General features: G+C 30.7%; 13 protein-coding genes across 16 annotated transcripts; 7 read left to right on the top strand and 6 right to left on the bottom strand.

Annotated features, from left to right (window-relative positions):
* The first annotated feature begins 27,296 nt into the window (after positions 1-27,296).
* On the top strand, positions 27,297-66,091 carry LOC130442829 (photoreceptor-specific nuclear receptor-like). The gene is made up of 7 exons (XM_056777189.1): positions 27,297-27,471; positions 41,903-42,167; positions 55,565-55,668; positions 62,628-62,748; positions 62,804-63,155; positions 65,266-65,497; positions 65,551-66,091. The coding sequence occupies exons 1-7, from the start codon at positions 27,420-27,422 to the stop codon at positions 65,787-65,789; spliced, it is 1,365 nt and encodes a 454-aa protein (XP_056633167.1). The 5' UTR covers positions 27,297-27,419; the 3' UTR covers positions 65,790-66,091.
* Positions 66,092-66,940: 849 nt separating this feature from the next.
* Positions 66,941-80,117, top strand: LOC130443206 (alpha-mannosidase 2). The gene is made up of 15 exons (XM_056777724.1): positions 66,941-67,316; positions 67,371-67,718; positions 68,770-68,975; positions 69,032-69,333; positions 70,392-70,578; positions 70,643-70,820; positions 70,875-71,059; positions 72,289-72,474; positions 72,535-72,793; positions 74,019-74,185; positions 74,259-74,647; positions 75,778-75,911; positions 77,466-77,741; positions 77,798-78,094; positions 78,157-80,117. Exons 1-15 carry the CDS (start codon positions 67,188-67,190, stop codon positions 78,298-78,300), a joined length of 3,387 nt encoding a protein of 1,128 aa, XP_056633702.1. The 5' UTR covers positions 66,941-67,187; the 3' UTR covers positions 78,301-80,117.
* A 237-nt stretch (positions 80,118-80,354) lies between these two features.
* LOC130442590 (HSPB1-associated protein 1) lies at positions 80,355-82,800 on the bottom strand. 2 transcript variants are annotated; one of them, XM_056776849.1, is made up of 6 exons: positions 82,445-82,800; positions 82,254-82,390; positions 82,088-82,206; positions 80,944-81,065; positions 80,766-80,882; positions 80,355-80,700 (listed from the first exon to the last, which is right to left on the bottom strand). In XM_056776849.1, exons 1-6 carry the CDS (start codon positions 82,760-82,762, stop codon positions 80,368-80,370), a joined length of 1,146 nt encoding a protein of 381 aa, XP_056632827.1. In that variant the 5' UTR covers positions 82,763-82,800; the 3' UTR covers positions 80,355-80,367. The 2 variants fall into 2 exon arrangements, with proteins under 2 accessions (XP_056632827.1, XP_056632828.1); XM_056776850.1 differs by having other exon boundaries at positions 82,454-82,800.
* A 34-nt stretch (positions 82,801-82,834) lies between these two features.
* On the top strand, positions 82,835-84,968 carry LOC130442592 (uncharacterized). Its single transcript, XM_056776851.1, has 6 exons — positions 82,835-83,233; positions 83,292-83,647; positions 83,703-83,845; positions 84,301-84,411; positions 84,482-84,649; positions 84,707-84,968. Exons 1-6 carry the CDS (start codon positions 83,112-83,114, stop codon positions 84,860-84,862), a joined length of 1,056 nt encoding a protein of 351 aa, XP_056632829.1. The 5' UTR covers positions 82,835-83,111; the 3' UTR covers positions 84,863-84,968.
* A 557-nt stretch (positions 84,969-85,525) lies between these two features.
* Positions 85,526-87,237, bottom strand: LOC130442589 (myosin-2 essential light chain). 2 transcript variants are annotated; one of them, XM_056776848.1, is made up of 5 exons: positions 86,997-87,237; positions 86,878-86,905; positions 86,243-86,424; positions 86,039-86,185; positions 85,526-85,878 (listed from the first exon to the last, which is right to left on the bottom strand). In XM_056776848.1, the coding sequence occupies exons 1-5, from the start codon at positions 86,997-86,999 to the stop codon at positions 85,795-85,797; spliced, it is 444 nt and encodes a 147-aa protein (XP_056632826.1). In that variant the 5' UTR covers positions 87,000-87,237; the 3' UTR covers positions 85,526-85,794. The 2 variants fall into 2 exon arrangements, with proteins under 2 accessions (XP_056632826.1, XP_056632825.1); XM_056776847.1 differs by lacking the exons at positions 86,878-86,905; positions 86,997-87,237 and adding an exon at positions 86,478-86,841.
* Positions 87,238-88,374: 1,137 nt separating this feature from the next.
* LOC130443383 (ionotropic receptor 75a-like) lies at positions 88,375-101,712 on the bottom strand. Its single transcript, XM_056777956.1, has 10 exons — positions 101,682-101,712; positions 99,988-100,142; positions 99,576-99,931; positions 98,857-99,032; positions 98,566-98,801; positions 90,637-90,921; positions 90,429-90,585; positions 90,106-90,223; positions 88,535-88,732; positions 88,375-88,467 (listed from the first exon to the last, which is right to left on the bottom strand). The coding sequence occupies exons 1-10, from the start codon at positions 101,710-101,712 to the stop codon at positions 88,416-88,418; spliced, it is 1,764 nt and encodes a 587-aa protein (XP_056633934.1). The 3' UTR covers positions 88,375-88,415.
* A 3,266-nt stretch (positions 101,713-104,978) lies between these two features.
* LOC130442819 (DNA translocase FtsK-like) lies at positions 104,979-105,909 on the top strand. Its single transcript, XM_056777178.1, has 3 exons — positions 104,979-105,002; positions 105,180-105,573; positions 105,705-105,909. Exons 1-3 carry the CDS (start codon positions 104,988-104,990, stop codon positions 105,869-105,871), a joined length of 576 nt encoding a protein of 191 aa, XP_056633156.1. The 5' UTR covers positions 104,979-104,987; the 3' UTR covers positions 105,872-105,909.
* Positions 105,910-113,815: 7,906 nt separating this feature from the next.
* Positions 113,816-115,409, top strand: LOC130442818 (bifunctional endo-1,4-beta-xylanase XylA-like). The gene is made up of 4 exons (XM_056777177.1): positions 113,816-113,866; positions 114,224-114,508; positions 114,930-115,062; positions 115,125-115,409. Exons 1-4 carry the CDS (start codon positions 113,852-113,854, stop codon positions 115,283-115,285), a joined length of 594 nt encoding a protein of 197 aa, XP_056633155.1. The 5' UTR covers positions 113,816-113,851; the 3' UTR covers positions 115,286-115,409.
* Positions 115,410-117,456: 2,047 nt separating this feature from the next.
* Positions 117,457-118,394, bottom strand: LOC130442737 (deoxyuridine 5'-triphosphate nucleotidohydrolase-like). Its single transcript, XM_056777087.1, has 3 exons — positions 117,907-118,394; positions 117,683-117,828; positions 117,457-117,608 (listed from the first exon to the last, which is right to left on the bottom strand). The coding sequence occupies exons 1-3, from the start codon at positions 118,151-118,153 to the stop codon at positions 117,552-117,554; spliced, it is 450 nt and encodes a 149-aa protein (XP_056633065.1). The 5' UTR covers positions 118,154-118,394; the 3' UTR covers positions 117,457-117,551.
* A 199-nt stretch (positions 118,395-118,593) lies between these two features.
* LOC130443191 (mothers against decapentaplegic homolog 3-like) lies at positions 118,594-127,932 on the top strand. Of its 2 annotated transcripts, none has more exons than XM_056777705.1 (8): positions 118,594-119,083; positions 119,509-119,702; positions 119,762-119,894; positions 119,967-120,133; positions 121,026-121,298; positions 121,374-121,484; positions 121,668-121,812; positions 124,069-127,932. In XM_056777705.1, exons 1-8 carry the CDS (start codon positions 118,881-118,883, stop codon positions 124,190-124,192), a joined length of 1,350 nt encoding a protein of 449 aa, XP_056633683.1. In that variant the 5' UTR covers positions 118,594-118,880; the 3' UTR covers positions 124,193-127,932. The 2 variants fall into 2 exon arrangements, with proteins under 2 accessions (XP_056633683.1, XP_056633682.1); XM_056777704.1 differs by having other exon boundaries at positions 119,955-120,133.
* Positions 127,933-129,139: 1,207 nt separating this feature from the next.
* On the bottom strand, positions 129,140-129,659 carry LOC130442739 (adenosine 5'-monophosphoramidase HINT1-like). The gene is made up of 2 exons (XM_056777089.1): positions 129,514-129,659; positions 129,140-129,455 (listed from the first exon to the last, which is right to left on the bottom strand). The coding sequence occupies exons 1-2, from the start codon at positions 129,622-129,624 to the stop codon at positions 129,186-129,188; spliced, it is 381 nt and encodes a 126-aa protein (XP_056633067.1). The 5' UTR covers positions 129,625-129,659; the 3' UTR covers positions 129,140-129,185.
* A 451-nt stretch (positions 129,660-130,110) lies between these two features.
* On the top strand, positions 130,111-131,377 carry LOC130442848 (transcription initiation factor TFIID subunit 8-like). Its single transcript, XM_056777217.1, has 5 exons — positions 130,111-130,375; positions 130,430-130,528; positions 130,584-130,771; positions 130,831-130,981; positions 131,040-131,377. The coding sequence occupies exons 1-5, from the start codon at positions 130,249-130,251 to the stop codon at positions 131,339-131,341; spliced, it is 867 nt and encodes a 288-aa protein (XP_056633195.1). The 5' UTR covers positions 130,111-130,248; the 3' UTR covers positions 131,342-131,377.
* A 1,575-nt stretch (positions 131,378-132,952) lies between these two features.
* On the bottom strand, positions 132,953-138,469 carry LOC130442758 (angiotensin-converting enzyme-like). The gene is made up of 9 exons (XM_056777108.1): positions 138,233-138,469; positions 137,463-137,759; positions 137,132-137,387; positions 136,500-136,806; positions 134,893-135,045; positions 134,708-134,832; positions 134,471-134,646; positions 134,088-134,371; positions 132,953-133,295 (listed from the first exon to the last, which is right to left on the bottom strand). The coding sequence occupies exons 1-9, from the start codon at positions 138,314-138,316 to the stop codon at positions 133,007-133,009; spliced, it is 1,971 nt and encodes a 656-aa protein (XP_056633086.1). The 5' UTR covers positions 138,317-138,469; the 3' UTR covers positions 132,953-133,006.
* Positions 138,470-144,179: the final 5,710 nt, after the last annotated feature.

Raw genomic sequence — 144,179 nt, 5'->3', positions numbered from 1 at the left:
GGGTCTTATGACAACGAACACCACCCTGTATAAATTTTTATCGATTATTTTAGTTCCTTTTTAACAACGAGGATTTTTCAACATCTCGACAATACCCTGTATAATAATTAGAGAAATTATCATTATATCCTTAGCTGTACGAAGTTTTTGACAACGAATACCACCCTGTATAATAATGATTATCATAATGTAGTTTATCCATATGCCATTTTCACTTCGCTTTAAGTACGTGTCTGGAAAATAGGGGAGAGTGGCGCGTGCGGTTAAAAACAATTTTAATAACCAACTTTCTCATTTCCACTCGTAAAAGTTGAAATTTTTTTATACAAAAAGACAGAATTTTGGGTTTTTTTCAAAATTTGACCCGAAAAACGTTCGAATTGAGACAATTTCTAATAGATGTCGTTAGTTATACGATTTCCATACACTCTCCAAGTCATTACACTGAAGGATGAATTAGGAAAATGGGGGAGAGTGGTGCTTATAATGTGAACAATTTTAATAACCAACTTTCTCATTTCCACTCGTAAAAGTTGAAATTTTTTTATACAAAAAGACAGTATTTTGAGTTTTTTTCGAAATTTGAGCCGAAAAACGTTCGATTTGAGACATTTTCTAATAGATGTCGTTAGTTATACGATTTCCATACACTCTCCAAGTCATTACACTGAAGGATGAATTAGGAAAATGGGGGAGAGTGGTGCTTATAATGTGAACAATTTTAATAACCAACTTTCTCATTTCCACTCGTAAAAGTTGAAATTTTTTTATACAAAAAGACAGTATTTTGAGTTTTTTTCAAAATTTGAGCCGAAAAACGTTCGATTTGAGACAATTTCTAATAGATGTCGTTAGTTATACGATTTCCATACACTCTCCAAGTCATTACACTGAAGGATGAATTAGGAAAATGGGGGAGAGTGGTGCTTATAATGTGAACAATTTTAATAACCAACTTTCTCATTTCCACTCGTAAAAGTTGAAATTTTTTTATACAAAAAGACAGTATTTTGAGTTTTTTTCGAAATTTGAGCCGAAAAACGTTCGATTTGAGACATTTTCTAATAGATGTCGTTAGTTATACGATTTCCATACACTCTCCAAGTCATTACACTGAAGGATGAATTAGGAAAATGGGGGAGAGTGGGGCTTATAATGTAAACAATTCTAATAACCAACTTTCTCATTTCCACTCGTAAAAGTTGAAATTTTTTTATACAAAAAGACAGTATTTTGAGTTTTTTTCGAAATTTGAGCCGAAAAACGTTCGATTTGAGACATTTTCTAATAGATGTCGTTAGTTATACGATTTCCATACACTCTCCAAGTCATTACACTGAAGGATGAATTAGGAAAATGGGGGAGAGTGGTGCTTATAATGTGAACAATTTTAATAACCAACTTTCTCATTTCCACTCGTAAAAGTTGAAATTTTTTTATACAAAAAGACAGTATTTTGAGTTTTTTTCAAAATTTGACCCGAAAAACGTTCGAATTGAGACAATTTCTAATAGATGTCGTTAGTTATACGATTTCCATACACTCTCCAAGTCATTACACTGAAGGATGAATTAGGAAAATGGGGGAGAGTGGTGCTTATAATGTGAACAATTTTAATAACCAACTTTCTCATTTCCACTCGTAAAAGTTGAAATTTTTTTATACAAAAAGACAGTATTTTGAGTTTTTTTCAAAATTTGACCCGAAAAACGTTCGAATTGAGACAATTTCTAATAGATGTCGTTAGTTATACGATTTCCATACACTCTCCAAGTCATTACACTGAAGGATGAATTAGGAAAATGGGGGAGAGTGGTGCTTATAATGTGAACAATTTTAATAACCAACTTTCTCATTTCCACTCGTAAAAGTTGAAATTTTTTTATACAAAAAGACAGTATTTTGAGTTTTTTTCGAAATTTGAGCCGAAAAACGTTCGATTTGAGACATTTTCTAATAGATGTCGTTAGTTATACGATTTCCATACACTCTCCAAGTCATTACACTGAAGGATGAATTAGGAAAATGGGGGAGAGTGGGGCTTATAATGTAAACAATTCTAATAACCAACTTTCTCATTTCCACTCGTAAAAGTTGAAATTTTTTTATACAAAAAGACAGTATTTTGAGTTTTTTTCGAAATTTGAGCCGAAAAACGTTCGATTTGAGACATTTTCTAATAGATGTCGTTAGTTATACGATTTCCATACACTCTCCAAGTCATTACACTGAAGGATGAATTAGGAAAATGGGGGAGAGTGGTGCTTATAATGTGAACAATTTTAATAACCAACTTTCTCATTTCCACTCGTAAAAGTTGAAATTTTTTTATACAAAAAGACAGTATTTTGAGTTTTTTTCGAAATTTGAGCCGAAAAACGTTCGATTTGAGACATTTTCTAATAGATGTCGTTAGTTATACGATTTCCATACACTCTCCAAATCATTACACTGAAGGATGAATTAGGAAAATGGGGGAGAGTGGTGCTTATAATGTGAACAATTTTAATAACCAACTTTCTCATTTCCACTCGTAAAAGTTGAAATTTTTTTATACAAAAAGACAGTATTTTGAGTTTTTTTCGAAATTTGACCCGAAAAACGTTCGATTTGAGACATTTTCTAATAGATGTCGTTAGTTATACGATTTCCATACACTCTCCAAGTCATTACACTGAAGGATGAATTAGGAAAATGGGGGAGAGTGGGGCTTATAATGTAAACAATTCTAATAACCAACTTTCTCATTTCCACTCGTAAAAGTTGAAATTTTTTTATACAAAAAGACAGTATTTTGAGTTTTTTTCGAAATTTGAGCCGAAAAACGTTCGATTTGAGACATTTTCTAATAGATGTCGTTAGTTATACGATTTCCATACACTCTCCAAGTCATTACACTGAAGGATGAATTAGGAAAATGGGGGAGAGTGGTGCTTATAATGTGAACAATTTTAATAACCAACTTTCTCAATTCCACTCGTAAAAGTTGAAATTTTTTTATACAAAAAGACAGTATTTTGAGTTTTTTTCAAAATTTGACCCGAAAAACGTTCGAATTGAGACAATTTCTAATAGATGTCGTTAGTTATACGATTTCCATACACTCTCCAAGTCATTACACTGAAGGATGAATTAGGAAAATGGGGGAGAGTGGTGCTTATAATGTGAACAATTTTAATAACCAACTTTCTCATTTCCACTCGTAAAAGTTGAAATTTTTTTATACAAAAAGACAGTATTTTGAGTTTTTTTCGAAATTTGAGCCGAAAAACGTTCGATTTGAGACATTTTCTAATAGATGTCGTTAGTTATACGATTTCCATACACTCTCCAAGTCATTACACTGAAGGATGAATTAGGAAAATGGGGGAGAGTGGTGCTTATAATGTGAACAATTTTAATAACCAACTTTCTCATTTCCACTCGTAAAAGTTGAAATTTTTTTATACAAAAAGACAGTATTTTGAGTTTTTTTCGAAATTTGAGCCGAAAAACGTTCGATTTGAGACATTTTCTAATAGATGTCGTTAGTTATACGATTTCCATACACTCTCCAAGTCATTACACTGAAGGATGAATTAGGAAAATGGGGGAGAGTGGTGCTTATAATGTGAACAATTTTAATAACCAACTTTCTCATTTCCACTCGTAAAAGTTGAAATTTTTTTATACAAAAAGACAGTATTTTGAGTTTTTTTCAAAATTTGAGCCGAAAAACGTTCGATTTGAGACAATTTCTAATAGATGTCGTTAGTTATACGATTTCCATACACTCTCCAAGTCATTACACTGAAGGATGAATTAGGAAAATGGGGGAGAGTGGTGCTTATAATGTGAACAATTTTAATAACCAACTTTCTCATTTCCACTCGTAAAAGTTGAAATTTTTTTATACAAAAAGACAGAATTTTGGGTTTTTTTCAAAATTTGACCCGAAAAACGTTCGAATTGAGACAATTTCTAATAGATGTCGTTAGTTATACGATTTCTAAACACTCTCCAAGTCATTACACTGAAGGATGAATTAGGAAAATGGGGGAGAGTGGTGCTTATAATGTGAACAATTTTAATAACCAACTTTCTCATTTCCACTCGTAAAAGTTGAAATTTTTTTATACAAAAAGACAGTATTTTGAGTTTTTTTCGAAATTTGAGCCGAAAAACGTTCGATTTGAGACATTTTCTAATAGATGTCGTTAGTTATACGATTTCCATACACTCTCCAAGTCATTACACTGAAGGATGAATTAGGAAAATGGGGGAGAGTGGTGCTTATAATGTGAACAATTTTAATAACCAACTTTCTCATTTCCACTCGTAAAAGTTGAAATTTTTTTATACAAAAAGACAGTATTTTGAGTTTTTTTCGAAATTTGAGCCGAAAAACGTTCGATTTGAGACATTTTCTAATAGATGTCGTTAGTTATACGATTTCCATACACTCTCCAAGTCATTACACTGAAGGATGAATTAGGAAAATGGGGGAGAGTGGGGCTTATAATGTAAACAATTCTAATAACCAACTTTCTCATTTCCACTCGTAAAAGTTGAAATTTTTTTATACAAAAAGACAGTATTTTGAGTTTTTTTCGAAATTTGAGCCGAAAAACGTTCGATTTGAGACATTTTCTAATAGATGTCGTTAGTTATACGATTTCCATACACTCTCCAAGTCATTACACTGAAGGATGAATTAGGAAAATGGGGGAGAGTGGGGCTTATAATGTGAACAATTTTAATAACCAACTTTCTCATTTCCACTCGTAAAAGTTGAAATTTTTTTATACAAAAAGACAGTATTTTGAGTTTTTTTCGAAATTTGACCCGAAAAACGTTCGATTTGAGACATTTTCTAATAGATGTCGTTAGTTATACGATTTCCATACACTCTCCAAGTCATTACACTGAAGGATGAATTAGGAAAATGGGGGAGAGTGGGGCTTATAATGTAAACAATTCTAATAACCAACTTTCTCATTTCCACTCGTAAAAGTTGAAATTTTTTTATACAAAAAGACAGTATTTTGAGTTTTTTTCGAAATTTGAGCCGAAAAACGTTCGATTTGAGACAATTTCTAATAGATGTCGTTAGTTATACGATTTCCATACACTCTCCAAGTCATTACACTGAAGGATGAATTAGGAAAATGGGGGAGAGTGGTGCTTATAATGTGAACAATTTTAATAACCAACTTTCTCATTTCCACTCGTAAAAGTTGAAATTTTTTTATACAAAAAGACAGTATTTTGAGTTTTTTTCGAAATTTGACCCGAAAAACGTTCGAATTGAGACAATTTCTAATAGATGTCGTTAGTTATACCATTTCAATACACTCTCCAAGTCATTACACTGAAGGATGAACTAGGAAAATGGGGGAGAGTGGGGCTTATAATGTAAAAAATTCTAATAACCATCTTTCCTATTTCCACTCGTAAAAATTGAATTTTTTTCATATAAAAAGATAAAATGAACATTTAAAATCAAATTATGGCAACGTTGCCTTTCAAGTACGAACCTCATATGAAAATATGATTTACGAAATTGCTCTCCTGAAAATCTGTGTATTAACGGCTTATGCGACGAACGTTCGATGTCCAAGAAGGGGTCATTCAACACGCTATCGCACTATCTTTGATTACATCACTTTCACTTCATTTGTATGTGCATTCATATATATATTTGTCATTTCAATGGGATAAGCCCCTCGGCCCCCTTATTTATAAGATATATGCTTCTAAAATGTTTATGTGGTAATGAAAACCGTTTTTCGAAATTTGAATTGGAAACGACGAACCGTCCTCAGTGAATTTGTTTTTCAAAATACAAGTAATAAATCCACGATGGAAAAACAGACGTTAAATATTCCCATGTGTATAACGATGGTTTTGGGAATATTGAAAATGGCGTCAAAACGTACCTGAATCACCTGATAAGGATAAAGAGGCGAAATTATTAGATTAGAATATTGTCCTTTATACATTTTGATTATTTTTGATCATTATTACAATCAAATTCGATTAAAAACACCTTTCAACATCCCATCCTGATGATTCTGACGAAGATAATGCTGTGTATTTATTAAATCACTACATTTTTTGCTGTACTTGACAATTATATTGAGTTTTGGATGTTTCTGATAGTTAAAACAATCAAATTCGATTAAAAACACCTTTCAACATCCCATCCTGATGATACTGACGAAGATAATGCTGTGTATTTATTGAATCACTACATTTTTTGCTGTACTTGACAATTATATTGAGTTTTGGATGTTTCTGATAGTTAAAACAATCAAATTCGATTAAAAACACCTTTCAACATCCCATCCTGATGATACTGACGAAGATAATGCTGTGTATTTATTGAATCACTACATTTTTTGCTGTACTTGACAATTATATTGAGTTTTGGATGTTTCTGATAGTTAAAACAATCAAATTCGATTAAAAACACCTTTCAACATCCCATCCTGATGATTCTGACGAAGATAATGCTGTGTATTTATTGAATCACTACATTTTTTGCTGTACTTGACAATTATATTGAGTTTTGGATGTTTCTGATAGTTAAAACAATCAAATTCGATTAAAAACACCTTTCAACATCCCATCCTGATGATACTGACGAAGATAATGCTGTGTATTTATTGAATCACTACATTTTTTGCTGTACTTGACAATTATATTGAGTTTTGGATGTTTCTGATAGTTAAAACAATCAAATTCGATTAAAAACACCTTTCAACATCCCATCCTGATGATTCTGACGAAGATAATGCTGTGTATTTATTAAATCACTACATTTTTTGCTGTACTTGACAATTATATTGAGTTTTGGATGTTTCTGATAGTTAAAACAATCAAATTCGATTAAAAACACCTTTCAACATCCCATCCTGATGATTCTGACGAAGATAATGCTGTGTATTTATTAAATCACTACATTTTTTGCTGTACTTGACAATTATATTGAGTTTTGGATGTTTCTGATAGTTAAAACAATCAAATTCGATTAAAAACACCTTTCAACATCCCATCCTGATGATACTGACGAAGATAATGCTGTGTATTTATTAAATCACTACATTTTTTGCTGTACTTGACAATTATATTGAGTTTTGGATGTTTCTGATAGTTAAAACAATCAAATTCGATTAAAAACACCTTTCAACATCCCATCCTGATGATTCTGACGAAGATAATGCTGTGTATTTATTAAATCACTACATTTTTTGCTGTACTTGACAATTATATTGAGTTTTGGATGTTTCTTATAGTTAAAACAATCAAATTCGACTGAAAACACCTTTCAACATCCCATCCTGATGATTCTGACGAAGATAATGCTGTGTATTTATTAAATCACTACATTTTTTGCTGTACTTGACAATTATATTGAGTTTTGGATGTTTCTGATAGTTAAAACAATCAAATTCGATTAAAAACACCTTTCAACATCCCATCCTGATGATACTGACGAAGATAATGCTGTGTATTTATTGAATCACTACATTTTTTGCTGTACTTGACAATTATATTGAGTTTTGGATGTTTCTGATAGTTAAAACAATCAAATTCGATTAAAAACACCTTTCAACATCCCATCCTGATGATACTGACGAAGATAATGCTGTGTATTTATTAAATCACTACATTTTTTGCTGTACTTGACAATTATATTGAGTTTTGGATGTTTCTGACGGTTAAACTAGCTAAAGAAACACTATCACGATGTGTAGAGCTGGAAAACATACCTGAGTCTTGGATAAGGGTTGAAGCAACCCTCATACCAAAAACAGGAGAGAAGGACACCACACAACTCTAATCCTTCAGATCGATCGGCTTCGTATCGATGGAAAAAATTGTCGAAACAGATATTCTCCAATTTATTGGTAATTAAATAAAAAAATAACACAAATCTAAAATAATAATGTATATCCTAACCGAAAATCTCGTAACAATCATAGATATCTTCAATTTTTTCAAAAAAACAACGCAAAAAGCGCATCATTCTCTATTTTACTTCACGCAGCACAGTTCATAGAAAGGGGTCGCGTTTCTAAAGCTCGTTGCTGCTTTGATTCGATGCAAAGTGCCCCTAATTGATATTCTGTAGCCGTCTCCCGAAACCAGTCAATAGTCGAACGGGAAAGCTCCGGGTGTACGGCGAGGAACAAAGGGAAAAGTTTTATTTTATAGACAGAATCCTAAATATATTGTGACTATTAACAAGTCTCTCCCTTCCATTAGAAATTAAAATAGAAAGCGTGAAAGTGATTTGAATAAATTGGTAGATTTTCGCGTTAATTAACTCGATGAATACGGAATATTACGACACCTTAAAGGTGAAATGAGAGGACCCGACAGACACCCAACGTGAACGCCATAACTGGTGTAAAAAGAACCATGACATTGCCGCGAGGACGAGATGATGATTCCAATTGAAACCCAAAGAAATAGAAAGTTGCACTAGCGCCAAAGCACCCAGTATTGCTTACAAGGTTTTCAACTATCGCTGGAACAAGAATCTGGTGAATTGGGTGGTTGTGGATTACCCATTTCTACTCATCAAGTACTTTACGATCTATCAGAAAGGAATAAAACCTCGTGGACCACCACGTGGTTGTCAAAGAACCATATGAGCTTCGTTTCTTGTTGGTTTGTAGTACCACCACGGAAGTTGGAGAAAAACTACTCTATATCCGAATTTGAGGTACCTCCATAAGACTATGCACCTTCTACTAGGATTTTCTTCGATGGATTCTTTAGAGGACGTTGCAGAAACACTTGTGAGTCCTAGATTTTGTTAAAAAGACAATTCTGAAGCTGTTAATTCAATATCATAGCAGCTATTTCCTATTCTTCGATGGTATTCTTAGAGGACGTTGTAGAAACAACTGTGAGTCCTAGATTTTGTTAAAAAGACAATTCTGAAGCTGTCAATTCAATATCATAGCAGCTATTTCCTATTCTTCGATGGTATTCTTAGAGGACGTTGTAGAACCAACTGTGAGTCCTAGATTTTGTTAAAAAGACAATTCTGAAGCTGTCAATTCAATATCATGGCAGCTATTTCCTATTCTTCGATGGTATTCTTAGAGGACGTTGTTGAAACAACTGTGAGTCCTAGATTTTGTTAAAAAGACAACTCTGAAGCTGTCAATTCAATATCATAGCAGCTATTTCCTATTCTTCGATGGTATTCTTAGAGGACGTTGTAGAAACAACTGTGAGTCCTAGATTTTGTTAAAAAGACAATTCTGAAGCTGTCAATTCAATATCATAGCAGCTATTTCCTATTCTTCGATGGTATTCTTAGAGGACGTTGTAGAAACAACTGTGAGTCCTAGATTTTGTTAAAAAGACAACTCTGAAGCTGTCAATTCAATATCATAGCAGCTATTTCCTATTCTTCGATGGTATTCTTAGAGGACGTTGTTGAAACAACTGTGAGTCCTAGATTTTGTTAAAAAGACAATTCTGAAGCTGTCAATTCAATATCATAGCAGCTATTTCCTATTCTTCGATGGTATTCTTAGAGGACGTTGTAGAAACAACTGTGAGTCCTAGATTTTGTTAAAAAGACAATTCTGAAGCTGTCAATTCAATATCATAGCAGCTATTTCCTATTCTTCGATGGTATTCTTAGAGGACGTTGTTGAAACAACTGTGAGTCCTAGATTTTGTTAAAAAGACAATTCTGAAGCTGTCAATTCAATATCATAGCAGCTATTTCCTATTCTTCGATGGTATTCTTAGAGGACGTTGTAGAAACAACTGTGAGTCCTAGATTTTGTTAAAAAGAGAATTCTGAAGCTGTCAATTCAATATCATAGCAGCTATTTCCTATTCTTCGATGGTATTCTTAGAGGACGTTGTAGAAACAACTGTGAGTCCTAGATTTTGTTAAAAAGACAACTCTGAAGCTGTCAATTCAATATCATAGCAGCTATTTCCTATTCTTCGATGGTATTCTTAGAGGACGTTGTAGAAACAACTGTGAGTCCTAGATTTTGTTAAAAAGACAACTCTGAAGCTGTCAATTCAATATCATAGCAGCTATTTCCTATTCTTCGATGGTATTCTTAGAGGACGTTGTAGAAACAACTGTGAGTCCTAGATTTTGTTAAAAAGACAACTCTGAAGCTGTTAATTCAATATCATAGCAGCTATTTCCTATTCTTCGATGGTATTCTTAGAGGACGTTGTAGAAACAACTGTGAGTCCTAGATTTTGTTAAAAAGACAACTCTGAAGCTGTTAATTCAATATCATAGCAGCTATTTCCTATTCTTCGATGGTATTCTTAGAGGACGTTGTAGAAACAACTGTGAGTCCTAGATTTTGTTAAAAAGACAACTCTGAAGCTGTTAATTCAATATCATAGCAGCTATTTCCTATTCTTCGATGGTATTCTTAGAGGACGTTGTAGAAACAACTGTGAGTCCTAGATTTTGTTAAAAAGACAACTCTGAAGCTGTCAATTCAATATCATAGCAGCTATTTCCTATTCTTCGATGGTATTCTTAGAGGACGTTGTAGAAACAACTGTGAGTCCTAGATTTTGTTAAAAAGACAACTCTGAAGCTGTTAATTCAATATCATAGCAGCTATTTCCTATTCTTCGATGGTATTCTTAGAGGACGTTGTAGAAACAACTGTGAGTCCTAGATTTTGTTAAAAATACAACTCTGAAGCTGTTAATTCAATATCATAGCAACTATTTCCTATTCTTCGATGGTATTCTTAGAGGACGTTGTAGAAACAACTGTGAGTCCTAGATTTTGTTAAAAAGACAACTCTGAAGCTGTTAATTCAATATCATAGCAGCTATTTCCTATTCTTCGATGGTATTCTTAGAGGACGTTGTAGAAACAACTGTGAGTCCTAGATTTTGTTAAAAAGACAATTCTGAAGCTGTCAATTCAATATCATAGCAGCTATTTCCTATTCTTCGATGGTATTCTTAGAGGACGTTGTAGAAACAACTGTGAGTCCTAGATTTTGTTAAAAATACAACTCTGAAGCTGTTAATTCAATATCATAGCAACTATTTCCTATTCTTCGATGGTATTCTTAGAGGACGTTGTAGAAACAACTGTGAGTCCTAGATTTTGTTAAAAAGACAACTCTGAAGCTGTTAATTCAATATCATAGCAGCTATTTCCTATTCTTCGATGGTATTCTTAGAGGACGTTGTAGAAACAACTGTGAGTCCTAGATTTTGTTAAAAAGACAACTCTGAAGCTGTTAATTCAATATCATAGCAACTATTTCCTATTCTTCGATGGTATTCTTAGAGGACGTTGTAGAAACAACTGTGAGTCCTAGATTTTGTTAAAAAGACAACTCTGAAGCTGTTAATTCAATATCATAGCAGCTATTTCCTATTCTTCGATGGTATTCTTAGAGGACGTTGTTGAAACAACTGTGAGTCCTAGATTTTGTTAACAAGACAATTCTGAATCTGTTAATTCAATATCATAGCAGCTATTTCCTATTCTTCGATGGTATTCTTAGAGGACGTTGTAGAAACAACTGTGAGTCCTAGATTTTGTTAAAAAGACAACTCTGAAGCTGTTAATTCAATATCATAGCAGCTATTTCCTATTCTTCGATGGTATTCTTAGAGGACGTTGTAGAAACAACTGTGAGTCCTAGATTTTGTTAAAAAGACAACTCTGAAGCTGTCAATTCAATATCATAGCAGCTATTTCCTATTCTTCGATGGTATTCTTAGAGGACGTTGTAGAAACACCTGTGAGTCCTAGATTTTGTTAAAAAGACAACTCTGAAGCTGTCAATTCAATATCATAGCAGCTATTTCCTATTCTTCGATGGTATTCTTAGAGGACGTTGTAGAAACAACTGTGAGTCCTAGATTTTGTTAAAAAGACAATTCTGAAGCTGTCAATTCAATATCATAGCAGCTATTTCCTATTCTTCGATGGTATTCTTAGAGGACGTTGTAGAAACAACTGTGAGTCCTAGATTTTGTTAAAAAGACAACTCTGAAGCTGTCAATTCAATATCATAGCAGCTATTTCCTATTCTTCGATGGTATTCTTAGAGGACGTTGTAGAAACAACTGTGAGTCCTAGATTTTGTTAAAAAGACAATTCTGAAGCTGTCAATTCAATATCATAGCAGCTATTTCCTATTCTTCGATGGTATTCTTAGAGGACGTTGTAGAAACAACTGTGAGTCCTAGATTTTGTTAAAAAGACAACTCTGAAGCTGTTAATTCAATATCATAGCAGCTATTTCCTATTCTTCGATGGTATTCTTAGAGGACGTTGTAGAAACAACTGTGAGTCCTAGATTTTGTTAAAAAGACAACTCTGAAGCTGTCAATTCAATATCATAGCAGCTATTTCCTATTCTTCGATGGTATTCTTGGAGGACGTTGTAGAAACACCTGTGAGTCCTAGATTTTGTTAAAAAGACAACTCTGAAGCTGTCAATTCAATATCATAGCAGCTATTTCCTATTCTTCGATGGTATTCTTAGAGGACGTTGTAGAAACAACTGTGAGTCCTAGATTTTGTTAAAAAGACAACTCTGAAGCTGTCAATTCAATATCATAGCAGCTATTTCCTATTCTTCGATGGTATTCTTAGAGGACGTTGTAGAAACAACTGTGAGTCCTAGATTTTGTTAAAAAGACAATTCTGAAGCTGTCAATTCAATATCATAGCAGCTATTTCCTATTCTTCGATGGTATTCTTGGAGGACGTTGTAGAAACACCTGTGAGTCCTAGATTTTGTTAAAAAGACAACTCTGAAGCTGTCAATTCAATATCATAGCAGCTATTTCCTATTCTTCGATGGTATTCTTAGAGGACGTTGTAGAAACAACTGTGAGTCCTAGATTTTGTTAAAAAGACAACTCTGAAGCTGTCAATTCAATATCATAGCAGCTATTTCCTATTCTTCGATGGTATTCTTAGAGGACGTTGTAGAAACACCTGTGAGTCCTAGATTTTGTTAAAAAGACAACTCTGAATCTGTTAATTCAATATCATAGCAGCTATTTCCTATTCTTCGATGGTATTCTTGGAGGACGTTGTAGAAACACCTGTGAGTCCTAGATTTTGTTAAAAAGACAACTCTGAAGCTGTTAATTCAATATCATAGCAGCTATTTCCTATTCTTCGATGGTATTCTTAGAGGACGTTGTAGAAACAACTGTGAGTCCTAGATTTTGTTAAAAAGACAACTCTGAAACTCAGATTCCATTAGGGTTGTGCTCATTCCTAGTAATCCAGCTTTGAACATATTTTCTGATAGTTTCATAGGGGTTGAATTATAAAAAATGTAACCAAATCAATATGGAATGTTTATAAAACTAACAACGAATATTGCTGATCAATTTTTTCTATTTATATATTTCTCTGCAGGTGGTTAAGTTTGCTATTGACACATTTTGTATCGAGGGTTAATGTTCGAAACGCCTAAATCCCCCTTTTGATTTTATTGAGACACGTGTCATTGAGAAGGTGCGCTCTATTAGATTAGACGTGAATAGAAGATATGTCAGACTTTATTCAAACTTATTAGTATTAAGAAGTGAGTATTTGTAAATAAAATAAAAAACTATACAGGATGTACTGGAAATATATTACAGTCAGTACACTTTGGTGTTTAATTTAGCCACAATCCCACAGCGAAAACTTTCATTTTCTCAAAATATCAATATCAAAATCGATCGTACTGGTTTGATTGGTTCTGTATCGCTAAAAATATAGGGTGAGCAAAAAATTTTGTACGATAGCTTATTTTAAGATATCTCGGAACGAGTTAAAGATATCGAGATACGGTTTTCGCTATTCTAATGTTCATTTAGTTTACTTGAATTCGAAAAAGCAGAACCGGACTTACAGGCATTATTTCGTGAGAAATATAGGGGAGAGTGGGAAAATTTCGAAAATAGTTTGTACGTGTTGTTCAGGGCCGTTTTAGTCGCAATTTTTTTAAATTTTTCTTGTTGCTAATAGATGCTTGACATAAATTCCGTGCACAATCGACGTCTTGACACCAAAACCGACGTGGAACAAATGAAAACGGAAAATCGGAGTAGATGCTGGCTTCGGAAAAGTGCCTGGTGACTAGTTTATCGAATTACCAAATCGAATAAAGTCGGGGCGGGGTGCGAATTGGATCTGACGCGAAGAGATTCCCATTTATTCATTTATTCGAATTATGTTTCGGCGTACGACTCGGTATAGATAAAATTTTCGACAATCGATTTCGTTATACAACTACGTAATAAGTTAAAATGGCGTTTGAAATGTTTACTCGACGACTGCAACAGATATTGTGTGGGTAACCGACGACGTCAGCAGCGGCGCAACGTCCCTAGCAATCAGAATAATGTCGAATCCATGTCGCATCGGATGCCGAACTGTTTTAATATCCCGCCGAGAGCCATAGAACCGCACAAAAAACAGGTAAGAAATATACCCTCCGATTGAAATTTACGTCAGGTGCAGATGCGTTGAAACGATAATGAATTTATGAAAACAAATGGCGCGGTCGAGAGGATTCATTGATTTCTGTTACCCGGAAATTAATTTCGATGATTATAATGGAAATAGAAGAAAATTTTTAACGCTGCAAATCAATTTTAAATTATACCGAATGTCCTGATAACTTTTTTTTGTTATAAAAGTCAAAAAGTCAAAAATATGAAGTGTGTATTTGAAATTTATACGACTTTCAGTTGGCTCCAACTTTTAAACGCCTTCGTGTATAAATTTGACACTATTAGTGTGTAAGTTTTTCGAGTGAAACAACTTTAATTACTGTGAGAGAAATGGATGAGAAAAAATTTCGTGAATTGTATACATAAAAATGGTACTTAGAATCGTGATTGGGAGAATTTTGAAATTAAAATTTACGAAACTTGCAAAATGAATTATAGAAATCGAAATTGAGTTTTGATAATGTTTCTGGGACGTTCTGTATATAAAAAACATTTGAAATTAATAATTTACGGAATTTTGAATTTGAAAATTCTTAATTTTTGAATACTCTGACAGTTTTTCTTTGAAATCTGCCGTAATCTGTAGATTTTTTAGAAATCTGTCAGTTTTAGTCACTTTTTCGAAGTAATCTGTCAGTTTTTTTAAGTTTTCTGTCAGTTTTTCGTACGATTTTACCAATGTTTATCATTTGTTCTACTATTATGTATGTCGTTATCACTTTTTCGTAGTAGTTTGTCAGTTTTAGTGATAATTTTTTAGAAATCTGTCAGTTTTAGTCACTTTTTCGAAGTAATCTGTCAGTTTTTTTAAGTATTCTGTCAGTTTTTCGTACGATTTTACCAATGTTTATCATTTGTTCTACTATTATGTATGTCGTTATCACTTTTTCGTAGTAGTTTGTCAGTTTTAGTGATAATTTTTTAGAAATCTGTCAGTTTTAGTCACTTTTTCGAAGTAATCTGTCAGTTTTTTTAAGTTTTCTGTCAGTTTTTCGTACGATTTTATCAATTTTTATCATTTGTTCTGCTATTATGTATGTCGTTATCACTTTTTCGTAGTAGTTTGTCAGTTTTAGTGATAATTTTTTAGAAATCTGTCAGTTTTAGTCACTTTTTCGAAGTAATCTGTCAGTTTTTTTAAGTTTTCTGTCAGTTTTTCGTACGATTTTATCAATGTTTATCATTTGTTCTGCTATTATGTATGTCGTTATCACTTTTTCGTAGTAGTTTGTCAGTTTTAGTGATAATTTTTTAGAAATCTGTCAGTTTTAGTCACTTTTTCGAAGTAATCTGTCAGTTTTTTTAAGTTTTCTGTCAGTTTTTCGTACGATTTTACCAATGTTTATCATTTGTTCTGCTATTATGTATGTCGTTATCACTTTTTCGTAGTAGTTTGTCAGTTTTAGTGATAATTTTTTAGAAATCTGTCAGTTTTAGTCACTTTTTCGAAGTAATCTGTCAGTTTTTTTAAGTTTTCTGTCAGTTTTTCGTACGATTTTATCAATTTTTATCATTTGTTCTGCTATTATGTATGTCGTTATCACTTTTTCGTAGTAGTTTGTCAGTTTTAGTGATAATTTTTTAGAAATCTGTCAGTTTTAGTCACTTTTTCGAAGTAATCTGTCAGTTTTTTTAAGTTTTCTGTCAGTTTTTCGTACGATTTTATCAATGTTTATCATTTGTTCTGCTATTATGTATGTCGTTATCACTTTTTCGTAGTAGTTTGTCAGTTTTAGTGATAATTTTTTAGAAATCTGTCAGTTTTAGTCACTTTTTCGAAGTAATCTGTCAGTTTTTTTAAGTTTTCTGTCAGTTTTTCGTACGATTTTATCAATGTTTATCATTTGTTCTACTATTATGTATGTCGTTATCACTTTTTCGTAGTAGTTTGTCAGTTTTAGTGATAATTTTTTAGAAATCTGTCAGTTTTAGTCACTTTTTCGAAGTAATCTGTCAGTTTTTTTAAGTTTTCTGTCAGTTTTTCGTACGATTTTATCAATTTTTATCATTTGTTCTGCTATTATGTATGTCGTTATCACTTTTTCGTAGTAGTTTGTCAGTTTTAGTGATAATTTTTTAGAAATCTGTCAGTTTTAGTCACTTTTTCGAAGTAATCTGTCAGTTTTTTTAAGTTTTCTGTCAGTTTTTCGTACGATTTTATCAATGTTTATCATTTGTTCTGCTATTATGTATGTCGTTATCACTTTTTCGTAGTAGTTTGTCAGTTTTAGTGATAATTTTTTAGAAATCTGTCAGTTTTAGTCACTTTTTCGAAGTAATCTGTCAGTTTTTTTAAGTTTTCTGTCAGTTTTTCGTACGATTTTACCAATGTTTATCATTTGTTCTGCTATTATGTATGTCGTTATCACTTTTTCGTAGTAGTTTGTCAGTTTTAGTGATAATTTTTTAGAAATCTGTCAGTTTTAGTCACTTTTTCGAAGTAATCTGTCAGTTTTTTTAAGTTTTCTGTCAGTTTTTCGTACGATTTTATCAATTTTTATCATTTGTTCTGCTATTATGTATGTCGTTATCACTTTTTCGTAGTAGTTTGTCAGTTTTAGTGATAATTTTTTAGAAATCTGTCAGTTTTAGTCACTTTTTCGAAGTAATCTGTCAGTTTTTTTAAGTTTTCTGTCAGTTTTTCGTACGATTTTATCAATGTTTATCATTTGTTCTGCTATTATGTATGTCGTTATCACTTTTTCGTAGTAGTTTGTCAGTTTTAGTGATAATTTTTTAGAAATCTGTCAGTTTTAGTCACTTTTTCGAAGTAATCTGTCAGTTTTTTTAAGTATTCTGTCAGTTTTTCGTACGATTTTACCAATGTTTATCATTTGTTCTACTATTATGTATGTCGTTATCACTTTTTCGTAGTAGTTTGTCAGTTTTAGTGATAATTTTTTAGAAATCTGTCAGTTTTAGTCACTTTTTCGAAGTAATCTGTCAGTTTTTTTAAGTATTCTGTCAGTTTTTCGTACGATTTTACCAATGTTTATCATTTGTTCTACTATTATGTATGTCGTTATCACTTTTTCGTAGTAGTTTGTCAGTTTTAGTGATAATTTTTTAGAAATCTGTCAGTTTTAGTCACTTTTTCGAAGTAATCTGTCAGTTTTTTTAAGTATTCTGTCAGTTTTTCGTACGATTTTACCAATGTTTATCATTTGTTCTACTATTATGTATGTCGTTATCACTTTTTCGTAGTAGTTTGTCAGTTTTAGTGATAATTTTTTAGAAATCTGTCAGTTTTAGTCACTTTTTCGAAGTAATCTGTCAGTTTTTTTAAGTATTCTGTCAGTTTTTCGTACGATTTTACCAATGTTTATCATTTGTTCTACTATTATGTATGTCGTTATCACTTTTTCGTAGTAGTTTGTCAGTTTTAGTGATAATTTTTTAGAAATCTGTCAGTTTTAGTCACTTTTTCGAAGTAATCTGTCAGTTTTTTTAAGTTTTCTGTCAGTTTTTCGTACGATTTTATCAATTTTTATCATTTGTTCTGCTATTATGTATGTCGTTATCACTTTTTCGTAGTAGTTTGTCAGTTTTAGTGATAATTTTTTAGAAATCTGTCAGTTTTAGTCACTTTTTCGAAGTAATCTGTCAGTTTTTTTAAGTTTTCTGTCAGTTTTTCGTACGATTTTATCAATGTTTATCATTTGTTCTGCTATTATGTATGTCGTTATCACTTTTTCGTAGTAGTTTGTCAGTTTTAGTGATAATTTTTTAGAAATCTGTCAGTTTTAGTCACTTTTTCGAAGTAATCTGTCAGTTTTTTTAAGTTTTCTGTCAGTTTTTCGTACGATTTTATCAATTTTTATCATTTGTTCTGCTATTATGTATGTCGTTATCACTTTTTCGTAGTAGTTTGTCAGTTTTAGTGATAATTTTTTAGAAATCTGTCAGTTTTAGTCACTTTTTCGAAGTAATCTGTCAGTTTTTTTAAGTTTTCTGTCAGTTTTTCGTACGATTTTATCAATGTTTATCATTTGTTCTGCTATTATGTATGTCGTTATCACTTTTTCGTAGTAGTTTGTCAGTTTTAGTGATAATTTTTTAGAAATCTGTCAGTTTTAGTCACTTTTTCGAAGTAATCTGTCAGTTTTTTTAAGTATTCTGTCAGTTTTTCGTACGATTTTACCAATGTTTATCATTTGTTCTACTATTATGTATGTCGTTATCACTTTTTCGTAGTAGTTTGTCAGTTTTAGTGATAATTTTTTAGAAATCTGTCAGTTTTAGTCACTTTTTCGAAGTAATCTGTCAGTTTTTTTAAGTATTCTGTCAGTTTTTCGTACGATTTTACCAATGTTTATCATTTGTTCTACTATTATGTATGTCGTTATCACTTTTTCGTAGTAGTTTGTCAGTTTTAGTGATAATTTTTTAGAAATCTGTCAGTTTTAGTCACTTTTTCGAAGTAATCTGTCAGTTTTTTTAAGTATTCTGTCAGTTTTTCGTACGATTTTACCAATGTTTATCATTTGTTCTACTATTATGTATGTCGTTATCACTTTTTCGTAGTAGTTTGTCAGTTTTAGTGATAATTTTTTAGAAATCTGTCAGTTTTAGTCACTTTTTCGAAGTAATCTGTCAGTTTTTTTAAGTATTCTGTCAGTTTTTCGTACGATTTTACCAATGTTTATCATTTGTTCTACTATTATGTATGTCGTTATCACTTTTTCGTAGTAGTTTGTCAGTTTTAGTGATAATTTTTTAGAAATCTGTCAGTTTTAGTCACTTTTTCGAAGTAATCTGTCAGTTTTTTTAAGTTTTCTGTCAGTTTTTCGTACGATTTTATCAATTTTTATCATTTGTTCTGCTATTATGTATGTCGTTATCACTTTTTCGTAGTAGTTTGTCAGTTTTAGTGATAATTTTTTAGAAATCTGTCAGTTTTAGTCACTTTTTCGAAGTAATCTGTCAGTTTTTTTAAGTTTTCTGTCAGTTTTTCGTACGATTTTATCAATGTTTATCATTTGTTCTGCTATTATGTATGTCGTTATCACTTTTTCGTAGTAGTTTGTCAGTTTTAGTGATAATTTTTTAGAAATCTGTCAGTTTTAGTCACTTTTTCGAAGTAATCTGTCAGTTTTTTTAAGTTTTCTGTCAGTTTTTCGTACGATTTTACCAATGTTTATCATTTGTTCTGCTATTATGTATGTCGTTATCACTTTTTCGTAGTAGTTTGTCAGTTTTAGTGATAATTTTTTAGAAATCTGTCAGTTTTAGTCACTTTTTCGAAGTAATCTGTCAGTTTTTTTAAGTTTTCTGTCAGTTTTTCGTACGATTTTATCAATTTTTATCATTTGTTCTGCTATTATGTATGTCGTTATCACTTTTTCGTAGTAGTTTGTCAGTTTTAGTGATAATTTTTTAGAAATCTGTCAGTTTTAGTCACTTTTTCGAAGTAATCTGTCAGTTTTTTTAAGTTTTCTGTCAGTTTTTCGTACGATTTTATCAATGTTTATCATTTGTTCTGCTATTATGTATGTCGTTATCACTTTTTCGTAGTAGTTTGTCAGTTTTAGTGATAATTTTTTAGAAATCTGTCAGTTTTAGTCACTTTTTCGAAGTAATCTGTCAGTTTTTTTAAGTTTTCTGTCAGTTTTTCGTACGATTTTATCAATGTTTATCATTTGTTCTGCTATTATGTATGTCGTTATCACTTTTTCGTAGTAGTTTGTCAGTTTTAGTGATAATTTTTTAGAAATCTGTCAGTTTTAGTCACTTTTTCGAAGTAATCTGTCAGTTTTTTTAAGTATTCTGTCAGTTTTTCGTACGATTTTACCAATGTTTATCATTTGTTCTACTATTATGTATGTCGTTATCACTTTTTCGTAGTAGTTTGTCAGTTTTAGTGATAATTTTTTAGAAATCTGTCAGTTTTAGTCACTTTTTCGAAGTAATCTGTCAGTTTTTTTAAGTATTCTGTCAGTTTTTCGTACGATTTTACCAATGTTTATCATTTGTTCTACTATTATGTATGTCGTTATCACTTTTTCGTAGTAGTTTGTCAGTTTTAGTGATAATTTTTTAGAAATCTGTCAGTTTTAGTCACTTTTTCGAAGTAATCTGTCAGTTTTTTTAAGTATTCTGTCAGTTTTTCGTACGATTTTACCAATGTTTATCATTTGTTCTACTATTATGTATGTCGTTATCACTTTTTCGTAGTAGTTTGTCAGTTTTAGTGATAATTTTTTAGAAATCTGTCAGTTTTAGTCACTTTTTCGAAGTAATCTGTCAGTTTTAGTTCCTTTTTTGTACTATTCTATTAGTTGATCGTAATATTTTGCTAATTTTCATTAATTCTTGTATTATGTGAATTGTCACCTCTTTTTCATAGCAATCTGTTAACTTTGGTCACGTTTTTATAATATTCTGTCAGTTTTTTGTAGTATTCTGTCAATTTGCTGTTTTGAAATAACTTCAACGAAAACGTTGCTTGTTATCTTATTTTGTTATATTCCATAGACATACTATAGAAGAAATATTGTTCATACAACATCTATAAATCAAGATTAAACCTGTTTCTACAAGTGACAATGCTCGAGATGAACGAAAAACGAAACAATAATTAACAAGATACTAGATAGTCACTTTTTCGTAGCAATCTGTCAGTTTTAGTCACTTATTTGTATTATTCTGTCAGTTGTTTGTAATCTTCTGTCATTTTTCAACGTTTTTTGTGGCACTTTTCCAGTTTTAGACAATTTTTCGTAGAAAACTGTCAGTATTATCCCTTTTTCCTAGTAATTTGTCAGTTCTAGTCATTTATTTGCAGTATTCTGACAGTTTTTCGTAGTATTCTGTCAGCCCGAGTGACTTTTTCGCAGTAATTTGTCATCTTTACTCATTTTTTTGTGAAATTCTTTCAGTTTGAAACACTTTTTGAATAAATCTGTCACTTTTTCGTAGTAATTTGTGAGTTTTAGGCACTTATTTGCAGTATTCTGTCAGTTTTAGTCACTTTTTCGTAATAATTTATTATTTTTAGTCACTTATTTGTAGTATTCTGTCAGTTGTTTGTAATTTTCTGTCATTTTTTAATGTTTTTTGTGGCACTTTTCCAGTTTTAGACAATTTTTCGTAGGAAACTGTCAGTTTTAGCCCTTTTTCCTAGTAATTTGTCAGCTTTAGTCACTTATTTGCAATATTCTGACAGTTTTTCGTAGTATTCTGTCAGCTTGAGTGACTTTTTCGTAGTAATTTGTCATCTTTACTCACTTTTTTGTAGTATTCTGTTAGTTTTTTGCAATTTTCTGTCAATTTTTAACGTTATTCGTGAAATTCTTTCAGTTTGAAACACTTTTTGTATAAATCTGTCACTTTTTCGTAGTAATTTGTGAGTTTTAGTCACTTATATGCGGTATTCTGTCAGTTTTAGTCAATTTTTCGTAATAATTTATCATTTTCAGTCACTTATTTGTAGTTTTCTGTCAGTTTTTTTGTAATATTCTGTCAGTTTGTAACGTTTTTCGTAGTATTTTTTCAGTTTTAGTCATTTTTTCGTAATTTTTTGTCATCTTTTTTTAGTTTCTTGTGCTATTCTTTCAATTTTGGACACTTTTTTGTACAAATCTGTGACTTTTCCAAGTAATTTGTCAGCTTTAGTCACTTATTTGCAGTATTCTGTCAAATATTTTTCACACATTGATTCTAATGCTCATCCAGATCATAAATATACGAAAATTTAATACAGGACGTTCTCATTTTTTCCCAAAACCGTAAAACCACAAAGCATAACTCAGGTCGAAAACTTTTTCGACATACCTCGTATATACACTTACTTCCTAACGAACTAATGCTGTAATTTCACTAGAAGTTAACAAAGGTTATGTAAAAATGAAAAGAATGTTTTTCTTACAAACAATTGTTTCGCAAATGGAAATAATTGTTCCGTTAGGGCTGGAAATGGACAAACTGTATACACTCCATTACATACGATCAAAGAAAATCGTTTAATTAATTCTCAAAGCACTTTAACTCGCTGTGGTAGCATTCACATTGAATTATCAGTAAATTCATACACGGACAAACGTATTTTAAACATTTCCAAAGAAAGAATCGTTTCTGTCCCAAACAATGTTCACCAAACAGAAGAAAATATCAAATGTTTTCGTTTCCTGGCCTATTTGGCATTCCCTTTATTTCTTTGTCGTTAAAACCCTACGAAAACTTAATCGAATATCCCTAATTCGACTATCAGCTATCCTCATGGACCTGACAAGGATAATACAACGTATTTGTGAAATTATCATATTTGGAGGACAAGAAAATGATTATCTCGCCATTTTTTAATTCTATAAGGAATATATTGCATTCTAGTAACAAAATTCGATAAAAAATCACTAATTTGGCAACATGGCAGGAAATTTTCGGCAATTTTCGTGAATAAGACAATCCATAATCGAAATTGTGTTAAAATTAATAGGTTTTTTAGGGTTAAATAAGAAAAATTGGGTTTGTACGAACAGATAGTCAAATTAATCGCTAACCTGATGGACCTGAGAGGGATAATGCAGTGTATTTATGAAATTATCGTATTTGGAGGACAAGAAAATGATTGTCTCGCCATTTTTTAATTCTATAAGGAATATATTGCATTCTAGTAGCAAAATTCGATAAAAAATCACTAATTTGGCAACATGGCAGGAAATTTTCGGCAATTTTCGTGAATAAGACAATCCATAATCGAAATTGTGTTAAAATTAATAGGTTTTTAGGGTTAAATAAGGAAAATTGGGTTTGTACGAACAGATACTCAAATTAATCGCTAACCTGATGGACCTGAGAGGGATAATGCAGTGTATTTATGAAATTATCGTATTTGGAGGACAAGAAAATGATTGTCTCGCCATTTTTTAATTCTATAAGGAATATATTGCATTCTAGTAGCAAAATTCGATAAAAAATCACTAATTTGGCAACATGGCAGGAATTTTTCGTCAATTTTCGTGAATAAGACAATCCATAATCGAAATTGTGTTAAAATTAATAGGTTTTTAGGGTTAAATAAGGAAAATTGGGTTTGTACGAACAGATAGTCAAATTAATCGCTAGTCTGGTGGACCTGACAAGGATAATACAACGTATTTGTGAAATTATCATATTTGGAGGACAAGAAAATGATTATCTCGCCATTTTTTAATTCTATAAGGAATATATTGCATTCTAGTAGCAAAATTCGATAAAAAATCACTAATTTGGCAACATGGCAGGAAATTTTCGTCAATTTTCGTGAATAAGACAATCCATAATCAAAATTGTGTTAAAATTAATAGGTTTTTAGGGTTAAATAAGGAAAATTGGGTTTGTACGAACAGATAGTCAAATTAATCGCTAGTCTGGTGGACCTGACAAGGATAATACAACGTATTTGTGAAATTATCATATTTGGAGGACAAGAAAATGATTATCTCGCCATTTTTTAATTCTATAAGGAATATATTGCATTCTAGTAACAAAATTCGATAAAAAATCACTAATTTGGCAACACGGCTGGAATTTTTCGTCAATTTTCGTGAATAAGACAATCCATAATCAAAATTGTGTTAAAATTAATAGGTTTTTAGGGTTAAATAAGGAAAATTGGGTTTGTACGAACAGATAGTCAAATTAATCGCTAGTCTGGTGGACCTGACAAGGATAATACAACGTATTTGTGAAATTATCATATTTGGAGGACAAGAAAATTATTATTCGCCATTTTTTAATTCTATAAGGAATATATTGCATTCTAGTAACAAAATTCGATAAAAAATCACTAATTTGGCAACACGGCTGGAATTTTTCGTCAATTTTCGTGAATAAGACAATCCATAATCAAAATTGTGTTAAAATTAATAGGTTTTTAGGGTTAAATAAGGAAAATTGGGTTTGTACGAACAGATAGTCAAATTAATCGCTAGTCTGGTGGACCTGACAAGGATAATACAACGTATTTGTGAAATTATCATATTTGGAGGACAAGAAAATGATTATCTCGCCATTTTTTGATTCTATAAGGAATATATTGCATTCTAGTAGCAAAATTCGATAAAAAATCACTAATTTGGCAACATGGCAGGAAATTTTCGTCAATTTTCGTGAATAAGACAATCCATAATCGAAATTGTGTTAAAATTAATAGGTTTTTAGGGTTAAATAAGAAAAATTGGGTTTGTACGAACAGATAGTCAAATTAATCGCTAGTCTGGTGGACCTGACAAGGATAATACAACGTATTTGTGAAATTATCATATTTGGAGGACAAGAAAATGATTATCTCGACATTTTTTGATTCTATAAGGAAGAAATAAAGAAAATGCTACCCTAAACGTGACATTTTAAATATATAAATCTGGTTTAAATACATCGACGGTTAATTTCAAAGAGCATCATCCTAACCCCTCCGCCGACGACGCCGCCCCACTCTCCGGCGTCGAAACAGACAAATCGATACGCGTCGTCATCAAACGTTCCGATGGAGCTCTCATACCCGAGAGCTGTGACATGGACTGGCGGTGACAAATAACCTCGAGAGCAGAGGTCATCCAGGGCATCGCGAAGAGTGGGGCGCCAATACCATGAAAGACCAACTTAGACCAATGGGATTAGCGCGATTGCACCAATGAACGTATTCAACCGCCAGGCGCCACCGTTCATGAATCAAAACGGAAGATAGACTGTGACTGATTTTTGTTGGGGTTGTTTGTCGTCCACCAGGTGAACAAAAATAAAAATAAAAAGAAACTTAAGGGAAGATTATGTCTTAAGGGATGAATTATATGAAAATTTGTTTTGAAATTGTTGTTTTCGATTAGTGTATGAAAGGAAATGCGTGTTTTCAACAGCTGCCACGAAACATTTTTCGGGAAAATTCATTGTTTTTGGGAAATTCCAGCAGGGGAAAATCACTATTTGAAGTTCAAATGGCAATTTTACTAATTTTCATGAACACTTCCGACCAATCTATCTGAGTTGGTAATATTGGTGAAAATTCCATTTCGAAAAGTTTAATTTGAGAAAATTAGTTTTTCCAAGCTCAAATGGGGGTTTCCCAATGTTATATTTGAAAAAAAAAACGGAAAAAATCGATTCTACATAATGAAAATGGAAAAACAATCGATTCTACATGATGAAAATGGAAAAACAATCGATTCTACATGATGAAAATGGAAAAACAATCGATTCTACATGATGAAAATGGAAAACAATCGATTCTACTTGATGCAAATAGAAAAAAATCGATGCTGCATGATGAAAATGCAAAAAAATCAATTCTACTTGATAAAAATAGAAAAAAATCGATGATGCCTGATGAAAATGAGAAAAAAAGGTTTCCGTGTGATGAAATTGGGAAAATAAACGTTTCCTCATGATGAAAATGGAGGAAAAACGATTCCACATAACGAAAATGGAAAATGGAATCCATTCTATATGATGAAAATGGAAAAACAATCGATTCTATATGATGAAAAAGGAAAAATTATCGATTTTACATGATGAAAATGGAAAACAATCGATTCTACATGATGCAAATAGAAAAAAATCGATGCTGCATGATGAAAATGCAAAAAAATCAATTCTACTTGATAAAAATAGAAAAAAATCGATGATGCCTGATGAAAATGAGAAAAAAAGGTTTCCGTGTGATGAAATTGGGGAAATAAACGTTTCCTCATGATGAAAATGGAGGAAAAACGATTCCACATAACGAAAATGGAAAATGCAATCCATTCTATATGATGAAAATGAAAAAACAATCGATTATACATGATGAATATGGAAAAACGATCGATTTTACATGATGAAAATGGAAAAACAATCGATTTTACATGATGAAAATGGAAAAACAATCGATTTTACATGATGAAAATGGAAAAACAATCGATTATACATGATGAAAATGGAAAAACAATCGATTTTACATGATGAAAATGGAAAAAAATATCGATTTTACATAATGAAAATGAAAAAACAATCGATTATACATGATGAATATGGAAAAACGATCGATTTTACATGATGAAAATGGAAAAACAATCGATTATACATGATGAAAATGGAAAAACAATCGATTTTACATGATGAAAATGGAAAAAAATCGATTCTACATGATGCAAACGAAAAAACAATCGATTCTACATGATGAAAATGGAAAAACAATCGATTCTACATGATGCAAACGAAAAAACAATCGATTCTACATGATGCAAACGAAAAAACAATCGATTCTACATGATGCAAACGAAAAAACAATCGATTCTACATGATGAAAATGGAAAAACAATCGATTCTACATGATGCAAACGAAAAAACAATCGATTCTACATGATGCAAACGAAAAAACAATCGATTCTACATGATGCAAACGAAAAAACAATCGATTCCACATGATAAACACGGAAAAAAATCGATTATACTTGATAAAAACGGAAAAAAATCGATTCTATATGATGAAAATGGTAAAAAAAAATCGATGGAAAGGGAAAAAAACGCGATAAGTTGTATATATAATTGTTAGCGGACATCGTAGAAACTTCCGTGATTTTTTATTAAATATTTTCGTTCAATTTCATCCCCCGTATACGCGTAGGAATAAAAAAATCTTCTAATCCAAGGGAAGGAGAAAACACATAAAAAGAATGAAAACATCACAGTCTAGTAGATCGAAATCATCATACCAAAAAAGGGGTTGAAGCCGAACGGCCGGGACGGCATGATGTCAAAATAGAGCGCAGTCGCGTAAACCAGAAGTTAAACACGGGGTGGCGAGATCCGCCCTACATAACACGATACGCGCCACCCTGTTAAACGTATAAATCGGTCATTTCTTAATACCGCCGCTTTTCATCAACAACTGTCATTAATTGCATTGAATTTTCTTTTTTGTTTTTTTTTCTTTGATAAAGTGTTGCGGGAAAATGTTTTTTTGAAGTGGGTGCGTGACAATGGATCAAACTATTTCCATATTGAGTGAACAACGCTCCTGCCACCCCAATGGTAAGTGCCGATTCACCTTATCGGTTAAAAATTTTTTTGGCTTTTTTTTCAAACCGAATTTTCTAGAAAACCGTTGTAAATACGAAATAAAGTGTCGATATGATTTTTCTAGAGAATTTTTCAAGCTACAAATTTGGTAGATGCGATTTTTTTGATAAAACCCACCCTTAACTAGATATTAACCGAAAAACGATTAAACTGACAGGACTATATAATTGTCGTAGAAAAAATTTTGTAAATAACGTTTTCACGAAATTATCAACATCCGCGTGAATTAAATGATAAATTTGATTCATATCCTATATAACATCGCAGAAAATAATCACAAGGAATCGAATCGGGTGATCGCGTGGGCTGTTTTACGTGACATTGGACTTAAGTTGTGGTACCTTGTCAAAAAAACAGAAAATATTCAGAAAAAAATGATCACAATAAATAGTTAGAAGCAATTTAGGACTAAAATGATCCCAAGGGAGCCAAAAAAGACATAGAATTACGCCTAATCGCCTTGATCCCAAAGAATTCGGTAAAAACACCTTGTTGAAAGTGGAAATATCTAAAAATCGAACAAAAACATAATGAGAAATATATACGATGAGATTTAGGATAAAATTGATCCCAAGCAAGAAGAAAATATCCTAAAATCCCGTTTAGACATATTGGTCCCAGGGAAATCGATGAAAAACTCTATTTAAAAGAAAAATAAATGAACATCTCAGTAGATACAACCTCAAGAAACAGTCGAGAAGAATTTGGGATCAAAATGATCCTAAGAAAGAAGACAGATACCTAAAATAACGCATAATCGGCTTTATCTCAAAGTAATCGGTAAAAAATTTTGTATATTGTGTAAAAATGAACGAAAACGATGAAACTGAGGTATTATGATGGGATTTAGGACAAAAATGATCCTAAGAAAGAATAAAAAGACCTGAAATCATCCTAAACTCGACCAAGAGACAAAATAAGTGAGCACCTCACAAGAGACGACACCAAAGAAATACTCAAAAAAGAATTTGAGACAAAAATGACCCCAAAATTCCTAAAATCGTACTCATATTAATCGACCCCAAGAAATTGGGCAAAAAACTTGACCAAGGGACAAAATAAGTGAGCATCTCACAAAAGAAGACTCCAAAGAAATAGTCAAGAAAGAATTTGGGACAAAAATGACCCCAAAATTCCTAAAGTCATACTAATATTCATCGACCCCAAGTAATTGGGCAAAAAACTCGACCAAGAGACAAAATAAGTGAGTACCTCACAAGAGACGACACCAAAGAAATACTCAATAATGAATTTGAGACAAAAATGACCCCAAAATTTATTAAAGTCATACTAATATTCATCGACCCGAAGAAATTGGGCAAAAAACTCGACCAAGAGACAAAAATAAGTGAGCACCTCACAAGAGACGACACCAAAGAAATACTCAAGAAAGAATTTGGGACAAAAATGACCCCAAAATTCCTAAAGTCATACTAATATTCATCGACCCCAAGAAATTGGGCAAAAAACTCGACCAAGAGACAAAATCAGTGAGCACCTTATAAGAGACGACACCAAAGAAATACTCAAGAAAGAATTTGGGACAAAAATGACCCCAAAATTCCTAAAATCGTACTCATATTAATCGACCCCAAGTAATTGGGCAAAAAACTTGACCAAGAGACAAAATAAGTGAGCACCTCACAAGAGACGACATCAAAGAAATACTCAATAATGAATTTGAGACAAAAATGACCCCAAAATTCTTAAAGTCATACTAATATTCATCGACCCGAAGAAATTGGGCAAAAAACTCGACCAAGAGACAAAAATAAGTGAGCACCTCACAAGAGACGACACCAAAGAAATACTCAAGAAAGAATTTGGGACAAAAATGACCCCAAAATTCCTAAAGTCATACTAATATTCATCGACCCCAAGAAATTGGGCAAAAAACTCGACCAAGAGACAAAATCAGTGAGCACCTTATAAGAGACGACACCAAAGAAATACTCAAGAAAGAATTTGGGACAAAAATGACCCCAAAATTCCTAAAATCGTACTCATATTAATCGACCCCAAGAAATTGGGCAAAAAACTTGACCAAGAGACAAAATAAGTGAGCACCTCACAAGAGACGACATCAAAGAAATACTCAATAATGAATTTGAGACAAAAATGACCCCAAAATTCCTAAAGTCATACTAATATTCATCGACCCCAAGAAATTGGGCAAAAAACTCGACCAAGAGACAAAATCAGTGAGCACCTTATAAGAGACGACACCAAAGAAATACTCAAGAAAGAATTTGGGACAAAAATGACCCCAAAATTCCTAAAATCGTACTCATATTAATCGACCCCAAGAAATTGGGCAAAAAACTTGACCAAGAGACAAAATAAGTGAGCACCTCACAAGAGACGACATCAAAGAAATAGTCAAGAAAGAATTTGGGACAAAAATGACCCCAAAATTCCTAAAGTCATACTAATATTCATCGACCCGAAGAAATTGGGAAAAAAACTCAACTAAGACACAAAATAAGTCAGCAAAAAATTTGGGACAATTTTCACTTAATTTAATAAAGAGAATTATTGTAAAGATAATAATTTATGTCATTTATGGCTCAAATCACTTTTGACATCGCCCCTAGGCAAAATTAAATTGCGACATATGTAAAGTGCAGCGAGGCCACATGCATCTAAGCCAGATATCAATAGGAAATTTTTTACAACCAACCCACTACTTTTAACAGAATTGGACTCAAAGTTTGCTCTAATGAAAAATCTTGAATTAAACATGTGATTTTGACTCAAAATAGGAAATTTTTGAACTTCATACAGTATATAACGAAATAAAGGATTATTATCATTCATTTGGGAGACGAATTAAGCAGAAATCGACCCTAAAAACATCTTATAAAAAGTTTAGGACAAAAATGACCCCAAAAAAAGACACGAAAGATTCGGAATCGTTTTCGCTATTTGTGATCCTAAAATTTGGTACGGTCAAACAAGAAAATGATTGAAGACTTTATCAATGACGACCCCAAATATATATGATCCAAAAATACAAAAATACTTAAATGTACGCTCATTTTCCTTGATCCCAAAAAACTCAATGAACCGTGACAAAAAAATAAAGAATTTTCCTTAAAACGACCTGAAAAAGGAATTTGGGACAAAAATGATCCCAAAAAGACAGAAAAAATTGAAAATTATTTTTAAACTTTATGATCCTAAAATAAGCGTCAAATAAGAAAATAATTGAGGGCTTTGCCAACAACAGATCTCAAAGACGAATTAAGGAATTTGGGACAAAACTGATCCCAAAAAGACAAAACTCCTGAATTCGTGCTCAAAATGACGTCAATATATTTTGATCCCAATAAATTCAGTGAAAACTTTACTAACAAAGGAAAAAAATGAAGTTTCTGTTAAAAACAACACCGAAAGAAAATTAATAAGGAAATTGGGACAAAAATGACCCCAAAAAGACAGAAAACAACCGAAAATAATATTTAAAGTTTCAGGTACTAGAATTTAATATTATAAAATAAGAAAATGATCAAGTATTTTATCAACAATCGACTTCATAAAATAATCAATAAGAAATTTGGGACAAAACTGATCCCAAAAAGACATAAAACGTCCGAAATCAAGTTCGAAATTACGGCCATATTTGCTGATCCAATAAATCCTCAAAGAAAATTCTATAAAACTGAAAATAATTAACGTTTTTGTTAGGAACGTCCCAAAAGATAATCAATAAGGAATTTGGGACAAAAATGACCCAAAAAGATATAAAACGTCCGAAACTGTGCTTAAAATTTCGTCCATATTTTCTAATTAAGTAAGAAAATTTTGTTGAAATAGAAAATAATTGAGGTTTTTATTAGAATCGACTTCAAATTTGGGACAAAAATGATCCCAAAAAGACATAAAATGTTCGAAATTACGCTAATATTTGTTGATCCAAAGAAATTCAGAAAGAAAATTCTATAAAATTGAAAATAACTACCGTTTTTGTTAGGAACGATCCCATAAGATAACCAATAAGAAATTTGGGACAAAAATGACCCCAAAAAGACGGAAAACGACCTAAAATCATGCTTAAACTTTCTGATTCTAGAAGTGGATAATGTTAAATAAGAAAATATTTGGGAGCTTAGTTAAAAACTGACCTCAAAGAACAATATATGAGGAATTTGGGACAAAAATGATCCCAAAAAGACATAAAACGTTCGAAATTACGCTAATATTTGTTGATCCAAAGAAATTCAGAAAGAAAATTTTATAAAATTGAAAATAATTAACGTTTTTGTTAGGAACGATCCCATAAGATAACCAATAAGAAATTTGGGACAAAAATGATCCCAAAAAAACATTAAACGTCCGAAATTGTGCTTAAACTTTCTGATTCTAGAAGTGGATAATGTTAAATAAGAAAATATTTGGGAGCTTAGTTAAAAACTGACCTCAAAGAACAATATATGAGGAATTTGGGACAAAAATGATCCCGAAAAGACATAAAACGTTCGAAATTACGCTAATATTTGTTGAACCAAAGAAATTCAGAAAGAAAATTCTATAAAATTGAAAATAATTAACGTTTTTGTTGGGAACGACCCCATAAGATAACCAATAAGAAATTTGGGACAAAAATGATCCCAAAAAAACATTAAACGTCCGAAATTGTGCTTAAACTTTCTGATTCTAGAAGTGGATAATGTTAAATAAGAAAATATTTGGGAGCTTAGTTAAAAACTGACCTCAAAGAACAATCTATGAGGAATTTGGGACAAAATGATCCCAAAAAACATAAAACGTTCGAAATTACGCTAATATTTGTTGAACCAAGGAAATTCAGAAAGAAAATTCTATAAAATTGAAAATAATTAACGTTTTTGTTGGGAATGACCCCATAAGATAAACAATAAGAAATTTGGGACAAAAATGATCCCAAAAAAACATTAAACGTCCGAAATTGTGCTTAAACTTTCTGATTCTAGAAGTGGATAATGTTAAATAAGAAAATATTTGGGAGCTTAGTTAAAAACTGACCTCAAAGAACAATCTATGAGGAATTTGGGACAAAATGATCCCAAAAAACATAAAATGTTCGAAATTACGCTAATATTTGTTGAACCAAGGAAATTCAGAAAGAAAATTCTATAAAATTGAAAATAATTAACGTTTTTGTTGGGAATGACCCCATAAGATAAACAATAAGAAATTTGGGACAAAAATGATCCTAAAAAAACATTAAACGTCCGAAATTGTGCTTAAACTTTCTGATTCTAGAAGTGGATAATGTTAAATAAGAAAATATTTGGGAGCTTAGTTAAAAACTGACCTCAAAGAACAATCTATGAGGAATTTGGGACAAAATGATCCCAAAAAACATAAAACGTTCGAAATTACGCTAATATTTGTTGAACCAAGGAAATTCAGAAAGAAAATTCTATAAAATTGAAAATAATTAACGTTTTTGTTGGGAATGACCCCATAAGATAAACAATAAGAAATTTGGGACAAAAATGATCCTAAAAAAACATTAAACGTCCGAAATTGTGCTTAAACTTTCTGATTCTAGAAGTGGATAATGTTAAATAAGAAAATATTTGGGAGCTTAGTTAAAAACTGACCTCAAAGAACAATCTATGAGGAATTTGGGACAAAATGATCCCAAAAAACATAAAACGTTCGAAATTACGCTAATATTTGTTGAACCAAGGAAATTCAGAAAGAAAATTCTATAAAATTGAAAATAATTAACGTTTTTGTTGGGAATGACCCCATAAGATAAACAATAAGAAATTTGGGACAAAAATGATCCTAAAAAAACATTAAACGTCCGAAATTGTGCTTAAACTTTCTGATTCTAGAAGTGGATAATGTTAAATAAGAAAATATTTGGGAGCTTAGTTAAAAACTGACCTCAAAGAACAATCTATGAGGAATTTGGGACAAAATGATCCCAAAAAACATAAAACGTTCGAAATTACGCTAATATTTGTTGAACCAAGGAAATTCAGAAAGAAAATTCTATAAAATTGAAAATAATTAACGTTTTTGTTGGGAATGACCCCATAAGATAAACAATAAGAAATTTGGGACAAAAATGATCCTAAAAAAACATTAAACGTCCGAAATTGTGCTTAGAATCTCTCTCATATTTTCTTATCGCAAGAAATCTAGTAAGAAAATTTTGTCGAAATGGAAAAAATGAGGTTTATATTAAAAACGACCCCAAATTTGGGACAAAAATGACCCCAAAAAGACGGAAAACGGCCGAAAATCATGCTTAAACTTTCTGATTCTAGAAGTGGATAATGTTAAATAAGAAAATATTTGGGAGCTTAGTTAAAAACTGACCTCAAAGAACAATATATGAGGAATTTGGGACAAAAATGATCCCGAAAAGACATAAAACGTTCGAAATTACGCTAATATTTGTTGAACCAAAGAAATTCAGAAATAAAATTCTATAAAATTGAAAATAATTAACGTTTTTGTTGGGAACGACCCCATAAGATAACCAATAAGAAATTTGGGACAAAAATGATCCCAAAAAAACATTAAACGTCCGAAATTGTGCTTAAACTTTCTGATTCTAGAAGTGGATAATGTTAAATAAGAAAATATTTGGGAGCTTAGTTAAAAACTGACCTCAAAGAACAATCTATGAGGAATTTGGGACAAAATGATCCCAAAAAACATAAAACGTTCGAAATTACGCTAATATTTGTTGAACCAAGGAAATTCAGAAAGAAAATTCTATAAAATTGAAAATAATACGACCCCATAAGATAATCAATAAGAAATTTGGGACAAAAATGATCCTAAAAAAACATTGAACGTCCGAAATTGAATAGAATCTCTCTCATATTTTCTTATCGCAAGAAATCAAGTAAGAAAATTTTGTCGAAATAGAAAATATGAGGTTTCTATTAAAAACGACCCCAAATTTGGGACAAAAATGATCCCAAAACGTCTAAAACATCCAAAATCACGATAATATCAGTTTTTTCTATGAAAATATTGAATAATCGTCCATACAGACCTAGACAGTACGGGAAATAACGAAAAAAACGTCTAACAATCACAATACGCATCACGCTGAACTAAATACAGCGCAACTGATTCAGATTATAAATTGTGTCATGGAAAGAGCGCGCAGAATAACATCACAACAGTTTTTTTCAACGAAACATTGCGTAATATCGAAAAAAATTCCGAAACCTAGCCACCCCCCGAATCCCACCCTGTATTTCATCCCGATACCAAGTGCAAACTCACAAAAACCGATCAGAATCGGTCTAGGATTAAGTGGTATTCCTATTTTAATGCCGGTGTATTAATTTGTATTATGCGGGGATGAATAGACGGTATTAAGAGAGAAAGTTAGGTTAGGGACGCTACCAGACGATACATTATAGAAAGATGAGTGTCCCTTTGTGACTAGCAAAGCTCGGAAGGGCGTCTACCGATATTATATATATATATATATATATATATATATATATATAGAAAGAGAGAGAGATATATATACACCATTTGGTCAAAGAAATTAAAAATCTATTAGGAAATTTCACGCGCACTCGATCTCGTAATAGGGCTCGCGAAACGAGGGTAGTTCATGTAAATTTTACATCGTTGGGTTTAAGGGGGATAGAAACTAACAACAATTCCATTAGTGCAATTATTAGTTTCGATATTATGAATATAATAAAGTAAAAATGAAATTAGCCAGGTAATAATTGGAAGGGCGAGTTTTGAGACAGATTTTTGAAAGTTTTTTACTTGATGTTCGTTATAGTTATGAATTTTTTGAGTTTGCCGGATCGGGTAAATTCTAGTCCTTCCACCCCGTTCGTTCGTTACAAAAAACTGTACGAAAATACCGGGTCAAACGCTGTGTACCTCGGGCATTTGGAAAAATGCTTATGATGATCTATAATGGAACAAAGAAGGTGAAACGGCGAGGTTTTCTGTTGTTAATGCAACTACCGATTGAAAACATTGAAAAAATTGACTTTCTAGACACTTTCAATTCAAATTCCACCTTTCTAGCATTTTTTACCCAACTCCTAGCTTTTTAGATGATATTTTCAAATGCCGAAACCTTTCCAGTCACTTTTTAAATAACATATGACTTTCTAGACACTTTTTATTCAAATTTCGACTTTCTAGATATATTTTATCAACTGTCATCACCTTTCTAGACACTTTTTACTCAACCCCTGACTTTCTAGATGATATTTTCAATTTGGGAACCTTTCCAGTCGCTTTTTTTTAAAAAAATGACTTTCTAGACACTTTTTATTCAAATTTCGACTTTCTAGATATATTTTATCAACTGTCACTACCTTTCTAGACACTTTTTACTCAACCCCTGACTTTCTAGATGATATTTTCAATTTGGGAACCTTTCCAGTCGCTTTTTTTTAAAAAAATGACTTTCTAGACACTTTTTATTCAAATTTCGACTTTCTAGATATATTTTATCAACTGTCACTACCTTTCTAGACACTTTTTACTCAACCCCTGACTTTCTAGATGATATTTTCAATTTGGGAACCTTTCCAGTCGCTTTTTTTTAAAAAAATGACTTTCTAGACACTTTTTATTCAAATTTCGACTTTCTAGATATATTTTATCAACTGTCACTACCTTTCTAGACACTTTTTACTCAACCCCTGACTTTCTAGATGATATTTTCAATTTGGGAACCTTTCCAGTCGCTTTTTTTTTAAAAAAATGACTTTCTAGACACTTTTTATTCAAATTTCGACTTTCTAGATATATTTTATCAACTGTCACTACCTTTCTAGACACTTTTTACTCAACCCCTGACTTTCTAGATGATATTTTCAATTTGGGAACCTTTCCAGTCGCTTTTTTTTAAAAAAATGACTTTCTAGACACTTTTTATTCAAATTTCGACTTTCTAGATATATTTTATCAACTGTCACTACCTTTCTAGACACTTTTTATACAAATTTCGACTTTCTAGATATATTTTATCAACTGTCATCACCTTTCTAGACACTTTTTACTCAACCCCTGGCTTTCTAGATAATATTTTCAATTTCTAAATCTTTCCAGTCGCTTTTTTGATAAAAAATGACTCTAGACACTTTTTATTCAAATTTCGACTTTCTAGATATATTTTATCACCAGTCACTACCTTTCTAGACACTTTTTACTCAACCCCTGACTTTCTAGATGATATTTTCAATTTGGGAACCTTTCCAGTCGCTTTTTTTTTAAAAAATGACTTTCTAGACACTTTTTATTCAAATTTCGACTTTCTAGATATATTTTATCAACTGTCACTACCTTTCTAGACACTTTTTACTCAACCCCTGACTTTCTAGATGATATTTTCAATTTGGGAACCTTTCCAGTCGCTTTTTTTTAAAAAAATGACTTTCTAGACACTTTTTATTCAAATTTCGACTTTCTAGATATATTTTATCAACTGTCACTACCTTTCTAGACACTTTTTACTCAACCCCTGACTTTCTAGATGATATTTTCAATTTGGGAACCTTTCCAGTCGCTTTTTTTTAAAAAAATGACTTTCTAGACACTTTTTATTCAAATTTCGACTTTCTAGATATATTTTATCAACTGTCACTACCTTTCTAGACACTTTTTACTCAACCCCTGACTTTCTAGATGATATTTTCAATTTGGGAACCTTTCCAGTCGCTTTTTTTTTAAAAAAATGACTTTCTAGACACTTTTTATTCAAATTTCGACTTTCTAGATATATTTTATCAACTGTCACTACCTTTCTAGACACTTTTTACTCAACCCCTGACTTTCTAGATGATATTTTCAATTTGGGAACCTTTCCAGTCGCTTTTTTTTAAAAAAATGACTTTCTAGACACTTTTTATTCAAATTTCGACTTTCTAGATATATTTTATCAACTGTCACTACCTTTCTAGACACTTTTTACTCAACCCCTGACTTTCTAGATGATATTTTCAATTTGGGAACCTTTCCAGTCGCTTTTTTTTAAAAAAATGACTTTCTAGACACTTTTTATTCAAATTTCGACTTTCTAGATATATTTTATCAACTGTCACTACCTTTCTAGACACTTTTTACTCAACCCCTGACTTTCTAGATGATATTTTCAATTTGGGAACCTTTCCAGTCGCTTTTTTTTTAAAAAAATGACTTTCTAGACACTTTTTATTCAAATTTCGACTTTCTAGATATATTTTATCAACTGTCACTACCTTTCTAGACACTTTTTACTCAACCCCTGACTTTCTAGATGATATTTTCAATTTGGGAACCTTTCCAGTCGCTTTTTTTTAAAAAAATGACTTTCTAGACACTTTTTATTCAAATTTCGACTTTCTAGATATATTTTATCAACTGTCACTACCTTTCTAGACACTTTTTATACAAATTTCGACTTTCTAGATATATTTTATCAACTGTCATCACCTTTCTAGACACTTTTTACTCAACCCCTGGCTTTCTAGATAATATTTTCAATTTCTAAATCTTTCCAGTCGCTTTTTTGATAAAAAATGACTCTAGACACTTTTTATTCAAATTTCGACTTTCTAGATATATTTTATCACCAGTCACTACCTTTCTAGACACTTTTTACTCAACCCCTGACTTTCTAGATGATATTTTCAATTTGGGAACCTTTCCAGTCGCTTTTTTTTTAAAAAATGACTTTCTAGACACTTTTTATTCAAATTTCGACTTTCTAGATATATTTTATCAACTGTCACTACCTTTCTAGACACTTTTTACTCAACCCCTGACTTTCTAGATGATATTTTCAATTTGGGAACCTTTCCAGTCGCTTTTTTTTAAAAAAATGACTTTCTAGACACTTTTTATTCAAATTTCGACTTTCTAGATATATTTTATCAACTGTCACTACCTTTCTAGACACTTTTTACTCAACCCCTGACTTTCTAGATGATATTTTCAATTTGGGAACCTTTCCAGTCGCTTTTTTTTAAAAAAATGACTTTCTAGACACTTTTTATTCAAATTTCGACTTTCTAGATATATTTTATCAACTGTCACTACCTTTCTAGACACTTTTTACTCAACCCCTGACTTTCTAGATGATATTTTCAATTTGGGAACCTTTCCAGTCGCTTTTTTTTAAAAAAATGACTTTCTAGACACTTTTTATTCAAATTTCGACTTTCTAGATATATTTTATCAACTGTCACTACCTTTCTAGACACTTTTTATACAAATTTCGACTTTCTAGATATATTTTATCAACTGTCATCACCTTTCTAGACACTTTTTACTCAACCCCTGGCTTTCTAGATAATATTTTCAATTTCTAAATCTTTCCAGTCGCTTTTTTGATAAAAAATGACTCTAGACACTTTTTATTCAAATTTCGACTTTCTAGATATATTTTATCACCAGTCACTACCTTTCTAGACACTTTTTACTCAACCCCTGACTTTCTAGATGATATTTTCAATTTGGGAACCTTTCCAGTCGCTTTTTTTTTAAAAAATGACTTTCTAGACACTTTTTATTCAAATTTCGACTTTCTAGATATATTTTATCAACTGTCACTACCTTTCTAGACACTTTTTACTCAACCCCTGGCTTTCTAGATAATATTTTCAATTTCTAAATCTTTCCAGTCCCTTTTTTGATAATAAATGACTTTCTAGACACTATTTATTCAAATTTCGACTTTCTAGATATATTTTATCAACTGTCATCACCTTTCTAGACACTTTTTACTCAACCCCTGACTTTCTAGATGATATTTTCAATTTGGGAACCTTTCCAGTCGCTTTTTTTAAAAAAATGACTTTCTAGACACTTTTTATTCAAATTTCGACTTTCTAGATATATTTTATCAACTGTCATCACCTTTCTAGACACTTTTTACTCAACCCCTGACTTTCTAGATGATATTTCCAATTTGAGAACCTTTCCAGTCGCTTTTTTAAGAAAAAATGACACTCTAGACACTTTTTATACAAATTTCGACTTTCTAGATATATTTTATCAACTGTCATCACCTTTCTAGACACTTTTTACTCAACCCCTGGCTTTCTAGATAATATTTTCAATTTTGAAACCTTTTCAGTCGCTTTTTTAATAAAAAATGACTTTCTACACACTTTTTATACAAATTTCGACTTTCTAGATATATTTTATCAACTGTCATCACCTTTCTAGACACTTTTTACTCAACCCCTGGCTTTCTAGATAATATTTTCAATTTTGAAACCTTTCCAGTCGCTTTTTTAATAAAAAATGACTTTCTACACACTTTTTATACAAATTTCGACTTTCTAGATATATTTTATCAACTGTCATCACCTTTCTAGACACTTTTTACTCAACCCCTGGCTTTCTAGATAATATTTTCAATTTCTAAATCTTTCCAGTCGCTTTTTTGATAAAAAATGACTTTCTAGACACTATTTATTCAAATTTCGACTTTCTAGATATATTTTATCAACTGTCATCACCTTTCTAGACACTTTTTACTCAACCCCTGACTTTCTAGATGATATTTTCAATTTGGGAACCTTTCCAGTCGCTTTTTTTTAAAAAATGACTTTCTAGACACTTTTTATTCAAATTTCGACTTTCTAGATATATTTTATCAACTGTCATCACCTTTCTAGACACTTTTTACTCAACCCCTGGCTTTCTAGATAATATTTTCAATTTCTAAATCTTTCCAGTCGCTTTTTTGATAATAAATGACTTTCTAGACACTATTTATTCAAATTTCGACTTTCTAGATATATTTTATCAACTGTCATCACCTTTCTAGACACTTTTTACTCAACCCCTGACTTTCTAGATGATATTTTCAATTTGGGAACCTTTCCAGTCGCTTTTTTTAAAAAAATGACTTTCTAGACACTTTTTATTCAAATTTCGACTTTCTAGATATATTTTATCAACTGTCATCACCTTTCTAGACACTTTTTACTCAACCCCTGACTTTCTAGATGATATTTCCAATTTGAGAACCTTTCCAGTCGCTTTTTTAAGAAAAAATGACACTCTAGACACTTTTTATACAAATTTCGACTTTCTAGATATATTTTATCAACTGTCATCACCTTTCTAGACACTTTTTACTCAACCTCTGGCTTTCTAGATAATATTTTCAATTTTGAAACCTTTCCAGTCGCTTTTTTAATAAAAAATGACTTTCTAGACACTTTTTATACAAATTTCGACTTTCTAGATATATTTTATCAACTGTCATCACCTTTCTAGACACTTTTTACTCAACCCCTGGCTTTCTAGATAATATTTTCAATTTCTAAATCTTTCCAGTCGCTTTTTTGATAAAAAATGACTCTAGACACTTTTTATTCAAATTTCGACTTTCTAGATATATTTTATCACCTGTCACTACCTTTCTAGACACTTTTTACTCGACCCCTGACTTTCTAGATGATATTTCCAATTTGGGAACCTTTCCAGTCGCTTTTTTTTAAAAAAATGACTTTCTAGACACTTGTTATTCAAATTTCGACTTTCTAGATATATTTTATCAACTGTCACTACCTTTCTAGACACTTTTTACTCAACCCCTGGCTTTCTAGATAATATTTTCAATTTCTAAATCTTTCCAGTCGCTTTTTTTTAAAAAAATGACTTTCTAGACACTTGTTATTCAAATTTCGACTTTCTAGATATATTTTATCACCTGTCACTACCTTTCTAGACACTTTTTACTCGACCCCTGACTTTCTAGATGATATTTCCAATTTGGGAACCTTTCCAGTCGCTTTTTTTTAAAAAAATGACTTTCTAGACACTTTTTATTCAAATTTCGACTTTCTAGATATATTTTATCAACTGTCACTACCTTTCTAGACACTTTTTACTCAACCCCTGGCTTTCTTGATAATATTTTCAATTTCTAAATCTTTCCAGTCGCTTTTTTGATAAAAAATGACTTTCTAGACACTATTTATTCAAATTTCGACTTTCTAGATATATTTTATCAACTGTCATCACCTTTCTAGACACTTTTTACTCAACTGCTGACTTTCTAGATGATATTTTCAATTTGGGAACCTTTCCAGTCGCTTTTTTTTTAAAAAAATGACTTTCTAGACACTTTTTATTCAAATTTCGACTTTCTAGATATATTTTATCAACATTTTAGTTAATTCGAATTCGATACAAATTGAATTTAATTGATACAAGATGTACTCAAAGATCATATCTACCATAACCGATTGTTCACCCGAATACCAAGTGTGCAAATTTAATGTCATCAATTCCGCTACAAGTGACATCAAGGGCGTATTTAATTATAATGTAAATAGGGTCGAATAGGTCCCATATGCCATGATTCTCCCGACCCTCCAACCATACTCTAACCGGCTTTCAAAAATAAATTAACGTCACGATAAAAAAATATTTTCATTTCCAGATCTACGAACATCGCCGAACAGTGCCGATTGTTACTCCCAAGAAGGTGATCACCCCCTGGCGCTTTGTTTACCGTCCTCCCAAACTTTGATTCAAGCCTCCCGTACGCCGCCTCCTCCTTGGAATGTACCCACCAAGAAAGGAATACCCGGGCTTGTATGCGTCGTCTGCGGGGATACCAGCTCGGGGAAACATTACGGAATTCTGGCATGCAACGGCTGTTCCGGATTTTTCAAAAGATCCGTCAGAAGAAAACTCATTTATAGGTAAGTTGTTTTTCCCTCTGAACGTTCCCCGATCGACGCACCAGGGAGTTTTTGGAACCTTCAAACAGAAAATCGCAGTTTGGGGAAGAATATGATGAAGATACTCAAAGCTGTGAAGCAATTAACCTGATGGATGCTAGTCGTATGGCGGCAGAAGCTTGAGAAGAAAATTTGGTACTAGATGAAGGAAATTACGAGTTTAAAGGGTTGTTTTTCCCTCTGAACGTTCCCCGATCGACGCACCAGGGAGTTTTTGGAACCTTCAAACAGAAAATCGCAGTTTGGGAAAGAATATGATGAAGATACTCAAAGCTGTGAAGCAATTAACCTGATGGATGCTAGTCGTATGGCAACAGAAGCTTGAGAAGAAAATTTGGTACTAGATGAAGGAAATTACGAGTTTAAAGGGTTGTTTTTCCCTCTGAACGTTCCCCGATCGACGCACCAGGGAGTTTTTGGAACCTTTAAACAGAAAATCGCAGTTTGGGAAAGAATATGATGAAGATACTCAAAGCTGTGAAGCAATTAACCTGATGGATGCTAGTCGTATGGCAACAGAAGCTTGAGAAGAAAATTTGGTACTAGATGAAGGAAATTACGAGTTTAAAGGGTTGTTTTTCCCTCTGAACGTTCCCCGATCGACGCACCAGGGAGTTTTTGGAACCTTCAAACAGAAAATCGCAGTTTGGGAAAGAATATGATGAAGATACTCAAAGCTGTGAAGCAATTAACCTGATGGATGCTAGTCGTATGGCAACAGAAGCTTGAGAACTGATTTAAAACGATTGCGGTAATCAGAAGGAAAAAAAACAGAAAAAATGTCGATTTTATCCTTTTTTCGATATATCTCGTCCATCGCAATCCCCAAATTCCTTTTGATATAAGACGAATCGATTTTTTTGTTCATTCGAACCGCAAGATTTATAAAACCCAACCACGGAGAAGTTTAATTGAATTTTAAAAAGGGATTTAGATCTGTGATTCTTCAGTAAGACTTTATGATTACTAGAAATAAAAATTTGCATTCGGTCGAGAGCTTTCTAACTTGTGTCTAGCGCAAAAATAAAAAGGGGAAATTTATAAGAGAGCGGGACGTTTCCAGAGAAGTCGTTTGGAGAATTAAAAACCGACCTACGTCGTTTCGAACAGCCAGAATTTGAAACTCGAGTAGTTTTGGGCAACACTGTAAACTTTTTAGATGTTTGCGTTGAGTTTGAACGCCATATTTGACCAAAATCGGAACGAAAATCATTCTTCGGCCATAGTATACGCCAGATTTTGTTCAATTGACTTTTTCCTCGTACCGAATATTAAGAATATACGCGTCAGAATTAAAAAAATTATTAAAATGCTTGTACTGACTCAAAAAGGACTGTTTCAAAGGCTAAAACGAAAATTTATAATAAAATATCGTTTTTTTTTTATCACCAGGTATAGTATTTATAAAATCAAAAATGCTTATTAATTTCCAGTGTAGTTTATTAGATTTTAATTAAAAATAAATTGATAAAACTAAGTTTTCATGAAATTGTTCCGTGTTTCGTGTTTTTCGAAAAATATACAAGGGTTTTTTGAAAAGTGATATTTCCCAGGTCTTATTTAATCTTAATTCTCCATATTTTTTCCATATTTCTCCAATTTTCATTTACATTTTTCCCTTGTGACCAAATTTTCTTGAAAAATTAATCAAATTCTTCAATCAATTTCCCTCCAATCTTTTATTTCTCCCCTGTGACCATAATTTTTCGAAAATTGAAAATATTTCTCCGTATCCCTCCATAAATTTTTCATATTTTCAAAATTTTCATTTACATTTTCACATTCGGACCAAATTAATTCGAAAAATATGAATTTTCTTTCAAAAAACTTCGATTTTCCTCCAATATTTAATCACATTTCTCCCTTGTTACCATATTCCTCTAAAATTAATTCATTTTTTCCCTTATCTAATCATATTTCTCCATTATTAAAATATTTCTCCAAAAATTATTCATTTTCTCCAATATTTGATCACATTTCTCCATATTTCTCACATGTGACGTCATTTCTCCAAAAATTACTCTTAATTCTCCAATATTTTTTCACATTCCTCCATTATAATCATATTCCTCCAAAAATTATTTCCACATCTTCAATATTTAATATTCCTCCAATACGACCATATTTATACAAATATATTTCATTTTTCTCCAAATTTTGAATGATATTTTTCCAAAAATAATTTATTTTTTGGCAATATTTAATCATATTTCTCCGTTATCACCATATTTCTCCAAAATTACTAATTTTCTTTCAGCATTAATTTTCCATGTTTCTCCAAAATCTAATCTCATTTCTCCATTTCGATATTTTTGCAAAAATTGTCTATATGTCTCCAATATATGATCATATATCTCCATTACGACGATATTTCTTCAAACATTTTCCATATTTCTCCAATATCTAATCATAATTCTCCATTACGACGATATTTTTCCCAAAATTTTTCATATTTTCCCATATCTAATCATATATCTCAATTACTATGAGATTTCTCCAAATATTTTCTATATTTCTCCATTATCCAATCATATTTCTCCATTACGACGAAAGTTCTCCAAACATTTTCCATATTTCTCCAATATCTAATCATAATTCTCCATTACGACGATATTTTTCCCAAAATTTTTAATATTTTCCCATATCTAATCATATACCTCTATTACTATGAGATTTCTCCAAATATTTTCTATATTTCTCCATTATCCAATCATATTTCTCCATTACGACGATAGTTCTCCAAACATTTTCCATATTTCTCCAATATCTAATCATAATTCTCCATTACGACGATATTTCTCCCAAAATTTTTAATATTTTCCCATATCTAATCATATACCTCTATTACTATGAGATTTCTCCAAATATTTTCTATATTTCTCCATTATCCAATCATATTTCTCCATTACGACGATAGTTCTCCAAACATTTTCCATATTTCTCCAATATCTAATCATAATTCTCCATTACGACGATATTTCTCCCAAAATTTTTAATATTTTCCCATATCTAATCATATACCTCTATTACTATGAGATTTCTCCAAATATTTTCTATATTTCTCCATTATCCAATCATATTTCTCCATTACGACGATAGTTCTCCAAACATTTTCCATATTTCTCCAATATCTAATCATAATTCTCCATTACGACGATATTTCTCCCAAAATTTTTAATATTTTCCCATATCTAATCATATACCTCTATTACTATGAGATTTCTCCAAATATTTTCTATATTTCTCCATTATCCAATCATATTTCTCCATTACGACGATAGTTCTCCAAACATTTTCCATATTTCTCCAATATCTAATCATAATTCTCCATTACGACGATATTTCTCCCAAAATTTTTAATATTTTCCCATATCTAATCATATACCTCTATTACTATGAGATTTCTCCAAATATTTTCTATATTTCTCCATTATCCAATCATATTTCTCCATTACCACGATATTTCTCCAAACATTTTCCATATTTCTCCAATATCTAATCATAATTCTCCATTACGACGATATTTCTCCCAAAATTTTTCATATTTTCCCATATCTAATCATATACCTCTATTACTATGAGATTTCTCCAAATATTTTCTATATTTCTCCATTATCCAATCATATTTCTCCATTACGACGATAGTTCTCCAAACATTTTCCATATTTCTCCAATATCTAATCATAATTCTCCATTACGACGATATTTCTACAAACATTTTCCATATTTCTCCAAAAATTTTCCAAAATTTTCAATATTTCTCCAATATCTAATCATAATTCTCCATTACTACAATATTTCTTTAAAAATTTTCCATATTTCTCCATTATCCAATCATATTTCTCCATTACGACGATATTTCTCCAAACCTTTTCCATATTTCTCCAATATCTAATCATATTTCTCCATTACGATGATATTTCTCCAAAAATTTTCCATATTTCTCGATTACGACGATATTTCTCCAAACCTTTTCCATATTTCTCCATTACGACGATATTTCTCCAAACCTTTTCCATAGTTCTCCAATATCTAATCATATTTCTCCATTACGACGATATTTCTCCTATATTCATTCACATTTCTCCAAAATTTGATAATATTTCCCCTTTTTGGGCATAAGTCTGAGACGAAACGAGAAACGCAGTTTTTCAAAAATTTTCCAAAACGCATCTATGCATATTTTGAATAAATGACTCGCATATTTTGGGTTCCCCATTCGCATATTCGGATTTTCTCAATTCAGCTCAGTTCGATAACAAATAAAAAAATAAATAAAAATAAATTATTTCAATCACGTGTTTCGTTTTTGTACATATAGTTCGAAGTAAATTCGCAAAAGCATCATGGAAAAACTTCCTCTCTTTTTCCGTCGACCTCGAACGGCTTACGAAGTCATTCAACGGAGATCCCGGCCTCAATCAATTAAGGGAACTTGCTCTAATCCGTGCAGTGAATGTGTGCGCGCCCTTTGTGCCTTAATCTGGTTACGGAAATCGAGTTCGCTAGTGTCCAATCGGTTTATGATTATATGGAAACGAAATCACTTCTCGGAACTAACGCGAACGGACGACGGCTACGGAAAAACGGAAAATCAAATGTTTCGACATTGATTTCGTCATTTATCGACCTCATTTTCATTGCTTTCAAGTATATAAAACAACTATTGAGTCGGGCAGTGTTATACGGAACGAGAATATTTCGGTTTGTGCCCTTAGTCCCTACGTATAAAGCCCGTACATTTTGAAAGAACGAGATTTGAAAGGAGTAGGATAAAAATTGATAGAGTGGCTCTCCGGGGAATTCCTTTGGAATCATCTGGCGAACCGGGAACTGAATATCGCAGATTTTATATACAGGACGGGCTCTAGATGGTCTTTTTTACATTTTCGTTCGAAATTACATATAATTTCAAGAAATTACACTATTCTGATGAGATCCTTAAACTCAAAACCTGTCGAGAAATTGTATTACACCCTCACGAGATCCTTAAATTCGAATCCTATCGAGGAATTAGTTTATATTATCCTGATGAGAACTATATAAGTCAAAACCTGTCGAGAAATTACTTTATGCTGTTCTGATGAGATCCTTAAAGTCGAAACTTGTCGAGAAATTGTATTACACCCTCACGAGATCCTTAAATTCGAATCCTATCGAGGAATTAGTTTATATTATCCTGATGAGAACTATATAAGTCAAAACCTGTCGAGAAATTACTTTATGCTGTTCTGATGAGATCCTTGAAGTCGAAACTTGTCGAGAAATTGCATTACACCCTCACGAGATCCTTAAATTCGAATCCTATCGAGGAATTAGTTTATATTATCCTGATGAGAACTATATAAGTCAAAACCTGTCGAGAAATTACTTTATGCTGTTCTGATGAGATCCTTAAAGTCGAAACTTGTCGAGAAATTGTATTACACCCTCACGAGATCCTTAAATTCGAATTCTATCGAGGAATTAGTTTATATTATCCTGATGAGAACTATATAAGTCAAAACCTGTCGAGAAATTACTTTATGCTGTTCTGATGAGATCCTTAAAGTCGAAACTTGTCGAGAAATTGTATTACACCCTCACGAGATCCTTAAATTCGAATCCTATCGAGGAATTAGTTTATATTATCCTGATGAGAACTATATAAGTCAAAACCTGTCGAGAAATTACTTTATGCTGTTCTTATGAGATCCTTAAACTCAAAACTTGTCAAGAAATTGTATTACACCCTCACGAGATCCTTAAATTCGAATTCTATCGAGGAATTAGTTAATATTATCCTGATGAGAACGATATAAGTCAAAACCAGTCGAGAAATTACTTTATACTATTCTGATGAGATCCTTAAACTCAAAACCTGTCGAGAAATTGTATTACACCCTCACGAGATCCTTAAAGTCGAATTCTATCGAGGAATTAGTTTATATTATCCTGAAGAGAACGATATAAATCAAAACCAGTCGAGAAATTACTTTATACTATTCTGATGAGATCCTTAAACTCAAAACTTGTCGAGAAATGGTATTACACCCTCACGAGATCCTTAAAGTCGAATTCTATCGAGGAATTAGTTTATATTATCCTGATGAGAACTATATAAGCCAAAACCTGTCTTAAATTACTTCATACTATTCTGATGAGATCCTTAAAGTCGAAACTTGTCGAGAAATTGTATTACACCCTCACGAGATCCTTAAAGTCGAATTCTATCGAGGAATTAGTTTATATTATCCTGATGAGAACTATATAAGTCAAAACCTGTCGAGAAATTACTTTATGCTGTTCTGATGAGATCCTTAAACTCAAAACTTGTCAAGAAATTGTATTACACCCTCACGAGATCCTTAAAGTCGAATTCTATCGAGGAATTAGTTTATATTATCCTGATGAGAACTATATAAGTCAAAACCTGTCGAGAAATTACTTTATGCTGTTCTGATGAGATCCTTAAAGTCGAAACTTGTCGAGAAATTGTATTACACCCTCACGAGATCCTTAAATTCGAATTCTATCGAGGAATTAGTTTATATTATCCTGATGAGAACTATATAAGTCAAAACCTGTCGAGAAATTACTTTATGCTGTTCTTATGAGATCCTTAAACTCAAAACTTGTCAAGAAATTGTATTACACCCTCACGAGATCCTTAAATTCGAATTCTATCGAGGAATTAGTTTATATTATCCTGATGAGAACTATATAAGCCAAAACCTGTCGAGAAATTACTTTATACTATTCTGATGAGATCCTTAAAGTCGAAACTTGTCGAGAAATTGTATTACACCCTCACGAGATCCTTAAATTCGAATCCTATCGAGGAATTAGTTTATATTATCCTGATGAGAACTATATAAGTCAAAACCTGTCGAGAAATTACTTTATGCTGTTCTGATGAGATCCTTAAACTCAAAACTTGTCGAGAAATGGTATTACACCCTCACGAGATCCTTAAATTCGAATTCTATCGAGGAATTAGTTTATATTATCCTGATGAGAACTATATAAGTCAAAACCTGTCGAGAAATTACTTTATGCTGTTCTGATGAGATCCTTAAAGTCGAAACTTGTCGAGAAATTGTATTACACCCTCACGAGATCCTTAAATTCGAATTCTATCGAGGAATTAGTTTATATTATCCTGATGAGAACTATATAAGTCAAAACCTGTCGAGAAATTACTTTATGCTGTTCTGATGAGATCCTTAAAGTCGAAACTTGTCGAGAAATTGTATTACACCCTCACGAGATCCTTAAATTCGAATTCTATCGAGGAATTAGTTTATATTATCCTGATGAGAACTATATAAGTCAAAACCTGTCGAGAAATTACTTTATGCTGTTCTTATGAGATCCTTAAACTCAAAACTTGTCAAGAAATTGTATTACACCCTCACGAGATCCTCAAAGTCGAATTCTATCGAGGAATTAGTTTATATTATCCTGATGAGAACTATATAAATCAAAACCTGTCGAGAAATTACTTTATGCTGTTCTGATGAGATCCTTAAAGTCGAAACTTGTCGAGAAATTGTATTACACCCTCACGAGATCCTTAAATTCGAATTCTATCGAGGAATTAGTTTATATTATCCTGATGAGAACTATATAAGTCAAAACCTGTCGAGAAATTACTTTATGCTGTTCTTATGAGATCCTTAAACTCAAAACTTGTCAAGAAATTGTATTACACCCTCACGAGATCCTCAAAGTCGAATTCTATCGAGGAATTAGTTTATATTATCCTGATGAGAACTATATAATTCAAAACCTGTCAAAAAATAACTTTGTGCTATTCTGATGAGACCTTTAGAGTCTAAACCTGTCCAAGAATCTCACCTTTTCCATTTTTTTGACCTGATTTTTAATATATTACATCAAAATTCACGAAATTTCGTTAAATGCTGCGTGGAAATTAGACTTACAAACTTTCTGAATGAAATAATACAGGGTGAAACGGATTTTTTTAAAGATTTTTGCAATAAAATCCTATCCGTTCACAGAGGATATCAAATCATTTTACCTGAATCAACATTTCGACTTCTCTTTTTGTACAAATTCGATGTCGATATCCCGTAAAGCCTGTTTTTGATGCTAAAAGGGCCATCGCTACGAATCGATTTACGGGGGATGAACATGCCCTTTATTGTTGTGGATCGGACAAAAAATTAATACCAGGCGGAAATATGATATACTGATTGTTATATAATTGTATAAACTGGTTGTCAAAATTTTCAAACGTTAAATTTATTAGATTCCATACTAGAGATAATTTAGAATGTGTTTTTCGGCATTAAATCAATCGCCTAATGAAATTTCTACTATTTTAAACGCAATTATTGAATCACCGCCACTATCTCCACACGATACATTTTGATACTTTCATTTCTAAGATTGCTGATGATATGAATATAATGTTATGATACTAGGATAGTCAGCGTATTTTCAAAATGCTTCTCAAGGTGTAAATAAAGCAACCATTTCATTTTAATTAATGTAATATTGAGATAAAAGCTCTTAGTGAACTCTAAATAGAAAGCAGTGACATCTTTCAGCTCCCAACATACTTTAACTATGAAGTAATAGTTGTTGGAGCCATAGTTTCCTAAATTCTCCATCTAATTTTAATAATCTAGTAAAATCTGGATTAAATAGAAGTGGCAACAACGCTGTAACTGTTAACCGAGAAAAAAATTCATAATATAACAACGATTTTTACTATAATTGTCATTTTTTTTTTAATAATTGATACATTTTTGATACTTCGAGCCGCGTTATCACTTTTAGTCGCGAAAATTTTCCCATAGCGACGATAAATTGAATTAAATGGATTAAATAGACGTGGCAACAACGCTGTAACTGTTAAACGAGAAAAAAATCATCATATAACAACGATTTTCACTATAATTGTCATTTTTTTTAAATAATTGATACATTTTTGGTCCTTCCAGCCGCGTTATCACTTTTAGTTGCGAAAATTTTCCCATAGCGACGATAAATTGGATTAAATGGCTTAAATAGACGTGGCAACAACGCTGTAGCTCTTAAACGAGAAAAAAATCATCATATAACAACGATTTTCACTATAATTGTCATTTTTTTTAAATAATTGATACATTTTTGGTCCTTCCAGCCGCGTTATCACTTTTAGTTGCGAAAATTTTCCCATAGCGACGATAAATTGAATTAAATGGATTAAATAGACGTGGCAACAACGCTGTAACTGTTAAACGAGGAAAAAAATCATCATATAACAACGATTTTCACTATAATTGTCATTTTTTTTAAATAATTGATACATTTTTGGTCCTTCCAGCCGCGTTATCACTTTTAGTTGCGAAAATTTTCCCATAGCGACGATAAATTGAATTAAATGGATTAAATAGACGTGGCAACAACGCTGTAACTGTTAAACGAGACAAAAATCATCATATAACAACGATTTTCACTATAATTGTCATTTTTTTTTAATAATTGATACATTTTTGGTCCTTCGAGCCGCATTATCACTTTTAGTCGCTAAAATTTTCCCACAGCGACGATAAATTGGATTAAATGGCTTAAATAGACGTGGCAACAACGCTGTAGCTCTTAAACGAGAAAAAAATCATCATATAACAACGATTTTCACTATAATTGTCATTTCTTTCAAATAATTGTTACATTTTTGGTCCTTCGAGCCGCGTTATCACTTTTAGTTGCGAAAATTTTCCCATAGCGACGATAAATTGAATTAAATGGATTAAATAGACGTGGCAACAACGCTGTAGCTCTTAAACGAGGAAAAAAAAATCATCATATAACAACGATTTTCACTATAATTGTCATTTTTTTTAAATAATTGATACATTTTTGGTCCTTCCAGCCGCGTTATCACTTTTAGTTGCGAAAATTTTCCCATAGCGACGATAAATTGGATTAAATGGCTTAAATAGACGTGGCAACAACGCTGTAGCTCTTAAACGAGAAAAAAATCATCATATAACAACGATTTTCACTATAATTGTCATTTTTTTTAAATAATTGATACATTTTTGGTCCTTCCAGCCGCGTTATCACTTTTAGTTGCGAAAATTTTCCCATAGCGACGATAAATTGAATTAAATGGATTAAATAGACGTGGCAACAACGCTGTAACTGTTAAACGAGGAAAAAAATCATCATATAACAACGATTTTCACTATAATTGTCATTTTTTTTAAATAATTGATACATTTTTGGTCCTTCCAGCCGCGTTATCACTTTTAGTTGCGAAAATTTTCCCATAGCGACGATAAATTGAATTAAATGGATTAAATAGACGTGGCAACAACGCTGTAACTGTTAAACGAGACAAAAATCATCATATAACAACGATTTTCACTATAATTGTCATTTTTTTTTAATAATTGATACATTTTTGGTCCTTCGAGCCGCATTATCACTTTTAGTCGCTAAAATTTTCCCACAGCGACGATAAATTGGATTAAATGGCTTAAATAGACGTGGCAACAACGCTGTAGCTCTTAAACGAGAAAAAAATCATCATATAACAACGATTTTCACTATAATTGTCATTTCTTTCAAATAATTGTTACATTTTTGGTCCTTCGAGCCGCGTTATCACTTTTAGTTGCGAAAATTTTCCCATAGCGACGATAAATTGAATTAAATGGATTAAATAGACGTGGCAACAACGCTGTAGCTCTTAAACGAGGAAAAAAAAATCATCATATAACAACGATTTTCACTATAATTGTCATTTTTTTTTAATAATTGATACATTTTTGGTACTTCGAGCCGCGTTATCACTTTTAGTCGCGAAAATTTTCCCATAGCGACGATAAATTGGATTAAATGGCTTAAATAGACGTGGCAACAACGCTGTAGCTCTTAAACGAGAAAAAAATCATCATATAACAACGATTTTCACTATAATTGTCATTTTTTTTAAATAATTGTTACATTTTTGGTCCTTCGAGCCGCGTTATCACTTTTAGTTGCGAAAATTTTCCCATAGCGACGATAAATTGAATTAAATGGATTAAATAGACGTGGCAACAACGCTGTAACTGTTAAACGAGAAAAAATCATCATATAACAACGATTTTCACTATAATTGTCATTTTTTTTAAATAATTGTTACATTTTTGGTCCTTCGAGCCGCGTTATCACTTTTAGTTGCGAAAATTTTCCCATAGCGACGATAAATTGAATTAAATGGATTAAATAGACGTGGCAACAACGCTGTAGCTCTTAAACGAGAAAAAATCATCATATAACAACGATTTTCACTATAATTGTCATTTTTTTTTAATAATTGATACATTTTTGGTACTTCGAGCCGCGTTATCACTTTTAGTCGCGAAAATTTTCCCATAGCGACGATAAATTGGATTAAATGGCTTAAATAGACGTGGCAACAACGCTGTAGCTCTTAAACGAGAAAAAAATCATCATATAACAACGATTTTCACTATAATTGTCATTTTTTTTAAATAATTGTTACATTTTTGGTCCTTCGAGCCGCGTTATCACTTTTAGTTGCGAAAATTTTCCCATAGCGACGATAAATTGAATTAAATGGATTAAATAGACGTGGCAACAACGCTGTAACTGTTAAACGAGAAAAAATCATCATATAACAACGATTTTCACTATAATTGTCATTTTTTTTAAATAATTGTTACATTTTTGGTCCTTCGAGCCGCGTTATCACTTTTAGTTGCGAAAATTTTCCCATAGCGACGATAAATTGAATTAAATGGATTAAATAGACGTGGCAACAACGCTGTAGCTCTTAAACGAGAAAAAATCATCATATAACAACGATTTTCACTATAATTGTCATTTTTTTTTAATAATTGATACATTTTTGGTACTTCGAGCCGCGTTATCACTTTTAGTCGCGAAAATTTTCCCATAGCGACGATAAATTGGATTAAATGGCTTAAATAGACGTGGCAACAACGCTGTAGCTCTTAAACGAGAAAAAAATCATCATATAACAACGATTTTCACTATAATTGTCATTTTTTTTAATAATTGATACATTTTTGGTCCTTCGAGCCGCATTATCACTTTTAGTCGCTAAAATTTTCCCACAGCGACGATAAATTGGATTAAATGGCTTAAATAGACGTGGCAACAACGCTGTAGCTCTTAAACGAGAAAAAAATCATCATATAACAACGATTTTCACTATAATTGTCATTTCTTTCAAATAATTGTTACATTTTTGGTCCTTCGAGCCGCGTTATCACTTTTAGTTGCGAAAATTTTCCCATAGCGACGATAAATTGAATTAAATGGATTAAATAGACGTGGCAACAACGCTGTAGCTCTTAAACGAGGAAAAAAAAATCATCATATAACAACGATTTTCACTATAATTGTCATTTTTTTTTAATAATTGATACATTTTTGGTACTTCGAGCCGCGTTATCACTTTTAGTCGCGAAAATTTTCCCATAGCGACGATAAATTGGATTAAATGGCTTAAATAGACGTGGCAACAACGCTGTAGCTCTTAAACGAGAAAAAAATCATCATATAACAACGATTTTCACTATAATTGTCATTTTTTTTAAATAATTGATACATTTTTGGTCCTTCCAGCCGCGTTATCACTTTTAGTTGCGAAAATTTTCCCATAGCGACGATAAATTGAATTAAATGGATTAAATAGACGTGGCAACAACGCTGTAACTGTTAAACGAGGAAAAAAATCATCATATAACAACGATTTCTACTATAATTGTCATTTTTTTTCCAAATAATTGATACATTTTTGGTCCTTCGAGCCGCATTATCACTTTTAGTTGCAAAAATTTCCCTATAGCGACGATAAATTGGATTAAATGGATTAAATAGAAGTGGCAACAACGCTGTAGGTAACGATTTTCACTATAATTGTCATTTTTTTTTGAATTTTTGATACATTTTTGGTCCTTCGAGCCGCGTTATCACTTCTAATTGCAAAAATTTTCCCTTAGCGACGATAAATTGGAAAAACAACCCCCAGACTTTCCATATTATGGTTTTTTCACTTTAATATCGCGATTTTCGTCTCAAAATTCGCTCCGTTCGGTATATAACTAATGACGAAACAAAGATATTGTTCATCCCCGAAACCCAACCGAGAAACATTTAGAATGACGCTTCTGCCGGGATATTAGTGGGCTTAAATATATCAAAATGGCAAGTGTCGCATACGAGTTGCGCCACCTGATACCCCTATTAAACGGCAAAAGCTCCCCGTTCCCCCGAAAACACTCTATCAACTTGACGCGGAACGCTATAATGTAAACAATTCAACTAAAACAGCGCTGTTGCCAATTGTAAATATGAGTGAATCTACTGATATTTATCGTTTACAGGTGTCAAGCTGGAACTGGTCGATGTATAGTAGACAAGGCACATAGAAATCAATGTCAAGCGTGTCGTTTAAAGAAATGTCTCGCTATGGGGATGAACAAAGACGGTAAGTCTTCAAAAATAACTTTTATTCAGTATAAATTTCTCTTACTACAATAAAAATACAAATTTCCCGCGAAATCTGTCAATTCAATATCACTTTGTCATAGGCCGTTCAGTATTCACTTTACCACGAATAGATTTCCCGAATTTACCTGAAAACTGCTTTAGACGGCAACAGTGTGATATGCAGGAAACAATAATCTAGCAATTGCTTCGATAATTTTCAGTATAAATACAAATTCTGCGGAATTGTATGTCAAAATATCCATTATTAACTCAATCATTTATACATTTTATTTAACCATTCAATCATTTGTTTATTCAATAATTTATTCATTTATTCAACAATTATTTTATTTGTTGATTCGTTTAAACAATAATTTATTCATTTATTTGATCATTTATACATTTTATTTAACGATTCAATCATTTGTTTATTCAATAATTTATTCATTTATTCAACAATTATTTTATTTGTCGATTCGTTTAAACAATAATTTATTAATCTATTTCATCATTTATACATTGTATTTAACGATTCAATCATTTGTTTATTCAATAATTTATTCATTTATTCAACAATTATTTTATTTGTTGATTCGTTTAAACAATAATTTATTAATCTATTTCATCATTTATACATTGTATTTAACCATTCAATCATTTGTTTATTCAATAATTTATTCATTTATTCAACAATTATTTTATTTGTCGATTCGTTTAAACAATAATTTATTCATTTATTTGATCATTTATACATTTTATTTAACGATTCAATCATTTGTTTATTCAATAATTTATTCATTTATTCAACAATTATTTTATTTGTTGATTCGTTAAAACAATAATTTATTCATTTATTTGATCATTTATACATTTTATTTAACGATTCAATCATTTGTTTATTCAATAATTTATTCATTTATTCAACAATTATTTTATTTGTTGATTCGTTTAAACAATAATTTATTAATCTATTTCATCATTTATACATTGTATTTAACCATTCAATCATTTGTTTATTCAATAATTTATTCATTTATTCAACAATTATTTTATTTGTCGATTCGTTTAAACAATAATTTATTCATTTATTTGATCATTTATACATTTTATTTAACGATTCAATCATTTGTTTATTCAATAATTTATTCATTTATTCAACAATTATTTTATTTGTCGATTCGTTTAAACAATAATTTATTCATTTATTTGATCATTTATACATTTTATTTAACGATTCAATCATTTGTTTATTCAATAATTTATTCATTTATTCAACAATTATTTTATTTGTTGATTCGTTTAAACAATAATTTATTAATCTATTTCATCATTTATACATTGTATTTAACCATTCAATCATTTGTTTATTCAATAATTTATTCATTTATTCAACAATTATTTTATTTGTCGATTCGTTTAAACAATAATTTATTCATTTATTTGATCATTTATACATTTTATTTAACGATTCAATCATTTGTTTATTCAATAATTTATTCATTTATTCAACAATTATTTTATTTGTTGATTCGTTTAAACAATAATTTATTCATTTATTTGATCATTTATACATTTTATTTAACGATTCAATCATTTGTTTATTCAATAATTTATTCATTTATTCAACAATTATTTTATTTGTTGATTCGTTTAAACAATAATTTATTAATCTATTTCATCATTTGTACATTGTATTTAACCATTCAATCATTTGTTTATTCAATAATTTATTCATTTATTCAACAATTATTTTATTTGTCGATTCGTTTAAACAATAATTTATTCATTTATTTGATCATTTATACATTTTATTTAACGATTCAATCATTTGTTTATTCAATAATTTATTCATTTATTCAACAATTATTTTATTTGTTGATTCGTTTAAACAATAATTTATTAATCTATTTCATCATTTATACATTGTATTTAACCATTCAATCATTTGTTTATTCAATAATTTATTCATTTATTCAACAATTATTTTATTTGTCGATTCGTTTAAACAATAATTTATTCATTTATTCAACAATTATTTTTTTGTTGATTCGTTTAAACAATAATTTATTCATTTATTTGATCATTTATACATTTTATTTAACGATTCAATCATTTGTTTATTCAATAATTTATTCATTTATTCAACAATTATTTTATTTGTTGATTCGTTTAAACAATAATTTATTCATTTATTCAACAATTATTTTTTTGTTGATTCGTTTAAACAATAATTTATTCATTTATTTGATCATTTATACATTTTATTTAACGATTCAATATTTGTTTATTCAATAATTTATTCATTTATTCAACAATTATTTTATTTGTTGATTCGTTTAAACAATAATTTATTCATTTATTCAACAATTATTTTATTTGTTGATTCATTTAAACAATAATTTATTCATTTATTCAACAATTATTTTTTTGTTGATTCGTTTAAACAATAATTTATTCATTTATTTGATCATTTATACATTTTATTTAACGATTCAATATTTGTTTATTCAATAATTTATTCATTTATTCAACAATTATTTTATTTGTCGATTCGTTTAAACAATAATTTATTAATCTATTTCATCATTTATACATTGTATTTAACCATTCAATCATTTGTTTATTCAATAATTGATTCATTTATTCAACAATTATTTTATTTGTTGATTCGTTTAAACAATAATTTATTCATTTATTTGATCATTTATACATTTTATTTAACGATTCAATATTTGTTTATTCAATAATTTATTCATTTATTCAACAATTATTTTATTTGTCGATTCGTTTAAACAATAATTTATTAATCTATTTCATCATTTATACATTGTATTTAACCATTCAATCATTTGTTTATTCAATAATTTATTCATTTATTCAACAATTATTTTATTTGTTGATTCGTTTAAACAATAATTTATTCATTTATTTGATCATTTATACATTTTATTTAACCATTCAATCATTTGTTTATTCAATAATTTATTCATTTATTCAACAATTATTTTATTTGTTGATTCGTTTAAACAATAATTTATTCATTTATTTGATCATTTATAGATTTTATTTAACGATTCAATCATTTGTTTATTCAATAATTTATTCATTTATTCAACAATTATTTTATTTGTTGATTCATTTAAACAATAATTTATTATTCTATTTCATCATTTATACATTGTATTTAACTATTCAATCATTTATTGATTTATTTGATCATTTATATATTTATTCATTCATCCATTCAACTATTTATTCATTTATCTATTTATTTAACCATTCATCCTTTTGTTTAATCATATCTCATTTTATTTATTTATTCATATCATCACTTTTTTTCTTTTATTTAATCTTTCAGTCATTTATTTATTCAGTTTTTTATCAATTTATCCTTTTAACCATTTATTCTTTTGTTTGTTTATTTATTTATCTATTCATTCAATCATTTATTCATGTATTAAGTCATTTATAAATTTATCTATTAATATTTTTAATTATTAGTTTATTTATTCAACATCTCATCCATTTTTCGATTCATTCATCCAATTATTTACTCATTTATTTATTTATTTCATCATTCATTTATTCATTTCTCTATCTATTAATTTATTTATTCCATCAGTTGTCTATCTAATTTATTTAATCTATGAAACAACTATTTATTCAACCATTCATTCAATCTTTTATATATTTCTTTATCTATTGATTTATTTATTAAGTTTTTCATCTGATTTATTCAATATATGAATCATTTATTCATTTGTTTATTTATTTATCGATTTATTCATTTATTTATACATTTATTCATTTCGTTTGTTTATTTATTCATTCTTTGAATCATTCATTCCCTTATTTATTTCTCAGTTTCTTTATTCAATATCTCATCCATTTTTAGATTCATTCCTCCAATTATTTACTCATTTATACATGTATTTATTCATTCCATCAGTTTTTTATCTAATTTATCTAATCTTTGGATCATTAATTCATCTATTTATTCATCTATTTAACTAATTATTCATTTGTTGATTCACTTATTCGTCCATTTATTTAATCATTTATCCATTTATTTTATCATTCATACACTTATTCATTCATTTCATCACTTATTTATTTATTTAATCATTTTATCACTTATTTATTTATTTTTTCATTCTTTCATTTAAAACACGTCCGATAGAGGGAGTTTTTTAATAGATTGAATTGATACCATGCTCTAGATCATCTATACCGGGGGTTACGTTTTTGTAAGAAAAAAATGGAATTCAGAACATTTCAAAGATAAGCCTTGGGTCATTTAATGTAGGGGTATGCGTACGTTTCGACGACAATTAATTTACTTAAAGTTTGTAAAAATTCCGTTCGAATATTGTCGTCTCGACGGGGCGCCAATTTGCGTGTCGAATAACCCCTTTTTCCGGGGTAGTCGCCACGTGCTCGAAATCCCGCAGGCAGGCAAAAAGCTTATGTTAGTAAAATAATTGCGTATCCGTTTTGGATAACGTCGAGATCTTCCAGCACACATATTTTTAAACATTGCGTGAAAAGATAAAAGGAAAAACGATTAGGATGATTATTTCTATTCGGTTCAGTTGATATTATATACAGCGCGGACCGAAATAGTTCGATTTTAATACGGAAAATATCGTCGAATCGTTTTCGAATTGAATAAATTTTAAATAAACACCCTGTTTATATACATATAAATGATCGTTACATAATTTATATATATATATATATATATATATATATATATATATATATATGGAGATGTTGCGGGAGGCGGTTTAGGGAGATTGTAACTTTGCTTTATCGTGATTGGCTTCGTTTGTTATCGTCGCCTTTGGCTCTAATCCGATTTCGTTTGCGGTCGTATTAAATTTCGTTACCTTAACGTCGCTTTGTCTTTCTGATTCGTATTCCGTCGATTACTATGATTTTCAAATTTATTGTTTATCCAATAATCAACGTCGCTGTTAATTCGTATTGTTAGATTCAAAGGGAAGGGGGTATTTTTGTTGTTTACTCATTGTTTTTATAATTCATTCATTCATCTATTCATTTAATTGTTTATTCATCTCCTTACAAAATCATTCGTTCATTCAACTATTTATTTATCTATTTACTTAATCATTTATTTATTTATTCAATTATTCCTCTATATTCTTATGCAATCATTTATGCATCTATTTATTTATCTATTTATTTAATCATTTATTTATTTATTCAATTATTTATCTACCTCCTTATGCAATCATTTATTCAACTATTTATTTATCTATTTACTTAATCATTTATTTATTTATTTATTTATTTATTCAATTATTCCTCTAAATTCTTATGCAATCATTTATTCAACTATTTATTTATATATTTACTTAATCATTTATTTATTTATTTATTTATTCAATTATTCCTCTATATACTTATGCAATCATTTATTCAACTATTTATTTATCTATTTACTTAATCATTTATTTATTTATTTATTTATTTATTTATTTATTTATTTATTTATTTATTCAATTATTTATCTACCTTCTTATGCAATCATTTATTTAATCATTTATTCATCTATTTATTTATCTATTTAATCATTTATTTATTTATTTATTTATTTATTTATTTATCTATCTACCTTCTTATTTATTCATCTATTTATTTATCTATTTACTTAATCATTTCTTTATTAATTTATTTATTGATGTATTCACTTAATTATTCATTTATTTATTCATTCAATTATTCATCTATATTCTTATGCACTCATTTATTTATTTATTTATTCAATTATTTATCTACCTTCTTATGTAATCATTTATTTAATCATTTATTCATCTATTTATTTATCTATTTACTTAATCAATTATTTATCTACCTTCTTATGCAATTATTTATTTATTCATTTATTCATCTATTCATTTTTCTATTCACTTAATCATTCATTTATTTATTTATTCAATTATTTATCCATCTTCTTACGCAATGATTTATTTACACATTTATTCATCTATTCATTTAACTATTTACTTAATTATTTATTTATTTATTCAATTATTCATCAATCTTCTTATACAATCATTTATTAACTCATTCATTTATTTGAATATTTTTTACCTATTAACTTTATTTATTTATTTATCTATTTATTCATTCGTTTATTTACAGAATTATTTATTCGTGTTTTTATTTATTTATTTAATTAATGATTCGTTCATTTATTTGTCTATATATGTCTATATTTCTCCATTTCCACGATATTTATTATTTTTTTCTCCAATATTAATTCATGTTTCTCCATATTAAATCATATTATATCTAATGTTTTGAGTATTTATCGATATTTTTCAAATTTTATGTCATATTCCTTAAAATTTCTTTGATCAATATTTATAGAAAAGAAAATTATTGAAAATTCGAAAATTTCGTAGGTAGTTTAAACATTTCAGTAAGATCGCCATATTGCGTGACGTCATAGGTATAAGATAAACACTGAACTATACAAAGTAAATACGAAAGTTGTTATATCGGTTATTCTTCAGAAATAAATCATAATTATACCACGTATTCGATCCCACTTCTTCTTCTTTCTTTAATTCGCCGTCGTCCACCATCCTCCGCCACCCGACAATTAAAACAAGTAACCGTCTATTAAAATTATAAAAAAAAAAAAATGTGAAGAACGTGTCGCTTCCAAACTATTCGCAATTAGGGTTGGAAAACTGGTTGGTGACGATATTTCCTTTGAAATTTGCATGGAAGAGCAAATAGGCAAGCGTCGCGCAAACACCACCCACCCCCTTCGGGGGTTTAAAAGACGCTGATTAATGGGATCCGAAGCCGGTTTATTTTCACCAAACGCTCCACCAAAACTCCCCGATCGACTGCGGCGACAGGGTCGGCCCGCCTCACCCATCTCCCTCGGGAACGAATTTAAAACAAATTTTCCATTTTCAGCCGTGCAAAACGAAAGACAACCGAGAAATACGGCTACCATAAGACCGGAAACGTTAAGAGACATGAGCGCCGAACAAGAAAGAGCCCTAAGAGAGGCCGCTGTAGCCGTGGGCGTCTTCGGGTAATTATTCCACGTTTCAATATAATATTTAAATAAATATAATAACTTTTCGTAGACCCCCCGTATCTTTAACGATGGCTTTCAATCCAGCAAGATACACAAACACTTTTCTAACGCATACAACGTTGCCGAATAGAGAACCGACACCTAAAGATATGAACACCAGCAGCGATAATGACGAAGAAAGTATAGATGTGACTAACGAAGAAGACGATGCGCCTACGGGTTGCGGCGTATCGTCCAGTAGCGGTCCGTTACGACCCGAACCGCAATCAGCTTCCATCGCCACGGGAATCTATCAAACACCCCACGAAACTATACACGAAACGTCCGCTAGACTACTTTTTATGGCGGTCAAATGGGCCAAAAATTTACCGAGCTTCGCTAGTTTGCCATTCAGAGATCAGGTGAGTAACTTAAAACGTATAAATGACCGTTAAAAATATGTTGAAATAAGTTCTATGCTACTTAAATCAATTGTCGGACACTTAAATCAACTTAAAGGACACTTAAATCAACTTAGTAGAATTGTAAATGTATAAATATACGTCGAAATAAGTTTTGAGATACTTAAATCATATCTAAGGCACTTAAATCAAATGTAAGAAGTAAATATGAACTTAAATCAACTATTGTGATTCATAAACGATCAAAACACGGAAACTAACCGTCAAAAATACCTTGAAAGCTTTAAGCCACTTAAATCAATTGTGAGACACTTAAATCAACTTAAGGTACACTTGAATCAACTTAAAGAATACTTAAATCAACTAAGTAGAATTGTAAATGTATAAATATGAAAAAAAACGAAAGAAAAAATAGATATAACAGTTGAAAATACGTCGAAATAAGTTTTGAGCTACTTAAATCATATGCAAGGCACTTATATCAACTATAGGAAGTAAATATGAACTTAAATCTACTATAGTAATTTAGGAACGATCAAAACACGAAAACTAACCGTCGAAAATACGTTGAAAATTTTAAGCCACTTAAATCAATTGTGAGACACTTAAATCAACTTAAGAAACACTTGAATCAACTTAAAGAACACTTAAATCAACTAAGTAGAACTGTAAATGTATAAATATGAAAAAAAAACGAAAGAAAAAATAGATATAACAGTTGAAAATACGTCGAAATAAGTTTTGAGCTACTTAAATCATATGCAAGGCACTTATATCAACTATAGGAAGTAAATATGAACTTAAATCTACTATAGTAATTTAGGAACGATCAAAACACGAAAACTAATCGTCGAAAATACGTCGAAATAAGTTTTGAGCTACTTAAATCATATGCAAGGCACTTAAATCAACTATAGGAAGTAAATATGAACTTAAATCTACTATAGTAATTTAGGAACGATCAAAACACGAAAACTAACCGTCGAAAATACGTCGAAATAAGTTTTGAGCTACTTAAATCATATGCAAGGCACTTAAATCAACTATAGGAAGTAAATATGAACTTAAATCTACTATAGTAATTTAGGAACGATCAAAACACGAAAACTAACCGTCGAAAATACGTTGAAAGCTTTAAGCCACTTAAATCAATTGTGAGACACATAAATCAACTTTAAGGTAACAAATATTAACTTGTATCAACTATTGTGATTTAAAAACCGATAAATGTGAGTAAAAATAATCGAAGAAGCATCACCAACCGTCAAAAATACGTTAATATCTGTTTTAAGCCAATAAATCAATTGTAAGTAACTTAAATCAACTATAAGGTGATGAAGTTGAACTTAAATCAACTACGTTGACTTAAAAACAAATAAATATAAGTAAACCCGATCAAAAGCATCAGTAATTGTTGAAAATAAATTGGAATAAGTTTAAAGCTACTTGAATCGATTGTAAGATACTTAAATGTAGTAACTATGAACTTAAATCAACTATATGGATTAGATGAACGAGTAAAAATGATCGAACAAGCATAAATAACCGTCAAACAGACGTTAAAATAAATTTTAAGTTACTTAATTCAACTATAATCGTTAAGTATACGTTGAAATGACTTGTAAGCAACTTAAATCAATTGTAAGTCACTTAAATCGACTATAGAAGGTAAATATGAAATTTTATGGATTCAAAAACGAATAAATATGAATAAAATCGATTAAAAAAGTATAACTAACCGTTAAAAATGTATTTTAAGCAACTTAAATCAATAGTTTAACTATAATGTGTTAAATATATATTTAAATAATTCATTGTTATTGAAAAACGAATAAATATGAGTGAAAATGATCAAAAAAAAAGGGTAAGTAGCAGTTGAAACAAGTTATGACCCACTTAAATCGGTTCTAGATAACTTAAATCAACTTAAAATATACTTAAATCAACTATATGGAATATCCAAAAAGAATAAGTAAAAAAACGATGAAAAAAAATGAAATAATTTTCAAAAATACATTGTAGAAGCTTGGGACGAAGCTTTTTATGATTTTTTCATGAAAACGATCGAAATATAGTGTAAAAATTGACAGGAACGGTATTTGTATTTCAGGTGATATTGTTAGAAGAAACTTGGAGTGAATTGTTTCTCTTAAACGCCATCCAATGGTGTATGCCACTCGATATATCCGCCAGTCCTTTATTCAACATCAACGAACACACCAAAAACGGCCATTCGATTGTCGATGTCAAAATTTTAGGAGACACGCTTCTCAGGTTCAAAGCAGTTCACGTGGATCCAGCCGAATTCGCTTGTTTGAAAGCCGTCGTTTTATTCAGAGCTGGTACGGTAAATAAATAATAAAATCGAACATAAAACGATTTTTATATTTTTCAGAAACGCGAGGCTTAAAAGATCCAAGTCAAATTGAAAATCTCCAAGATCAAGCTCAAGTTATGTTATGGCAACACTGTAGAACACAACTACCAGGTCAAGTTGCGAGATTCGGTAGACTCCTACTGATGTTACCGTTACTCAGAATTGTTCCTGCGCTAAGAATCGAAGCGATTTTTTTTCAAAAAACCATCGGAAATACGCCGATGGAAAAAGTTTTGTGCGACATGTATAAAAATTAATAAAATCGTTGTAAATATATTAACGTTAATCTGTAAAATATGTCTATTTAAATGATATCACTCGTTATTTTTAGTTGCAGTACTAATTACAGACACTGTATTCAAAATACGAGTTCGTTGTGACTCACCCTGTATAACTTAAAGTTATTCCTCAATTATAAGTAATATTGGCCTAAGCAAAATTTTTTTCCATAATATGTAAAATTCTTGAAAATTTTTGTATAATTGATCATTATTAATGTTTTTTTGAGCTTGTAAAATTCGAAAGTAAAAAAATAAAATAGAAAGTTTATTATTAACCCATCCTGCCATCTTTGATTACCTGATCAAACTAACATAACACTCTTAAATTATATTCACACAACAACACAAAAAATAAGTAAGCAAATTAAACTAAATATACCTCTCAAAATTAAATAATCGTAATAACGCGTATAAATATAATAAAAACTAAAATAATAAACTAATATTATTTGAAAATATAATTTTTTGAATTTACAGCTCACAGGTAATGTCACTTGTGTCAAACAGAACCACCAACATCATAAGTTTGTTCGTTGTGTTTCATCTAGTACGTAAAACTGAATGCATTAAATTGATTTATGATTCAATACAATGCAAAATCGGGTCCAATTCATATTTTTTACTTGTTTTAAAACTAATTTCCTATATTAGAATTACGGGATTGATTAAAGATATCGTGTATCCGGATAATAAAAGAACGCGTCTAATGTGTACACTATGATGACTCTAATGAACAATAATTGTATATGATTTTGAATGGATTAGTTTGTTTATGATTCAGTACAATACAAAATTCAGTTTATTTGATATATTTTAATCGTGTTACTACTAATTTTCTATATGAGTTACGATATTGATTAAATATATCGCAATATACTATAAAAAGCGTTTAGCATTACACTTATGTACCCAGTTAACAGCAAAGCGTGTCTAATGTGTACTACATGGTAACGGTAAGAAAATTGGAATCTAATTGGAATAAATTGATTTATGATTCAGTTCAATACAAAATCCGGTTCAATTTATATTTCTCACTTGTTCTACTACTAATTTTTAATTTTCTATATAAGTTACCAGCAGAACGCGTCTAATGTTACTCCGTAGTGACGCCAGCGAACAATGCTTCCATATGATTTGAAATGTCGTGACAGGTCATGAATAAATTGGAACTAGAACGATTCTTATCAATTTATTTAAATAAATAGTATTGTGAGTGAAATATTGCAATTGATAATGTGAAATCTTTATAAATATAAGAAGTATATTAATAAGTACATTCAATTTTTTGTGAATACATCTAATAATGAATGTAACCACGTATTTATATTGTTAAAAAAAAGTGATTATAAAATTATTTAAGTTGAAATATAAAATATGAGGTTGAAAAAAGCTATTGTAATATTCATATCTTTAATAACAATTGGTGTAGTGTTTATGTTATATACTCTAAATGACCTGGAAATGCCCACTAGGAAATCATTAGCCGAAGATGATATAGCAAACGTAAGTAAGTAAATACATTATTACTAGCAATTTCGATGTTATCAATATTTATAGAACAAATGGCTTCATTTTGAAGACAAAATAAAACATCTTGAAGACGATTTGAACAAGCATCACAACGCTGTGTACGAAATTAAAGAAGCAGTGAAAAATTTGATGCGTTCCAGTTCATTTAAACGTAATTTAGTGCCTTTCGATGTTAAAACGAAACTGCAAGTTGTATCTGAGTTTAAATATGATAATACTTGTCCATTTCAAATAAACATGAAACCAAAAACTGTAATACAGATGCTAGATTTATATGAGAATCTCAATTTTGATAACATGGACGGGGGCGTTTGGAAACAGGGTTGGAGGATAGAAGTTGATGAAAAACAGTGGAACCGGCGTAATAAACTGAAGGTATGTGAACAAAAAAATATCTTGATGTTGTTAATTTGTGTTGAAATTAATTTTTATTCAATTTATTTTCTAAATTGAAAGTCATTGATGAAATTTGATATGAAAAATTTACTTTAAAACAGTGGTATTTCAAATATTTGTATATACACTTGAGATTTGTTATCTTCAAGTTTATCTCCAGGAAATTGCTGTTGATTAAATGCAAAGGATAATTTTATGTATGAAAGATTATTTGAAGTTATAAATAGCTTTAAGTCAACAAGAATCACTTAAACTTCAAGTGCTCGATCAATATTAAAAAATTTCACAATTTTATCTTATGTTAATGACATTTTGGGTTATAATTGAACCTACTAACCTAAATGTCGAATTTCTAGGCTATTTTGACGTCTGACACGTTATTTGAGGTTATAATTATCGTTTACGTCAATTTTGATGTCTCCATACTTTTATTTACCTATCAGTGTTTTGAATTGGAGTTGGCGATAGGTTAAAAGTTTTTTTAGGTTATTTTTAACATTTTGTTAAACATTTACGTATATCGTTTTTATTTGTCATTCCAAATAAAATACCCCTGTATATCTATATACTTTTATTTGTTATCCACGTGTTTGTTTGATAAACAAATTATTATCTCACATTTTAACGATAAAAATTGTAAATATTGAAAATAAATCATTTCAAATTCAAATTTCGTTTCTCTTTATCAGTATTTATCAAAAAAAATGCCTAAACAAGAAAAATTGCATTGATAAAGGTGCTTCTGTTAACAAATACTCATATCAACCAATAAATTAAATAATTTTTGATAAAAAAATTCATTATTCTTATGTTTAGATCAAAAATAATAATTGTGAGGTTAATTTTCTTAACATCAGATATGTTTTATTTACAAATTACGTCATTAACTATTGGTACGACTGAATAATTATCCAATGACAAATGGTATGAAACAATGTTACCAACTCGTTTTATGACGTCAAACGTTTCCCGGTCGATTGTAGATGGCGCTATTTCCGCCTCGATGTTGTAACCGATGTAAATATTTCAGGTTTTCGTTGTTCCCCATTCCCATAACGATCCAGGTTGGATAAAGACTTTCGAGGATTATTACGCAACTCAAACTAAACATATTTTGGATAATATGTTGGTGAAATTGCCCGAGGATTCGAGAAGGAAGTTTATTTGGGCAGAAGTATCGTTTTTTTCGTTATGGTGGGACGAGCTGAAAGAGGACGATCGTTATCAAGTGGAAAGGTACGAGGGGGTGCGATGTAAATCGTCTGTCATGAAAAAATTTCGTTTTTTTGTAGATTGATAAGGAATAATCAGTTGGAAATAGTCACAGGGGGTTGGGTTATGAACGACGAGGCGAATTCCCATTGGCAATCGATATTAAACCAACTTACAGACGGGCATCAATGGTTAAAAAAAAATTTAAATTACACCCCAGTAAGTCATTGGTCTATTGATCCTTTCGGGTTGAGTTTGACACAACCGATGCTGCTAAAAAATATGGGGTTGAAAAATATGTTGATACAGAGGGTGCATTATTCCGTTAAAAAACAATTAGCCAGTACTAAGATGCTGGAATTTAGATGGAGGCAGCTTTGGGGTAAGAAAACTTATTAAAAAATATTTCAGTTCATTTTTTCATTGAAACACCCTGTATTTAATTACAAACACCATCAGAGTTGCGTGGTTTACCATATTTCAGTCTATTTTTTTTATAAAACACCCTATATTTTATTTAAAACACGAACCAATTTAAATGGTATTACCTTATTTTGTGAATAGACCCTGTATAAACCCAACTATTTTAATTTCCTAAAAATTACATATTTTTGACACTATATCGTATTTAAAAAAATGTTTCACTGTATTTTCTTTAAAACGCGATCACATTCATGAAGTTTTACTTTATTTTTTGAATAGACCCTGTATAAACAATTACTTATATCACGATTCAAGCAATGCTACCAATAGAGCTTCATTTCCCTAGTAATTAATTCTAAACATATTTCAAAATAAATCTAGGGAAATCTTCGTTTACATGTTGGTATAACAACGATAAACTAATATGTCAAAAGTTAACCGATTTTATGAAATAAATTTAATAAAAACAGTATAAAGTGAAAATGTTTCTTACTGTGTAGTGTTGTGTGAAAATTTGATGATTATGTTACAAAAACTTTTTAAATACTTTTGGAACAAGTGTAAGAAAAGGAGAAACGCCTTATTTGATAACAAATACAAGTTGTTTTTGTGAAAATAAAATTGTAAGTTTAAAAAAAAGCAAATAATGAAACGTTTTTTATACGAAGTTTTAAATATTTTCCATTAATATACTCACAGGTTTAAATATAAGTAAATATATTAATAAAAATTCGTACATAACCTAACTTTTACTTTTTTGATATAACTGCTAATTATTATAAATTCATTTGTAAAAAAGGATTAAGTATTGGTTTATAGTTGTTTTATAATAATTTTTTATTCTCTGATACAATTATTCACTTCTATTAATTTCTATTTTAATAAAAATCGTTTACGGAATTATTACAATGTGTAATAGTTTTAAAAACTGTCGTTAATGTTTGAAATCACATACAGGGTGTATAATTAATCGAAAAATCGTAATTTTGATTGGATACAGTGTATTAATTATTTCAGATAACAAAGGAGACACTGAAATATTAACTCACATGATGCCTTTTTATTCTTACGACATTCCGCACACGTGCGGCCCCGATCCGAAAATTTGTTGTCAATTCGATTTCAAAAGACTTCCGAATCACGGGTTTACTTGTCCTTGGAGGATCCCTCCGCAAGTGATTACCGAAAAAAACGTAGCGGAAAGGTGAGATACTTAAACGTTGCATTTACTTCGTGTTTCCGCCGATTTAATTTTTTTTTTATTTCAGAGCGGAGTTACTTTTAGATCAGTACAGGAAGAAATCGAGGTTGTTTAATACGAACGTGGTTCTCGCCCCGTTGGGGGACGATTTTAGGTACGATCATCCCACGGAATGGGACGTCCAGTATAATAATTATCAAAAATTGTTCGATTATATGAATTCGAATGTTAAATTGAACGTGCAGGTGAATTTTTTGATTCGTTTGTACGTGAATTTAGTTTTAATTGGTTTATTTCAGGCTCAGTTTGGTACTTTGACGGATTATTTCAATGAATTGAGGAAAAATAGGAAAATTTCGGATTTTCCGACGCTTTCCGGGGACTTTTTCACTTACGCCGATCGCGACGATCATTATTGGAGTGGTTATTATACATCGAGGCCATTTTACAAAAGGATGGATCGGATTTTGTTGGCATACGTTAAGTAAGTATGTATTTCTATTATACTGACTGTTTTAATATATTTTATTGAATTTAGCGTCGATATTGAGAATAAATTATATGTAATTGTGTTCAAAATTGAAATTTTTTAAAATTTGGGGGTGATTTTTGAAGTCAGAATAACGACTTCATTATTACAATCGGATTTTAAGAAAATTGTTTGAAATTTATTGATTTTGATAAAATATTGAGTCTATTTAGGGTTGGTAAGAGATATAGAGTCTGGAACTATGTGTGAAGAGAGAAATTTTGATATAAACAGAGTTTTTCTTGAAGACAATCCATATTTGTCATATTTTTTCTGGAACATTCGAAATAACACTTTGGAACGCCCTGTATCATATTTGATTGATAAAAGAACCTGAAATTACTCGTCAAGTATCTCTTCAAGTATATAAATAACTATTTTTGGGTAAAAATGAAAATATACAGGGTTTTTTGTTATGAAAGTATTTTATTTTTAGTTAAACAACTAAAATGATAATTTTGGACGCCCTGTATTATATCTGATTGATAAAAATACCTGAATTTATTCGTCATGTATAAGTTTAACAATTCATATAACGATTATTTTTTAAAAGTGATAATATACTGGGAGTTTTGTGTGAAAAAGAGTTTCACTATATTTTTCGAAAAATATCAAATTGACAATTTGGAACGCCCTGTATCATATTTGATTGATAAAAATGCCTGAAATGACTCGTTATGTATCCGGTCAACAATTGAAATAACAATTTTTGTGTGAAAGTGAAAATATACAGGGTTTTGTGTTACAAAAGTGAAGTTTCGCTATATTTTTCATAAAAAAATTAAATAATAATTTAGATCGCCCTGTATAAAATTTACTTGAGAAAAATACTTGAAATAACTCTTCAAGTGTTTGTTTAACCATTTTACTCATCGATTTTCGTTTAATTGTGATTTTATTGGACCTTGATTGATCCAAAAGTGTTTTTCGTTAATATTTTGAGGTTATATTATCTCAAAAAGTCGATTATCTCGAAACCGGTGTCTTATTGTTTAAAATTAGTCTAAAACGATCATTAATACACGAAATTGTGAAAATATACAGGGTTTTTCATTACAAAAAATAAATTTTACTATATTTTGAAAAAAAAATGATGAAATATTAGATATTTCAAAAAAGATAAGACTTAACAATAAAGATCCAAAAAAAATAGTTTATAGTCAATAAAATCGGAATCATTTCAGGGCAGCTGAATCAATATACACATTGACAAGTATAAGTAATAAACCGGGTGCCGATTGGATTTCGAATGAGACAACCGGTATAGAAAAAATTTTAACGACGTCACGACACGCCCTTTCCCTATTCCAACATCACGACGGCATCACCGGAACCGCTCGAAATCACGTCGTAATCGATTACGCCGAAAAGTATAACGAAAAAAATCGATTTTTTTGAATATTTTTTTTTTCATTTTTTCCAAATTTTAGGATGCGATCGGCGATTCGTGGATGTCAACAAGTCGTTCAACTTTGCGCTCACGTTCTGTTGAACGGTTTTCGAAACGAAACGCCCGATAAGGAGGCGGTGTATTACAACATCGCCGACGGGGGGGCGTCGCAAGACGGACATTACGAAATTATAATCGGATATCCGGAAATTAGTAGTAAAAAAATTGTTGTTTATAATTCTTTGACGTTTAGTCGACGGGAGGTGGTGACTTTTTATATATCGACGCCGTTTGTTGAGGTGAGTTGTTTGGAAAATGTGTAACAATTCGAAAAAATTCGAAAAATTGTGGCGAAATTTGAGGAAAAACTTTTGAAGTGCTATTTGTTTTGGAAAAATTTGAAATTAAAAAATAATTCTAGGAAAATGTGGAAAATTGGAAAAAAAATTAATAATTTTATAGAATTTTTTTTAAAAATTCGTATAATTTTGGAAATTTAGGAAAAATGTGGAAAATCTTCGAAAAATTGAAAAAAAAATCCTAAAATTTTGAAAATTAGAAAGAATAAAATTTTAATACGGAAAAAATTCGAATAATTTCGTAAAAATCTGAAAAAGAGGTATCACTGTAAATCTAAAAAAATGAATAATTTTGGGGAAATCGGAAAATTTCATAAAAAAACTTGTAATTTCTGAAAAATTTTTGGAAATCTGTGAAAAAGTTTGTTAATGCGAAATAGTGGGAAAAAATAAAAATTTTGAAAAGATGGAAAATGTGAAAAAATAATACTACTAATATTCCGATAATTAGGAAAAATCGTAAAAAATTTAATAATAAAAAAAAATTCAAAATACAAAAATAGTTCATAAACTTCGATGAATAATTTTTGTAAATTTTGAAAAAATAGGAAAATTTTAATAAAAAGCTGGAACATATGGGAAAAGCTGAGAGATTTTGAGAATTTTATAAAATTTTTGATAAAATCGTAAAATTTTTATGATACAGAAAAAATAAAAAAAAAAAATTTGAAAAATCGACAAAAAACGTAAATTACGTAAACATTGGAATAATTCTTGAAAAAATTCAAAAATTAAAAAAAACTTAAATTTGCGAAAAAATTCCTTGAGGAATCCTTAAAAAATGGAAAATTCGAAAAAAAACTTTGGGGGGGCGAAAAACTATAGTTATTAAAAAATCTAAAATAAAATTCGAAAAACAAATAAAATATCAGAAAAATTCTCAAAATTCCGAAAAAAATTGAAAATTTGGAAAAAGTGCGAAAAAATCGAAAAAATTCACAGGAAATCAAAAAAGTTGAAAATACAGTGGAAAATACCAGAATAATTTTTGGAGAATCTATAATATAATTGGAAAATTACGAAAAACTTATTTCTGAGAAAATTCTTAAAAATTCGAAAAAAAAATATTGTGGGAGGAAAAAGTCGCAAAAAACTCGAAAAACAACAAAAATAAAAATTCGCCAAACCCCCTCTCGACATACCTTCGAGTTTATTATTTTTCCAGGTACGAGATTCGGAAGGAAACAGAATAAAATGCCAATTATCTCCGATATTCGAATACGGCCCCTCGATGTCCCAAACAAAATACCAATTATCCTTCGCGTCCAACGTACCGCCCCTAAGTCTCACCGCCTACACGATAAACGCCCTACTAGAAACCGACGTCCCCAGGTAAATCGATCTCCGCCCCCTTGCTTCCCCCCCTCGAATTTTTTTAAATAATTTTTTTTTTTGGCAATTTCAGCGAAACCGTCTTCTCCGCCGTCACCATTTTGAACCATTACGGTGAAATTAAACCGCCAGTCGGTTTCCGACCGGAAGTTACCGCCGCCCCCAAAGAATTTTCCTTGCAGAACGGCCGAGTTGTCGCATCGTTCGGAAAACTCGGTTTACTGAAATCGATGAAAATCGACGGGAAAATTTATCCGGTGCATTTGGATTTCGCCAAATACGGTGTTGCCGTTAGGAAGAATTCGGAAACTAGCGGCGCTTATTTGTTCGTACCTGACGGGGAGGCGGTTCCGGTTCCGGCGGAAAACGTAGTCGTTAATGTGATCGAAGGGCCTATTGTGTCGTCGGTGTCGGTGCAGTTGCCTTATGTCCGACATACGGCCGTTCTGTATAATACTACAGGTAAATATTGATCGAAATTTTGGTTTTTTTTCTTTTCTTTTTTTTAATTTTTATCGCGAAAAATCTGGAATCTAGAATATTCGAGAAGGTTCGGTTTTTGGGAAATTTCGTTAAAATTCGAATTCGAGGGGAATCTTGAAGGAATCTCGGTGGAAAAACTTGAAAATTTGGTAAGTTATCGTGGGACATGGAAATTTTGTGAAAAAATGATCGGAAAATTTCGATTTTTCGATAAATAAATCGTTGAAAATCGAAATTTAGAAAATTCGAGAACAATCTTGAATTTTCGGAAAATTTCGTCGGAAAAACTTGGAAATTTGTATAGTTAACGTGGCACGTGGAAATTTTGTCGAAAAATCCTGGAAAAACCTCAAGAAATTCGATTTTTTGATAAATAAACCGTCGAAATTCCGATTTTAGGGAAATTCGAGAACGATTTGAAGGAATTTTAGAACAATGGAGAAGATTTGATGTATTTTCGGAAAATTTAGGAAGGAAAACTTGGGAAAATTTTCTAGAAAAATCATCAGAAAATCTCAAAAATGACGATTTTTCCATAAACAGGAAATTTGAGAAAATTTGGTTAGTTATCTTGGGATATGAGGAAACCTGAGAAAATTTGGAAGAATTATCGAAAATTTTGTGGAAAAATCATCGGAAAACGTCTAAAATGACGATTTTTCGATAAATAAAGCGTCGAAATTCGAATACAATCTTGAATTTTTGGCGAATATCAGGACAAAACTTCTGTAGGATTCGAGAAAAAAACTTTAAAAGTGCATAAAAATTCAAAGAAACTTTTGAAACGGTACAAAATCTCGAATAATTATCAGAGAAACTGAAAAAATGCGAAAATTTTTTGAAAATTAACGAATATTTGCAAAAATTTTGAATAAAAATTTGGAAAATTCTAGAAACTTTGAATAATTATCGGGAATTTCGGAAAAATCTTGAAATTTGAAAAAAGTTTTCGATTAGTATCGTTTTTGAGTTTACGTGTTGCCAAATGTAACTGATATTTCCGAGTTAATCGGAAATTAATATATTTAGTGATATTCGGATGAAAGTTTCAAGGGGGACATTTTTGGATGAATTAATTTTAATTTTTTTTTTTTTTCGTTTTTCGTTAGGTGGAGACGGTTTGGGTATAGAACTTCACAATTTGGTGGATATAACGAAAACTCGTAATTTCGAACTCGTTATGAGATTGTCGACGAACATTAACAGTTCCGACGAATTTTATACTGATGATAACGGTTATCAGGTGAGTAGAAACGTTGCCGCTTGATTTTTTCTCGTTTTTTTTTTTGAAATATGCGCGCGAAAAAGTGGGGAAAAAATTGTTGAAATTAGAGAAAATTCGGAAAAAACGAAAAGAATATCGGAAAATTTGAACTATAGGAATTTTAAAAAAAAAATTGCGGAAAAATTTGAGAAAATAAAATGTGAAAAAATTGGAAATTCACGGGGGATTTGTAGAAAATTAGAAAAAATTGGGAAAATGTGGAAAAATTAGAAATATTTAAAGAATTTTACAAAAAGTACCAACAAATAGAAATAATTAAAATAAAATGCGAAAAAAATGAAAAATTCTCGGGGGGTTTGGAGAAAATAGAGAAAAATTCGGAAAATCGAAATTAACAAAGAAAAATTGAAACGTGCGAAAAAATTTGAGAAAATGAAAATAAAATGTGAAAAAAATGAAAAATTTTTGGGTAATTTGAAGAAAATTAGAAAAAATGTGAATAAATTCGAAATATTTAAAGAATTTTAAAAAAAAGTACCGACAAATAATAAAAACTTCAAGTGAAATGTGAAAAAGTTAAAAAAACAGAAACAAAATGCAAAAATATTCTCAGGGGGTCACAAGAAAATAGAAAAAAATCGAAAAAATATAATAAAATAAGAAATAATTTCTGAAAATTCAAAATTAAGAAGAATGGGGAAATCTTCGGAAAAATTTGGAAAAAATACGAAAAAATGAGAGGTAATTCAAACAATAGTTGGGCAAATTCAGGAAAATTTAAAAATGCTTTAAATATAGAAATATTATTGGAAATTCCCAAAACAATCAAAAAATTCTCAGGAAACGTCTGAAAAATTGAGAAAAATTCCATTAAACTTTGAAAAAATGAGAAAAATCCGTAAAAATTCTGGGAATTCGATAAAAGTACTTATGAATCCGAAAAACCTTGGAGAATTAACGTAAATTTCCATAAAAAAAATTGATCAATTCTCCGAAAAGAATTGAAAAATTTGAAATTTTGGAAATGAAAAATAATAGAATTCGGAAAAATTCCATGATTAATATCATCCCCTCTCAATTTCCCATATACTAAAATGAAAATAATTCAAAGAAACTCCCCCTACAAACCCACTACCACAAGAAAATCCTGGAAAATCGACGAAATTCTGAAAAATCGAAAAATTCTTTCAAAGAAATGCAAAAAATCTTCGATATCCAATTAATAAATACTAGAATTCCAAAAAATTCCCGGAAAATCAATAAAATATATTAAAAATAGAAAAAATACTTGTAAAATCTAAAAAATGTAGAGAATTCTACAAAAACTTGTTAATATAATAAAAATCATTGGAAATTGGGAAAAATCTTCAATTAAAAAAAAATCGAAATTCTAATGAATGAAAATTTCACAAAATCTTGGAAATTCAATGAAAAATATCGATAAATTATAGGGAAAAAAATCAAAAAAATAGGAAAAAACGTTTTAATCCAAATTAATTGGAAAAAAATCCATTCCACTCTATTCGAAAATTAATTTATTTTCTCAAGAATCACCGTCCCTCGATTTTCCAGATACTAAAACGAAAGAGATTCAAAAAACTGCCCCTACAAGCCAACTACTACCCCATACCGACGATGGCGTACATCGAAGACGCCGCCACCCGCCTCACCATAACCACCGCCACCCCATTGGGCTGTAGCTCCCTAACCCCCGGTCGAATTGAGGTTATGTTAGATCGGCGATTAAACCAAGACGACAATTTGGGGTTGGGACAAGGCGTCCAAGATAACCGACCAATCGAACACGTATTCCGTATACTAATCGAAACAAAACGCGACAATTGCGAGGTAAGTATCCGAATAAATCGATTTACGGAGCCGGTTTTGCATAAATCTTATTTCAGACCGGATCGAAACAACACCCCGCCGGTTTTTCATCGATTGCCGCCCACGTAACCTCCCAAACTCTCTTGAATCCCCTCGTAAAACTATCGAAATCGATCGACGACGATTCCGAATCGATTTCGGGCGGTTATCGATTAATCGATGATTTCGGTATCGATTATTCGATGCCGGTAATTAAATCGAATGTTCGATTTGGCGATCGGAATTATTTCGGAATCGTCGTTTTTCGTCGATATCTCGATGTTTGTTTCGATGACGAGGATATTTTGAGGCGGTTTCGTTTGAGCGACGGTTCGGTGAGTGATTTAATGAAAATTTAATGTGTCCGTGATGTATATAATAAATTTCGGTTTTGTAGGTATCTTTGGAGAAATTGGTGCCGGAAAATAGGAGGAAATATTTGAGGAAAGCGACGTTGTCGTTTCTTCGTTTGGAAAATTTGGTAGGAAATGAAAAATCGATTGAATTGTGTCCTATGGAGATGCGAGCTTTCGTTTTTTGATGAAAAAATAAAAGGATTGTTTTTATACCGATGCAGTATTTATGGAAAAAACGTGAAATTTGTGATTGTTCGGTGGTTTTCCGGTTTAAGCGCGCGTTCGCGGGTGATTTTTTTGATACGGCGTGGAAAAAAATCGATTCTGTGGCGCGTAACGACGATTTTCGTTGACGTAGGTCATCATCTGTCACGTTTCATGTCAGTTGTCAATGTCACGTCAAAAAAATTGATTCCGTGACGCGTAACGTCGTTTATCGTTGACGTATGTCAACGTCTGTCACGATTCCTGTCAGTTGTCAATGTAATGTCAAAAAAAATTGATTCCGTGACGCGTAACTTCGTTTATCGTTGACGTATGTTAACATCTGTCACGTTTCGTGTCAGTTGTCAATGTAACGTCAAAAAAATCGATTCCGTGACGCGAAACGACGATTTTCATTGACGTATGTCATGTTTAGTGTTGAAAAATGTGAACTTTATTGAAAAATATTGATAATTCGAAAAAATAATGGAAATTCAATGATAAATATTGAAAATTCCATAAAACCTATTGAGAATTCGAAAAAAAATCATGGAAAAATCTTGAAAATTCGATAAAAAATTGGAAATTTGGAAAATCAATCTTGAAAATACTTTAAAATTTAAAATGATCGAGAAATATTCGAAATTCGAAGAAATTCTGAAAATTCAATAAAAAAATTTAGAATAAATCGATAAAGCCTTGGAAAATTTATTAAAGAATCTTGAAAATTCATTGAAAAATATTGAAAATAATGAAATTCAATGATAAACACTGGAAATTCAAAAAAATTTGCAAGAATTCAATTTAAAATATTGAAAAAACAATCATGGGAAATTCAAGAAAAATTAGAAAAAACTTTTGAACAATCGAAAAAATCAGTAAAATATATTTGAAAAAATTTGGTGAAAAATATTAGAAAATCGAAAAAATCCCGGAAAGTAAAAAGAAATATATATAAAATTTCGAAAAATTCAAAAAATATCTTATTTTAATTTTAAAAATTATTGAAAAATGCGAAATCTTTGAAATTATACGAAGAAATACAGAAAAATCTTGAAAATTCATTAAAAAATATTGAAAATAATGAAATTCAATGATAAACACTGGAAATTCGAAAAAATTTGCAAGAATTCAATTTAAAATATTGAAAAAACAATCATGGGAAATTCAAGAAAAATTAGAAAAAACTTTTGAACAATCGAAAAAATCAGTAAAATATATTTGAAAAAATTTGGTGAAAAATATTAGAAAATCGAAAAAATCCCGAGAAAGTAAAATGAAATATATATAAAATTTCGAAAAATTCAAAAAATATCTTGATTTAATTTTAATTTTAAAAATTATTGAAAAATGCGAAATCTTTGAAATTATACGAAGAAATACAGAAAAATCTTGAAGAATTCAAAAAAATTATATAGAATGACGATAAAATCTGAAAAACACGAATAGTTTGTCGGAAAATGCGAAATAATTTGAAAAATCATTGGAAATTTCGTATTAGAAATGCAAAAAAAACCTAAGACATACGTTTTGTTTATGACAGCTGTCAAATTTGATTTTTGACAGTTGTCAAATTCAATATCCGTGACAACTGTCAACAAAAGTTGTCGTTTCGTGTCCCCACTTCTAATTTTAAGATTGCGGCTTCTCGTTAATAAGAAAATTAACGAAACGATTGATTTCCGTGAAATCCTTATCGATAAGATTAATTTAACGTGGAGATTATTAAATGCTGTGTATATGAATTTTTAGCGCGCGCCTGATCGGCCCACCCCAAATACTCATTTTTAATAAAATCTCAAAGCTATTGTAATAAAATAGTTGATAAAAAAACTTGTTTGGTTTTATTTTTTATATTATTCTCTTTATCCATTCAATTGACCCTCGTACATTTCAACTCGAAACAATTTCAAGTTTTTCCGTGAAAAAATATTCGAAAATTTGGAAAAATCGGTTGTATTTAAAATGTAATCAACGCTCTGATAAAAGGATTCGAAAAATTGTCAGATAAATGAAAAAAAAAATGACTAAAACATATTTTCAAAATTTTATTTTTTCAACAAAATATTCGTAATAAGTTCAATCACTCGAGGATCAGTTATCGCTTCAAATAATTCGACATTATCATCCTTTTTATATACAGGGTGTTCTTTCAATTTGGAACCATTGAATCTATCGATTTGTTGATTTAAGAAAAGCGTGAAATCCTCTTTCGACATCACCGGAATAGTGGACACGAAATCGTTTATATCCGCAACGATTTTTTGCGTTTCCCCCCTTTCTTTCGACCCCAAAACGCGTTTAGAAGACAAATTTTCTTTACAAATACGTTTGCATTTATTCAAAATGTCCACTAACGATTCGCTACTTTCCAAAATTACCTAAAAAAACCAGAAAAATTGAAAATATTCCCCCCCCCCCCCAAAAAATCAAAATTCAGACTCACGTCATCCATATTCGGGTTCAAAATAATTCTATTGACGTCATTACTCGATAAGTCGGTGATTTGTTTCGCGAAAAATTGTACAATGGATTCCTTAAGACGTTCCTCGTGATCTTCGACCTGAAATTAAATTTTTTCAATTAATTCTTATCAAATAGAAAATGTTGTACATGTGTTTTACCAGGGGCAGCCAAACGTTAACTGATATACTGGTGGTTAAATTTTCGACGTAATGCCACCATTTATGAGGAACGAACAGAATATCGCCGGGGTTCAATTCGATTTTCCGGCATTTCGATATACCTAGAATCGATTTACGTAAATTAATTATTCTATTAATTCGATTATAATCGATTGTTTATTCACGGAAATCGATATTTCGATTCAAAATTTTTGACATTTTAAAAATCTTCTCTCCAGAATCCAGAATAATTAATAAAAAAACGCTACGAAATTAAATTCGAACAAAATTCTTGAATTCTCGAGACATCTAAAATATCTGTATAAAAAAACGCCCCACAGTGCAAGAAAATTCGAAAAATCATCTGTCAAATCTAAAATGCAACTAACCCTTGTATATAATAATTCAAATAATTGTTGGAAATTTTGTGAAAATAACTTGGAATCCAATAAATTTGGAAAAATTAATTCTAAAATGCAATCGACCCTCGTACACACTTTATCTGGAGATTTAAAAACATTCTAGAAAACTCAAAAAATCCGAGAGAAAATTTTAAATATTACAAAATTCAATGCTCAAGAAATCTCGAAAAAAAAAAGTTTGAATAAAATTCAACTAGGCCTCGTATATATTGCATTATATTTTCCTCGTTTCCTATCCAATCAAACCTCATACTTATTTGGGAGCTGTTTCATTTAACCCTCGTATATATATTTTTATCCCTTACTTTTAAAGTGTTTAAATCACGTACATTATTTTCTTATTAAACGACCCTCGTACATATTAACCTATATTATTTTCTCTTTTTAAGCAACCCTCGTACGTATGTTTGTTTTACACTTTTTATATATTTATGTGAATTAATTATTCCATTATTTATATTAACAAAATCGAGATTTTGATTAAAAATTTTGACATATTGAAAAGTCTTCTTTTCCTTAAAATCACCATAACATTTTTCTATACATAGAATTGATTTAGATAAATTAATGATTGTAGTACTTCGTTTATTTATTCAAAAAAATCTTTTTTATTTTTACTAATCTTTTTGAGCACCCAATATCACACTATAATATTTATAACTATTATATCTTACATACGAAGAACAGAATAGATAAAAAAGAAGAATAACCTCAAAATTTACCTTTAAAATCATTCAAATTCGGACTAAAAAAATTTAACTTCGAATAAATACTTGACTCTTCATATGGTATTCTAGAAGGTAGTAAATTTTCTTCTGGTGGAAATAAAACCCATAATTTTCTAAAAGCACTATAAATATAAAAAAAAACAACGAATTTAGTTCTTACTTTCCGTAAATTTGATACACTAAGTTAAAACCATAACAATCTAAATGGCATGGTGTATGTGCACCTTTTGTACCAATCCAAATGGTACAATCTTCTGGTTTAACGTCCGGAAATCCAATTGTACTCCAATTAATACTCTATAATAAATTTCACTTGAAAAAATTCATCGGAAACGATAAAGAACTAAATACTTGTCTCACTTGTTCAATATTTTTAAACCAACTATTCAAATGTTTGTAATCAAAATATAACCACTCATTTGTATTGTTTTTGACGTGATTTAATAAATAATCGAAGTTATTTCTCACTAATTTACAAGTTCTTTCCCACTGCGGTTTTTCTGTCGCTTCAAAAACTCCTAATCGAAACTCCAATTCTTCTTCTTCAAGCACGTTTTTCCAATCTTCCAAAGTCCAATTTAATAGGCCCCATTTTAAAACATCCGTTATTAATACAGGTTCGTTTTTATCGTGTAAAAACGATTTTAAATCTAATAAAACTTCACTCATTTCTTATAACATTTGATATAACCTCAATTAACAAATAGATTTATGTCATTTGTCATTATCAACAAAAGTCTCATACTTACGTGATTAGAATCCGCATGTTCGTTATTATTGTGAAAATTCCTTTAAAAAAGATATTTTCATTATAATTATGTTAACAGGAAAATCTAGAGTATAATAATAGGTTTTTTCAATTGTTTATTGTTTACAGAACCAATTATATTGATAAAATTACTCCAAACAAATTTACTTGGGTTAATAATTATTTGTAACAGTAAAGAGAACGCTCCTAAGTGTCATTTGTCAATCATGACATTTGAAAGATGTGATTTAAATAGGTTAAAAAATAAATATGAGTAGAAATATTCTTTTTCGTGAAACATTTATTTATTTGCACACTACGTATCGTAATTATGCTTCGCATCGTCAACCCGGAAAATTCATGAATAAAGTTTTGAATAACACTAAAAAAAAGTAAGTAAATCATAGTGTTATTTCCCGATAAATTTTCGAAATTCCTGTCTCTTTACAGACGTTTTGGTTACCATGATCCCGAAGTCAAAATTTCAGACACTTTTTCCAAACATAAATCTAGTAAATTAACCACTAACCCGAAACGCGTGACAGTTTTAAATAAACTTTTCATGAGAAACATCACGGATTTAATGTCTACCGAAACATACGCGTCTCAAGTCCTAGGCTTAGGAATTGAGATAAATCGAGTACAAGTAACATCAGATTTTAAAATATTGAACGTATTTTGGACATCTAGTAACACAGAACAAGACAAAGTGGAAAACATATTATCGAAAAACGCTGGATTGTTAAGACACGAATTATCGCAATTGAGGTTAATGGGGAACGTCCCTATAATTAAATTCGTTAAAGGTGAAGTTAAATTCGATAAATCAAGAGACAATTTTCATGTTTGTCTCGATTTTAGATAAACATTACGCGAATTTAGTTGAATTGAATAAAAAACTTGCAATTGCTGATTACGGGGATGAAGGTCCTAGTAATATAGATCCTGCTGCTCATTTATTATCAGAATTTGAACTAGCTCTTCCTATAGATAATAATTTAAAGGTAAGAAATACTTCGTTTTCGCTTATATATAAATTCAGTGTAATTTCAAACTTTTCTTCATATCAATTCTATAATCAGATTAATTATAAAAGAAGAATTTGACAGTTGACATTTAATTTTAATGTTTATTTTTTGCATATTAAAAAATTTCGTATATATTTTTGAGTTTTTAACTTGATTTTTACACATATCTTCACATAATTCAGTGTTGGTTGTAATTAAATGTGTTAAATTCGCATATTCATCAAGAAAATCGAGGAAATTCTAACCTTATATTCTATAAAATGTAATTTTAATGTTTATTTCTTGCATTTTGAACAAATTTCGTAATTTTTTTGAGTTTTTAACGCGATTTTCACCCATATCTTCACATAATACAGTGTAGGTTGTAATAAAGTGAATAAAATTTGTGTTAAATTCGCGTATTCGTAAACGAAAATTATTTAATGTTTTAGGAAGAATTAGCTAAATTAGATGAAGAAACTAGTAGTGAAATTAACGATCCGGAATTACCTGTAATGACACACTGCGTATTCAATTTAAATCACGCGGATATTATGAATAACGTAAGTGGAAAATTGTTTTTTTCAAATTCCTCTCCTTGAAGGGGCGAAAATGTTTTTTTTGTTAATTTAGATAAGAAAGGGGCAAAAGAAACCGAGGAATTTGGAGATTAATGATCGATTAGTTGATGCTGATTGGGCTAGATTTAAATTAGAGCAATATTCGAATACAGAATCTATTGTTTTGGAAAAATCGAAAATTCAAAGGGGAATTTTCAATAAATTTTTACAAGATCGACAGGTGGGTTCGTAATTCGATCGTTTTGGGCTATTTTGTGTGTTTTTCCCATTATTTCAGCTGATTAGAAAGAAATATAAAGAATCGCGATACGACGACTCCGTCCTGGATTATACTGAAGAAAGTAATGAAGGAGAACGAACTTTTGAAATCAAAGAAGCCGAAGATTTTATTATTGAAGATGAAAATGAACCAATTTCTGAAAAAATCGAGTGAATTTTCACAAAAATTGGTGGAGTAATAACAATTTTTTAAACAAATTAAAAAATTTCCAAAAAAAGTGAAATATATTGAATAAAATTTGAAAAAAAAATCAAAAAAAGTTTCATTTAAAACCACTTTTCCAAGTATCAGTTGTAAAAAATAGTGAAAATGATGAATTATACAATATACGGGGTATTTAGGTCAAAATATACATTTGGCCTACGTATAAATCACCCTGTATATACGACTTTTTCGTATTACCAACATCAAATTGATTAAAATCTTCATTTGATTGGAAAGAAACACAAAAAACGCGATTTCAATTGGATTAAATGTTTATTTGGGCATAAAAACAGTTTCAAGAAGATCAAAAGCCGAAAATTTTCAAAAAACAAGAAATTTTTTCATTGAAAACGATTTTACAACATTTCAAGCACAAAAAAACAAAAAAGTCAAATGACATAAAACACAGGGTGTTTATATTGAAATGGACATTCCGTCTACGTATATTTCAAAACATCACCCTGTATACGTAAATTTTAGTTATCACCCACATCATTTCGATTCAAATTTCTCACAAAGGAAAAAAATACTAAAGAAACGAACTTTTTTCATATCAAACTTTATTTTAGGTATAAAAAAAAACAATTTTTGACAAAAAAAAAAACAAAAACATTAGTGAAACATCCCAATATATTAAATATGGCAAACATTTTTACACAAAATCCATCATTATTTATCCGATATTGTAAATTAATACTTTAAGATAAAGATATAAAAAAATTAGGGCCAAAAAGGTCGAAATTTTCAGTCTACAAGTTTTTTTAAATGCTGTTTAAATGATTTTTCAACACAAAAAAAACAGTATTAGTCACGGGATATAAAAAATATGGAATGGAAAATCTACAACGTAAATAATTGAAGAAAAAAAAAAACGATTTTCGTCAACCCGACATGATAGCTTTAACGAATTCTTCATAATTCACGTTCCCATGAGAATCTTCGTGCCCCAAAAGCAACTGCTCCACCTAAACAAATCACAAAATTACCCTCTAAATAAAAAATAAATAAATTAACATAATAGCCAGTCCGGTCCTGTTCTATTTTTATTAGTTCTCGTCCTGGACGTCCAAAAATCTCGATGACACACCCTGTATATTAGGTACTAAAAAATTTTAACCTACTAACCTCGTCATCTGTCAATTTCTCCCCCAAAGTGGTCAAAAGGTGGCGAAGTTCGGCGGAACTAATATACCCATTCCCATCTTTATCAAAATGGCGTAACCCTTCGATAAAATCGTCCGCCGTATCGGCACTTCGAGTTTTAGAAATTTGCTACAAGGTTAAATAATGAGAAAAAAACGATAACTACCCCGAAAAAGTCATTTTTACCTGATAAATAGGTAAAAACACTTCAAAAGACACCCTTTCGTCAGGCTTATGCTGGTGGGTATATTTCTTAACGTCAGATTCGGTAGGATTTTGCCCTAATGCTCTTAAAGCATCCCCGATTTGTGCTACGTGAATTTTACCATCCCCCCGGTTATCAAAAAGCTGAAAAGCTTCCTGAAATTCTGTAAAGAAATATAAAAAACTTTTCACCTAATAATTAAAAATAAAAACGAACCTTCAACCGACGTAAGGGTTAATTTCTTTGGAATATCGTATAGATACATCTTTAAACAACACTTAATACTGACTAAGCATAAATAAATTGAAGATTTAAACTTTCAAAATCGTTCCTTTTATGGTAATAAACATAAAACATGAGTCATTTTATATGTGTAATCTACCTCATTCTATGTTTCATAATTTCGTTAAACTATTTTACTATTAAAAATAATTTTATTGGATATAAATTTTGTTTAAATCACTATTTAAAACAACTAAATCAATTAATATCACAAAAAAATTGCTGAAAAACAATTAAATGAGGGTAATAATAATACGGAATATCAAAGAAGTACAATATGGGTGACACAAGGTGGGGCAACTTAACCTAGTTTTTTGTAATCGAATGCACTTACCGGCCATCTGGTCTTCGGAATAGTTTGCCTGAAACGAAATAAACATTTTTTATATATACACCGATGTTTTTCAACTAAATAATACGGTAAATTTTAACAAAAAAACGGTAATTTCTTACCATATTATCTGTTAACTTAAGCACAACTGTCAAAAATAAATTTCAATTGACGTATACACAAAAAGATAGTTCGTGGTTCTAGCGCTAGAGGTAGATATAAACGTAGACGATGATATAGATAATTGATTGTAGAAAATAAATAAAATCGTTTATTAATTATGGTTAAAATACCATAAAAATTTCCATGAAACCCATAAAATATTCGTTATGAATAAACTAGATCATCATATATACATGGATTGAACAAAAATTTTAACTATTTTAATAATAGGTTACAAACATAGACAATTATTAATGAAGTCGTTATACGTGGAATAAATTATTAATTACGGTTGAAATACCATAAAATTTCTATAAAATCCAATAACCACCTACAATATTCGTCATGAATTAACTAAATTATCATTTATACAAGTGTTGTAGGAAAATTTCGTTATTTCTAACACTAAAAGTATATATGTATATGAATAGACAATTATAATAATAGATAAATATATAAAAAAGTGAAATCGTTTGACGTGGAATGAATAATTAATTATGGTAAAAATAGCGTAAAATTTCCATAAAATCCGTAAACATTTAAAAAAAATTTAGTCCATTCTAAATTTTTATTAAACCTTAAAACTATTTCTAATTTCGTTACAAATTGGTTAGATCATCATTTATACAAGGGGTGAACGGTAAATGGAATGCTGTTAAAGTTTATTTTGCGATATGTTGTATTACAAAGTGATTGGATATTAACTAATTCTATTATGAATTGATCGTAACAAAAAAAAACTAAAGGCGTGTCTCGATATGCAAAATATTATAAACGCCTACCAATCACTTCCTTGGACGTGGAAAAAAACGTAAGTGAAACGACATTCGTTACAAGTGGACGACCTCAAATTTCGATTTTGAAACTTCAAATTAAGATTCCGTTCCGAATAACCTTTTTGCAACAAATCTAACGGATTCGTTTAATTTAATACCTCCTGTATATCAATTTAACTAACGCCTTAACGTAGTGAATACGTGGAAAATTTCTTTTTTATTATACAGTGTATATCGAAAATTAGGTATTGTGAAAGAAGAACTAAAATCGGCCACCATTTTGATTTTCTTCAGATAAATGTCTGTTTATTATACAGTGTGGGTCAAAAAAGAGATCGTCTAGATTAGTATTGATTTTTAAGGGAACCGTTTTTAAATTCTTCAAATAAATTTCGATTTATTATACAGTGTGTGTCAAAAATTATATAGTTTAGAAAAAGAACCAAAAATAACGATTTTATATTGATTTATGTACTTTGAAGTATCCATATCTAAATGCTTTTCATAACTTTCTATTTATTATACAGGATAAGTCAAAAATGAAATAAAACAACGAATTAATGCTGCTAATTTTTATTCTACGTATATTTTGGTACATTTTCGTTAATATTTGGGATAATTTTTAATATCGTACGCCCGTTGTTTCACTAGACTCCTGGAAAAAACAATATCGGTGATTCGCGGATTACGATAAAGCTTTTGACGAGGTTAATTAAATTTACCTTTTATGGAAAATTAATTCTAACAACCATATTAATAGTGAGATTATTACACCGACTACTAATACCATGATAGCCGCATAACAATCTACCAAACCGACGTTGATGAAACTCGAATTTCGCGATGTACAAGTCGGTTTTTTAGTATAGATTAAATTTACTTCTCTTGGTTGCAATCCACTTTCCCAGATTTTTCTAAAACTGCGAGTAAAAATAAATCGATTTACGTGGAAAAAACAACCACTCCTTTGGGTATTTGACACGACTGTCATTGAATTAAATTCGTATCAAAATTGTATGGAAAATTGATAGAATGAACGGTTACTCTTTACAGGGGTAGAGCTAAAAGTTCGACATACCCAATTTGGAGATTTAGTAAAATAAATTTCTTACTTTTTCAAAATTTTAGATATTTTTTGGTTCCTTGAAGATAATTTTGATTCTACGGGGGCAGTACGAAAAATTTAATGTATCCAACTTGGGGCTACATCAAAATTAAGCCGAAAAGGCAGCTTATATAAACAAATGGCAATTCTTCCGAAGTATTGGTTTTTTTTGGTAACAATAACGATGATTTTGAGTCTACAGGGGTTCTACAGAAAATTTGACGTACCCAATCCCGAATTATAGTAGAATCAACTTGAAAAAAACGTTTTTGTAAACAAATGCCCACTTTTTTTCAAAATTTTGGTCATTTTCTGGTACCAATAGACTAAATTGGATTCTACGGGGGCATTACGAAAAATTTGCCGTACTCAATTTGGATTTGTAATGAAATAAATTCAAAAAGGCGGTTTACGTTGACAAATGCTCACTTTTTCAAAATTTTAGATATTTTTTGGTTCCTTGACGATAATTTTGATTCTACGGGGGCAGTACGAAAAAATAGTCGCATTCAGTTTCGAGCTACATCAAAATTAAGTCGAAAAGGCAGTTTATACAAACAAATGGCAATTCTTCCGAGGTATTGATTTTTTTTTTGGTAACAATAACAATGATTTTGAGTCTACAGGGGTTCTACAGTAAATTTGACGTACCCAATCCCGATTTATAGTAAAATCAAATTGAAAAAACGTTTTTATCAACAAATGCCCACTTTTTTTCAAAATTTTGGTCATTTTCTGGTACCAATAGACTAAATTGGATTCTACGGGGGCATTACGAAAAATTTGCCGTACTCAATTTGGATTTGTAATGAAATAAATTCAAAAAGGCGGTTTACGTTAACAAATGCTCATTTTTTCAAAATTTTTTTGTTCCATGATAATAATTTTGTTTCTACGGGGGTAGTACGAGAAATTTCGAGTTTCGAGCTATAGTGAAATCAACTCAAAAAGACAATGTTGATGTAAACAAATGCCCATTTTTTTTAAAAATTTCATGAATTTTCTGGTGCCTGCAGACTAATTTTCATTCTACGAGGGTAGTACGAAATATTTGACGTACCTTATAGCAAATTATATCGAAATTATCTGTCAGAGGCGATTATGTAAACAAATATTGAGGTTATAGTCGTTTTTTGGTCCGTTTCGAGAGTTAAAAATATACGAGAGTGGTAAAAAAAGTGTCATTACCCGATTTTGAAGAGTTTTCTGTAAGGTGAATTTTTTTGTATCGCTATGTGCGGATCGGTAAAATCGTAATACTGAATTTCTTGCAAATCGCATTTTTCATATTCCTGGTAAATTTCCCCTGAAATAAATGGGAATGAATCGCATTCGAAACACCAAGAAATTTCGATAGCGCGTAAATTTTCAATATAGAAGCGCTGTTGCCACATGCTCGGAATCAAAATCGTTAAAATTAGGATTTTAACGTAACGATACGCGAAATTGGGAAAAAAGTAGAAGAAAAACAGCAATTATTGAAGCAAAAACTACTTTCTCAATTTACTCACCTATTACTTTATATCCAACGCCGGTTTCCATGTGAAAAGCGAACAACCCTTCTCGAATTTTCCTCACCCCTTCCTCCAACGGCATAAAATGATCTTTTTGACCTCGAGGCGCGACTTTCTGTTCGTAGATGGCTCTGCGTACGGCCCCCTTAGCTTTCTACGAACCAAATTTCACCATATATACGAGGTGAAGTATATGAAAACTCACCGGGAAATAGTGTCTGTTATAGACTGTATCAAATACTCCAATTTGCAACCTAGATTTCAACAGATCTTCCAAAGTACGTATACCAGATGAAGACGATTGCAATAGAGCCACTATATTCGCCGAATATGACGTATAAAGAAACATCAGTGAAATAAACAACAATATAGTTGTGATTCTACCCGGTATACTAGTCGGTATGACCGTAGAACTCTGTTGACAAACCGCTCCGAACGATATCAGAGCAACTTCTACTTGATCGACTTTCTGCAACGCGTACGAAGTTTCCTAGGAACGTAAATAGACTTAGAAATTATTTATCGTCATAAAATCCCCACTAACAAGATTCCTTTTCAACGGTACCGAATTTAAGGTAATCCGTTCTGCCATTTTTGAATTATTAATCTCGAAAAATCCCTCCATATTTACCCAAAAATGTTGTAAATCGAACCGCCCTCGTATAATAATTATCGTCAGAAACGTGGCGAAAAATAACGTACCGAAAGTTTGAAAATCGAATCGCCCTCGTATAATAATTATCGTCAGAAACGTGGCGAAAAATAACGTACCGAAAGTTTGAAAATCGAGTCACCCTCGTATAATAATTATCGTCAGAAACGTGGCGGAAAATAACGTACCGAAAGTTTGAAAATCGAGTCACCCTCGTATAATAATTATCGTCAGAAACGTGGCGAAAAATAACGTACCGAAAGTTTGAAAATCGAATCGCCCTCGTATAATAATTATCGTCAGAAACGTGGCGAAAAATAACGTACCGGAAGTTTGAGAATCGAATCGCCCTCGTATAATAATTATCGTCAGAAACGTGGCGAAAAATAACGTACCGAAAGTTTGAGAATCGAATCGCCCTCGTATAATAATTATCGTCAGAAACGTGGCGAAAAATAACGTACCGAAAGTTTGAGAATCGAATCGCCCTCGTATAATAATTATCGTCAGAAACGTGGCGAAAAATAACGTACCGAAAGTTTGAGAATCGAATCGCCCTCGTATAATAATTATCGTCAGAAACGTGGCGAAAAATAACGTACCGAAAGTTTGAGAATCGAATCGCCCTCGTATAATAATTATCGTCAGAAACGTGGCGAAAAATAACGTACCGAAAGTTTGAGAATCGAATCGCCCTCGTATAATAATTATCGTCAGAAACGTGGCGAAAAATAACGTACCGAATGTTTGAAAATCGAATCGCCCTCGTATAATAATTATCGTCAGAAACGTGGCGAAAAATAACGTACCGGAAATTTGAGAATCGAATCGCCCTCGTATAATAATTATCGTCAGAAACGTGGCGAAAAATAACGTACCGAAAGTTTGCGAATCGAATCGCCCTCGTATAATAATTATCGTCAGAAACGTGGCGAAAAATAACGTACCGAAAGTTTGAGAATCGAATCGCCCTCGTATAATAATTATCGTCAGAAACGTGGCGAAAAATAACGTACCGAAAGTTTGAGAATCGAATCGCCCTCGTATAATAATTATCGTCAGAAACGTGGCGAAAAATAACGTACCGAAAGTTTGAAAATCGAATCGCCCTCGTATAATAATTATCGTCAGAAACGTGGCGAAAAATAACGTACCGAAAGTTTGAAAATCGAATCACCCTCGTATAATAATTATCGTCAGAAACGTGGCGAAAAATAACGTACCGAAAGTTTGAAAATCGAATCGCCCTCGTATAATAATTATCGTCAGAAACGTGGCGAAAAATAACGTACCGAAAGTTTGAGAATCGAATCGCCCTCGTATAATAATTATCGTCAGAAACGTGGCGAAAAATAACGTACCGGAAGTTTGAGAATCGAATCGCCCTCGTATAATAATTATCGTCAGAAACGTGGCGAAAAATAACGTACCGAAAGTTTGAAAATCGAATCGCCCTCGTATAATAATTATCGTCAGAAACGTGGCGAAAAATAACGTACCGAAAGTTTGAAAATCGAGTCACCCTCGTATAATAATTATCGTCAGAAACGTGGCGAAAAATAACGTACCGAAAGTTTGAAAATCGAGTCACCCTCGTATAATAATTATCGTCAGAAACGTGGCGAAAAATAACGTACCGAAAGTTTGAAAATCGAATCGCCCTCGTATAATAATTATCGTCAGAAACGTGGCGAAAAATAACGTACCGGAAGTTTGAGAATCGAATCGCCCTCGTATAATAATTATCGTCAGAAACGTGGCGAAAAATAACGTACCGAAAGTTTGAGAATCGAATCGCCCTCGTATAATAATTATCGTCAGAAACGTGGCGAAAAATAACGTACCGAAAGTTTGAGAATCGAATCGCCCTCGTATAATAATTATCGTCAGAAACGTGGCGAAAAATAACGTACCGAAAGTTTGAGAATCGAATCGCCCTCGTATAATAATTATCGTCAGAAACGTGGCGAAAAATAACGTACCGAAAGTTTGAAAATCGAGTCACCCTCGTATAATAATTATCGTCAGAAACGTGGCGAAAAATAACGTACCGAAAGTTTGAAAATCGAGTCACCCTCGTATAATAATTATCGTCAGAAACGTGGCGAAAAATAACGTACCGAAAGTTTGAAAATCGAATCGCCCTCGTATAATAATTATCGTCAGAAACGTGGCGAAAAATAACGTACCGGAAGTTTGAGAATCGAATCGCCCTCGTATAATAATTATCGTCAGAAACGTGGCGAAAAATAACGTACCGAAAGTTTGAAAATCGAATCGCCCTCGTATAATAATTATCGTCAGAAACGTGGCGAAAAATAACGTACCGAAAGTTTGAAAATCGAATCGCCCTCGTATAATAATTATCGTCAGAAACGTGGCGAAAAATAACGTACCGAAAGTTTGAAAATCGAGTCACCCTCGTATAATAATTATCGTCAGAAACGTGGCGAAAAATAACGTACCGAAAGTTTGAAAATCGAGTCACCCTCGTATAATAATTATCGTCAGAAACGTGGCGAAAAATAACGTACCGAAAGTTTGAAAATCGAATCGCCCTCGTATAATAATTATCGTCAGAAACGTGGCGAAAAATAACGTACCGAAAGTTTGAAAATCGAATCGCCCTCGTATAATAATTATCGTCAGAAACGTGGCGAAAAATAACGTACCGAAAGTTTGAAAATCGAGTCACCCTCGTATAATAATTATCGTCAGAAACGTGGCGAAAAATAACGTACCGAAAGTTTGAAAATCGAGTCACCCTCGTATAATAATTATCGTCAGAAACGTGGCGAAAAATAACGTACCGAAAGTTTGAAAATCGAATCGCCCTCGTATAATAATTATCGTCAGAAACGTGGCGAAAAATAACGTACCGGAAGTTTGAGAATCGAATCGCCCTCGTATAATAATTATCGTCAGAAACGTGGCGAAAAATAACGTACCGAAAGTTTGAGAATCGAATCGCCCTCGTATAATAATTATCGTCAGAAACGTGGCGAAAAATAACGTACCGAAAGTTTGAGAATCGAATCGCCCTCGTATAATAATTATCGTCAGAAACGTGGCGAAAAATAACGTACCGAAAGTTTGCGAATCGAATCGCCCTCGTATAATAATTATCGTCAGAAACGTGGCGAAAAATAACGTACCGAAAGTTTGAGAATCGAATCGCCCTCGTATAATAATTATCGTCAGAAACGTGGCGAAAAATAACGTACCGAAAGTTTGAGAATCGAATCGCCCTCGTATAATAATTATCGTCAGAAACGTGGCGAAAAATAACGTACCGAAAGTTTGAAAATCGAATCGCCCTCGTATAATAATTATCGTCAGAAACGTGGCGAAAAATAACGTACCGGAAGTTTGAGAATCGAATCGCCCTCGTATAATAATTATCGTCAGAAACGTGGCGAAAAATAACGTACCGAAAGTTTGAGAATCGAATCGCCCTCGTATAATAATTATCGTCAGAAACGTGGCGAAAAATAACGTACCGAAAGTTTGAGAATCGAATCGCCCTCGTATAATAATTATCGTCAGAAACGTGGCGAAAAATAACGTACCGAAAGTTTGAGAATCGAATCGCCCTCGTATAATAATTATCGTCAGAAACGTGGCGAAAAATAACGTACCGAAAGTTTGAGAATCGAATCGCCCTCGTATAATAATTATCGTCAGAAACGTGGCGAAAAATAACGTACCGAAAGTTTGAGAATCGAATCGCCCTCGTATAATAATTATCGTCAGAAACGTGGCGAAAAATAACGTACCGAATGTTTGAAAATCGAATCGCCCTCGTATAATAATTATCGTCAGAAACGTGGCGAAAAATAACGTACCGGAAATTTGAGAATCGAATCGCCCTCGTATAATAATTATCGTCAGAAACGTGGCGAAAAATAACGTACCGAAAGTTTGCGAATCGAATCGCCCTCGTATAATAATTATCGTCAGAAACGTGGCGAAAAATAACGTACCGAAAGTTTGAGAATCGAATCGCCCTCGTATAATAATTATCGTCAGAAACGTGGCGAAAAATAACGTACCGAAAGTTTGAGAATCGAATCGCCCTCGTATAATAATTATCGTCAGAAACGTGGCGAAAAATAACGTACCGAAAGTTTGAAAATCGAATCGCCCTCGTATAATAATTATCGTCAGAAACGTGGCGAAAAATAACGTACCGAAAGTTTGAAAATCGAATCACCCTCGTATAATAATTATCGTCAGAAACGTGGCGAAAAATAACGTACCGAAAGTTTGAAAATCGAATCGCCCTCGTATAATAATTATCGTCAGAAACGTGGCGAAAAATAACGTACCGAAAGTTTGAGAATCGAATCGCCCTCGTATAATAATTATCGTCAGAAACGTGGCGAAAAATAACGTACCGGAAGTTTGAGAATCGAATCGCCCTCGTATAATAATTATCGTCAGAAACGTGGCGAAAAATAACGTACCGAAAGTTTGAAAATCGAATCGCCCTCGTATAATAATTATCGTCAGAAACGTGGCGAAAAATAACGTACCGGAAGTTTGAGAATCGAATCGCCCTCGTATAATAATTATCGTCAGAAACGTGGCGAAAAATAACGTACCGAAAGTTTGAGAATCGAATCGCCCTCGTATAATAATTATCGTCAAAAACGTGGCGAAAAATAACGTACCGAAAGTTTGAGAATCGAATCGCCCTCGTATAATAATTATCGTCAGAAACGTGGCGAAAAATAACGTACCGAAAGTTTGAAAATCGAATCGCCCTCGTATAATAATTATCGTCAGAAACGTGGCGAAAAATAACGTACCGGAAGTTTGAGAATCGAATCGCCCTCGTATAATAATTATCGTCAGAAACGTGGCGAAAAATAACGTACCGAAAGTTTGAAAATCGAATCGCCCTCGTATAATAATTATCGTCAGAAACGTGGCGAAAAATAACGTACCGGAAGTTTGAGAATCGAATCGCCCTCGTATAATAATTATCGTCAGAAACGTGGCGAAAAATAACGTACCGAAAGTTTGAAAATCGAATCGCCCTCGTATAATAATTATCGTCAGAAACGTGGCGAAAAATAACGTACCGGAAGTTTGAGAATCGAATCGCCCTCGTATAATAATTATCGTCAGAAACGTGGCGAAAAATAACGTACCGGAAGTTTGAGAATCGAATCGCCCTCGTATAATAATTATCGTCAGAAACGTGGCGAAAAATAACGTACCGAAAGTTTGAAAATCGAATCGCCCTCGTATAATAATTATCGTCAGAAACGTGGCGAAAAATAAAGTACCGAAAGTTTGAAAATCGAGTCACCCTCGTATAATAATTATCGTCAGAAACGTGGCGAAAAATAACGTACCGAAAGTTTGAAAATCGAGTCACCCTCGTATAATAATTATCGTCAGAAACGTGGCGAAAAATAACGTACCGAAAGTTTGAAAATCGAATCGCCCTCGTATAATAATTATCGTCAGAAACGTGGCGAAAAATAACGTACCGGAAGTTTGAGAATCGAATCGCCCTCGTATAATAATTATCGTCAGAAACGTGGCGAAAAATAACGTACCGAAAGTTTGAGAATCGAATCGCCCTCGTATAATAATTATCGTCAGAAACGTGGCGAAAAATAACGTACCGAAAGTTTGAGAATCGAATCGCCCTCGTATAATAATTATCGTCAGAAACGTGGCGAAAAATAACGTACCGAAAGTTTGAGAATCGAATCGCCCTCGTATAATAATTATCGTCAGAAACGTGGCGAAAAATAACGTACCGAAAGTTTGAAAATCGAGTCACCCTCGTATAATAATTATCGTCAGAAACGTGGCGAAAAATAACGTACCGAAAGTTTGAAAATCGAGTCACCCTCGTATAATAATTATCGTCAGAAACGTGGCGAAAAATAACGTACCGAAAGTTTGAAAATCGAATCGCCCTCGTATAATAATTATCGTCAGAAACGTGGCGAAAAATAACGTACCGGAAGTTTGAGAATCGAATCGCCCTCGTATAATAATTATCGTCAGAAACGTGGCGAAAAATAACGTACCGAAAGTTTGAAAATCGAATCGCCCTCGTATAATAATTATCGTCAGAAACGTGGCGAAAAATAACGTACCGAAAGTTTGAAAATCGAATCGCCCTCGTATAATAATTATCGTCAGAAACGTGGCGAAAAATAACGTACCGAAAGTTTGAAAATCGAGTCACCCTCGTATAATAATTATCGTCAGAAACGTGGCGAAAAATAACGTACCGAAAGTTTGAAAATCGAGTCACCCTCGTATAATAATTATCGTCAGAAACGTGGCGAAAAATAACGTACCGAAAGTTTGAAAATCGAATCGCCCTCGTATAATAATTATCGTCAGAAACGTGGCGAAAAATAACGTACCGGAAGTTTGAGAATCGAATAGCCCTCGTATAATAATTATCGTCAGAAACGTGGCGAAAAATAACGTACCGGAAGTTTGAGAATCGAATCGCCCTCGTATAATAATTATCGTCAGAAACGTGGCGAAAAATAACGTACCGGAAGTTTGAGAATCGAATAGCCCTCGTATAATAATTATCGTCAGAAACGTGGCGAAAAATAACGTACCGAAAGTTTGAAAATCGAATCGCCCTCGTATAATAATTATCGTCAGAAACGTGGCGAAAAATAACGTACCGGAAGTTTGAGAATCGAATAGCCCTCGTATAATAATTATCGTCAGAAACGTGGCGAAAAATAACGTACCGAAAGTTTGAAAATCGAATCACCCTCGTATAATAATTATCGTCAGAAACGTGGCGAAAAATAACGTACCGAAAGTTTGAGAATCGAATCGCCCTCGTATAATAATTATCGTCAGAAACGTGGCGAAAAATAACGTACCGAAAGTTTGAGAATCGAATCGCCCTCGTATAATAATTATCGTCAGAAACGTGGCGAAAAATAACGTACCGAAAGTTTGAAAATCGAATCGCCCTCGTATAATAATTATCGTCAGAAACGTGGCGAAAAATAACGTACCGAAAGTTTAAGAATCGAATCGCCCTCGTATAATAATTATTGTCAGAAACGTGGCGAAAAATAAAGTACCGAAATTATGACAATCGAACCGCCCTAGTATAACACTTATCTTATTTAAAACAATATAAATTAGGATGTAGTATCTTATTTCAAAAATAAACTATTATTTCACTTATTTGCCGACCCTGTATGATGATGTTCAAAGGGAAAAAAGCATTAAGATAATCAATTTATAGTTATATTAATAAGAAATACAAAAACTTAGAACTTAGAATTAAAAGTAAAAAAAACGCAATTATTTTATGAGAGTTTTAGAGTTAATACGAACGTAGGCAACACTGCGTTTTTGACCTCGTCACCTACTACCGACAACCCATAGTTCATTATCTATCGTATAGATGGCGTAACCGATATAATAAAAATTAACAAATAAATTATTATAATAAATACACAAATATCTCACGTTTTCTGATTTTTTTTTATAAATTTCCCATTTCAATATATAATTAATTAATAATCCAATTAGGATTACGAGGAAAAATGTTGATATCCAAACTTGTCTATCGAAGGGTAAAGTGAACACGTTGGTAACGTAGGACAATTTAGGGGCTCTGAAAACAAATTTTGATTTCGTCGGTGTTACCATTGCAATGTATTCAATAACATCCAAACGATCTGCCACAAAAAATAAAGCAGTTCCTGAAAATAGAATCGATACTTTCCTCATTTTTTTCTCATCTAAATGATTTTCTACCTCCTATATCAGCCTCTTTTCTTTCTAAACACCCCAGCATTCCATTCCAATGGGAATCGTTCATTTTATACCCCCACGATGATACAAAACTGAAGTTAAGGGTAGCGTTTACAATATCCCCAAGGTGATTTACTAAGACGAAATCGACTTTGGTTATACTGTCAATATGTTTGTCCCTAAAAATATTGATAGCAACGGTTGATACAATCAGATATGGATTAATCTACGTAAACAAATTATTAAAACTTTTATTGTACCCATGTATATTTGGTCTTGTTGCAAGTAGCTAACTAGCACTGTTGCCAAGCTTCAAAATATTGTGAATAATTAAGTATTACCCATATAACTTTAATTTTTTTGTTTTAAATTAATTTTAACAATATATGACCAGTTATTAAAACGTTCTAAGATCTTAGAAAATTGAAAATTAGTTAAAAATAATCTGTAAATATTTTTTGAAATATCAAATTTCAATGCTTATGATATAACCTCTATCCATATCATTTTATCTATGATCAAAGTTTTTAACTAGCGACCTCGAGTCGACACTGTTGCCAAGTTACCTACAAAGTATTTCGTATGTAATTTTTCGTTTTAAACTCAGGAAACTTTAGAATATAACGTAATTGAAAATAAAATATTCAACAGATCTAATACAAAAATGCTTGTTTTAGTAATACGAGGGAGAATCAATAAATAATTAAGCTATAGATACAAACCTTTTATCAGTTAAATGATTTAAAGTGTCATTATTTGTGACTACTACGCACGTATTTAGTGTAGCTCCTTTCATATTCCTTCTTCTTCTTACAGCTATTTTTTCCATATCGAGATCGTTATAACCGCCATTTTTAGTCCAGTAGCCGGCGTTTTCGATTTCTATTGGATAATTTGATCGATATTTGAATATTTTTGTGACTGCAACAGTGTCGTTGTGTAGATTTTGGCACAACGTGACGTCACTATCGATTAGAATATCCAAATTTTTGAAATTTTTTTCTATAGTCTCATTCAAAGGTTTAGAATGGAATATTAACCATTTATAAGGGGAGGCGAAATAATTAAGTTGATTAGACTGAAATAAAAATTCATTTTGAGGATTTTTGTTAAGAAATTATAGTTTTTACTCACTTTTCGTAAAAATTCAGTGGAATTTTCACATTCTAAATTTAATATAAAAAGATTTTTATTCGTAGGATTCACGTGAGACAAAAATACAGGATTTACTTTCAATATACGAACGTACAGATTTAGTTCACTTAATTGTTTGAATAAACTTAATGATTCTGAAAAAAATTTATTTTACTGAAAAAAATCACCAAGTGGCAACGCTGCTTGAATTAGCAATAGAATGAAAGAACTTGACTTACTCGTTTTGACATTTTATCTAACGAGGCAAGTATATAATGGAAAAGAAGAAGAACCTACCTCTTATATTACAAGAAAATTGATTAATTGTTTTTATTTTATATGAATTAATAAAATTTATTGCAACATTAATAAACGTACAGTTACTTATAACTACCAAATAGAGTAAAATAAATATTATTTTCATTATTAGAAGTTTCTTATGTCGATAACCAAACTGATATAAAAAGTTCAATACAAATATTTATACTTTGACTGGAAGTTATTTTTTTCTCATAATTATACGTACTGGATGCACTTTTTCAAAACTAAATTATACGATAGTGCATTGAGTACAGAAATCGAAAAAAATTTGAATATTAAATTCGACTGTTCAAACAATTCATTCCAACAAAAAGAAATTTAATAATAGTCCAGTCAATTTAGACATTCAATGGAATACAAATTCGTAAGTTCGCAATAGAAATCTAGTGGGAAGTTCGCAACACAATTATATAAATATTGAAACTAAATGATCGACTTAGTACATACAAAAATTTTTATTTAAGGTCTAAAGTCTTAAAAATAAGTTTTTTACATTTTTCAGAAAAACAGTACGTCCTATCGAAAAATTGTTAAGACAAAAATTATATATCCTATTTTTATCTATAAAAGTCGTTCTATTACTTTTTTTCTTAAGATGCATCGTTTCTGAGATATAGCGATCTAAAAATAGAAAAAGTCATAATCCCCATGTTATGCCCAGTTTTTCACGTGAGATACTATAAAAGTGAAACTAAAGTGAAAAATAGTTCCAATATATCAAATTCCAGCCTCAGTTCTTTGGATTCCATTGATAAACAAGGTGAAATTGGAGATTACAACTTTTATCGACTTTTAAATCGCTATATCTCAGAAACGGTATGTTGTAAAAATAAGTATTATAACATTTCATATAGATAATCGAATGATCTACAATTTTTGTCCTATGCAATTTTATTATAAAACTCATCATTTTGCTGAAAAAAGCCAAATACTCAGTTTTGAGATCAAGAGAAAAAATTTTGCTTGTACAGAATCAATGAGTACATATTTTATATCCAATATATAGAAGTTTATTCAATATTTGTTGCAAATTTTACCTTCATACTAATTTGTTTAGTCTCACTCCTACTTAATGCACTAATTTGACTGGACTATAAGCTAGAAATAGAAAAAATACGAATAAAAGCAGTTGTTTTTTCATTTGATAAATAGTGAGTATTTGAAATGCTCATCGATTATTTTGATTTCATATTTCAGTTTATCGAAAACTGCATTTATTATAAAAAATAAAATTTCGTTACAATTATTATGAAAAGAACGCCGAGCAACGTTGGGATAAAACCAGTACCTCAACAACAAAGAAAAAAAATATCGTGCGGCTAACAACAGACAGAGAAAGTGATATACAGACATTCCCCTTCGTTATTACTTACTTTTATAATTACACGTATACTCAGTTATCATTATTCTATCTGTTGGTAACAAAAAATTCTTTAAAAATATTGAAATTGATGATAAACAATGAACATTAACTATTGATAATAACATAAAACTATATACAGTAAATTTCATTTTGAAATTATATCGTCTGATGCGAAACGAAACATTTTATCAACTAGTTTACTCAAGAAACGTAATTTGTAGAACTTAACCTAAAATTTCTTGTTGATTTAACGTTAAAAATTAGTATGAGAAATACAAAAGCTGATAGTAGTTGAATATACAGGGTATGGTATTGGATTTGTATAAATTTAAACGAATAAATAGGAGCGGCATCAATGTCATTTCCAACACTTAAAAAAAAACTTTAGTATAATAAATTATAGTACTTGTAATTAATTACCACCAAAAAAACGTGATTCAATTATTAAACTATTAATTAGAATAGTGGATTATGTATGAAACGTCATTAATTCGTTTTGGAAATGTAAATAAAGAACAGGGCCGGACTAGCTCAGATGTTTACGAAATGTTACCACCATATATGGTGAATTAATTGGTTTTTATATCAATTGTATATAGTATCGCACGTTTAAACATCATGTTTGAATTTACAAAAAAATTTCTCCGTTTAAAAATATTATAACCTTCAAATTAGTAGATTTCTAGTTTTAAAATAGATTAATTCGAATTTTAAGTCATTTTTTAAGCATTTTTAGGTGATTAAGTCACTATTATTGGAAAACTTCTCGATTACAATGTAAAAGTCTCCGGAAATTTACAGTTAACTTATAATTACACGTGAAAACCATAAATACTGAATTAAGCATAGTTTTATGGTGTTATCTCACTTCAAATAGTGTAAAAATGAATAAAAACCAACTAGTTACAACAAAAACATTGGATTTTGCTAAAAAAATAATGTAATTTCGTCTCCCAAAGTGTTTAACAGATGCCAATAAACTTTTCTCAGTGTAGTTAAATACCAGTGTGTAAATATGTGTATTTCAAGTATAAATCGAATGTGCTAAACCGGTTGATATAAGGAAATGAAACCTCTACAACAAGTATAGAAATATATCAAGGACAAGGTGATCCTATCGTGGGAGAAGTTGTTTGCAACTGTGCCCTAAAAACCGTACATAATACGATTTGATATTTATAGAACAATACATTCAATTCACCTCAAAAACATAACGAATTTACCACGTAATTATATACTAGATTGTTATACGTTGAATTTCCTATGGTATTAGTGTAATTTTTTTGTAAAATATTCCACATAAATCGAAGATAATTTATATTGTTAAAACAATTTCGTAATTCAACGATTGACGCCATCTTGGGACTTATATACTATTTCCCTAATGTCATAATTTTTTCAAGATATTAAAATTGGCGTTAATTACTTTTTTTATTCTATTTTGATAAATATTATCTTCATTATTTTATATAATTCTTGTTATATTTTCTATACTTTTTTATTTATCTCTTTTGCACGTCAATCTCGCTTTATCTAATATGACCTTGTGTGTTTAGCGGTAACGGACCAGCTGATTTTTATCTATTACACGCTGTTGCCGAATTTATTGTTTTAAAATCGTTGATATTTCGATGGTAAAATTTATTAAATTTCACATATTTTTAACAAAAAACGTATTCAATAAAAAGAATGTTATGAAATACGTAACAGAGAATTATAATTATAAAATTCGTTAATAGATACCAGGTGTATATCATAAAGAGGGTAAATTCTAGAAGGTTTCTTTAGTTATTTAGTTAACTGCACCTTCAATGCACTCATTGACCTTTCAGGTTAATAATCGGTCACCAACAGAACACGACAACAACAAGCTTTAACCTTTTCTTTTGTATTTCCTCGTATTAAATTCTTATAGCATTACAAAATGATCTATATTTAACTATTGAAATAAATAAAACGAATTTCTGTAATAAAAATATTACATAGACAAGAATTTCTATAATTCTAATAGAAATAAAAAGTAGTATGTATACACAGTTGCCATATTTATTCGACTTATAGTAATATTGCATTTAATTATTATACAGTAAGTTCTTTGTATGTAATAATTAATCACATTTAGTTGATACCTGGCAACGTTGTAATGAAACGTTAATTAGGTCATTTGAATATTGTTAAAAAGTTACCTAATAGAAAAAAAATAATAATTAGATCACGTACGAAATTAAGAAGAATAAAAGTATTAAAAAGTAAAATTAGTAGACTGAAACTTAGATACCACATTTCATGTAATAAGATATATTTTAATAATTTTTTTTATATAAAAGTTATTTAAGGTTAGGAAAGGAAAAAAATTATTGAAATTAATAAAAACTATATATACAGTGTATGTTAAAACTATTCATATTATTATACAATAATAATTTTTGTTAATATTAATTTGACAGATGACGTTTCTTCAGGTATGTTCGATTTTGTTTCATTTTGTTTGTTAAAACGATATCAAATATTGTTACAAGGTGGTTTGCGTCTAAAATGAAAAAAAAAAACGTTAGAATTAATTAAAACCGTATATACAGTGATTGTTTGAAAGAAATCTTGACGTTTTAGTTACTATATATACAGTGTATGTTGAAATTAAATATATCATTTATATTATGTGATTAAATTTTGATGGATGCTAAACTGTAGAATCACAACATGGCGGCTAAGTAAAAACATTTTAATGTATGTATTTGAATATACAGAGTGGGTTTAAATTAAATTTATATGAATATAATTGGAAATAAGATGATTTTTATGTTATAATATTTGGTGTTGAATTGACAGATGACGTTTAACGTTATTTACGAACTCTGAACGTCACTTTCTGCTTCTTTTTTTAATATTTTAATACCATCACTTGTTTAGAATAAAAACACGTAACAAAAAAAATGTACGAGGTTCATCTACTTGTTAAAATGTTTTTTCATCGAATTTTGTCATTCGGTTCGCAAAATGGCGGTAAAAACTTTTTAACATCATTCATATGACGTTTCGGATTAATCTCGCAGTCATCATCGAGTTAATTACGTACGAAAAACTGAATATTTCAATCAAAAACTAAATATTTTTCGTGTCCATTTTAATTTCACGTTTCCCCTCGTATAAAAACTATAAAAAACGAACGTAAGTTAAAAGGGTTGCGTCGAGTCCGTCAATGGGAACGTGAAGAAAGATTTCTGTAAGTTCACGGATAAACAAGGCGTGGTATCGGTATAAATTCAAAATATTTTCGGCTGATATTCATATTGTGATATCGAACAAGCCAAACAACATGTCATTGAAATTGGTAAGACCCGATTTATTTAATCGAGCTCGAAATAAATGATATTTATTTGCAAAAAACGACGTAGCATAATATTTTTTCACTATACGTTGTTATTATATGATTTTTACTATACAGGGTGTGTCATAAATTGCAACATCCGTTCTCGATTTTAAAATTAAAAAAAAAAATTGTTTGCAGGTCTTAATATCTTCTTTTTTCGCCGTAACTTTGGCAGCCTACAACGGCCCTTTAGCAGGAGGTCAACCAGCTGCACTATATCCAGCAGGAATCGATCCTAAAGCTTGTCCCAATTTCCCAGATTGTTCTAATCCGGCTGTCGCCGTTAACCAAGTACCGGAACAACCCCAATATCAACAACCTCAGTATCAACAACCTCAATATCAACAACCTCAACCCCAATATCAGCAACCTCAGTATCAACAACCTCAATATCAACCTCAACAATATACTCAGTCACAAAAACCTCAATATTCAGCTGAGATTCAAAATGCTTTGAATCGTGGCGAGTATATTGGGGATGGAGACTACCACGATGAAGGTCTTGCCGAAGCTCTAGCTCCAGGATATGCCTGTAAGTCATTAAACACACTGTATATACGAAAAAAACGGTTTTTAAGTGATTTTAAATAAATACGTCGTGCTGATGAGGTGCAACAATACCAAAACCGGTCAATACTTTATATGATAAACGATTTATTTCAGCTGTACCACAACAAAGGGTTTATAATCCATCTCCAGCCGTGTCTCAGTATAACCCAGCCGTTTATAATCCAGCTCAGTACAGTCAAGCCGGTGCGCACGCTCAGCCTGCCCAAATTCCAGCCGGCGTCGATGCCAGATCGTGTCCTAATTATCCTTTCTGTGCTTAGTGATATTATAAATATGTAATTTATTTATATGATTTTAATAAAGTGTCAAATTTGACGGATTTGTTTTTTGTTATTGGGATTTTGTACGACGTTTTGGGTTTCAATGGGAAAGAAGACGGAAATGTGACATTTATTAGCTTGTTTTTGGAAAATTTACAAAAATTTACGCGAAAAAAATATAATAAAGGAAGTTATAGGGAAAAAATTAAATACTAGGTGTATTCGTAGGTAAATCGACGTTCGAAACTCGATGGAAAGTGAACTTCATACACTCTTTTGATGTTTTATTCAACAACGTTCGCTCTCGGGAAACCGATAAAAAAATTCGAAAAGTTTGTACATAGAAAAGTCGATATTACTTTGAACAGTCCTCGTATATGACCATTTATAATTCAAATTATATTGATTTTTCTATGAATAATGTTGATTATAATTGTCTATGGACCTTATCTCAAGTAAAAACAAATAACAATAATAATGTACGAGGTTTATCTATTTGTTAAATGGTTTTTTCTTCGAAATTATTCATTTGAATCCCATTTTCTTACTAATTCTCTTTAAAATATTAATTTCTGCTTCTTTTTTAATAGTATCATTTGTCTATGAACTTTATTCCATGTAAAAAACGTAACGATTAAAATGTACGAGGTTAATCTACTTGATAAATGGTTTTTTCTTCGAAATTATTCATTTGAATCCCATTTTCTTACTAATTCTGTCGAAAATATCAATTTCTACTTGTTTTTTAATAGTATCATTCGTCTATGAACTTTATACCGTGTGAAAAAAGTAACGATAGAAATGTACGAGGTTAATCTACTTGTTAAATGGTTTTTTCTTCGAAATTATTCATTTGAATCCCATTTTCTTACTAATTCTGTCGAAAATATCATTTTCTACTTGTTTTTTAATAGTATCATTCGTCTATGAACTTTATACCGTGTGAAAAAAGTAACGATAGAAATGTACGAGGTTAATCTACTTGTTAAATGGTTTTTTCTTCGAAATTATTCATTTGAATCCCATTTTCTTACTAATTCTGTCGAAAATATCATTTTCTACTTGTTTTTTAATAGTATCATTCGTCTATGAACTTTATACCGTGTGAAAAAAGTAACGATAGAAATGTACGAGGTTAATCTACTTGTTAAATGGTTTTTTCTTCGAAATTATTCATTTGAATCCCATTTTCTTACTAATTCTGTCGAAAATATCATTTTCTACTTGTTTTTTAATAGTATCATTCGTCTATGAACTTTATACCGTGTGAAAAAAGTAACGATTAAAATGTACGAGGTTAATCTACTTGTTAAATGGTTTTTTCTTCGAAATTATTCATTTGAATCCCATTTTCTTACTAATTCTGTCGAAAATATCAATTTCTACTTGTTTTTTAATAGTATCATTCGTCTATGAACTTTATACCGTGTGAAAAAAGTAACGATAGAAATGTACGAGGTTAATCTACTTGTTAAATGGTTTTTTCTTCGAAATTATTCATTTGAATCCCATTTTCTTACTAATTCTGTCGAAAATATCATTTTCTACTTGTTTTTTAATAGTATCATTCGTCTATGAACTTTATACCGTGTGAAAAAAGTAACGATAGAAATGTACGAGGTTAATCTACTTGTTAAATGGTTTTTTCTTCGAAATTATTCATTTGAATCCCATTTTCTTACTAATTCTGTCGAAAATATCATTTTCTACTTGTTTTTTAATAGTATCATTCGTCTATGAACTTTATTCCGTGTGAAAAAAGTAACGATAGAAATGTACGAGGTTAATCTACTTGTTAAATGGTTTTTTCTTCGAAATTATTCATTTGAATCCCATTTTCTTACTAATTCTGTCGAAAATATCAATTTCCACTTGTTTTTTAATAGTATCATTCGTCTATGAACTTTATTCCGTGTGAAAAAAGTAACGATTAAAATGTACGAGGTTAATCTACTTGTTAAATGGTTTTTTCTTCGAAATTATTCATTTGAATCCCATTTTCTTACTAATTCTGTCGAAAATATCATTTTCTACTTGTTTTTTAATAGTATCATTCGTCTATGAACTTTATACCGTGTGAAAAAAGTAACGATAGAAATGTACGAGGTTAATCTACTTGTTAAATGGTTTTTTCTTCGAAATTATTCATTTGAATCCCATTTTCTTACTAATTCTGTCGAAAATATCATTTTCTACTTGTTTTTTAATAGTATCATTCGTCTATGAACTTTATTCCGTGTGAAAAAAGTAACGATAGAAATGTACGAGGTTAATCTACTTGTTAAATGGTTTTTTCTTCGAAATTATTCATTTGAATCCCATTTTCTTACTAATTCTGTCAAAAATATCAATTTCTACTTGTTTTTTAATAGTATCATTCGTCTATGAACTTTATTCCGTGTGAAAAAAGTAACGATAGAAATGTACGAGGTTAATCTACTTGTTAAATGGTTTTTTCTTCGAAATTATTCAATTGAATCCCATTTTCTTACTAATTCTGTCGAAAATATCAATTTCTACTTGTTTTTTAATAGTATCATTCGTCTATGAACTTTATTCCGTGTGAAAAAAGTAACGATTAAAATGTACGAGGTTAATCTACTTGTTAAATGGTTTTTTCTTCGAAATTATTCATTTGAATCCCATTTTCTTACTAATTCTGTCAAAATATCATTTTCTACTTGTTTTTTAATAGTATCATTCGTCTATGAACTTTATTCCGTGTGAAAAAAGTAACGATAGAAATGTACGAGGTTAATCTACTTGTTAAATGGTTTTTTCTTCGAAATTATTCATTTGAATCCCATTTTCTTACTAATTCTGTCGAAAATATCAATTTCTACTTGTTTTTTAATAGTATCATTCGTCTCTGAACTTTATTCCGTGTGAAAAAAGTAACGATAGAAATGTACGAGGTTAATCTACTTGTTAAATGGTTTTTTCTTCGAAATTATTCATTTGAATCCCATTTTCTTACTAATTCTGTCGAAAATATCAATTTCTACTTGTTTTTTAATAGTATCATTCGTCTATGAACTTTATTCCGTGTGAAAAAAGTAACGATAGAAATGTACGAGGTTAATCTACTTGTTAAATGGTTTTTTCTTCGAAATTATTCATTTGAATCCCATTTTCTTACTAATTCTGTCGAAAATATCAATTTCTACTTGTTTTTTAATAGTATCATTCGTCTATGAACTTTATACCGTGTGAAAAAAGTAACGATAGAAATGTACGAGGTTAATCTACTTGTTAAATGGTTTTTTCTTCGAAATTATTCATTTGAATCCCATTTTCTTACTAATTCTGTCGAAAATATCATTTTCTACTTGTTTTTTAATAGTATCATTCGTCTATGAACTTTATTCCGTGTGAAAAAAGTAACGATAGAAATGTACGAGGTTAATCTACTTGTTAAATGGTTTTTTCTTCGAAATTATTCATTTGAATCCCATTTTCTTACTAATTCTGTCAAAAATATCAATTTCTACTTGTTTTTTAATAGTATCATTCGTCTATGAACTTTATTCCGTGTGAAAAAAGTAACGATTAAAATGTACGAGGTTAATCTACTTGTTAAATGGTTTTTTCTTCGAAATTATTCATTTGAATCCCATTTTCTTACTAATTCTGTCAAAAATATCATTTTCTACTTGTTTTTTAATAGTATCATTCGTCTATGAACTTTATTCCGTGTGAAAAAAGTAACGATTAAAATGTACGAGGTTAATCTACTTGTTAAATGGTTTTTTCTTCGAAATTATTCATTTGAATCCCATTTTCTTACTAATTCTGTCGAAAATATCATTTTCTACTTGTTTTTTAATAGTATCATTCGTCTATGAACTTTATTCCGTGTGAAAAAAGTAACGATAGAAATGTACGAGGTTAATCTACTTGTTAAATGGTTTTTTCTTCGAAATTATTCATTTGAATCCCATTTTCTTACTAATTCTGTCGAAAATATCAATTTCTACTTGTTTTTTAATAGTATCATTCGTCTATGAACTTTATTCCGTGTGAAAAAAGTAACGATAGAAATGTACGAGGTTAATCTACTTGTTAAATGGTTTTTTCTTCGAAATTATTCATTTGAATCCCATTTTCTTACTAATTCTGTCAAAAATATCAATTTCTACTTGTTTTTTAATAGTATCATTCGTCTATGAACTTTATTCCGTGTGAAAAAAGTAACGATAGAAATGTACGAGGTTAATCTACTTGTTAAATGGTTTTTTCTTCGAAATTATTCATTTGAATCCCATTTTCTTACTAATTCTGTCGAAAATATCAATTTCTACTTGTTTTTTAATAGTATCATTCGTCTATGAACTTTATTCCGTGTGAAAAAAGTAACGATAGAAATGTACGAGGTTAATCTACTTGTTAAATGGTTTTTTCTTCGAAATTATTCATTTGAATCCCATTTTCTTACTAATTCTGTCAAAAATATCAATTTCTACTTGTTTTTTAATAGTATCATTCGTCTATGAACTTTATTCCGTGTGAAAAAAGTAACGATAGAAATGTACGAGGTTAATCTACTTGTTAAATGGTTTTTTCTTCGAAATTATTCATTTGAATCCCATTTTCTTACTAATTCTGTCGAAAATATCAATTTCTACTTGTTTTTTAATAGTATCATTCGTCTATGAACTTTATACCGTGTGAAAAAAGTAACGATAGAAATGTACGAGGTTAATCTACTTGTTAAATGGTTTTTTCTTCGAAATTATTCATTTGAATCCCATTTTCTTACTAATTCTGTCGAAAATATCATTTTCTACTTGTTTTTTAATAGTATCATTCGTCTATGAACTTTATTCCGTGTGAAAAAAGTAACGATTAAAATGTACGAGGTTAATCTACTTGTTAAATGGTTTTTTCTTCGAAATTATTCATTTGAATCCCATTTTCTTACTAATTCTGTCAAAAATATCATTTTCTACTTGTTTTTTAATAGTATCATTCGTCTATGAACTTTATTCCGTGTGAAAAAAGTAACGATTAAAATGTACGAGGTTAATCTACTTGTTAAATGGTTTTTTCTTCGAAATTATTCATTTGAATCCCATTTTCTTACTAATTCTGTCGAAAATATCATTTTCTACTTGTTTTTTAATAGTATCATTCGTCTATGAACTTTATTCCGTGTGAAAAAAGTAACGATTAAAATGTACGAGGTTAATCTACTTGTTAAATGGTTTTTTCTTCGAAATTATTCATTTGAATCCCATTTTCTTACTAATTCTGTCGAAAATATCATTTTCTACTTGTTTTTTAATAGTATCATTCGTCTATGAACTTTATTCCGTGTGAAAAAAGTAACGATTAAAATGTACGAGGTTAATCTACTTGTTAAATGGTTTTTTCTTCGAAATTATTCATTTGAATCCCATTTTCTTACTAATTCTGTCGAAAATATCAATTTCTACTTGTTTTTTAATAGTATCATTCGTCTATGAACTTTATACCGTGTGAAAAAAGTAACGATAGAAATGTACGAGGTTAATCTACTTGTTAAATGGTTTTTTCTTCGAAATTATTCATTTGAATCCCATTTTCTTACTAATTCTGTCGAAAATATCATTTTCTACTTGTTTTTTAATAGTATCATTCGTCTATGAACTTTATTCCGTGTGAAAAAAGTAACGATAGAAATGTACGAGGTTAATCTACTTGTTAAATGGTTTTTTCTTCGAAATTATTCATTTGAATCCCATTTTCTTACTAATTCTGTCGAAAATATCAATTTCTACTTGTTTTTTAATAGTATCATTCGTCTATGAACTTTATACCGTGTGAAAAAAGTAACGATAGAAATGTACGAGGTTAATCTGCTGGTTAAATGATTTTTTCTTCGAAATTATTCATTTGAATCCCATTTTCTTACTAATTCTGTCGAAAATATCATTTTCTACTTGTTTTTTAATAGTATCATTCGTCTATGAACTTTATTCCGTGTGAAAAAAGTAACGATAGAAATGTACGAGGTTAATCTACTTGTTAAATGGTTTTTTCTTCGAAATTATTCATTTGAATCCCATTTTCTTACTAATTCTGTCAAAAATATCAATTTCTACTTGTTTTTTAATAGTATCATTCGTCTATGAACTTTATACCGTGTGAAAAAAGTAACGATAGAAATGTACGAGGTTAATCTGCTGGTTAAATGATTTTTTCTTCGAAATTATTCATTTGAATCCCATTTTCTTACTAATTCTGTCGAAAATATCATTTTCTACTTGTTTTTTAATAGTATCATTCGTCTATGAACTTTATTCCGTGTGAAAAAAGTAACGATAGAAATGTACGAGGTTAATCTACTTGTTAAATGGTTTTTTCTTCGAAATTATTCATTTGAATCCCATTTTCTTACTAATTCTGTCAAAAATATCAATTTCTACTTGTTTTTTAATAGTATCATTCGTCTATGAACTTTATTCCGTGTGAAAAAAGTAACGATTAAAATGTACGAGGTTAATCTACTTGTTAAATGGTTTTTTCTTCGAAATTATTCATTTGAATCCCATTTTCTTACTAATTCTGTCAAAAATATCAATTTCTACTTGTTTTTTAATAGTATCATTCGTCTATGAACTTTATACCGTGTGAAAAAAGTAACGATAGAAATGTACGAGGTTAATCTACTTGTTAAATGGTTTTTTCTTCGAAATTATTCATTTGAATCCCATTTTCTTACTAATTCTGTCAAAAATATCAATTTCTACTTGTTTTTTAATAGTATCATTCGTCTATGAACTTTATACCGTGTGAAAAAAGTAACGATTAAAATGTACGAGGTTAATCTACTTGTTAAATGGTTTTTTCTTCGAAATTATTCATTTGAATCCCATTTTCTTACTAATTCTGTCAAAAATATCAATTTCTACTTGTTTTTTAATAGTATCATTCGTCTATGAACTTTATACCGTGTGAAAAAAGTAACGATTAAAATGTACGAGGTTAATCTACTTGTTAAATGGTTTTTTCTTCGAAATTATTCAATTGAATCCCATTTTCTTACTAATTCTGTCAAAAATATCAATTTCCGCTTCTTTTTTAATAGTATCATTTGTCTATGAACTTTTTTCTATGTAAATACGTAACGGTGCGTATTTTATTCCCCCCTTTTGGAAAAGTTACAGTAAAATACGGTCCTGGAAGATTAATACGTCATATTTAATAAGATATAATCCCTTACAATTCATTTCAAGGTACCTATCCCTTTTATTTCAATATTTACGTACCTTTTCGACGTTTTTTATTGATTTTTCTATGTAAAAAACGATGTATGAAATCAATTCGAAATCATTCATATTAATGTATGGATATTAAAATTAATTTACTGTTATATATATTTAAAATCGCCCCCGTATAGTATAATTGTTAAAAAATTAACAATCAAACGTAAGGTCACAATCTCATATATATGTTAGAAAAAGGTATGCCTCGCCTAATGCAGGTATTCCATTTTTTTTTTTTTAAATAAATATAAGACATTTTTTTTTAATGACTGAATGCCTACCATGGCAATGAAGCAGTTCGAAACCTTGGAAATACTTTTGTCCCGCCCAGTTTCCCATAAATTTTTACCCTATATACAGTACGATTCAAGAAAATTTCACTCCTTTTTCGAATAGAGAATAAATTAAACATCTTATAGTCATTACTTACGTGATTTGGCAACGTCGGATTTGTTTATAATGAGGAGAAAAGTTCATAATACGCGATAAAAATTATAAAACATCTACTGGAAGAATATTATAACCTTATATTGTGAAATAAAAGTTTTGAAATACAATTTGTTATCTTGTATATCACCCTGTATGTTTTAATCTATATTAATTTCTATTGGTGTGGGAAAGGAATTAAAAATATTATTACAGTTACAAATCTTGTAAAAGGGTGTGGTTAATAACTATATATACACGATAAAGTTATGTATCATTCACGTTGTTTCCCTAATATTTAATCAACATGTTTGTAAAACTGGTAAGTAGTGTTTTTATGAAAAAAATATTATAAAAAAAAAACGAATAGTTTAGTGTTGAAGTGTTATTTTGTGTTCAACCAGTGAGTGCTTAAAAAAAGGATTTAAAAAAGTGAAAGGACTACAGTGATTGTTATAGAAGTTCCAAAAATATGTTAAATCGTTATCTCCCACCTCTAAAATTATCCTGAAATTATTTTCCTTTCTACGTTATTTACTACAAAATTTTACGTTTATATAATAAATTTTAATCAAATTCCACTTACCATCATCATGATAGCAATAATGATTTAAAAAATAAATATATTCATAAAAAAACTAAAACGTTTTCGTATTTATAAAAATATTTAAAATTCCAGGTCTTATTAGCTTGCTCTTTGGCAGTAGCTACTGCTGTGTGGAACGGACCTTTAGCCGGCGGTCAACCAGCGCATCTTTACCCAGCCGGAGTTAGTCCACAAGCTTGTCCCAATTTCCCTAATTGTAATAACCCCGCCGTAGCTGCCGATCCCCAAGCACCGGCATCTCAATGGGGAGCTCAACCCCAATGGAACGCACAACCCCAACCACAATGGAATGCACAACCCCAATCCCAATGGAACCAACAAAACAACTGGAACTCACAACCTAATCAATGGAATCAGGTACGTAAATTCGTTAAGGCGGCTCATAGATAAATTTTTGTTTTAATATGAAGATTAGAGTTGACAATCGCCATAGATAAAAATTACACGTCGATTTTTATCATGTTTACATGTTTTTCGTAAAAATCAGTTTAATTCTTTAATATACGTGATATGTACAGTAACGGAAGACGTAGCTTTAGGTACTGCCAAATTAACTGTCATTAGTGTCATCCGTCTATGCGTTAGCATTATTATAAACATAATTCAATTATGAATTTATTAAAAAAAACGTGAATAATACAAAATTATACGTGTTAAATAAGTTTAAATCACAATATGAACTTGTATTTGGTTGTTCGTATAGATACAACTTGTAATAATGCTTGCAATTATTTACGAAACATATATTCTGTTACAAGTTTTATTTTTCTGTGTTTAGGGGCAATATAACCCTGCTCCTGTACCACAACAATGGGGAAACGATGCTACTTCTAGATTAAACAAAGGGGAATACATAGGAGATGGAGATTACCACGGAGAAGGTCTAGTTGAAGCCCTTGCACCGGGTTATGGTAAGTAATTAAACGTTATTCGGTGATTGTGATGTGTTTTGAACGTTAATTGTTCGTCGCAGAAAACCAAAATTTGATTTCTCAATGGAATAATCCGAATCAAGGTGCTCCTAATCAATGGAACAATGGAATCCCCCATAACGCTCAACAAGCTCATGGTGTAGGTCAAATTCCCGCAGGAGTAGACGCGCATTCTTGTCCTAACTATCCTTTCTGCTCTTAGGCGTGCTAGATAACCAGGATGACAACATGTTGTTTTTTGTCTCGTAGTTAATTTTTTTTAAATATTTTCAGCGAAATTATAGGGAAAAAAACATTTTATAAATGTTCCTAAAAATCGTGAATTTTTTTTTTTAAATTTTGACTTTCCCTAGTAAATAATTTTATCTAAAATGTTACTTTTTTTTCTAAATAAAAATTAAATATACTTATTTGTTTTTGATTTCATAACGATCCCTATAAAAATGAAAAAAAAACAGAAGGAAATCAATAAAACATTTTTAGGTTATGTTATTTTGACATTTAAATATATATATAAAGTGTAAGTGAAATAATGGCTGGTATATTAACTGACAGACGTATTTGACATCGATATCCGTAGTTGCCAGATTTATTATTATAAAGACGGGTAATTATATCAGTTTTTTACATTTTATAAATAATTAATTAATACGTAGAATATTGTTATAAAAATAAAATCATAAACAGTACTCTGTACTAGTGAAATAATATTTACCATACCAAAGTGGAGAAAAATTACAACGTGACAACATTGTAAAACAATTCACAACTATATATTTCATTATTTTTTGTTTAATTTGCATAGAGGCGCGTATATTTAGAAATTGTATCAAATCCAGTGAATTGCAAAGATATTTTTTCAATTATTTCTAGCTTACCTTGAGGACAATTTTTTTTTCGATCATGTGAAAGTTGATACAATAAAACGAACGTATTTTAATCCACGTAAGCTCTATTTCCTGAATAGATTTAATTTATATAACAAAATATTCCAAGGTCAAAAGTAGGTTGAAAATGTTTAAATTATGTCTAATATTCTTTTGTAAGTAGTTTCAAAGAATACTACATCAGTACGGCAACGTTGCATCTGGGTACGTAATAATAAACAGTTATATTTTATCATAGTTTATTTATTAATAGAATAAATTCATTTTTTTATTTCTTCAATAATAATTTAAATACTAAAAAACACGTTTGATTTTCATTTTGTATAAAAAAGTCATCTTTTATTTATATTGGATCTAATGTACGTTCTTTTGTCAATTCTTAGATAAATTTTTAAGACATTTTCCCTACTAGATAGGCAACACTTCATACATTTTTACGTAGCATGTTGCCTACCTTAAAGGACACAGTTTGGAAATATTAATCTTATTTTTTTATTTCAAAGCTTGTTGATATACAAATCCTATACATAAAAGTGAAAATCCAATTATTTGTTTGTTATTCTTGTTAGTTCTGGTTGAATGTATGTTTTCTTTATAAATGTTTAGATACGTTTTGAAAGCATAAAATTCATTTCATTACTAGATAGACAATACTTCATACATTAATAGCGTAAACAAGATTGTCTACGTTAAAGGATTTAGTTTGGAATTATTAATCTCATACAGGGTATTTCAACACCAATCGCAAAACAAATTATATATAATGTGAATTAAAAAAAGTCTATGAAAGTAATTAGGTAATTGTTTTATTATTTGTTAGCTGTAATACAGGGAGAGTCAAAATAAGGAAAAAAAAACTAGTTCGTCAAGAGTTAATAACTTTTAATATACCCCCGTATAATATTACAATGTTGTAACGTAGAAATGAACATTTTGACGTGATTTTCATTCGTGTTCTGAAGAAGAAGATACATTTTTTTCGAAACGCACGTCACAAAGTTTGAGTTTTGGTTCACTAAATGTAAAAAGTTTTGTCTGAAGACCCTCCATGTTGGTAAATATTATTTTTATATCTCTCATAATAACAAATTGGATTTGTTGGACTAAATTTTATCACCTTATGTATATTTATATGGAATTAAATCATTGTTTGGACTTGCTATGATGACATATTGGATTTGTTACTAAATTTGATCACCCTATATATATTTATATGGAATTAAACAATTTTTTATACTTCTCTTGATGTCATATTCGATTTTCCACTAAATTTGATCACCCCATGTATATTGATACGAGATTAACTCATTTTTTGTGTATCCCATGATAATATTGGATTTGTTTCTAAATTTGATCACCCTTTATATATTTATATAGAATTGGAATGGAATTAAATCATTTTTTGTACTTACTTTGGTGACATATTTGATTTGTTATTATATTTGATCACAATATATATATTTATAAGGAATTAGATGAAAAAACGTTTGGAAAAGGAAATTTATTTCTACATTTATTTGCTAACATCACTAGCCAGTCATAATTAAAACAAATACTTAAAAATATCGACATTATATGAATTTACTGTGTTCCCGTTGAACCAAAACCACCTTCCCCACGTTCGGTGTCAGTTAATTCCTGTAAATGAATAAAATTTATCCAATTTTAGCAAACCCGATAGAAGAAAACACGTTTAGATCATAATTACACACCTTAACTTCCTCCAACTCGGGGTAGAAGATCCTCTCGCAAATCAACTGAGCAATACGATCGCCACTTTTAACTTCGAACTCTTTATCTGAATGATTAAATAAAACAACTTTCAAAACACCCCTGTAATCTTCATCTACAACTCCAGCTAAAGGAATTAAAACAAACATAAAACTTCATTCTCTACACAAGAAGTAACAATTATTAAAAAATTCCAATAACTCACCCCCTACATCTATGAAGTTCTTAACAGCTAACCCCGATCTCGGAGCGATTCTTCCATAACAACCTTCAGGTAATTCGATTTTTAAACCAGTGTCTACTAGGGCTTTGCCCCTGGCTGGTACAACGACGTCGTAAGCACTTTTAAGATCATACCCAGCGGCTTTTATAGACCCTTTAGTTGGTGGATAAGCTTCCTCAACTACTTTAGTGTATTTTAAAGAAATTTTATTACCGTTTGCTATAGGCATGATTAAAATTATTTTAACACTACCTCACTACACAAAAGGGCGCTAACAAATGATATAACCACGCTGAATAGACATTTGAGAGGTAAAAAGACCGCCAAAAATTTGGCGGGATGTCTTAATATTCATAACGATACGACAGACTTGATTTTTTTATTGATTTATTTTGATTATTATTTCAATTATTATTTCACATATCAAGTTAAATACTTAATTTTCTATAGGTTACTATTTTAATCTAATTTTCGTGCCTTTATTTGAATGGAAATTTAGCCAACAGAACAAACGTCAATTTAAAGCGCGTTTAGTTAGTCAAAGATAGAAGATAGCGAATACTTCATGATAATAAAAGAAATAAAATTATCTGGTATATCGGATTTAATTATTATTCAATATATCACGTTAAATATTTTATTTTCGATAGGTTACTGTTTCATTCTTACATTAAATCTGATTTTTAATAAAAATTTATCCAAAAGAATAAACGTCAAATTAAAGCATTTGTCTAGTTAGTAGAAGATAGGAGACAGCGAATACCCTGTGATAACCAAAGATAGAATACTATCTGATATATCGGATTGAATCAGAAGTTACCGAAATTGCAGATTCTTATGTCAAAAAGAAAAAAACAATATGGCAATGGTTCATTAACTAGAAATACTAATAAATTTTTTGTTGAACAATAATATTTAAGTGAATTGAGTGAATTTTATATTAATGAAGTTTTGTGATGAACGGAATGTTACCGTCTTTTACACCCCCGGTGGTTAAACGGCTGTTAGGGTGGAAAAAAGGCACAGACGCTGATGACAAATGGTGTGAAAAGGCAGTGAAAAGTTTAGTGAAAAAATTAAAAAAATCAGGTGCTCTGGAGGAATTAGAACGTGCCATTTCCTCTCAGAATCCTAATACAAAGTGTGTTACCATACCCAGGTGAGTTTAAATAAATTTTTAATTCCGTCGGTTAAGTTTAAGGTCATATTATGGATTTGTTCCCCCCTCACGTCACTACGTCTGGCTAGTGACCTACCCTAAATGTACCAGACCTTGAATTTCGCTTCATTTCCTTGATTTTTATTTCGATTTATTACATTTTTTAAGAAATTATAATAATTAACTTTAAAAATAATCAATAGTTTTTTATATTTTTTCTTCGTCTTTATATACGTGTTTATAAATTTGAGGTTAGTATTGTAATTATGACGTCATAATTGATTTAATTAACATTATCTAGTTTATTTATATTTTAGTACTCATACATAATTTACGTTGTTTTTAATGTGATTCGAGTTTAAAATATTTATTTTTTTCTCAAGTCTTTAACATTTTTATATATATATATAAAAAAAAACATACAGGGTGCGTCCGAACGCGGACGTTCAACAGCAACGAAAAGGCTTACCTCACGTGATATACTGTCGTTTGTGGAGATGGCCTGAGTTGCAGTCTCACCACGAATTGAGATTTTTGGATCACTGTGAATACGGCTACGCTTTGAAAAAAGAAGAAGTTTGTGTTAATCCTTATCATTATACGAGAATTGAGACGCCAGGTAGGCGATTTTTTTGTGGTTCTTTTCCATGAGTGATGCATTAAATTCGGTTTTTATAGCGCTCCCGGCGATTTTGGTACCGCGTCATCCGTTGGGAGATGAAAATAATTTGTTTCCGCATTCTCTGGAGGATCTAAGCACGTCGGTGCCGGAGAATACATCGTTTCCTCACCATAACACCAATACGTTGGGGTAGGTGATTTTTTTTCGTTTGCTTGCAATTTAAGGAAAGGGAAGATTTGTTTTTGATAGTTTTGTTGGTAGGTTACATTTGCAGCATCCTGGGAGTTACATGGATACGGTGGGGTTGTGTCCTAATGGTACCCCTACGAATATGGAATCCCCTCATAGTGTTGTACCTCCTACAGAAACGCCTCCTCCGGGGTATATGTCTGAGGACGGGGATCCCATCGATCCGAATGATAATATGAGTGAGTTGTTTGTTTTTGTTCAATTTTTGAATAAATTTATAGTAAAATTAAAGCTCTGAAGATGTTTGTATCTAAATATTTCGTATTTATTTTATTTTTGAATAAATTGAAAACCTTAATATGTTTTTATGCATAAATTTCATCTTTATTCAATTGTTGAATAAATTTATATCAAAATTAGACTCAATTTAGGTTCAAATTACATTTTCATCCAAATCTTTTGGATTTATTTTAATTTTGAATAAATTTATAGCAAAATTGAAAACCTGAATATTCTTTATGCATAAATTTCGTCTTTATTCAATTTCTGAATAAATCTGTAGCAAAATTGGAGACCTTCACATTTTTTTAATTATAAATTTCATATTTATTTCATTTTTGAATAAATTTATAGGAAAACTGAACTTAATTGGAGACAAAAAAATTTTTATGTGAAATTTTAGTATTTATTTCAATTTTGAATAAATTTACTGCAAAATTCGAGACCGTTATACGTTTTCATTTATGAATTTCGTTTTTATTTTATTTTCATATAAATTTATAGCAAAATTGAACTTAATTGAAGACTAAAACACATTTTTATCCAAAACTTTCGTATTTATTGTACTTTTCAATAAATTTATTGGAAAATTAAACTCAATTGATGACTAGAATACTTTTTTATATGAAATATCCGTATTTATTCAATTTTCGAATAAATTTATAGCAAAATTAAACTCTATTTAAGTCTAAACTATAATTTTTTATAAAATTTTCTTATTTATTTTATTATTGAATAAATTTTTGGCAAAATCAAACTCAGCTGAAGACTAAAACATATTTCCATACAAAACTTTCGTATTTATTCACTTTCGTCACTTCCTCTGTCATATATATGTCATATAACTGTCAGGTTTGTCGAGAATAACCCCCAGTCCCCCAGTCGACGCCCAACCGGTCCTCTATTGCGAACCGGCCTTCTGGTGCAGCATCAGTTACTACGAATTGAACACCAGAGTCGGCGAAACCTTTCACGCCAGTCAACCCTCGATAACTGTCGACGGTTTCACGGATCCCAGTAATTCGGAAAGGTTCTGTTTGGGGTTGTTGTCAAACGTAAACCGGAACACGGTCGTCGAACAGACGAGAAGACACATAGGAAAAGGGGTCAGGCTGTATTATATAGGTCAGTTTTAAAGGACATCCTGTATCAATTTTCTAATCGTTTACGTTGTTTTTTTTTGTTTGTATATTCGTTTAGGTGGGGAAGTTTTTGCCGAATGTTTGAGCGATTCCAGCATATTCGTACAGTCGCCGAATTGTAACCAGAGGTACGGTTGGCATCCGGCTACGGTTTGTAAAATACCTCCAGGTGAGTGTTTTTTTTTTTAATTTTTGTTTTTTTTTATAAAGTTTTTGTTTTAATTGTTGTATCGTCATTATTTTCGTTTTATTAATTTTTGCTTTATTTAAATTATTTTTGGTTTTTTTTTAAATTTTTGTCACGTTTTTTAAATTACTTTCTTGTTATTTTCAATTTTCCCGAAATTTGCAGGCTGCAATTTGAAGATTTTCAACAATCAAGAATTCGCAGCTCTTTTATCTCAATCGGTGAGTCAGGGTTTCGAAGCCGTTTATCAATTGACAAGGATGTGTACCATCCGGATGTCCTTCGTCAAAGGATGGGGAGCGGAATATAGGTAAATACGTCATACTACCAGAATTATTCAGTTATTTCATCGTATTTTGATAATAATTGTTGTTTTTTTGTGTCGCTGTCCTTTTGTTTTATTTATATTTTGTTTCCATTGACTTTTTGTTTGTTTTTTTTTTTGCTTTTTTACTCGTTTAACTTTCTCTTTTTTAGTCGTATCTTATTTTTTGTTTGTACTTCAACAAATGTCATTTGCTTTATAGGTTTTTCCGCTGTCTTTTTTATGGTCGCTATGTTTCGTTTTAATCCATTTCTTGTTGGATATTTTCCTATTTTCCACGTTGATCTTCCTCTTTTTGTTAATTTTTTTTCAATTTCTGTCCAATTTTGGAATTTTTCTACTATATTTTTCATACTTTTGCTATTTTGTTTCTTAGTTTTTTTTCACTATCCCATTCTCGTTGCTATTTTTTGTTTCAATCCTTTTTTTTGTTTATTTTTCTGTTTCCAGTCTATTTCCCTTTTTCGTAGAATGTTTCCATTTTTCTTTACCATGTTTTTTTATATTCTCTTGTTTTTTTCCTTAGTTTGTTTTCGCTACCTCATATTCGTTGCTATTTTTGATTTTAAACAATTTCTTGTTGATTATTTTCCTTTTTTGCTTGTTTTAACTTCATATTTTTTCATAATTTTTTATCTCAATTTTGTAATTTTGATATTTTTAATATTTTGCTTCTCAGTTTGTTTTTAATTCACTTCTGTTATTTATTTTCCAGTTTCCACGTCTACATCCCTTTTTTCATTGATTTTTTTTTTCAATTTTTGCCATATTTTTTATATTTGTATTGTTTTTCTTTTTAGTTTTGTTTCCGCTATCTCATTTTTGTTGCTATTGCTCGGTTTAATCCATTTCTTGTTGTTTATTTTCCTTTTTTACTCATTCAGCTTCATCTTTTGTCCAATTTTTCCATTTCTGTGTTGTAATTTTGATATTTTTAATGTTTTGCTTCCTAGTTTGTTTCCGCTATCTCATTTTTGTTGCTATTGCTCGGTTTAATCCATTTCTTGTTGTTTATTTTCCTTTTTTACTCATTCAGCTTCATATTTTCGTCCAATTTTTCCATTTCTGTGTTGTAATTTTGATATTTTTAATGTTGTGCTTCCTAGTTTGTTTCCGCTATCTTATTTTTGTTGCTATTGCTCGTTTTAATCCATTTCTTGTTGTTTATTTTCCTTTTTTACTCATTCAGCTTCATATTTTCGTCCAATTTTTCCATTTCTGTGTTGTAATTTTGAAATTTTTAATGTTGTGCTTCCTAGTTTGTTTCCGCTATCTTATTTTTGTTGCTATTGCTCGTTTTAATCCATTTCTTGTTGTTTATTTTCCTTTTTTACTCATTCAGCTTCATATTTTCGTCCAATTTTTCCATTTCTGTGTTGTAATTTTGATATTTTTAATGTTGTGCTTCCTAGTTTGTTTCCGCTATCTTATTTTTGTTGCTATTGCTCGTTTTAATCCATTTCTTGTTGTTTATTTTCCTTTTTTACTCATTCAGCTTCATATTTTCGTCCAATTTTTCCATTTCTGTGTTGTAATTTTGATATTTTTAATGTTGTGCTTCCTAGTTTGTTTCCGCTATCTTATTTTTGTTGCTATTGCTCGTTTTAATCCATTTCTTGTTGTTTATTTTCCTTTTTTACTCATTCAGCTTCATCTTTTGTCCAATTTTTCCATTTCTGTGTTGTAATTTTGATATTTTTAATGTTTTGCTTCCTAGTTTGTTTCCGCTATCTCATTTTTGTTGCTATTGCTCGGTTTAATCCATTTCTTGTTGTTTATTTTCCTTTTTTACTCATTCAGCTTCATATTTTCGTCCAATTTTTCCATTTCTGTGTTGTAATTTTGATATTTTTAATGTTGTGCTTCCTAGTTTGTTTCCTCTATCTCAGTTTTGTTGCTATTGCTCGTTTTAATCCATTTCTTGTTGTTTATTTTCCTTTTTTACTCATTCAGCTTCATATTTTCGTCCAATTTTTCCATTTCTGTGTTGTAATTTTGATATTTTTAATGTTTTGCTTCCTAGTTTGTTTCCGCTATCTCATTTTGATTGCTATTTTTCGTTTCAATTGATTATTTATTGTTTAATCTCCTTTTGTCACGTCTATCTCCTTTTCTATGTTGAACCTTTTCATTTTATTACCATATTTTTCTAGTTTTGCTTCTTAGCTTGTTTCCGCTATCTGTTTTCAGCTAATAAAATTTTGTTTCGCTGCACATTTCAAACGTTCTTCATTTTCTTAGGAGACAAACCGTAACATCGACACCATGTTGGATAGAACTACATTTGAACGGTCCCCTTCAATGGTTGGATCGTGTTTTGACCCAAATGGGTTCTCCGAGGTTACCTTGTAGTTCCATGTCCTAAAATCCATTGAAAGAAAAAATTATATTTACAAAATGTAAACGTATTTATCGATTTTCATTTTTACGGTTTTTTCCCCGTTTTTTACGTTACAATATTGTTTTTTTTTGGTTCATAAATCGAACTTTGACAGTTGACGTTCATAAAATTTTGACAAGTTTGACGTAAATTTTTTGACGGATTTCGTGGCGATGTTGCATCGCTTCCAAGATACATTTCTTAACGAAACGCCCCCGTATATTATCACCGAATTTTAAATTCTCATGACGACGATGTGAAATTTTTAATATACTATACGGAGTGTTCGAAAAAATTTGGATTAATCCTCGACGTATAAATTGGAGACTCTGTATAATATACAAGGTGTTCAAAACACTCTGCCTTCTGTCGTTATAGTCGAAAACCGTTAAAAAAATTTATTTCGTTGAAATTCGTTATTCATAATACAGGGTGATTCGAAACGTGAATAATTTTTTTTCATATTTTGACTCGCCCTGTAATAGATTTTAACGAAATGAATGATTTTGCGAGAAATTCGACTGAAACTACAAAAACTTTTGTTTTTTGAACATCTTTCATATTATACGGGGTGTTGAATTGAACGATTATTAGTCAATATTCTTTAATCACACTGTATGATATAAAAGGTGTTCGAAAAACAAAAGATTTTTTTGTCGTTTCAGTCGAATTTCTCGAAAATCATTAATTTCGTTAAAATCTAATACAGGGCGAGTCAAAATATGAGAAAAAATTATTCACGTTTCGACTCACCCAGTATTATAAATAACGAATTTTTACGATATGAATTTTTTTTAAAAGATTTTCGACTGAAACGACAAAAAAATCTTTTGTTTTTCGAACACCTTTTATATCATACAGTGTGGTTAAAGAATATTGACTAATAATCATTCAATTCAACACCCTGTATAATATGAAAGATGTTCGAAGAACGAAAGTTTCAATCGAAAATCGTTTAAAAAAATTCATGTCGTAAAAATTCGTTATTTATAATACAGGGCGAGTCAAAATATGAGAAAAAATTATTCACGTTTCGACTCACCCTGTATTATAAATAACGAATTTTTACGACATGAATTTTTTTTAAAAGATTTTCGACTGCAACGACATAAAAATCTTTCGTTTTTCGAACACCTTTTATATCATACAGTGTGGTTAAAGAATATTGACTAATAATCGTTCAATTCAACACCCTGTATAATATGAAAGATGTTCAAAAAACAAAAGATTTTTTTGTCGTTTTAGTGGAAAATCGTTTAAAAAAATTCATGTCGTAAAAATTCGTTATTTATAATACAGGGTGAGTCAAAATATGAGAAAAAATTATTCACGTTTCGACTCACCCAGTATTATAAATAACGAATTTTTACGATATGAATTTTTTTTAAAAGATTTTCGACTGAAACCACAAAAAAATCTTTTGTTTTTCGAACACCTTTTATATCATACAGTGTGGTTAAAGAATATTGACTAATAATCATTCAATTCAACACCCTGTATAATATGAAAGATGTTCGAAGAACGAAAGTTTCAATCGAAAATCGTTTAAAAAAATTCATGTCGTAAAAATTCGTTATTTATAATACAGGGCGAGTCAAAATATGAGAAAAAATTATTCACGTTTCGACTCACCCAGTATTATAAATAACGAATTTTTACGACATGAATTTTTTTTAAAAGATTTTCGACTGCAACGACATAAAAATCTTTCGTTTTTCGAACACCTTTTATATCATACAGTGTGGTTAAAGAATATTGACTAATAATCGTTCAATTCAACACCCTGTATAATATGAAAGATGTTCAAAAAACAAAAGATTTTTTTGTCGTTTTAGTGGAAAATCGTTTAAAAAAATTCATGTCGTAAAAATTCGTTATTTATAATACAGGGTGAGTCAAAATATGAGAAAAAATTATTCACGTTTCGACTCACCCAGTATTATAAATAACGAATTTTTACGATATGAATTTTTTTTAAAAGATTTTCGACTGAAACGACAAAAAAATCTTTTGTTTTTCGAACACCTTTTATATCATACAGTGTGGTTAAAGAATATTGACTAATAATCATTCAATTCAACACCCTGTATAATATGAAAGATGTTCGAAGAACGAAAGTTTCAATCGAAAATCGTTTAAAAAAATTCATGTCGTAAAAATTCGTTATTTATAATACAGGGCGAGTCAAAATATGAGAAAAAATTATTCACGTTTCGACTCACCCTGTATTATAAATAACGAATTTTTACGACATGAATTTTTTTTAAAAGATTTTCGACTGCAACGACATAAAAATCTTTCGTTTTTCGAACACCTTTTATATCATACAGTGTGGTTAAAGAATATTGACTAATAATCGTTCAATTCAACACCCCGTATAATATGAAAGATGTTCGAAGAACGAAAGTTTCAGTCGAAAATCGTTTAAAAAAATTCATTTCGTAAAAATTCGTTATTTATAATACAGGGCGAGTCAAAATATGAGAAAAAATTAATTACGTTTCGACTCACCCCTGTATCAAATTTTACGAAATTTCAATGAAATAATTATTTTTCGTGATTTTCGACTCTTAACGACAAACGAACATAGTTTTTGGATATCTTTTATATTATACAGGGTGTTTTAGAAAACATAAATTATTCGTCGACGTACAAATTTTACATCCAGTATAATATTCGAGGTGAACAAAAAAATTGTTCTTCTGTCGCCAAAGTCGAAAATCGCGAAAAAATTTATTTCATTTTGCACACCTTGTATATATTATACAGGGTGTTGTATTTTTTCCATCACCCCGTATAGTATATTGAAATTTAATATCGTCGTTATGGAATAAAAGAATAAAAAAACGCGCGAAATTCAAAATTAATTTCAATTTGGATTAATATACAGGGTGTTTTAATGAGAAGAAAATAATTTTACGGATCGCCCTATATATATATATATATGTATTTGTAAATAATTTGTGTAAGATCAACTTAACCAATCATATTCGTGGATAATTTTATTTTTGATAAATCCCGGTAATTAACATGAAAATGTACAGTGCGAGCAAGAAAACAAAATTTCGTCATTTTTCCGATTTTTTGCCGGATTTGCGTCGTTTTTTTCTCTCTCGATTTTTTCGTTTCGATCGCGCGTAAAAATCGCAAATTTTCTCATTTCTCCAAAAAAAAAATCATTAAAATTGAGTATATTTGAAGGTTATGTGGATCAATGTCGATACAGGCTAAGCCGATTTAACTGTCGTTTGATAACACGTTGTCGTGATATTAAAATTAAAAAAATTCGAGAGGTGTAACGACGATTCGCGCGCTTTTTTTGTTTGAGTTTTTCCGAAATGCGATTCAGCCCCTTTATCCCGATCCTCGATCTCTAAATTCCCTCCAATTTGTCTTTATCCCTCCACTAACTCATTCAGTTCACCTAATTTACCTTTATCCCTCCCCTAACTCGTTTACTTCATCCAATTTCCCCTTATCCCTCCCCCAACTCATTTAGTTCCCCCAATTTATCTTCATTCCTTCCCTATCTCGTTTACTTCCCCTAATTTCGGTGTATCCCTCCCCTAACTCGTTTACTTCCTCCAATTTCCCCTTATCCCTCCCCCAACTCATTTCGTTCCCCCAATTTATCTTCATTCCTTCCCTATCTCGTTTACTTCCCCTAATTTCGGTGTATCCCTCCCCTAACTCGTTTACTTCCTCCAATTTCCCCTTATCCCTCCTCTAACTCGTTTAATTCCCCTAGTTTCTTTTTTTCCTTCCCCTAATTTCTCTGTATCCCTCCCATAACTCGTTTACTTCCCCTAATTTCTATTGATCCCTCCCCTAACTCATTTACTTCCTCAAATTTCCCTTTACCCCTCCCTTTACTCATTTGATTCCCCCAATTTCTCTTTATCTTTCTCGAAATTCGTTTACTCCCCCTAATTTTTCTTTATTCTTCCCCTAACTCATTTACTGTTTCTTTTCTCCTATTTTCTGTTTTCATCCCCTCGTTCCTCCCGATATTTCGAAACCGTTCCATTTTACCTCCCCTCATTCGTCTATTATCTTCCCCCTCTTCCTTTCGATTGTCTTCAATCTCCCCTCGTATCTTTCGACACTCCCTACTTTTCATTTTTCTCCTCCCACTTCCTGTTTTTAACCTCCCTCTCCGTTAAAATTAATTTGGAATGACAGCGCGACGTTGCCTTTTAATACGTTACGATTTTTCGTGATATAACCTCAAATATTTATCAATCGAATTTTTTTTCGTATAAATCGTGTCCTTACATCTCTCGAAGAAAAATTAGCGGTACATCCTGTATATACTAATGTACCGGGGCTATTCTATATTTTCTAATATTTGTTTGCGTGATATGACCTTGCACTTTTTGTAAATTTTTTCTCGGATTTTTTTTTTTAATAATTTTTGATTATTACTGTATAGTTTTTATCCAGGCAACTACCAAATTGAATGTGTATTTCACTTTCCAAAAAATATATATAGTCGTTAATTTAAACGTTTTTTCTTTATTCATATTCCTTCCTTTCCCCTCCATTTCACTTTCCAGAAAATATCGTCAATTAAAATCCCCCCTTTCCATTCCTTCTTTACTTTGCAGAAAATATTATCGTCTATTCAATCAAAATCCCCTCTATCCACAATATTAATTTATTTTTCATTTGAAAATCCCCCCTTTCTACACAAATTTCATTTTCCAAAAAATATCGTCAATTTTATCAAAATCCCCCCCTTTTGATTCCAATTTCACTTTCCTGAAATATTATCTATTTAATCACAATCCCCTCTTTCCACAATATTAACTTTTTTAATTGAAATTCCCCCCTTTCTACTCCATTTTACAAAAAATATTTAAGTCTTTCTTAATAAAAATCCCCCTTTCCACTCCCAATCTTTTCAAAACAGTGTGGAATAAAACTAAAAAAAAATCCACTAAAATTTATTTTATTAACAAAAAAAATAAATTAAAAGTTAACCCGGCGGCCATTGCATTTGCCTTCCGGATAAAACGTGCACGTGAATGTGGTAAACAGATTGCGCCCCGATAGGGCCGTCGTTGATAACAATTCTGAATCCGTTTTTCAAATTCCTCTTCTGCGCTATCTTCTTGGCGACGATAAGTAGATGCCCCAAGATTGCCTCGTCTTCGTCTTCAGCTTTCGATAATTGGGGAATGAATTTTTTCGGTATCACCAGGAAGTGAACCGGGGCTTGGGGGTTGATGTCGTCGAAAGCGATGCACTGAAAATGTTTTTCGACGTTACAAATCGATTGTGTAGAAACTGTTTATCATATTTACCAAGTTATCTTCGTAAATTAAATTGCAGGGGATTTCCTTTCTTAATATTTTACCGAATATCGTGTCCCCACCGGGTTGGGCACTTTGGGCTAGAGCTACTTCCTCGGCCATTTTCTTTATCACTACCAATAAAAATTCAGGTTGAAGTTGACAGTAGACAGATCATAGATAAACTAAAAAACAAAAGGTGAACAGAAAGTTATCGACTTATATATAAAACTAGAACCTTTTCGCTATAAATCGATGATTTTTCAATAGAAGCCCTATTATTTCAAATAAATAATCTATTATATTGACAAAACATTGGAAAAATAGTCAAATCATGTTTCTAAAATGACGAAATTTTATATTATAGTACCAATTGGTGCAAAAACGCACCTACTTTGTTTTACAAACGTCTCCTACGCATCAAAAGAACGCTTCTCCAGTTTACAATATAATCCTGCAATAAACCTATAATTGGAGTTAAAAGTTTTAATTAATATAAAAATTTACCAAATTAATAGTATTACAGTATATTTTTCTAATCGATTCGAAATTAATAATGTAGCGTATATATGTCATATGTCAATAGTAATGACAGTTTTAACTAAACGAACGTACCATTTATACTAACCTCACATGAAATACATTACAATTATTGTTATTGTTTGTTAATAATTATTATTATTATTAAGTGATGCAGAAGTTAAATTATTATTTGTGATTAAAATTGAATTTTTTTATGAAATAGAAATGGAACAGCAACCGAATATATACAGAAAAATGATAGCAGCTGCAGTTTCGAGTGTTCTATTAGAACACGGTTTCGATGCTGTCGAAACAGATAGTTTAGGTACCCTCACCGAAATGATGCAAGCTTGTAAGTTTAACGAATATCTACATCGTTTTCCCACTTAAAAAATTATGTTTCTAGTTATAAGTGAAATTGCCTTTTTAACGAGAAGTTTTTGTGAACTATCGGGTCGTGTGGAACCCGTTTTAGGTGACGTAGTGTTAGGATTCGTCGAAATGGGTGAGTTTTATTTACACAAAAACGTTGATTCCACTATAAATTATCGATTTTTAAGGTTTCAATTTGAATAGTTTGGAACATTATGTTAAATCGTCGAAACATAGTATTCTCCCTACTTTACAACCCCAACAGGCTCAAAAACAATTGAATATGTTATCGGCTGGTTCTAAACAACCTTTACCGCCTCATATTCCTCAACATTTTCCACCTTTTCCCGACCCCCACGCGTACGTTCGAACCCCTGTAAGTATTTTATCCCAATCTCTCCCGTTGGTTACGTTAAATCGATGATACGTTTACAGACTCATAAACAACCGATTATCGATTACGAATCTGTTAGAGAAAAAGCTGCTATTCAAAAAAGAGACATCGAAAAGGCACTAACGAAATTTTTAGCTAAAACCAGCACCACTCACAATTTATTCGATACCGACGAGGCTAATATTTTTCCACGTAAGCGTTTCGTCGCGTGATTTTCGTCGTTTTTTTTTTTAAACAGATTTTATTGCAGTTATCGCCTGTAAGCCCGCTTATCCGCCCTATTTGAGCGCCCTTCTTCCCCAGGATCAGATATTCGATCCCGAGGATCTGGACATCGATCCGAAAAGTCAAATATTACAGCAACAAAAAAATCACGATAAGGCTAAAAATCAGGTCAAACAGGATTTGAAAATGGAGGAAGGGGAACAGGCCCAGGAGAATTTAAATGAATCAAGGATTAGCGAGGATAATATGAATAATCCTAATTATATTGATAATCCTTATTTGGCCGCTACTAAATTACCTGTAGGGCGTAATATGGAATCAACTTGATTGTTTATTCTAATAATAAAAATTTATTAAATAAAAATTCGTTCTCGACTTTTTTTTCCCTAAAATCTCTGAAGTTTTTTACACGTGGCAACATTGCAATCCTATTAAATCGGATGTTTACAGTGGTAAACAGTGTTGCCATGTTAATTCGTCTTAAATGTTTTGTTATCCTAAAATCCGTCAATTTTTATAAACGTTGCAACGTTGTAATTCCAATAAATTCGTTGTTTAAAGTGATGAACAGTGTTGTCCAAAAAAAAATTCGTCTTAAATTTTTTCCTAAACTCTTGGATTTTTTTTACATGTGGCAACGTTGCAACTCCATTAAATTCGTTGTTTACAGTGGTAAACAGTGTTGCCATGTTAATTCGTCTTAAATGTTTTGTTATCCTAAAATCCGTCAATTTTTATAAACGTTGCAACGTTGTAATTCCAATAAATTCGTTGTTTAAAGTGATGAACAGTGTTGTCAAAAAAAAATTCGTCTTAATTTTTTTCCCTAAAATATTGGATTTTTTTTTACATGTGGCAACGTTGCAACTTCATTAAATCCGTCGTTTACAGTGGTAAACAGTGTTGCCAGAAAAGTTTGTCTCAAAGTTTATTTATCTAAAATTTTGGAAGGTTTTTTACACGTGGCAACGTTGCAATCCCGTTAAATCGGATGTTTACAGTGGTAAACAGTGTTGCCATAAAAATTGGTATTAAATTTTTTGTTCCCCAAAAGTTTTGAAGTTTTTATAAACGTGACAACGTTGTCATTCCATTTAATTCGTTGTTTACAGTGAGAAATAGTGTTGACAGGTGAATTAGTCTTAAAATTTTATTCCTTAAAATCTCGTTAATTTTTTTCACGTGGCAACGTTTAAAGTCAATATGAATATGTAAAAAAGTCAATGTAAACAGTGTTGTCAGAATTGAAAAATTTATAACCAAAATTTTCAATCACATTTTGATTAGATCTAACTAAAAGAATAGAATTGTTTAAAGGGCATTTTTGTGAATTTTATTTAATAAATAAAACAAAAAAATATTGAGAATTTTTATAACCAAAACCTTTTTTTTTTAACAAAATTTCGTTTAAAACAATTTATTTCCTGTTATCTTCCGAAGAAAATTAAACTTGGCAACATGTGAACTCTATCCAATCGTGTATTTGAAGCAATAGTTCTAATCAGTGCTGCCAATATTACATGTTAGTGATACTATGGAAATTAGAAATATTTGGAAACAAAATTTTCTAAGAGATTTCAAAAATTTTAAGTATATTGTTTAAAAAAAGTCATATTTTAGTTTTAAAATCGTCTCGAACGTGTTTAATATTTCTACATCTTATTTTCATTAAATACGAAGTTTGTTAATCGTGCATTTCACGCAGTGTTGTCAAGTTTAAAAAACAGAAGTATTTCGTAATAAAATTTTTATTATTTATACCCGAATTTGGATAATTTCTATACAAACTCGTATATTTAACAAACATTTCAATAATTTCATCAACAATTTTTATTAAAATTAATTATTTGCATAAATTAAACCACTATTTCGAAAAAAAATTGTCACTACTTCTAGTGAAAATATTAAAAGTTCGACAACAATGTTTATAACAATAAGAAAACGACAAATTAGTTTATTTATTTTGAAAAAATATAAAATAAAAGTGATAATTTACAATAATTTACTAAATATAATTATTAAAATAACATTTGTTATAGTCAATTCATAAGGATACTTATTTGACGATCCGTAATATACGAGGGGTTGATACAAGGCCGTATCTTCCTTATAAGTAGTCCAACCGACTATTCTTTCGTTTCTATTTTGTTCTCGTAACCAAATTGCGAGCGGTTCGAAGTAATTCAACATCGAATCTGCTGTTATTTTATCAGTTTGATCTCGAGTCATCATTTTCACAACTTCCCTCCAATGTTTCGATTTACCCACCCTCATTACATCCCTGTAACAACACAATAACCAAATATAATGAAAACTATGAAATTCAACTTGAATTTTATTCTGAAATATTCGTATCAGATATAGAATTAAACTTGGCAACATGGTAAATACGATTTAGCGGTCGTTATACTTATAACCAGTGTTGCCAGATGTAAATTATTCTTCATATCTCGTCAAGAGTGTAGAAAAACGTGTTTTTTGATACGAGGAGTTCGAAAAAGATAATTATAAGCAGAAAATTGAGGAAAATTGGATTTAGAGGTGTATTTTCAATAATTATGTAAAAATTTCACATTCTTGTATAAGAAAATCGATATTTCCGAAACCATTCGGGTTATAGATTTATTTTTGACGCGAATCGATTGGAAAAACGTGCCTCTAAGTGTATTTCCACATTGAATTCTCCCAGTTTCATATTTGGGAGAAATATACGGGGTTAAAGTTGAAGTAATATTTTTCTTGAAAAATTACACTATATAAATTTATAGTATCTACAATCGTGACATGGCAACGTTGTGATACAAGAAAATCGGAAGAGGAACGTCGATACTTTCGTAGAAAAAATACTACTGCCCTTTCGTGATCATACAAAGCGAGTTATATTACATTAAGTTGCAAGTTACGAAACAAATTTTGAAATTTCGAAACGGGGACTCATATTTTTTGAAAATGGGAAAAAATTGTTTCGAATTCTGCTCAATTTCTGTAAAAAACGATTTTTTTACAAAAAAAAATTAATATGCTGAATAAATTACATCGTTGCCAAGTTTAATTCGGAATTTATCGCGCTTACATTAAAACTTTTCCCGCTTCCCTTGATCGGTAAATGTCACACGTATGTAAAGGTCCAATATGTCTACCGGCCCTGCACATACTTTCGAAAATTTGAAATTCCAACAAAAGGGCTACGAAATATTTAGTGTAAGGGATATCGGCAGGTACGTGTCGTTTCGTAGCAGCGTCAAAATGCATTTCAGATCTCGTAATCGGTGGTATTATCCCCTGATATCTCAATCTGAGGTCCCACCAATCTGCATTCATTCTTTTTACACCGAATTCGGCCACTTGGTAACGCCACTAGAAAAAAAATAACGAATATAGAGGTACGGTTATTTTTTAACGTGTATTACGTTATTTTTGGACAGTTTTCTACTTTATCGACGGGAATTTTCTCACCTGATCTATCAAGTAGGCGAAAGGGGCGTAGGCGATTTTTTTTAACGCCATTAACATCAAGAAATTGATGTTCGTTTCGATGTTGTCGGTGTTATTGTGAAAAAAACCGATTCGTTTTAAATGTTTCGGGTTGAAAATCGATAAAATAACGGCGTTTGCGACACCTTCGTGAAAACCTGTAATTTTTACACATATGAAACAATAAAAAAAAAAATGTTTTATGAATAATTATTTTACCTGGATTGGAGCCGTCCCTGTATAAAAATGGTTGATGCGCGTAATAGAGATAGTACTGCACATGCGCCATTTCGTGATGTATGGTTACGAAATTTTTCATATCGACTTCCGTACATTGTTTTATCCTACAATAAATACGAATTTTCATAAAAATCCATTTGTCTATGGTTTTGATCACGTTTTACCTGAAATCTACATTATTACAAAAGTCCCAAGCGCTTGCAGTACATTGAACTTTTCTTCCATTGGGTTTTTCGATCATGGAGTATCTCCAAAATTCCGGGGGCATCGGTTTCAATCCCATAGACGTGAAAAATTCTTCTGCCATGTGAAACATTCTAAATATAAGTCGAAAAACTTATTATTTACCCTAATTATGGAAATTAGTTTCGTTTCACCCTGTATAAACGTTAAAATGATGATTTCGCCAAAAGGCGTTCATCATTTGTCAAAAATATTTATTAATTACCCTAATTATTACTTCTATTCCACCCTGTATAAACGTGAAAATGATGAGTTTATTTAAAAAAATGATAAATTAAAAAAAACAACTGAATGAAAATAGTTTTCAAATTTTCCACCAAAATGCGTCTTTCATCTGTCAAAGTTAATTTAATGTGTTGTAAAAAGAAAAATCCAATTCCAAAATTCACTAAAAAAACTTTTTTGTAATAATTTCCTTCAATAAATTTATGATAACATTATATAAAATTGACTCAATACTATAGTCCTTCCTTGTAAAAAAAGTAAAAAGAATATCAATACTTTTTACTGTCTGGTGTGAATTGGATACTTGAATGCATCGTTGTCAGACGATTTTTCCTTACCAATAAAATAATAAGTTTCTTTTTCGTAACTGACTATAATGGCATTTTAAAACAAGTTTTTCGTATTTTGTTACATGAAATAATTAATAAAAATGAAATTATTTATCAAATATACAATTCAGATGAAAATATAATGATCAAATAATTTGGTAAATGATAAAAATGTTAGTTAAAAATTTAAATCCGGCAACATGTCGTGATTGACACGTCTCGATTAATTACCGATCGGCTTTAGCGCAAACGTTGAAGTCAGTCAGCAACAAGGCGCTATGCGATGTGTTCGTGACGGTTTTATCGGCGTTTTTATACAAAACTGCCTTTTTTACTTCAAGTTTAAAATGCTGAATCTGTTTGATAATTGGAAACATTCTAATATAAATCAATCTACACTCATTTTTCGGCATACTAAATTATAAAACGAACAATAGAAAGATAAACTTTTAAACATAACCCAACTTTTTCGTTCGTTAGTATAATAATTCACGTAAGGTTGTACATCGTTGTCATGTTGTATTGTTTTTTCTGTTATCATAGAATGATGTTTAAATATCGCTATAAATAAATTGAGTTTAATCGATAGGATTTAATTGTAATAATTGATAAATACGATATTAATTACTTAATTATAGTCGGAAATTAATTATTATTAGTAGTAGTAAAATTATTTACAAAAATATAAAATGCCGTAAAAGTTTTTTAGATTTTTAAAACGATAAATCTTACAACGTCGAAGACCGATGTCACAAGAGTGCCAACTTCTAGAATGAAATTTCCCTTACTGCAATAACAATTATTTCATTTAGACCTGGAAAATTTAGTTTTTGTTTATTGGCTGCAATTGTTACTACTAATGTCAAAATTTTGATAAAACGAAAGTATTAACTTTGCTATTTATTTGTCAAACGTTAAAACGTTAAATTTGAAGCTTTATAAAGATAAAAATTTGTATAAATTTGTAAAATTACCGTAAGGGGGTGAAACCTTGTCTTAATATTTCATCGGTGATATCTAAATCTGAATAATCTCTATAGGGTAGAACAATATCGGCTATATTAGTCCAATCTTGAGCCCAAAGATTCCCTAGAATGTGAGCAGGTAAGGGCCCTTCGGGTCTTATCACGTGATCACCGTATCTTGATAAAAGTTTCCTCCTAACGAAAGTCAACAATTCTTTATATAAAGGCAGAATTTTATGCATGGATTCGGTTAGTTCGTTTTCAAAATTTGAATCTTCGTATAAATTTCTCATTTCCGCTCCGCTGTCTGTAAAACCTGTAATTTCGAGAAAGAAACGGCAACGGTGTATAGATAATACGAGGGCTGCTACTCAAGTTTTGAGATAGACGAATAAAAACGAATATTTATAATTGGATTTGCCGGTACCTCCAAAACACGTGATTTGAAGTAAGTTTTGAGATATTTTTGAGTCTTTTTTTGTAGTTTTCTTAAGCTGTGACTAGTTTTTCGAAATACTTTAGTAAGTTTGAAGATGTTATAAAATATTCCGAGTACGTTCACCATTGAAGATTTAACATATTCGCATCAGTGTTGCCATATCTCAAAATTAAAGTAGCAACCCTAAAAATTTATCGCTTACCGTTCAATCTAGAAGCTTGATTCGATAATTCTATATATCTCATGAACTTATTTTTCATTTGCGGACCCGTTTTATCATGTACTTCTTTCCAAATGTGCGTCAGTTCGGATGGATTTCGAGATCGTGCCATAATGGCGTGTACGTCTTCCATATCCAAATCGCAGTAAGAAATATCCTTTCCGTAATCGTCCGATTGGTAAGGACATACTTTAATATTGGAATAAACGTCTTTCATTTCCGAAATTAGATAATATATCTAAAATTATTCGATTTCTTGAATTCCAACGTTATTTATTAAACCTGGCAACGTCGCATATTTTTTTATACGCACCTCATTGTATTTATCGTCCGGTAAACTCGCTCTTGTATTAGTTGTTAATATTTTGAGTTGTCTTTTGATCGTTAGATCTTCGATATGCATCCAATCGAATATTGAAGCCCTTTTATATACCAATTTATCGAATTTCGCTTTGAGAGTTTGTTCTTCGATCATTTTTCGTTTGAGGAAATCCGTCATGTTGGTTGAGTAATGCCATTGGGCCATGTTGACTCGAAAACATACTTCGGAACCTTCTGAATCGTAGTCTCTTAAAAAATCTACTGCTTCCGGTATGTTAGAATTTTTACCCTGTAAAAAGGTGATTTTAAGTGAAAAATTAGAGTCGAAGGAAGTTACGTAATAATGCGTAGACAGTTCTAAAAATGTACGTCCGCCAACTTACTAATAGATGGCGCCTAATGTCGATTCCTAAATTTTCGATTTATCAGTGTTTTTATTATAGCAAAATCGTTATTTTCGTTTCATTATTCCTTTCCAATTTGATGTGGGTGGTTCGTTAGCGTACGTTTAATAAAATAGTTGGATAATTTCGGCATTTCGTTATTGAATATTGAATAAAACAGTTTCCTTATATCGGTGTTTTGTTATTAGATTCTCCTATTAACTCACAGATGGCGTAAAAGTTATAAAGTAGTTTCCTAGTGCGATAATTTTTCGTAGTTGATCATAGATGTCGTTTAGAGTAAATAATTAGTTTCTGGTTGTGTTGAATGAACGAAAACGATAAAAATTTGATAATATACGATTGATAACGAACTTACCAAGAGAAAAGGTGCATCTTCGGTGGCACATACACTGAAAAAAATGATAAAAAAAAATCCTTTGGATATTTTTGGGATTTGCATGTTACAAGAAACACTTCCAACTGCTTTCTTGTAATCAAGTGTTATTATTACTGGGAAAAATAACGACCGCAACCAAATAAATTGACTTGACTTTGAGGAAGTGGCGTGACAAACGACTCTCCTCCGTGTACATCACGCGGACCGGAACGTAGTGTCGTAAAAACGTATTTATTCATACACGAGACAAGATTTTATATCAATTTCACCGTATGACCTATAAATACTGATTATACGAGGGGTACAAAACAAATTTCATTATTGTAATGTAAACTTCGAGGATTTTACGCGCGCCTCGGAATATTCGTATCATTTTCGAACAAAAGCTTCGTACAACAATGGACAGGTGCAGAGAGACGTGTATATCCGTATTTTTCAATCTCTTCCGGAAAGTTGAAGTGTGCTTTAACGTAGTGGAAAAAAAAAATAATGACGCAGCACCGTCAGCACAAGTTTACCATACAAAAGAACAATTATGGAGATGTTTGTAAACGATACGACACGTTAAGAGCATCTCGAGTAGAATAAAATCGTGATATTTTGAAATTCGAAGCGAAATTTATAATTTGTCCTCACTAAAAACGTACCAGGATGATTAAATCGATTCCCGATTGATCCTAAAGGCGTTATAGTACCTTCAAATTATTTATCCAGTTTAAAAATTACTTTAATACATAAATAACATCATACATCATTACAAAGTTCCTTGAAACGTACCAGAATACATTAAACGTCACGGAGTACTACCAAAAACTATTTTTAAATCTCAAAATGTATTGTAGTACTACTTACATTGGTCTAATAATACCAAAAATTTATTTTATAGTGTTTCAAAACGTTGTAGTACCAAAAGTACTTTCTATTACCTTGAGGTACTATCCAAAGTATGTTAAAAACATATTCTAGTACTACAAAATGTTGAAAATATCTATTAGATAACTTCAAAATGAGATATAGTACTTTCCAACGTTTTAATGTACCTTAGAATGAAATGAAATATGTCAAGTGACGTTGTAAAGTACTTGAAACCGTTCCAAAATACTTAAAGTACCACAACAACTACTCCAGAAGTTTTAAATTATCATAATAGTTTTAAAAATGTCGTAAAGTACCTCATAATATATTCTAGTACCTCAAAACGTCCCTCAAATGACTATAATAGTACCTAAAACAATTTTGTAGTACCTCATAACATACCAGAGTGACTGATATAACTATCATAGTGCCTCTAAACCTATCAGTGTACCTCAAATTATATTATTGTACCTCGATACGTACCAAAGTAATTGAAATGACTGTTAGAGTACCTTAAATATTTTTATAGTACCTTTTGACGTACCAGAGGATCACAAATAACTATCAGAGTACCTCAAGACGTACTAAAGAGATTGAAATGACTGTTATAGTACCTTCAAAATTATTTATCCAGTTTAAAAATTACTTTAATACATAAATAACATCATACATCATTACAAAGTTCCTTGAAACGTACCAGAATACATTAAACGTCACGGAGTACTACCAAAAACTATTTTTAAATCTCAAAATGTATTGTAGTACTACTTACATTGGTCTAATAATACCAAAAATTTATTTTATAGTGTTTCAAAACGTTGTAGTACCAAAAGTACTTTCTATTACCTTGAGGTACTATCCAAAGTATGTTAAAAACATATTCTAGTACTACAAAATGTTGAAAATATCTATTAGATAACTTCAAAATGAGATATAGTACTTTCCAACGTTTTAATGTACCTTAGAATGAAATGAAATATGTCAAGTGATGTTGTAAAGTACTTGAAAACGTTCCGAAATACTTAAAGTACCACAACAACTACTCCAGAAGTTTTAAATTATCAAAATAGTTTTAAAAATGTCGTAAAGTACCTCATAATATATTCTAGTACCTCAAAACGTCCCTCAAATGACTATAATAGTACCTAAAACAATTTTGTAGTACCTCATAACATACCAGAGTGACTGATATAACTATCATAGTGCCTCTAAACCTATCAGTGTACCTCAAAATGTATTATATTACCTCTAAACGTACCAGAGGATCACAAATAACTATCAGAGTATCTCAAGACGTACTAAAGTAATTGAAATGACTGTTAAAGTACCTCAAAATGTGTTATGGTTCTTTTAAATGTATTACGGTACTTTATTATAGAATAAAATGTCCCAAAATGATTCCGAAACGTTGAAAAGTACCTAGTACTATGAAGTTCCTCAAAACGTTCCTCTAAAAAGCTTTATTTACTATTATACTTATGAAAATGTCTTAGAACCATTGTAGAGCACTCAAAATCATCTTGACCCTACCAGAGGGTCACAAATAACTGTCAGAGTACTTAAATAATATTATCGTACCTCAAGACGTACCAGTGTGATGAAAATAACTATTAGAGTACCTCAAAATGTATTATAGTACCTCTAAACGTAGCAGAGGGTCACAAATAACTGTCAGAGTACTTTATATCATATTATAGTACCTCAAGACGTATCAAAGTGATCAAAATAAATATTAGAGTACCTCAAAATGTATTTTAGTACCTCTAAATGTACCAGATGGTCACAAATAACTGTCATAGTACTTTATATCATATTATAATACCTCAAGACGTACCAGTGTGATCAAAATAACTATTAGAGTACTTCTAAATGTATTATAGTACTTCTAAACGTACCAGAGGATCTCAAATAACTCTCAGAGTACTTTATATCATATTATAGTACCTCAAGACGTATCAAAGTGATCAAAATAACTATTAGAGTACTTCTAAATGTATTATAATACTTCTAAACGTACCAGAGGATCTCAAATAACTCTCAGAGTACTTTATATCATATTATAGTACCTCAAGACGTACCAGTGTGATCAAAATAACTATTAGAGTACTTCTAAATGTATTATAGTACTTCTAAACGTACCAGATGGTCACAAATAACTGTCATAGTACTTTATATCATATTTTAGTACCTCAAGACGTACCAGTGTGATCAAAATAACTATTAGAGTACTTCTAAATGTATTATAGTACTTCTAAACGTACCAGATGGTCACAAATAACTGTCATAGTACTTTATATCATATTTTAGTACCTCAAGACGTACCAGTGTGATCAAAATAACTATTAGAGTACTTCTAAATGTATTATAGTACTTCTAAACGTACCAGATGGTCACAAATAACTGTCATAGTACTTTATATCATATTTTAGTACCTCAAGACGTACCAGTGTGATCAAAATAACTATTAGAGTACTTCTAAATATATTATAGTACTTCTAAACGTACCAGAGGGTCACAAATAACTGTCAGAGTACTTTATATCATATTATAGTACCTCAAGACGTATCAAAGTGATCAAAATAAATATTAGAGTACCTCATAATATATTCTAGTACCTCAAAACGTCTCTCAAATGACTATAATAGTACCTAAAACAATTTTGTAGTACCTCATAACATACCAGAGTGACTGATATAACTATCATAGTGCCTCTAAACCTATCAGTGTACCTCAAAATGTATTATATTACCTCTAAACGTACCAGAGGATCACAAATAACTATCAGAGTATCTCAAGACGTACTAAAGTAATTGAAATGACTGTTAAAGTACCTCAAAATGTGTTATGGTTCTTTTAAATGTATTACGGTACTTTATTATAGAATAAAATGTCCCAAAATGATTCCGAAACGTTGAAAAGTACCTAGTACTATGAAGTTCCTCAAAACGTTCCTCTAAAAAGCTTTATTTACTATTATACTTATGAAAATGTCTTAGAACCATTGTAGAGCACTCAAAATCATCTTGACCCTACCAGAGGGTCACAAATAACTGTCAGAGTACTTAAATAATATTATCGTACCTCAAGACGTACCAGTGTGATGAAAATAACTATTAGAGTACCTCAAAATGTATTATAGTACCTCTAAACGTAGCAGAGGGTCACAAATAACTGTCAGAGTACTTTATATCATATTATAGTACCTCAAGACGTATCAAAGTGATCAAAATAAATATTAGAGTACCTCAAAATGTATTTTAGTACCTCTAAATGTACCAGATGGTCACAAATAACTGTCATAGTACTTTATATCATATTATAATACCTCAAGACGTACCAGTGTGATCAAAATAACTATTAGAGTACTTCTAAATGTATTATAGTACTTCTAAACGTACCAGAGGATCTCAAATAACTCTCAGAGTACTTTATATCATATTATAGTACCTCAAGACGTATCAAAGTGATCAAAATAACTATTAGAGTACTTCTAAATGTATTATAATACTTCTAAACGTACCAGAGGATCTCAAATAACTCTCAGAGTACTTTATATCATATTATAGTACCTCAAGACGTACCAGTGTGATCAAAATAACTATTAGAGTACTTCTAAATGTATTATAGTACTTCTAAACGTACCAGATGGTCACAAATAACTGTCATAGTACTTTATATCATATTTTAGTACCTCAAGACGTACCAGTGTGATCAAAATAACTATTAGAGTACTTCTAAATGTATTATAGTACTTCTAAACGTACCAGATGGTCACAAATAACTGTCATAGTACTTTATATCATATTTTAGTACCTCAAGACGTACCAGTGTGATCAAAATAACTATTAGAGTACTTCTAAATGTATTATAGTACTTCTAAACGTACCAGATGGTCACAAATAACTGTCATAGTACTTTATATCATATTTTAGTACCTCAAGACGTACCAGTGTGATCAAAATAACTATTAGAGTACTTCTAAATATATTATAGTACTTCTAAACGTACCAGAGGGTCACAAATAACTGTCAGAGTACTTTATATCATATTATAGTACCTCAAGACGTATCAAAGTGATCAAAATAAATATTAGAGTACCTCAAAATATATTTTAGTACCTCTAAACGTACCAGATGGACACAAATAACTGTCAGAGTACTTTATATCATATTATAGTACCTCAAGACGTATCAAAGTGATCAAAATAAATATTAGAGTACCTCAAAATGTATTTTAGTACCTCTAAATGTACCAGATGGTCACAAATAACTGTCATAGTACTTTATATCATATTATAATACCTCAAGACGTACCAGTGTGATCAAAATAACTATTAGAGTACTTCTAAATGTATTATAGTACTTCTAAACGTACCAGAGGGTCACAAATAACTGTCAGAGTACTTTATATCATATTATAGTACCTCAAGACGTACCAGAGGGTCACAAATAACTGACAGAGTACTTTATATCATATTATAGTACCTCAAGACGTACCAGTGTGATCAAAATAACTATTAGAGTACTTCTAAATGTATTTTAGTACCTCTAAACGTACCAGATGGTCACAAATAACTGTCATAGTACTTTATATCATATTTTAGTACCTCAAGACGTACCAGTGTGATCAAAATAACTATTAGAGTACTTCTAAATGTATTTTAGTACCTCTAAACGTACCAGATGGTCACAAATAACTGTCATAGTACTTTATATCATATTTTAGTACCTCAAGACGTACCAGTGTGATCAAAATAACTATTAGAGTACTTCTAAATGTATTTTAGTACCTCTAAACGTACCAGATGGTCACAAATAACTGTCATAGTACTTTATATCATATTTTAGTACCTCAAGACGTACCAGTGTGATCAAAATAACTATTAGAGTACTTCTAAATGTATTTTAGTACCTCTAAACGTACCAGATGGTCACAAATAACTGTCATAGTACTTTATATCATATTTTAGTACCTCAAGACGTACCAGTGTGATCAAAATAACTATTAGAGTACTTCTAAATGTATTTTAGTACCTCTAAACGTACCAGATGGTCACAAATAACTGTCATAG

This window comes from Diorhabda sublineata, chromosome 4, assembly GCF_026230105.1.
Source record: "Diorhabda sublineata isolate icDioSubl1.1 chromosome 4, icDioSubl1.1, whole genome shotgun sequence".
NCBI lineage: Eukaryota > Metazoa > Arthropoda > Insecta > Coleoptera > Chrysomelidae > Diorhabda > Diorhabda sublineata.
Note: the sequence above shows the minus strand (reverse complement) of the source record. Positions and strands in the feature narration are given on the sequence as shown.

What these genes read in the sequence shown, in the direction of transcription:
- LOC130442829 (XM_056777189.1), top strand. Translation starts at nt 27,420, where the DNA reads ATGGATCAAACTATTTCCATATTGAGTGAACAACGCTCCTGCCACCCC. An exon ending in ACGCTCCTGCCACCCCAATG is followed by an intron (nt 27,472 to 41,902) that starts GTAAGTGCCGAT and finishes TTTCATTTCCAG; the next exon opens with ATCTACGAACATCGCCGAAC. An exon ending in TATGGGGATGAACAAAGACG is followed by an intron (nt 55,669 to 62,627) that starts GTAAGTCTTCAA and finishes TTCCATTTTCAG; the next exon opens with CCGTGCAAAACGAAAGACAA.
- LOC130442737 (XM_056777087.1), bottom strand. Translation starts at nt 118,153, where the DNA reads ATGCCTATAGCAAACGGTAATAAAATTTCTTTAAAATACACTAAAGTA. An exon ending in GAACTTCATAGATGTAGGGG is followed by an intron (nt 117,829 to 117,906) that starts GTGAGTTATTGG and finishes TAATTCCTTTAG; the next exon opens with CTGGAGTTGTAGATGAAGAT. An exon ending in CCGAGTTGGAGGAAGTTAAG is followed by an intron (nt 117,609 to 117,682) that starts GTGTGTAATTAT and finishes ATTCATTTACAG; the next exon opens with GAATTAACTGACACCGAACG.
- LOC130443191 (XM_056777704.1), top strand. Translation starts at nt 118,881, where the DNA reads ATGAACGGAATGTTACCGTCTTTTACACCCCCGGTGGTTAAACGGCTG. An exon ending in CGATCCGAATGATAATATGA is followed by an intron (nt 120,134 to 121,025) that starts GTGAGTTGTTTG and finishes TATAACTGTCAG; the next exon opens with GTTTGTCGAGAATAACCCCC. An exon ending in GGATGGGGAGCGGAATATAG is followed by an intron (nt 121,813 to 124,068) that starts GTAAATACGTCA and finishes TCATTTTCTTAG; the next exon opens with GAGACAAACCGTAACATCGA.
- LOC130442818 (XM_056777177.1), top strand. An exon ending in AACCTAATCAATGGAATCAG is followed by an intron (nt 114,509 to 114,929) that starts GTACGTAAATTC and finishes TTCTGTGTTTAG; the next exon opens with GGGCAATATAACCCTGCTCC. An exon ending in AGCCCTTGCACCGGGTTATG is followed by an intron (nt 115,063 to 115,124) that starts GTAAGTAATTAA and finishes TGTTCGTCGCAG; the next exon opens with AAAACCAAAATTTGATTTCT.
- LOC130442819 (XM_056777178.1), top strand. An exon ending in TCTAGCTCCAGGATATGCCT is followed by an intron (nt 105,574 to 105,704) that starts GTAAGTCATTAA and finishes GATTTATTTCAG; the next exon opens with CTGTACCACAACAAAGGGTT.
- LOC130442592 (XM_056776851.1), top strand. Translation starts at nt 83,112, where the DNA reads ATGAGTAGAAATATTCTTTTTCGTGAAACATTTATTTATTTGCACACT. An exon ending in CTATAGATAATAATTTAAAG is followed by an intron (nt 83,846 to 84,300) that starts GTAAGAAATACT and finishes TTAATGTTTTAG; the next exon opens with GAAGAATTAGCTAAATTAGA. An exon ending in ACGCGGATATTATGAATAAC is followed by an intron (nt 84,412 to 84,481) that starts GTAAGTGGAAAA and finishes TTGTTAATTTAG; the next exon opens with ATAAGAAAGGGGCAAAAGAA.
- LOC130442589 (XM_056776847.1), bottom strand. Translation starts at nt 86,526, where the DNA reads ATGTATCTATACGATATTCCAAAGAAATTAACCCTTACGTCGGTTGAA. An exon ending in TGTTTTTACCTATTTATCAG is followed by an intron (nt 86,186 to 86,242) that starts GTAAAAATGACT and finishes TTAACCTTGTAG; the next exon opens with CAAATTTCTAAAACTCGAAG. An exon ending in AGAAATTGACAGATGACGAG is followed by an intron (nt 85,879 to 86,038) that starts GTTAGTAGGTTA and finishes TGATTTGTTTAG; the next exon opens with GTGGAGCAGTTGCTTTTGGG.
- LOC130443383 (XM_056777956.1), bottom strand. Translation starts at nt 101,712, where the DNA reads ATGATAACTGAGTATACGTGTAATTATAAAA. An exon ending in ATAACAGACACTATTTCCCG is followed by an intron (nt 90,586 to 90,636) that starts GTGAGTTTTCAT and finishes TTTGGTTCGTAG; the next exon opens with AAAGCTAAGGGGGCCGTACG. An exon ending in CGTTGGATATAAAGTAATAG is followed by an intron (nt 90,224 to 90,428) that starts GTGAGTAAATTG and finishes CATTTATTTCAG; the next exon opens with GGGAAATTTACCAGGAATAT.
- LOC130442758 (XM_056777108.1), bottom strand. Translation starts at nt 138,316, where the DNA reads ATGCAAATCCCAAAAATATCCAAAGGATTTTTTTTTATCATTTTTTTC. An exon ending in TCAAGCTTCTAGATTGAACG is followed by an intron (nt 136,807 to 137,131) that starts GTAAGCGATAAA and finishes TCGAAATTACAG; the next exon opens with GTTTTACAGACAGCGGAGCG. An exon ending in TCGCCTACTTGATAGATCAG is followed by an intron (nt 134,372 to 134,470) that starts GTGAGAAAATTC and finishes TTTTTTTTCTAG; the next exon opens with TGGCGTTACCAAGTGGCCGA.
- LOC130442739 (XM_056777089.1), bottom strand. Translation starts at nt 129,624, where the DNA reads ATGGCCGAGGAAGTAGCTCTAGCCCAAAGTGCCCAACCCGGTGGGGAC. An exon ending in TAATTTACGAAGATAACTTG is followed by an intron (nt 129,456 to 129,513) that starts GTAAATATGATA and finishes AAACATTTTCAG; the next exon opens with TGCATCGCTTTCGACGACAT.
- LOC130442848 (XM_056777217.1), top strand. Translation starts at nt 130,249, where the DNA reads ATGGAACAGCAACCGAATATATACAGAAAAATGATAGCAGCTGCAGTT. An exon ending in ACGCGTACGTTCGAACCCCT is followed by an intron (nt 130,772 to 130,830) that starts GTAAGTATTTTA and finishes ATACGTTTACAG; the next exon opens with ACTCATAAACAACCGATTAT. An exon ending in CGAGGCTAATATTTTTCCAC is followed by an intron (nt 130,982 to 131,039) that starts GTAAGCGTTTCG and finishes ATTTTATTGCAG; the next exon opens with TTATCGCCTGTAAGCCCGCT.
- LOC130443206 (XM_056777724.1), top strand. Translation starts at nt 67,188, where the DNA reads ATGAGGTTGAAAAAAGCTATTGTAATATTCATATCTTTAATAACAATT. An exon ending in ACCGGCGTAATAAACTGAAG is followed by an intron (nt 67,719 to 68,769) that starts GTATGTGAACAA and finishes TAAATATTTCAG; the next exon opens with GTTTTCGTTGTTCCCCATTC. An exon ending in GATCGTTATCAAGTGGAAAG is followed by an intron (nt 68,976 to 69,031) that starts GTACGAGGGGGT and finishes GTTTTTTTGTAG; the next exon opens with ATTGATAAGGAATAATCAGT.
- LOC130442590 (XM_056776849.1), bottom strand. Translation starts at nt 82,762, where the DNA reads ATGAGTGAAGTTTTATTAGATTTAAAATCGTTTTTACACGATAAAAAC. An exon ending in ATATTGAACAAGTGAGACAA is followed by an intron (nt 82,391 to 82,444) that starts GTATTTAGTTCT and finishes AATTTATTATAG; the next exon opens with AGTATTAATTGGAGTACAAT. An exon ending in GAATTTGAATGATTTTAAAG is followed by an intron (nt 81,066 to 82,087) that starts GTAAATTTTGAG and finishes AATCGATTCTAG; the next exon opens with GTATATCGAAATGCCGGAAA.